A 144,179-nucleotide genomic window follows, 5' to 3' on the forward strand; every position below is an offset into this window, starting at 1 on the left:
ACTTATGATTGTTGAGTGTCGGTGCAGCTAATCAGCCATGCAATCCAAGTCAGATCTGTCTACGACAATCTGATTCATTAATTCCCTGCACTTCCTGTAACATTTACAAGTCTTTGAACAAATACCCCCTGGAACATATCCTTGAATTAATATCACATAATTTGTTGCTATTGGTATAGTTGTTGTTTTTCTTGTCAGCGAAGGCCTTATCTTTATCACAGTGAAACAACATACAAACTATAATTACTTCCTTCAACATATATTTCAGTGGCAGAGGTTGAGAGCAAAAATCAATATGGACCCATGGGAATCATTTCTGGCCTCATGCTGGAAAATGAGAATATTAGAACTTGCAAAATGTTATGATTCATAGGACCAAGGTTTTACTCTTGCACAAGTGTTCACAGTATGAAAAGCTTGGAAAGTTTTTGAACCGAGGTGTGTCAAGTTTTGTTTTGGCATGATTGGATTGTCTGCACAGTCAACACATGCTTGCATCAGCTTGTACGTGTGTAGGCATGACATGTTGGTTACATGTTGATATTTTGCAACTTCTCAGAGACAAGAGAGAAGTGTTTTTCCAGCTCGAAACAGTCAGGAAAAACGTAGCACTGTATGCCTGGGTTTATGAATTTTGAAGGACATGAAAAGCCCATATGAATGTGACTGATGAATGCAGGTGAGATGAAAAAGGAGGAAGGCTCAAAGGCATGTTTGAGAAAGTGTTTTGCATGGGAGTTCTGGCGTGAGATAGTGTTTGCATCAGAGGCAGTGTTTTTCACAGCAGGTGTATGTGTTTCCTAAACTGTGTATCCGTGTGTGTTTGTGTGTGTGTCCCTGCATGATGAATATGCAAGAGTATTTGTTTAAGAGAGTGAAAGTGCATGACTCAGCTCAGAGTAGGCAGGCAGCTCATATTTCCACTGCTTGGCATTCAGCTGAGATGAGATCGGATGAACCCGATCATTTAAGGAGCCCTGGGCTCCACCTCTTCTAACAAGCCTTGGTCAAAACCTAGTATATGGCATGATGTAAACTAATGTAACATTAGCTGTTTGCTAAGCTGGTATAGTGTTTTACAATAATACGAACATAATGAAGCCTCATTTACATGTTTTTTTCTTTTCTGTTGTCAGACAAAGGAACAGATACAGTAGTAACTGAAATGTGGCTCATTACTGTAAGAATACATGTTGACAATTTCTGTCCATCATACACAGTGGTCACGTGATTGTTTGTTGTACATCTGGACATGTGCTACAGTTATGTATTTGAAACAAGCAAGTTACTATAACTAATACTTTTTGAGCAACCCAGTGCAATTAGGGAATCTGTCAACAGCCTGACTAAAATACAAGGGAACCAATGGGAAACTCAAAGTAAGTGATGTAAATAATGATCACTCAGTCAGTCAGTCAGTGAATAGATAGACCAACAAGTCCTCCAAGCTCAAAAACAAAAAAGATAATTTCCTATAATAATAATAATAATAATAATAATAATAATAATAATAATAATAATAATGATGGATTACATTTATATAGCGCTTTTCTATTACTGTAATACTCGATACCCAAAACGCATACAGTAACCATTATTCATTCATACCACATCCACACCGGTGGTGGTGGTAAGCTACGTCTGTAGCCACAGCTGCCCTGGGGCAGACTGATGGAAGCATGGCTGCCAATGTGCGCCAAACGGCCCCTAATAGATAGATAGATAGATAGATAGATAGATAGATAGATAGATAGATAGATAGGTAGGTAGGTAGGTAGGTAGGTAGGTAGGTAGGTAGGTAGGTAGATAGATAGATAGATAGATAGATAGATAGATAGATAGATAGATAGATAGATAGATAGATAGATAGATAGATAGATAGATAGATAGATAGATAGGTAGATAGATAGGTAGGTAGGTAGGTAGGTAGGTAGGTAGATAGATAGATAGATAGATAGATAGATAGATAGATAGATAGATAGATAGATAGATAGATAGATAGATAGATAGATAGATAGATAGATAGATAGATAGATAGATAGATAGATAGATAGATAGATAGATAGATAGATAGATAGATAGATAGATAGATAGATAGATAGATAGATAGATAGATAGATAGATAGATAGATAGATGGCATTGCTAGTGACATTGTCCTGCAGCCATTAGCTTTTAACAAACCCTCATCTGACTCACTCAGTGTAGACCAGATTTACTGTGTGACTTATCATGCATTAGTGCCATCAATACGTCAATGTGACCTTTAACAGGATTTAATACTTGTGTCCTGGAGACTGTGGCTCTGTTGTCTTGTCTCAGATTTCACTGTCAGATGATGTCACAATGTTTCCCGCTTCTGTTGTGGACACAAACCTTTCTCCTTCTTCTAAAGGTTAATAAACTCGCTGGTCGTAACCATTAGGTTTTCCTTGGTCTACATTGTTTGAATGCAATGTACTGTAAAACAATTCCCACCATTTAGATTGTAGTTATGTATTCAAATGTGCGTTTAAAGTCTTGTTTGCTCATTTTATCAATCATATGATTTGAATAAATACTACAGTAAATTGAATTTATTGGATGGCTCAGTCACTTTGAGAATTAGAGAGGACCAATCTCACTCTCATGTCATCACAGTAAATATTAAGTTAGTGACAGCAGGTGATTTATTTAGCTTAGCATAACAACTAGAGACGGGGAGCAACAGCTGGTTCAGCTAAGCTCACTAATGAACACGTTTTTGGATCTTGGCTTCCTAAAGATTAAATGACATGTTAGTGAGCTTTATAGGTGCTGGTAGGGTGATTTTCTTTAACCTTTGGACGAACCAGGCAAGCTGTTTCTCCCTGCTTCCACTGTTTATGCTAAGTAAAGCTTACCATCTGCTGGCTCCAGCTTTATATAAAATGTTGGCAAGTATGTTTTTTGTCCACATGATTGTGAGTGTAAAAGTTTGCGTCTGTCTGTTGTCCCTGCAGCAGGCCGGCGTCTGTCTATTGTCTGTTGTGCTCACCGATGGGCAGGAGGACAGGCTCAGTATGTTCCTGTGCCTGGCCTTGGGGTAGACTTTATCCCCTCATTCACTATCTTGTTTGCATGTTTTATCAATCATATGATTTGACTAAATGAAACGATACAACAACTGGCTGACTCACTTTAAAGGAGTAGGTTTATATTCTGTTTTGCATAATGCTTGTGCTTTCTTGTTGAGTATGAGATGAAAGGACCAATCCAACACATGTCACCTATTAAACGTTTCTGCCTGTCCATAAAATGTGCCTGTTGTGATGGGCCCATGTTTTACAGGAGGACAGGCTCATTGCATCGCTGTGCTTTGCACCTGGGACAGACTCCATCTCCTCATGGCACTGGAGACGATTAAGCAAGTGGGTCACGGGTTAATGACATCAGTCTAATGGCCACTGTTGCTCAATGTGCTGTAGCGCATCACGGCTAAATTACAGTGGTACACCAGACCCATATTTGCAAAGCGGTAGTAGTAGACTTTCAGTTAATTGACACTGGTGGTTGCAATTTTCTCTGACTACTCAACAACAACAGATAGCATGAATAAAATGATTTGACTTGACAGGATTTCTATTTGCTTATTCATTTAGATTTTCTCCAGCAGTTCTCTCTCGATTATCTTTTGCTGATGCAACAACCTATAATCATGTTTAAGAGAGCAACAACGCCAAAATTGATGCCTGGGGCTAAGGTAATCCAATGATAAAAGCATGTCGTAATCCTATGATTATTCTTTAATGGCTTTAATTCCAAACCCATGTTCAAAACTGGTCAGGAGCAGGGATCCCAGGACGGATATAACATATGTTGTGTGGTTGTGTTGTGATGAATTGAACAGGGCGTAACGCACATGTTCCTGGTTCTGACCCTCTGGTTACACAAATCTCTTTAACCTCTACAATTACAGTCACAACTACCCTGTAATTTCTCCAGACTTCACTGCCACCCCAGTAAAATTAATTCATACTCAACAACCAACCACAGCAAGGCTGTACTCTTCAGTGTGAGTTACTGTAAATTAACCAAATTCTTGAAGTAAAACACATAATATATGAAGGTGAAAGAAGGTGAATACAAGTAAATCATCACCCCGCATGACACATCATCAGTTATCTATTAAAATCTACTGAAACATTTCACACACAGTGCCCCTCTTTTGTTACCAGTTTGGATAATGCCATGATTCAGTGATCCGGTGGTGTTAACTGTGCCTCCAAAAGCCTTTATTGCCCACATACTTCCTTCTTGCAGCCATGAGTCACATCAGTTTAGTACATGGGTGTATGGTGAGCAAGAGTTACCTTGCTTGGTGTACACAAAGCAAAAGCTCCAGTTAAGTGTGACCATGAAAAGCAAATGATGTTTTACAGCCTGGAGTTGATAGATAGCATCTGCTTTGTTGTTGTTACCCAACAGCTAAAAGGACAAGCCTGTACCTGTGAGGGATGATGAGGGATGTGTGTGTGTGAGAGTATGTGTGTGTTGTGTAATGTGGTTGGTGTTTTGGGGCGTAAAGTCGAACAATCTTCACAGGGTGTCTAAGCTCACCTTGATGCCCCTCCTTTCGTTCCCTAAGAGAATAGCAAGTGTGTGTGCGTGTGTGTGTGTGTGTGTGTGTGTGTGTGTGTGTGTGTGTGTGTGTGTGTGTGTGTGTGTCACTTGTGTGTCCACCACAAATGAATAATGTATGACACTCAGCTGTGTTTGCACGTTGGGCAACACCCACATAATCAAGATGAGAAAGACAGACAAAGACAGAGAGAGAGAGGGGCGATGAATGCAACACAAACACACGAACATAGCTAAAATAATTTTTAATGAAGCTCAGAGAAAATTAGTTCAGCGAAAGAACAAGTGTACACAGCTGCCCGTCTCCACCACACAGGAGGATTTTTTTATCCACACTGCTGCCAGGAACTGTCATAATTATATCTGACGTGTTGTGTTCAGTGTGGCCATGCAGCTATACGGACACCTGGTGCAATGACACCTATAGTAAGTCTAGCCAGACTGGGTGAAAGGATCTATTGTTGCTCAGATGTTCAGGTATTTTGTCCGCCTCATTCAAAAGCCTTTATAATTTCCACGTTCAGCGAGAGTAATCATAAGCAATAAAATAAATACAGAATATTTCTGGTAACCACCTGTCAGCTAATTACATGTGGTGTTTAGGCCTTATTACAGACCTGTAATAATGAGGATTTGAATTACCACAATGTCTGATGACTACCTTCAAAGGTAGAAAGAAAAGAAAGGACACTTGTACTGTAGTCCTTTGATTACCACAAAACCTTACTCACAGCCTTTGTTCACACCCCCATTCACAGGAGGAGCATCTTTTACTATTCTTTCTGACGGAGGGGGGAAAAAAATTCAAATGCAGCCACATGCTTGTGCTGCAAAAAATGAGCATCCATTCAGACACATACATAAGTACTGGTGTGTTATCAAGTAATCATGGTAATCTGAATCCTCAAGTGGAGAGAGAGAAAAAAGACATCAAATCTGGGTAGCATGGAGAGCAAAGACGTGACAAAGTAAGGGAGAGAAAAGGGCCATCAGAGCTCAGAGAGGATGATGAAGACACAGACAGATAGGATCCAAAAAAAATGGAAGCTTGACAGTCATTTCATATTAATACTCTACATTAAGAGCCCCTATGATGAATTATTAATCAGCTGGAATATGTAGTGACTTGAGGTCCTGGCTGGCTAATGCATTGTAAAGTAAAGTCTTGTGAATGCTGCGATGAATCTACATGGAGTAAGTTTGTTGTACAGTGTTGTAAATTTAGATAACTGAGCTTTATTTTTAGCGAAAAAACAAAACAAAAAGCTTGTGCATGACTTCATAACATAAAGGCAAAATTACATCTTTGACTGTGCCAGCCTCAGCTGTACGTAATCACAGGTTATCTGACAATGCAGTGTGTAATCTTCTGAGCCAATGTGAAGCATGGCGTGAAAAATTGAGCTGCATCACTCTGACTGTGTAGTGACTCAGCTCACATCTAATATACAGTACATTCACAGATCGAGGAGTGACACTCTTTGAATGTGGTCGGTCCCAGCTGGAGTGCTGTGTCTTCTGCCCGCCGTCTGTCAGTCTGCTGGCTGTCAAAACTCACCGTATATACAATATGCCAAGACGCTGCCTGTCACTATACTTCCTCTGTGCATTTATGGACCCACCAGCAAAGGCAATACGATCAGAGGATGTCACATCATATGAATTGACGGTCACGATTTTAGTTTTGACATTGAATGTGTGTGCCTTTGATTATGGATTGTGAAGTCGCTTCACAGAACACTTTGCTTTTCCAATAGGCAATGCCAAATTCCTTTTTACCTTATAACCTCGGTTGCACTCATGTTTATTTCAGAGGATCTACATATTGCAACATAACTTTTTTTTTTTTTTTTTTTTTTTTTTTTTTTACAATGCTGCACTTTGTTTGTTTATCTTCCCTCTATCTTCACCCATCTGGATTATTCCCCACCCCCACCCTGTGCCTTGTTCTCTGTTGCTGTTATGTCTCACTCCTTTTAGAGAGCCCTCTTAGAATAAACATGGCCAGAGGTAGTTTCAAAAGTTTCTCCTACTTATCATCAAAAGAAAGAGCTTTTAATTTACTTATTTATAGTTCCATGATTTGTTTCAGACACAATTAAGAGTTCATAGTATCCTTGTATGTGCACCGCAGTGTAAATTCTCGATTTATCAACTAAGTGAGTGCAAATATAATCCCGTGTTTATGTCCCACATACTGTGTGTTTTCATGTGCAAGTTTCCATAATTTGAAGTGGCACTCGTATGTGTACATTTGTGCTAATTTATATTTGTGGATGTGGATGTGTTTTCTGTGTGAACTGCCTCCACACAGCCCAATGTCTAATTCTGACATTCACACCAGACTGGAGCTGAAGTGCATAAAGAAATCCAATAAATCATTCATATACTTTTGGGACTTACTATGAAAATGTGTTTATGATGAAATAAGTGAACAAATCTCTCTCTCTCTACTCTCTCTCTCTGTACTGAGCCTCTCGTAGTTATCACATGTAACCTGTCTGACACCATCCCCACAGACAGTGCTGTTAGGATGCTAAAGTATAAGCTTACAAAGGATCCTTCTGTGAAGGCAGCGGTGATCCAGACTTATCTGGGTGATGGACCCTGTTATGAAGTGTGTACGATGCAGACCCCTCTGTTTCCATGGAGACCTATTGTGATCCCTGGCATCCACTGTACTTGCAAACATTTGTCTGAAAACCTTGTTTATTTTTCTTTATGGTCTGAGCAAACGTGTATTTGGATAGTTGCCAAAGTTGGCATATGGGGTCAAAGGTGATCTCATCTCCGGTGCGAACATGATGCCAGGCTCAAACAACATTACAGCTGCCTTATGGCTGGCTGCCTGCCTGCCTGCTTGCCTGCCTGAGCAAACTGTGCCATCACTCTGCCATGCAATAAGGAGCGAGTGGAGAACTGAGCTAATTTTAGGTGCAGCAATATGTAGACCAGGTGTAATGCACATGGCCTACCTAGGCAGCTCTGTTCCTGCTGTACAGTATATTAATTCAGCAGTGTTGGACTTCGATAGACCTTTGGAGACGTTGGACCAATAGCCCGCATACTTACATACCAGTGTCTAATTCCATTCTGGCTTGCTTTTTGTTGGCAGCAATGCCGGCTAAAGCTTTGTTTTCTCTATATAAACATAGGAAAATCTGACTGTCTTTTCTGTTAATACTGTGACACAGTTCTAGACAGAAGGAGGGACAAACATACCCCCACCTCCTCCCTATTTAACAGTTGGGTTAACTGTTATTCAGATGTGAGGTTACGGTTTATCAACGTGCAATATTCTGTAAACATCTCCCCTGCTGCCTCAGGGCGCTGGCTCATTTCACCGGTTGTTCAGGAAGTTTTATCTGAGCTGAAATCCATGAACGCAGCAAAGGGAGAAAAAAAAAATCATCTTTACTACTTCCAAAAAAAATGGTATTCATGTTGCATTCAGGCAGTGTTTGGAACTTGTAATTCCCAGTTGATAAAAAAGAATACCAGATGGGTCTATTGCAATTACTTTTTTGTAAGCACTGCAAAGGCCTGCTCATTTATTTATGTATTACACAGGAGAAAGCTTTGAGTTTCACTAACTTGGAGCATTTTGGTTTCTGTCCTTTCCCAAAAGCAGCACTACTTTTTCTGAGCTTTCGCACCATAGGAGTATTACCTCATTTTGCTATTTTCCATCAAACCCAGCAAACTCCCATTCATTCTGTCTATTTTGAGAACCTCCCTAATAATGCAGACAAGTCGTGCAAATCAATAAATCTGTGCATGCGATCTGAATCAAAGAAGGGTAAAACCCTTTTGCAACTTCCCCTCCAAAGGTAAACTGTAATATGTTGGGGCAGAGGAGGAGGAGAGAAAAAAAGAGTGTTTGTTCTGATACAGTTTCCAAGCAGAGTGGCACCTCATTATGTTGACTGCCAGGAGTGCGTGAGGCAGTGTGTGTGTGAGTGTCTGTGTGTGGGGTAGGGGGTGAGGGGGGTGAGGGGGGTGGATGGTAGGAGGTGGGAATGATATAATTTTTTTACCAGAAAAAAAAAGAAAACACAGAGACTGCTGGAGTAAATTATGCATGAGAAGGTGACTTTTGTGTGATCCACACAAGACAAGTAAACACCATCAATGAAAAGCCTGCACTTAATACGCAGTATAATTTGATTTTGTGCCATAATGATTTCATTGCCAGGCTCAAAGGGTTGTTAAACTTCACCATGCAAGAGGTAAATAAGAAAATAAAAAGGTAAAGAAAAGAAATAAGCGGTGGCTTTGGAGGAGTACTAATCACCCTCCAGTTCACTTCACCTATTCAAACCATCAACGTCTTCGTGTCCTAGATTTTAAATTCAGAAATGCAAATGTGTCTGGCCTCGGCCGGAGTGGATGGTGTCCCACACTGCCGGGGCGTGGTCACTGGGAGGGAAGGAGGGAGGGGGTGGGCACAGACAGCACGCTGATAAGTTTTCAAACTGCTGGACAAACAGAAGTGATTTGCCAGCCTGGGAACAGGGAAGTGGATGTGAGAGGGGAGCGGCGCTGGACTCTGTCTTTACTGGGACTTCATCAAAGCGTGTGTGCAACACATTTTTAAATGAGCACCTCGTGCTTGAACTGTTGAGTGAAGTGTTTTTGTTTTTTGGGATATGAGGTGGAAGGATTTTGTGCGTATTTTTGGTGCCAGGAACTAGGACAACACTCGCTCAGGTGTATTGGTAGTTGAATCGATTAATCAGATTTATTGTGTCAGCGCACAAAGCCTTGTCTTTGCCTCATCTAGAGCGCCCGCCCACTGGGCTTTCTGCGGAGCGATAGTGGGAGACTGATCACAGTCTCCGGGATTTGCCGTGGAGAAAGCCGGAGTCTGCCTGGACTGTGATTCTGCTCTCCCATCACTAAAGGGGAGGGAAATTAGCAAAAGGACTTATTCCGTCGTGACTCCCACAGCGCCAGGACTTTAAGACCCCCACCCTAACCCGTCTTCCTCTTTCCCCTGTGTACATCCACATCCAGTCCCCCCACCTCTCTCTCCTCCTCGTCTTCAATCAGGTGGCCTGTCCGGATACGCGCAAGTCGCCGCTGGACTTTTTTTTTTTTTTTGTGTGTGTGTGTCTCACCGAGAAGGGCGAATCGCCTCCGCAGTCCTGGATGCGTAAAACGGGGGAGTGGGTTGGGTCGCCTGGGCGCCTGGCATAGCCTACGCACACGTCGTCAGCGATAAGACACAGATAGGTGAGGGGTGGAAAGCGAGGAGGTGAGGGAGGGGGGGAAGCACCACCCGAGGTTTTTCTAAAGTGGGAGGACGCAGGAGAGGTGAGTCGGACACTGGCAAGACCGCCGGGCTCACCGGCTCTGGATTTGACTCCCAGGACAAAACCCCCCTCCTCTGGTTGCTTTTGTCGCCCGGGATTCATAGACCACCACTACCTTCTCCACCTTCATCTTCTTCCTGATTCAGAACAAGCGGATAACCCAGGCAACCAAGACATCGCCTCCTCATCTTAAGGGGAAATATTGGGAAGTGAATCTGCGGGGCAACACACAATGGCAGCCGGTGCGCTCCTTTTTGCCTGTGCGCTGCTTGGTAAGTCACCAGAAGAGGCTGTCAGCACGAATTTCTGCAGTGAAAATCTCACCTCTGTCTGTTTATTTTTATTTTTTAATTGTCTTCATTCTTATTAACGAGGTAGACAAACATCTGCCGTGGCTCAGACAGACAGTCACGGCACACCTGTATGAGACGTGTGTGCATCTGAACGGGTTAGTTGGGAGAGCAACTACTAGTCATCATGAGTCAGGTGAAAGTAGGCTGCTTCGATAATCACTGCAATAATAACAGATGCCTGTGAACAGCTGTGTGTGTGTGTGTGTGTGTGAGAGAGAGAGAGAGTGTGTGTGTGTGTGTATTTGCTGAACTAGGTTAATGTGATATTTGGACTTTAGTCACAGATTAACCCTGTGTAGTCTGATCTCCTGTGTTCAAGGGGCTGCTATTGTCAACCTTATATAGTCTGTAATTAACCCACACACTGCACACAAATGCACAGGCAACACACACATACACATCACAGGTACACTCAGATCACACAGCAGCTCCAGCTATGAAGTCATCCAGTAGGTGTGAAGACACTCAGTACCCTGCTCTCTTGTACAGTAAAGACTTCCCTCCAGGTGAGCTCACCGTGTTCATGTTTGTGACTTCACCATGAGTTTTAGGGAATTTCACAGACGAAATGTGGTTTTTCAGACACACTCGACTGACTCGATGACACTCAGTGACACATAGCCTACTAATATTAATACAAGCATGACTGTGCTGACACACACACACATACACACACACGTAGGCTACATCCTGCCTGTGAACTGTCCCAAACAAACACCAGATGGCTTTTTCTGTTCCTGGATTGGGAGGCCTGTCAGTGCTGCTGGGTGTGTGTGTGTGTGTGTGTGTGTGTGTGGGGGGGGGGGGTTAGGGGAAGGGGGAGGGGGAGTGGGTTGGTGGTGGTGATGGTGGGGTGAGGTGGAAGTCGGCCCGCTGGAGGCCCCCACTTGGCCAAGAGGATTAACCAGCCTGCGCCTTGCTTGCTCCACGCTCCCTTTTTTTTTTCTTCTTCTTTTCCCAGTGGATCAGAAGTCACTTTCACTGGGATGATGGGATGGGAGGCGGCGGCGGGGGGCTGTGAATGAAAACGTGACATGTATTGTTCACACTAGAGTGGGGAAGACCGCACACTGTTACAATATGGATCTTATCTACAGTGTAGGCTGGATAATGGAGTGTTTTTTTTTTCAATATATTGCATAATAATCATGAATCATGTGGTTAAATGAGAGGCAGTTTGAGGAGGTGAGGAACATTTTCATCGTTTTTATGTACAGTAATGCACGTTCCTGTGGATCATTGGTCACAATTCACAAAGGAGCTTGTGTTATTTATTTAATCGACTGCCATTTACAGCCATAGTGATGTGGGAGACATGATGCATCCCTGTTTTTAAGCATAAATGGACAATGTCTGTGGGTCTATCCCCTCAAAGGTAAACATCAGCCAGGATTCAGCTTTTCCTTATAATGAACTGAATGTCTTTGGAGTTATGGAAACTTTTTATGAGTATTTTTCACTATTAAGGGTACTTAAATGTTATTACGAACAATGATTTGGTATATTTACTGTTAATCAAAGTAATCTTTAGTTCCAGTGTCAGCAATGTGTCACAGTATCAAGGAGCCAAATGACAAAATTGTGTTTCTCAAAAGCAAAGAACCAGTCATATTATTTTTGATTCACTAGACTTAAAAGTTTTCAGTCTTAAGTGTTACACAAGTTGAATTAAGCCGCTTGCACGATGGCCTGAATCTTAAGCTGTATTTAACACTTACTGCAACCTGTGCACATGTGCCATCTTAATATTCTCTAAAACCATCATATCACCCAAGTTAAAGGCTGATCTGTCTCAAGGAATGATACAGTTGAGCTCCAGTAATGCAATATTGGTGCTTGTGTATTAATAACACAGCCGCAGGAGAATGTATGGCATGTCAATGATTTATCCCCCTCGACGTATGTACAAGCACACACATCTGTGCTTAGTGAGATGTGCTTGGGAGCATCTTTTATATCTGATCAGCTGTCTTGATTTTTGTGTCAGCTGGCACATATGTTTGGATTTGCATTTGTTTATGTAAAAAAAAAAAGAATCATAAAAAAGGAGGTGGATGACAGCTGTGTTAGATTGAGGTGCCGCTTACATAGTTTTGGCAGCCGAATCTTATCGGTGTTATTTATGCTGCTGAGTTTGCAACCAGGTGTGAGTGAATGTGTGTGGTGTTATTTGTGGGAACCCGCTATATGATATAAGAAATATAAAAGGAGTTGCCTGAGGGCTTTTTATTAGCTTTACAAACAGGATGTCATCCCTCTCCCCCACAGAGAGTGAGAAAGATGTCATGCAGTCGCTGTGGTGTACCTGTGTGCGACTTTTTGTTGTTGTTGTTTTTTTTAGGGGGGTTGGTTATGCTTCTGTTTTGAGTGTGTTTTGAAAAGGGGAGGTGGCAACGTAAAGTACCCAAGACATCCCAGTTTATATAAGTAAATTGAAGGTGTAATATGTGTGAGGCTGGCTGGTTTAAGTGTGAAATGCCCGAGTGGTTTCCATTTACCGGGCTGACAGGAGAGCAGCCTGCACTCGCCCTGGTTCTGATGAGCTGCCACTGGTCAGGTTTATCAGCTGGTCTCAGAACAGCCTCACATTGTACACAGGGAAATCTTATGAGCTTATGAGTCTGACAAGATGCACACTCTGCCACCTGCAGTTACTCATGCATCTTTCATGATGTGATGTTTTATATATGTGTGTGTGTGTATCTACCTTGATTAGCTCTACCAGCTCAGGAGGACAGGTGCTGTTTTCATCCTGTTGCTACAATAGCTGAACATGTAATGAGTGGATTTGCACGTACATGAGAGTTGGTTGTGGTGATAAAAAGAAAAAAAGACACATTTTTCATATGCATAAAAGTGGGGTGTGGCAGTGGGTGTGGCCTCACATTCAGAAGGAACATAACACGATGCAACGCTGCTTTAAATCCCCACACTCCACTTCATTACTTTTACTGGATATCTCATGTGTATGAAATTATATTTGCAAATCTTAAGCATGACTCACATGGATTCATGTTTGTTTTAGTTTTCAAGTCTATCTGCAGCCGACACAAAAAAATAACCTGCAGACTTGATGGAGGACTTATTTCAAACCTCCACTGAGAAACACATGAAAAGCAGTGGCTACCTGGAGAGTAAGCTCCATTGAAAAATTTCAAACACTGTTATTTGGAAAATGGTCAGCAGTAATATGTAAAAAAGTATATGTGCTTCTTAGTCGGGTGCAAGCTCGCAAAAACACTTGATGTTCTTTCAGCATCGTATCTTATATCTCCTTCATCCACCTCCATTTCTTTTCACTCTCACTGTGTGGGTAGATGTTTTTCTTCTTTCTTTATATTTTGCTGTATCTTTTTTTGATGCTATTTTTTGATCAGCCGTTTCATCTCAGAAGTAAATGTGAAACAATAGCGTGTCATCCCGGCTCATTACAGTGCTATTGATTTGAAAAGAGAAAAGTTTTAAGTAGTTGTAGTAACACCGTCAAACTTATAAGCAGACAGAGTAAAAAGCCAGCTCTGCATAATTGCCCCAATCAAACAACATAAAGGTACTTAAGAGCTCATTTCCATTTTGGGCTTCTTTTTTTTCCAAAAACTTTGCACAACATAGAAAGGGCAGCACTTATGGCCACTTAGATTTGATTTTCAATGTGGCGCTGTGACAATTGTCACAAATGCATGAGAGTGGTTTGGATTTGAATCATCCAATTTTTCGTTTCAGACAAACTCATTAAAATGTGTGCATCGCATAATGTGAAACAAGATTATAATTAATGGTGAAAGAAATTAGAAATCGGGTGTATGGAATCGACTCATCTAGAAAACTGCATAGAGCTTCGCTAAATGCCGTCTTGTTTCCCAATATTATGATGGAAGCGTAAAGAAAAGTGGGATTTCTCCTTGTTTAATCCTGTCACATTAACGAAAACATTTAACTACGTGGAAGCTGAAAAAACGAGAAAACACAGGATTTGTTAAAAGAGGTGAGATACACGTCTCATAATCATTTCTTTTCAACCCGGTCACAGGGAGGCTGTGGGCAGCTCAGAGGCATTTCAAACTTTATCAGAATTTAAAATTTTCAGCGCCACTCCCCGATGGTCACCCCGGCCTCTCCTCTGCCCCAAATAGGAATGACAGCTGGGAAGCCCCCGCCCTTCCCCCTGCTGGAACTGACATGACAGGGATTTCACAGGGAGCTTTTAAGTTGTGTGTGTGCGTGCGTGTGTGTGTGTGTGTGGTCAAACCATGTGTCTCCACACTGTGCATCTCGAGTCAGCTGTTACCACACTGGGAAGCCTCAGCTGACACAAGAGAGAGTGCTGTCTAGACGGTGCTGCAAGTCACCGTGTAGCTGTTTGTGTAGCTGCTCTATGGAAAGGTTTGGTATATGTGTGTGTCAGTGAGCATATGATTGTCCCAAGTTTTGTTTCTCATTATTTTTGTCTGTTGTTGTTGTCACCAGAAACAGAGGACCTACTTCTCTACGTTATGGGGGGAAATACGGGCCTGAGCAGCTGTCTGACTGCGGTGCTGTTTGCTCCCCTTGTTATTTTCTCTGCCTGCTATATCCTGTAGTTGCACGCAGGCTTGTTTGCATGATAAGCATTAGACCCACGTCTCCGTGTATACCCATGACAAGACACCCCCCCTCTCTTTTTTTTTTTGCTATTGTATTTTTCATATCATAACATTGTTGACTCAACTGCCAAAAGAAAAAAGAAAAGGAAAAGCAACAATAGAGAAACAGAAAGAAGACTGTCAGCTTGGCTATCAATCACCAACTGTGTGGTAAATATTCATTAAAGTTGGGATGTGTAATGAAAACACAGGTCTTCTGTAGGTCAGCGCTCTGTTTGGTTGTTGTTGAGGAGGCCTGAGAATGTCTTATTAGTCCTGGATCAATAGGACCGGATATGAGGGCTAGGTGGTGGACAAGCCAAATACCGGTTACTAGTGTGTACTACCAACAGGGCAAGTAATTGCCTGGTGATACAGACATCACAGTTAGCTACATAAACTCACACCCAGCTATCACTGCAGTTTTACTGCAGCCCTGCTGTGTTCTGTTATCCGGTGTCCTGCTCGCTCCGTCCTCTCAAAGGTAAAAACTTTGTGTGAAGGAATAAAACAGCTTTTCCTCCAGTGGAGCTTTCGCAGGAGATCAAGGAGAAGTCTGAACACATTTGAGATTGAACTGTTTGAACTTTATTGTTAGGTTAGCGCCGCGGTAAATCAAAAACCAAAAGTTAGTTGTGGAAAATCAGAGGTAGCTCTTTTACAGAGAGTCCGTTTTTTTAAAATGATGATCCACCCCTCCACCCCTCCATGACCCAGATCTGAGCAGCAGCCTCTCTCTGGTTCACACAGAGAAGATGAGTGGCTGTGTGAAGTGAAACAAAGTTCTTGGTGGGGGGAGACTTCCTGCCTGCCACAGTGGATAAGGAAAGTGACTGTAGCTGGAGACAGAGCAGAGGCAGCGTCTGTTTTGTGTTGGACTCTGCAGCAGCACCTCTGGTCAGCTGTCAGGATTGTCCCACATTACAACTCGCTGCCAGGATCGCACTTCTGCGCCGGAACATCACTTCACGCCTCAATCTGTTTTGCGATGACAAACCAGCAACGAGCCTTTAGCTGTTTTAGTTGGTAAACTGTTTTTTAAGTGTTCTTTGGGGCTGATTAACGTCGATCTCTGCTTCATCTCACTCACACTTAAAAGGCACTCCAGCTGCCTCCTCTTCCTCCTCCAGTGAATAGCCCCTGACCTCCCTCCCCCACTCGTTCCCAAACAAAACCATGCCCAACCCACCTCCTCTTCAAAGAGCACTAATTAGAAACTGCCCTCAAGTGATTGAAGCCCTGATATTTTCATCTTCCTCACAGTGTCAGTGGGACATTCACACACATCTACCTTAGATTATGAGGAGGACCCTCCTTGACCAATTAAAAGACCAACCCAGCCCCCCTCATATCCCTTGGGATTCTGTCTGCTGGTCTGTGTCGGGAAGCATGATGACTGGCCAATGAGAGGCTTCCACTCGACTCCTACAGACGCGCACACCCACACACACAGAGTCACCCACAGGCACACACCCCTGCGCCCTGCTCGATTCTCAACCTGACTAGATCCCACACTGGTGGGATACACATAGGCGCTGTAACTATGGCGACCTGCTCCCCACCTGCACACTGATGATGATCCATATTCAGTGGCGGTGGTGTGCGTGTTCAAAGATGCACGTGCGCCCATGAATAAATGTATACATGCATGTTAAAGTGACCTCACAACCCCCCCTTTTTAAAAAACCCTCTTACGTAATGACGAAGAGCACTTCACTCACTTTGCCATTATGTTCTGTTAATGTGCTTGTTTGCCATTTTACACCTAAAACCAAAGAGATGCGTGTGTGTTTGTGTGTTTGTGTGTCTAACTGCTTATGCATAAATGCATGAATTTACAAGCGCATGTCTTTTTCTGCCTGAAAGGCAAATCAACTGACAATGGAAGAAAAAGTCTGTTTGAAGTAGACTAATTAATAGTTAATTAGTTTCCTTTCCAAACTGCAGCTTAATGCGCAAACGTGGGAAGTGATAGCAGGCTGCCAGTCATACAAAAACTAACCACTGTACATAAAGTACATACAGCTGTCGAGTTTAATTGTCCACAAGCACAAGATGGATAATGACCGAAGATAGGCCTGTGTTTTTTTTTTCTTTTAGCCTCACAATTAATGCAAATGTACACTCAACTCTGCTGTTAACAGTTGCTCATGACAGGATATAATGGGTTGTGCTTTTTTTTGGTTTCCCTCATGTGTGCGTCTGTGTGTGTGTGAGAGAGAGTGTGTGTGTGTGCGTGTGTGTGTGAAAGTTGTTTAGGGCAAACTTGAGACCATTGGTCCTTTGTCATTCACACAGAGTGGGGGATGTGTGTGTGTGAGGGGGGAGGGGATGAGATGAGGAGGGGGTGGGGGGTCAGACCGGTTTAGATTGGGGGTTGGGGAGATGAGGTTAGTGGGGTAGCAGGTGTCCATATAGAGTTAATGGATCTACTGAAGGGAGATGGAGGCGCTTAATGTACTGTGTGTGTGTGCGTGTGTGTGTGCGCTGATATGAAAGAACCAGTTTGACAACTCGTCTCCCCACTGTCATAAACAGATGTAAACAGTAGATGAGATAACGGCCATAAAAAGGTGCTACTCTCTTCACACACACCAACTCCAACCAATGAAAAGTAAAAAGCACTCATTACAGTATGCAAACAACCATATCACATACAGTTTAATTTATACAGTATATATATATTTTTTTATAGTATCCCTGTTGTGTCTTCATGTTATGCAGATGGTGAACAACAAAGAGTTGTGCAGTTTAGGTCTGAAAATTGCCCCTTTATCATTTCAGTGATCTATGAAGTTGAATTTTAAAGGCAAGTTGGCAGCAGGCGCAGCATTCATAAAGAAAATGATGAAGAGTGTAATTACTTCTTCACATGGCACTAGGGTTTCTTTTTCCCTGATTCACGTCAATCTCTTGATTGACTGCTCGCATTTGTAACTACTGGGTTGAGTAAAATTCTTGTTTTCTTGTGCAGTGTAATAAAGTATAATATCCTATCCTTATTATATTTTGAATGTGTGAGTGTCTTCAGCAGTAAGATTTGATCTCAAACATGAAATATCTTTTTGTGTGGTGGCTTTTGGACAGAGACAGGAGAGGCATTGCTACCCAGCTGCAGTAATAAGGCTTTAATTGTATTGAGACATTGTCATGTTGCTGTAGCTGTGACGATGGTTTAGTAATTGAGTTACAGCTCTGCACAAGCTCTCCTCGATGACTCCTGCAGCAGGGTCACAGAATCATTCTCTAACAAAGCTTTAAAGTAATTATGTTTACCTTCATGCTGATAAGGCAACACGGAGCAGTGGAGAAACAGTAGGTTTGCAGGATGAGGAGGAGGAGAAAAACAATTTGCCTCGCGCCTCTAACGGGAATTTTGATAGAAAATGTTTGATGAAAATGTTATTTAAAAAGAATGAGGGGGAATTACCGTTGATTATGTGTTTCGGAAACCATCATTCATGATGAAATGCGCAAAACTCAAACGCTATTATGTCGTGGTCCAGCAGCAGGAAGGCGAAGCAGCGGAGGATGTAGGAGGCAGGAGGAGGAGGCAGCTGTTAAGGAGGATAGATTATGATCTTCTCCGTGTTGTTGACACTATTGACAAATACTACAGATGCTGGATGTAGGAAGGCGGAAATATGAATCGGTCCATGCAGAAAAATCACATTTCTGCTCTGCATGTGCAGTCCCTTCACTCCTACATTACATTTATAGCCTGGTGGCCACAGACACCTACTGTGTACAGTAACACATTGACACAGAAAAATGAATTAGCCTTGAAACCCCCCATTGCTTCCATCTTGGTCTGACCAGCTGTTATGAGCAACAGTGCAGGTGGGGTCATGACTGCTGTAGCCCGGGGGGCCCATAAATTAAGACTGGTTAGCGTGGTGAGTGCAGCGGACAACATGACCCAGGTGTGACACAAAGCAGGAGTCTGTAGAGTTGAGTCATGTTTGGATTCGAGTCACAAAACTGGAGACTTGTATTATCAGCTGGTTCGCTTTTACTGACTACATTTTTCTTACAAGATATGCTATCATGTGTTTATGAATTTAGCTGAGAGGCTCTTGTTTGTAGATTCTGCTACCACTATACACAGCTGGTTTAGCTGTTTCTGCCAAAGTGAAGCTAAGAAAAGCTAACCACCTGCTGGGCCTGGGCCTACCCTTATGTTTACCACATCGACAAGTGGTATCAATCTTCTGATCTACTTCTGGCAAGAAATCGAATTAGATGTAGCCTACTTCCCAAAATGTTTAACAATTTCTTCTTTAAAAAAAAAAAAAAAAGCTGCTTGTGGGAAATGGAGAAAGAAGAATTATGTAAGAAATATGCAAGTGCACTCTTTGTACCTCAGCTAGAGATAGAATGAGCCTTAGAGGGAGCATCAGTGTGAAGTATATCCATGCACTATACTTATAGTGTATGTGTCTATTTCTTAAAGTTTGGTTCTTTGCCCTTTGGCTATGTTTGCTACTGTATGTTTCCTGCTCTCCAAAGTGCTACAAAGTCGAGTTGAAGAATTTGTTCGTGAGTCCTCCTCAACACGACTGGCTTACAAAAAAGACCCGCTCTGTGAATTTAGCTTCTCCTTGTAACTGCACTCTACTTGTAAGCCTTGCATCCGCTAGCAATGCCTGCCTCTCTTTACTTGAGCCGTGCAATGACATACAGTAGATCCACTTCATCTTCCCACTCTAAACGCTCCTGTACTCTCTTGTTCCTCCTCAGATTAAAGCTGTGTGGGTGTAATGGGCAGTTGTTGTAAGTGTTTGTCAGCTGTTAGCGCGGCCTGCTGGCACGTTTAACTGGCCCTCTAATGGAAGTTACAACACTTTGTCTCTCTCTTTTTTTTTTGCTGTATTTCTCTGTGACAAACTCACACGTACACTGTCACACCTGTCTCCCGGCTGACTGACTTGAGGCAGCTTGAACACTGAAAATCATTTAAGTCGCTCCTCAGCGCTGAAGAAATATGCAGTCTTAAAGCGTCTCTCCTTAAAATATTGCAGTTAATAAACCAGGCAGTGGATGTGGGATTTGTCGAAGCTTTTGACAAAAGGGTCAGAGGTTATTAATGACAACCCTGCTACACTGATTTTGACACAGGTGATGATTATCACTGCAGGAGAGATGGAGAGTGGGGAAAAGAGCGAGAGGGAAACGCTTGAATTTGTAATGCTTGATGCTACCAGGAGGCCATCAATCAAAGATCCAAGATTCTGAGAAAAGCCACGGGGAAGGAGGAGTGGGGATTCTCATCTGTCCATTAGATGGTTTACAGTAGGAGGATGTGATTATCCTGCGCCCTGTGCAAAGAGAAGCCAAATATTCACTCTGTTTCTTTTGGGCAAAGCGAGATTTTTCAATTTCGTGCACTATATTCCTCTATCAACATTGGAACTGATCCCCTATTATTGTCAAATTTACCAGCCCTTTGTTGTCAATAGGAAGTAAGTAGTTATGTTATTGTGGAATACAGTATACTAGAGTTTAGAGCACAATTTTTGGAGCACTCACACGAAATCCTCTTGAAACCTCAACATTTCCATTAAAAGAAGATGTCTCCGCTTTCTAATGCTTTCATCTTTTTCCCACTACTTTTCCCACATCTTGGAATTTCTCCGTCTGTCTCGCACTCTTGCTTTCTCTGGTAATGATGTTAACAGGGTCAAGTGCTTTTCGAGGCCTTGAGGGAGAAAGATGCAGAGTGATTTTTGGAGAATGGTTAACCAGACGGGAGAAGTGTGCCGAGTAAAATGCTCCCTCAGTTCTTCATCTCTCTCCAGTGTTTAATTCTCTCTATAATACATATATGTGTGCAGCACATGTCTTCACACGTTCACTTAATTCTGCACATTTTTTGTGGTGTCCAACACCCTGAAGGCGAAATGTTGCCTTCTCTTCAGCTCCCTTTTTTCTCCTTTCTTTTACAACGCAATCCTTTACTCGCCTTGTCGCTACCTCGCTCTCTGAGAATCTTCACAAGATTGCAGATCCCAGGGATGAGTCTCATACTCCCTTGGGGAGATGGGACATTGACTAGGTCCAAGCATGTTCATAACTAATTCATCTTTCACTAGCTATGGTTACGTCAGTTCCCTGGTTCTTCAACTTCCCACGAAAGTTTTTCCATCGAAGTTGATGTAAAGGTCTGTTCTTCTTTCTCACTAACATGTTCCATTTCTCAGTTGCAGTCCGCCAGAATCAATAATATTGATATGATATATTGATATGTTTTTTTTTTTTATCAAACACCCCAAAAACTTTCCGATGATCAAATATTTCTCCGTATTATAAAATTTTAATGACTAATTAAATTACAAGTTAAAGTTAAAAACTATTAGAAGTATCGTTAGTATTAATAACTAAGAGTTTAGCACTGCAAAACTCAACTAATCTGCTTAACCAGAACTTTGTGTTTGGCTAGACTTCATAACATAAACAAACAACTTCCTGAGAATTTTGCTCCTAAATCCTGATTGGTCCATGGAAATTCATGAGGTTCAAGGTTCAAGTTTAGTACTTGACTAAAAAAAACACCAAAATATTTTGAGTTTGCTGTTCATCTGCTGATATGGACCATGCCTCAGAAAAAGAGAGATCTCTGGTCAGTAGGTTTTGATTTGCGTGTAGCTGAAAGGGTTATAGAGTCATCTCAAAGAGTGCAGATCTTCACCAGTCCACAGTCAAACTGTGAATTGGAGCTGATTTTATCCTGCGGCTACTCTTCCAAGAAGTGGACTTCCAGCTGAGATGACTCCAGTAGCACACGGGAGATGTTCAATAACCTAAGCAAAGAAGCTCAAAGTAACAGCTAAAGGGTGATTGTGTTTTTCTTCTTCTTTTTTTATCTCTCATTTGCACATCGTGTTAAGTGACATAATATCTCTGCGTGGGGTGCCCTCTCTAGTTTATGCGGGCTTGCTGAGAACATCAGAGAGGGGAAAAATGAATTCCCACGTTTGTTGCAGGATGAAGTCAGGGTGGCTTTACACCAGTCTGCTGGAGCGCAGGAGAAGCTGAGTGATGTTTAGGGTCATTGTCCTGCCGCATCAAAGTAAATCTACCGCACGGCACAGCCACTTCAGACAAAGACAATCCACCTGTTGTAGCGGCCCTGTTAGAGCTCAGACCTTAATCCAGCAGAGATGCTGTGGCTGTGACCTGTAGAGAAACATGCACACCAGTGTCCTGACATTATATCTGGGCTTAAGCAGCTCTTTAAAGAGAAGATCTAATCGGCAGGTACAGGAAGGTCTTGTTTGACGTCACCGGAGTCAAATGAGATTCAACCAGTTATTATTTTACCCTAGGGATAGTGGGTTTTTCTACGTTTTAGACTTTGATAAAGACATGATCATATAAAAAATCAGTGCAGAAATCCAGGTCATTCCAAATATATATGTTTTGTTTCTCAAATTTGGAGTATTTGAAGAAGCTCTTGTACAGCGGAGTAGGTCTTGATGCTCTGGTTCCTCCAGCTGTATTGTTAAGAGGTGGACCGGCTGAAGCTTGGATGCGTGGGGTTGTTCACAATACTGAGTGCCTTGAGGGTGCACCATGCTTCACAGATTTGTTTTATGGAGGGGAGAGAAGCACTGATGGTTCTCCCCACTGTGACGGTCAGAGACTTTGCAGTTCCCATAGCAGACAGTAAGGCAGTGGAGCGAGGCTCACCTTCTTCAGTCGATGCAAGAAGTGAGCTGTACAACCACCTTTTTGTGACTCCACCATTTTCCCACCTGATTTCTGTCTGTTGAAGTATTTAACGAACAACTTTGTTGAAAATTGTTTTCGTTTATGTTGTTTGACCCAGAGTATGATTGGAGGGAGGGGGGGGGGGGTGGTGGTGGAAATAGGCTTATGGATTTTCACATAGGGAACAGCAGTGTGTTGTGATTTAAGTTGTTTGTTATTACGCCAAACCTCAAGCATTTCTTTCATTATTCTCTTTTAATTACTTCACATCACATGCTTGAGAAATAACTCCAGATGATGTTTCTTTTCCATTTATATAGTGTGTGTGTTTGTGTGTACGTGTGTGTGTTTGTGTTTTTGTCTTCTCTGACCTAAAAAAGCAGGATCACTGCGTGCATTCATAGAACAGCAGCAGAACGACAGAGCGTGCCTGCATGGAGAAGCGTGTTCATGATATAATGTCACTCACGTTAGAAGATGACAGGGCGCATTATTTTCAGAGATGTTTTTTATGTTCTACAACATAACAGATAGAGACACATCCATTTTTTCCCCCACATCCCTCCTGTTGTTGCTAGAATTCATGCTCTCAGTTTTCAGCAGTAGTGATACTTGTTTTATTGAGCAGCTCCGCCTGAGCAGTCAGGTCAAACCTTTACTGTCAAACAACTCCTGTTTTTATGTGCCAATATATAAATACACTCCTGTGTGTGTGTGTGTGTGTCTGTCTGTGTGTAATTAACAGTGAAAGCAAAGTGAGAAGAAAAGCGATGGACAGCTCGAATCTCCACATTTGCACTGGCTCAACAACCACAATATGAGTTCACCCCTGCTGCGTTTTTATTATACACCTTTCTAGGTGTATAATTAACATGTGTCATAGAAAAGTGATGATGAGAGTAGTAGGCATGAATGGTAGTGGCCTTGCTGCTGTTTCCTCCGAGAATAAGACACTGGCCACAAGTGATTGGATTAGTGTTTAACCCCCCTCCACTTAGCATAATCCTCTTTGCAGCTTTTTTTCCCTTTCTCTCTCTCTCTCTCTCTGTGAGTGTGTGTGTGTGTGTGTTTAGCTATCTGCTCCCACTGCTTTGCATGCTCCTGCCAACGAGCATCAAGGTCAGCTGGAGAGCTTGTCCGTCATCGTTCGACATCATCCAACACGACACGGGACGCACGTTTCCTCGCGTCCGGTCAACAAGCTGTGTGGGAAGCAACCGGCAGCAAAGTTGAGCGATGAGCCACAGGAGAGTGAGGGTGGGAAGAGACAGAGAGGGGTAGCAAGTCACCCACGGTATGCAGAGATGGAGATGAGTGTTAATAATAGAAAATCTGAGGCCTCGTTGAGCAAATATGGGCACTCGGTGATCGAGGCAGAGCGGCCAGAGGTGAAGACATGGGGGAGGTTGCAGGCGCAGGATTATTGTGGAAGGGATGGTGGAATAGAGCGATCAGTTGAAGGTCTGCAGGGTTTGGTATGTCATTGTCAGCCTTTCTAAACAGCCTGCAGAGCGATGGGCACTTTGAAGTTTCGCAGAGCTGCTTAAATCCTGCCTGAAAAGATGCAGAGAACCGCGAGGCACGGAGAACAGACAGGAATATACAGAGAGAAAGAGAGGGAGAGAGACAGACTGGAGGGGCAGGACGTAGGGAAAGATTGATGATGGGTGAAACATGGTGGAAGGGAATGAGAGTAATCAGAAGTAAGGAGGCAGCTTGTTTCGGGAGGATGACAGGACAGGAGACAGGCAAGCAGAGGAAAGCTCTTAGTGCACCATCATATGAGTCTTATGGGTTTTTTGGGGGGTGGGGGGGCATGAGTAATATGTTTCCAGCAGTTCTAGATGAGTCGCAGCAACATGAGAAGCAGTGATGCAGCGGTACAGCTCTGAGCTGATCTGAGTAGACCGGGCGCCGCCAGATTAACAAGGAACCAGAGTCTGAGTCAGAATAGATGGCTGCTTCTCTTAGGTAACGCAACCCTGATTTAGTCAGCACCCTTCACTTTAGACCGTCTGTGGAAGTGACTTTTGAAAATGTCAATGTGGCTAAATGTTTTCACAGGTTATGGCCTCTTGGTTGTGTAGCAGTGAGCAATGGCAGTATACTGTATACAGCTGGAAGGGGACATGCAAAGTAGCCGTTAACTACACTGATATTTGGTTCATTAGATGGATCACTTTTATTTCTTGCTTAACATTCCTTCACTTGTAGGATTCGGTGACATTACAGTGATACTTTTAAAAAAAGAAAAGAAAATCTTTCCTTCATAAAAATAATTACCTAGTTTGAAATTCCAGTGTCTTCAGCGGTACATTTGTGAGTAAAGTTGAAGGATTCAGTTCCTAATTAGTCCTTTAGGAGACATCAAGCAAAGGAATGATAGTTTAATCGGTTCTCTTTTCCTTGTGCCAGTCAAACCATGGACTGTAATTCAGAGATTTGTTGAGGTTTTAATCAGCTCATCTGGGGGATGTGTTTCAATGTATAGACAAAGGACCTGCAGCTGTATGCTCAGGAAGAAAATGAGACGTATGATCAGCAGAGACAGATATGCATGTTTTCACACACACCAGCCCACACTCATAAATGCACTGTTACTGTATGCACGCACAGAAAAATAAATGTGAAAAACCCTCCTCCCTGTTTTTGCTCCATTTTGCACAGCCTGCGAAGGTGACTTCATTTCTCAACAAGATAACCTTTTTATTGTAAAACACACACGCAGACCCGTGCATGTTTTGCGCATGGACACACACGTACATGGGCGTAAATGGACTCAAATTATAACGGTGAATGAAAAGTGGGGGTGTAGTGGAAGTGTGAGAGAAAGTTACTATGAGAGGAAAGAGGATGTTGAAGTTAAAAAGCTGTTCTGGTGAATTATTAATGCCGAGCATTGTGCCCACAGACACAGCCTCTTACAGACTTTCTTTCTCACACACATACACATGCGCACACACATATACACACACACACAAACCCAGCTGCAGTCCCCAGTTGCTTGTGCAGACAGGAAACGGCGTACTTGTCGCCCTGTCTGGATTGGGGAGGGGGGCCGTGTATGTGTAAGTGCTCTGTTGTCTCCGGCCCCAATGAGAGAGATGTTTGTAGTTGTTCCCTGAATGGTGAATACTGTGTGTGTGTGTGTGTGGGTGTGCGTGCAATGGGTTGATGCAAGATTCACATATGTTAGTTGCCCTAAATATAGGCTCCAAAGCAGTATACAGAAGTGTAATAATCAGTCTCCACAGCAGGTTAAACACTACAATCGCCTCTGTTTGTTACATTGCACAACACACGATTCATACTTCAATCCAGTAATTACAAGCTTTATTTGAATGTGTAACATATGAGAATAGGTTTATTGTTTATTCCTCTTTCATTTCTTTGTGCTGTGTGCTTGGATTCCGACAGTCTTTTAGTATTTATCTTCAAAAAGTGAATAACAGACTCTAAAATGAAAAATAAAACAGTTTCTGGTACAAAACACCTCCATAAAACTGTGACTAAGCAAACTGAATTTGTTTTCTGGCCTATAGGACAGAGAGGTGTTTTGATACATTAGACAGCAGCTTGAACCTTAATGTGTGTAATTAAACCCAACCCTGAGGCAATTCATTCAGTTCAACTTTCAACATCCATTTGGACGTGCAGCGTAATGGCTAAGATTTGAATAAAAAATCGCAGTTGATGTTTTTCATTGTCATAATGTGGTTAGACGCATATTTAGAGTTTCAAATGGGTCGTAATGTATTCATTATAATACACAAATGTGTAACATTAACAAACATTTTGATTATGATCCCTAAAGTAAAGTATGTTTCTGTTCAGCTGGCATACTGGAGCTAAACAGTACTGACCGACATATCTGTCCAGCTTGGCTCTAATAATTAGTCTGTGCACATCCCAGCTCAGAAAGATGATTACAGATGCACCAGGCAAAACTGTATTTATCATCCATTTTCAAAAAAACACCTGTGCAGCTTGACACACTCAACATGCTCGGCTGACTTGTGTTTTACCAGCTGACACTGACCTCTCTCTCTCTCTTAAGTCCCAGATGGCTGCCTCTCACCTCAGTGTGGTACAGCTGCAGCGCTGTCCCTGTGGTAAAGGGTTAACACAGGAGTGTGTGTGTGTAACAGCAGTGAGCAGTGATTGGATGATGGCTGTTAAAGAGTATCTGTGTGAATGTTTAAAGATGTTAGCGGTGTTCAAGAACCATGCATGTGTGCGCATTGTGTGATACCTCAACCTCGGTGAGCACTATCCAGCATGCTTATCCGTGCATGTCAGGCTGTTGCTGTATTTAAACAACAGTTTTTTTTTAACCCAGGCTATATTTCTCTCCTTTCTCCCTGCCTTCACCCCACCCTCTCTCCCCTCTCTCCTCTCTTTCTCTCTCTGTCTCTCTTCCCCCACCTCCATTTGCAGCCGGTGTTGCCGTGGCTCAGAGAGTGGTAACGGTGCAGAGTGGACCGCTGGTACGGACCGAGGGCTCCCACGTGACCATCTGGTGCAACGTGAGCGGCTACAAAGAGGGCGTGGAGCAGGACTTTGAGTGGTCCATGTACTTGCCATCAGTACCAGACCGGGAAATCCGCATAGTAAGCACGGCTCAGCCAAACTATGCCTACGCCGTCTATGCCCAAAGGGTGAATAGTAAAGAAATCTATGTGGAGAGGTTGAGCCGCGACTCTGCTGTGCTCCACATCACCAAAGTGCAGGCCAAGGACCAGGGTCTGTTTGAGTGTTACACACCCAACACAGATGGACGATACCTTGGATCCTACAGTGCACGCACAAACCTCACTGGTGAGTCTCTAAGCAGCACACACACAAACACACTCTCAATGTGCAAACAAACCACCTGTGTGTACAGATAAACCACACACCACATGTCAATGATGCTCTAAATAGATAATATCAGATATTTACCACCCCAACCATACATCTTTTCTATATCTATTTCTATTTCTTAATTATGCTTATTTGTCGTTTGATAAGTTCAATGAGTAAGGCCTTCCGACTGTGATAACAGAGATCTGCAGGATGTTTTTTTAAAGACACCCTGTGGACTTTTTGACTACAAGCTGTGGAACAATGTTTAGATTAGCAGATATTCTATTAGATACACAAATGAAAACGTGACTGGAATTGGCTAACAGTCTTTCGCCTCCTTTCAAAGACAATTCAGTGGTAATTTAACCCTGACCCAAACTGACCCTCTAATGTAGCTGTACCATTGTGATAAGTCGGATATCAAGATTCTTCGTAAAGTGGGCAATGAATATCCGTCAGGTAAGGTGCACATAGGCGGGCTAAATGTGTTATCTTCATTATAGTTAGTATAAAGCCCCCACAGAATAACGAGGAGTTCTACAGTATTCAGCGATATTATATTCCTATCCTGCATACTGCTCCGGGTGTGTGTATCCGTTATTTTGAGGTAATTTCATTAAGCATACATTTATTCAGGCGTAGGCACACCATAATATCATACCATAATGTCAACTAAATTAGCAGGATATCAGAACAGCGCCTCGTGATTAAGTAAAAATGCAAAACCTGCCTTGAGTTATTGTGCCTCGACGCCGCATATTCCAAATACATTTACAATAAGATTTTCATCCCGAGGCCTCGGGCTCCGGCACCTCCTTACAAACGTGTGTGTTGTGAGCTTGGATTGAATGTCCTGTCATAGTACAAGTTGAGCCCAGGAATGTTTTTTTTTATACCAAATACAAATAAATAACTACAATCCCTTCCAAAATAAGAAAGAAAACAGCCGTGACCGCCGGTGCACCCCCTTTGGAAGGAGTGTGAGAGGAAGTGTTGCACTCCAGTGTCACACAGAGTCACACCTGTTCCCACCAGGAAAACCAAGCTCCTCCCCCCTCTCTTTCTCTCTCCTCTCTCTCTCTTCCTTCTCAGTCACACTTCACGCACCTACACACACTGACGCATCTCCCTCCTACCCCCATAATTTGTTTGATACAAAAATGTTTTCACACAGTAGCATGATCTTGCCTCTTCAGCTCTTTCTTCATCCACCTCAACAGGCCCACACTGCAGCGAGGGGAGCCACAGCTGTCACAGCTGGTGGGGAGTTACATTTCCTTTCGCAAATTCATACCTTTCCCCCCGACGCCGCTGACCCTCCTCTTGGGGACAAAGTGTAAACCCACTTATTGATTTGAGTTGCACTTATTTGTATCACTTGTGGCATCTCCACTACATGAAACATTAGTGTCTACGTATATTGTTTTTTCTTGCTCAGCAGGGCAGTTTCATGCCAGGCAAGGTGTTTTCCCTTGGATCTCTCAGCTGTTGTGTTCTCCAGCATGAGCGGTATGATCTGCATGTGGGGCAGGGCAGAGTAAAACAGCACTGCTGATAGCACAGAGTATTTATAGATCTTTGTGCGCAAGGAAGTTAGACAGAGTATGCAAGCAAGAGGTGTTGAGGGACTTTGTTATCTGAGCCTCTTTTCGTGTCTCGAACCTCTTAACCCAGTTTCGCAGGTCAAGGGTATGCAGCGGGGTCTCTGTCGTTGTCCCTCTGTGATTCCCCCAGCAGCTGCACGCCTCCCTGGACTCTTGTGGGTGAACAATACCCTGTCCTCCCTCCCTCCCTTCCCCCTTCTCTTTCCTCGCTCTCCTGTTTCTCACTCTGTCATCTGTCTGTCTCATTCATCAGCCCTGGCCTCTTTCTTTAATTTGCTCTGGCTTTGTAGTATTCAAAGGAGTCCTTTGTAAATGCTGCCCTTGAGGATGTTTGTTTCATCATGGAGGACATATGGGGAGGAAGGATATGAGATAGAAGGACAGACAGAAGTGGGGGGTTGTGTGTCTGGCAGTGGAGCGATTTGGTTAATTGAAAGGCTAGAAGGCCACGCAGTAATCTGTGCCCCGAGTGCTGTATTAAGGCTCACTCACTTGGATGCATTTCACCCACTGTCAATGTATGTGTACAAAGACAAGGTGAGGGTTTCAATATGGAACTGAACACCTGCTGCTGGAGGAGGAAAATGGTTCCTCTTTGTCTATCTGAGACCATTTTTTGTGAACGGTCAGAAAGTCTGTGTGTGTGTGTGTGTGTGTGTGTGTGTGTGTGTGTGTGTGTGTGTGTGTGTGTGTGTGTGTGTGTGTGTGTGTGTGTGTGTGTGTGTGTGTGTGTGTGTGTGTGTGTGTGTGTGTGTGTGTGTGTGTGTGTGTGTGTGTGTGTGTGTGTGTGTGTGTGTGTGTGTGTGTGTGTGTGTGTGTGTGTGTGTGTGTGTGTGTGTGTGTGTGTGTGTGTGTGTGTGTGTGTGTGTGTGTGTGTGTGTGTGTGTGTGTGTTTTATACCCTCTGATACTAAACTTGGATTGATCAAATGGAAAAAAGTAGCCTCCGTCCAGCCCCCAAGTGCCAATACAGCCTCAGGCACTGTGGTAATGTTAACATGAGTAAAGAATAATTGGCCATTATGGCACACATACTGCATGTGTCCACAAAATCATGGAGTGGCATAGAAATGCAGAGAAATCATTAGTTTGTCGTGTGAAATAACAGCATAGAGTTAAAATATCAGCGTATACAGTATGTGCACACAGGTCTGCACAGACCTGCATCGGTTCAACCTGCAACTCAATTAGTCACAAAGCTCTAAAAACCAATTCTTAGCTACCAGCACCAAACAGCAGACAGATGTTTAGCCACCAGCTGCTGAACATACTTAAGTATTAAGCTTATGAAGAGCCATTTGGCCCCTTCAGGAGTTGGTGGAGAACAAAAAACAGAGCTTAAAGCAATGTGGTTCACATGTGTAAATAGGAATGTATGTATGCTAAAATGTGAACCATCTCAACTATTTAATGCTTGATTGTATTTAAAATATTCTTTGGCAAACTGCTCCTAAAACCAACAAGTTACTGCTAACAAATACTGTCTGTTCAGCTACTTTGCTGAAACATAAGGTCAGGTAAATCACACTATTCATGCTCAAAGATCTGGTTCCATGTTTACACCTCTTTATGTGATTGACATGCTGTGAGGCGGGAATCAAACTTAATGTGTGTCACATAAATGCCACATGAATGCATTTATGTGTAACACCTTTCATCTGTGTTATTATTTTTCACACTTAGATGGTGTCTCTCTTTACAGCAGCAGTTGCTGTTAATGCTACACTGTTTTTGATAATCAGTTACACGAGCCATGCCAGGCTGGAGTTCTTTGAAGCTGTTTGAGGTCAAAGGTCGTCTGTAGTTTCAATGCGCACACCTCTTATCTCTGATCTTGGAGATCGACTAAGCTTAGTCTCTTGAATTTGAATGTGTGCGTTACTGTGTGCACCCCTGCATGTGTGTGTTTGGATTTACTCCCACACATCAGATTGCAGAAGAAAAGGACAACAGCCTGACATGGCCATCATGGTTGTCCTTATCCTACGCACCAGCCTGTGCGCGAGCAAGTCCAACAGCTAGCAGAACAACAAGCCCTCGCTGAGACAAGTATCACACTGCTCTTACTTATGAAGCTGCCATATACCCTCACTGTCATAGAAAGCACCATAGGAGTCACTGTGCTGGCAGATATACAGATTCAAGCCTCCGCATTTGGCACTCGTCATCCATCCCCAGTCCCATAGTAATATAGTATTAGAGCTGGAGACCCAAAGCCGTGATGCATTTTCAGAGGGAGGTATTCCGACCCCTTTCTGTTATTCACCGCCACGGGACAAGACACAGGAAGAAAACGTCCATCTTCAGATGTGTGACCAGGAAAGAATGTATGTTTGGCAGTGAGGGGGTTTGTAGAAAAGAAAGTGAGATGGATGGTGCAAGAACACAGAGATGAGGAAATTGGAAAAGAGAGGAATGGGGACAGAAGCGGCAGTATTGTAGATGGGTAGCAGGGTGATCCTGAATAGAGCGTGTGACCAATAAATGATGAGCTCTTCCTCTAGACTCCAATGTGATTGGTTACACCTCCCCAAGGCATTACCCACAATACAACTGGCGCTATAGGGGTGCACTTTAAATAGTCTCTGCCTGATGTGACTCCTAAGGTTAATGCAGTTGCCAGCCGCCATCCAACTTCTAAACGCAATTAGCCAGTGTAAATTGAGGAAGCTAGGAAAGAAAGAGAAAGAAGGGAAACGGCTCAAGATGAGAACCAGGAATTTCAATTAAGGAAGAAGAAAACTGTTGGGTGAATCATTCTCAGGACATTTTTCTAGTCACACTTTTCATTTTCATTATATTTATGGCCTACATTTTTTTCCTTCCATTTTCAGTAGAGGAATGAAAAAAATCCTTTCACCAGCTTAAACTATGGTCCTATGGTAAACTAGTAATCTGCAAGGCAGTGCCTATCCAAGGTCAATATATGCAGTTATCTATCTTTTTTGTTTGTGTGTTTCTATACACGTGCAACCTTCAAGCATGGGTGTCTGCGACGAGGGCAAAGAACAGGGGTGTTGACTTTTCCTAGCTTGGCTGGGGCTGTGTGCACTGTTAAACATACACAGAGAGTAACAGTGGGTGAAGGATGCTTGTGCTGAGCTCAGCATTGCGAGCGTGCCTCTGATTTGTGTGTCTCTCCCGACTGTTTTTTTTTTTTGCAAGAGAGTCAGCACTGCCAAGTTGCACTCCTCTACTTCACTTAATGAGATAGATTGAATGGGGAGATGTCATCTCACATTCTGTCTCTTACACTGGGTGACACTGAGACCTCCCCCTCCTCCTCCTCCTCTTCCTCTTCCTCTTCTTCCACTGTTCCACACGTTCCCCTTGTTTTCTCCCCATCAATCCAGACCTCCAGATTCGATTTAAACCCGATCTCTGCCTCGGCCCCCAGCTGGCATTGGTCATGCAGGTATATGGTTTTGTCAATACGGCTATTCGTTGAGCTTCATCACAGTAGAAATGCACGGGAGTGATTGAAACACATAGCACAGTAGCAATTGAATATAGGCAGAGGAGGAGAACAGGAAGAAAAAAAAACAAATTGTATTAGAGAAGACAAACAGCTGAGTGGGGAGGACAAAGAAATGTATAGTAAAAGTTGCTGGAGGATAGGTGAGCATGGGAGAGAGTGTAGATAAATAGACAAGGAAAATTGTATCTCTGTATCTTTTTGTATTGATTTGGAGCAGAGGCCCTTGTGTGCCTGGATCATTTCATCTCCCTTGTCTCTCCTCACTGTGACACTTCTTGCTTTTTTCTGCCCCATCTCTCTCCGTCCTCACAATCACCTCTCACTTTCATTTACAATTACATTCCCCCCTCTCCACGTTTGGTGTGTGTGTGTGTGTGTGTATGCACATGCTGGCTCTAAGCTGCAGACCAGGCAGGCCTCCAAATGGAAAGAGATTTTATCACCATGTCTGGCCTGCCATTTTCTTGCACATCTCATCTACTTTGGCGGACAGGGCTTCCTGCTTGATAACATTGCTGCCACGGGGACCAACTGTACAGAGACACATGCGTACAGTAGCCTATACACAGGAAACACACAGTCACAGTTACACACTGTAGCGAGCTGTCAGTCAGGACAGATGTCGCACCCATAATTGAGTCTGAGAGGGACGGTGCTGTAGCGCTCCCATCGGAACACATGCTTCCCTCTGAACATCACTGAAGAGGGTTTTAACAACCCAGCGGATCACTGTGGTAGACAATGCATCTGCTGAATGCAACATTACTGCACTGTGAATAAAACAGCTTTGCTCAACAGGGAGAACCAGTTACCTTGGCACTCTGCAGTCCTGTAAGACAAGCTGTACTGTACACAGTACTATAGGCAATTATTTTATTTAGATTCTCAGTTGCAGTTAACTTAGAAAGGGAAGTGTTTTGGATTCTACGTTTTAAATTCATTTTCAGATGTGTAAGCTTATCACAAAAGGTCAAAATCAAATCTGGCTGAACAGGCACATTCAGGCAGAAGGCATATTTTGGACATCGGACAAATAAGCCGTGTACATTACTGAGGTCAAAGAAAACAACAGTAATGAGGCCACAGGTCCAAAATTTTAGGCCTGATCCAAAATGACCCTTTCGAAAATCCCACAACCATGAATGTAATGCTTTTTGTTTTTTGTTTTTTGGGTTTTAAAGGACTCCAGGCACAATCACAGAGACACGCTCTAAATAGACCTGAGAAAATTAGATCTGATCCAAATGCTGTTCATCCAAACAGACAAATGAAACAAACAAATGGAGAAAATGGAGAGAATGCCAGGGCTGACAGCAGCATGACGCGCCACCAATTAACAAGCACCCTTGGTCGGAGAAAGTAGAAATATATTTCATTTTTTTCACAGTTTGTTCTCACTGTAGTAAGTAAATCATATTTTTTTGAAGAGGATTGGGAGCACACTCAGACCAAAGACACATGACTTACAGAGTGGGACCCTGGCCCACTGAGATTGACTAAATATAATTTGTACCCAGCCCAACACAGGTCCTAGATCAAGTCTCGGATATTAGGACCCCAGGGGATCCATAACGACCTCCAGATGAGGCCACAGTGTTTTTTAGCCCTGCCTCTTGCTCCAAGTAGCTACTGCTGCTGAGGAGTATGACAGGCCAATTAAGAGGCTGCCTTTAAATATGAATCAAAATACTCCTGTAGCCCACAGACACACTTTCAAGCACACACTGCACAGCAAGTTTTGGCTGTTACCCTTATGAAAACATAAATGATGTCAAAGATGCTCCTGTATTTAGCCCCTTTGCCCACGCTACTGAGCTAGGCTAATGAGAAAGGATTTAATATGTTAACAAATACACGTGTGTATGTGTGTGTGGTGAGTGTATATGTTTATTAATGTTTATATAATGGGCTAAAGATGCGCCAGTGTTCCTCAAGTTGATTTGATTAGCTTAGCTAAGCGCTAACCCTCAAGGGCTTGCCACCTCTTCTCGGGGAGATTAACGGAGCACAGCCACAGTTTGAATATGAATTCTGCATGAATATGGATGTGAATGGATGTGCTAATGAGTGTTTGTGTTCATGTCGTTAGTGTGTGTGTTAGTAAAGAGTGTAATGTACGGCGTAGCCTCCAGGACTCGTGCAGTCCAGGACACTCCGGCTGCAGCAGCATTGTTTGATGTTGGCAGCTGCTTTGAAGCCTTATCTGGGCACAATGGGGGGGCGGGAGGTTTTTCCAGGTTCAAACTATACGTATGATAACCCCTTTTGACATGGACACAAAACACATAGGCCTACACACACACAGGCATCAGAATCTATTTACTCACATTCATGTACAAGAGGTATTGACACACGCCCTCACAACAATTACGCAGGTTATTCAATCAATGATAGACATTCAAGATGCTGAGGCAGAATTTCTCCTCAGTGATGTATTCTGTGTACAGAGAGGTAGGCAGGTATTATAAAGAGTGGCGCCCTTGCAAATTATTTGTCTTGCAATATCAATTGGGTGGCAGCTGTTTGTGCAACACAGCTGGCTATGGATAGAAGCACATAAGCTGCAGTCCTCAACATGCCAATTGTTAGGCTACATAGCAGTGATGGGGAAAACTCAGCTGGGAATGAGACAACACGAGTGATGTTAAATATAATCTACTTCAATCAAACAAAAGCAAGATGTGTAAAAGCTGCAGTAACGTATGTAGCCTAAAAGCTTCTTTGCATTGGAAGGGATCATGCCGTGCTTACATTTAACCACAGTATGCCATGGTGGGCAGTGGGCACTGTGGGTACACATGGTATTTTGTTCACCTGCTGCCCATATGTTTCGTGTGCCAAATTGAAATGGGAGTGCCCACCTGTCTCAGGGCTACCCAACGCTGCATGTGCTACCCCAGCTGTGGTGATGATGATCAGATTTAGCAGATATACAGTCTAACTAACACACAGAGGTCAGTTGTTAAAGCGCAGTGATGCAGTTCCTCCATACAAGATCCCATTTGGGCTTGGCGCCCTCATCGTCCCTTCTCTTGGGCCTGGGCCCTTTTCAAATAGGATTCTCTGATAGGCCTACCAGTTTTAAAGATTAGCATCGCACCCACCTCATTAGCATGCTAATCATAGCCTTATTATTTGCAATGGGAAACAGAGGATTAGTTAAAATGTCTTATGTAATGGATTTGAATGTGGGCTGCAGAGCCAGCTGCTGTAGGCTGTAGTCGTATAGAGGTAAAAAGTAAAAATGGGAGAAGCCTGGGAGGCTTAACTCACTTCGGCAAAGCAGCATTAAGCAAGCAAGACGATGACCCTCGAGCTGTCTCAGGGACACACCACTATCTAGAATCTGTACAGAATCTAATCATGTATAGGCGCACTCACACATACCTAAAAGCTTTTGTAAGGACTTTTGGGAGAAAGAAATACTCCACACACACACACACACAATCTCATGTCCAGGCATGAGCGGCCCCTTTCTCTCAGTTGACTGAGGGGGTAGACGGTGGACATATGCTGCCACCTGTGCCCCCGTGCCAGGGCGGCCACCCTGGGATGTGGGTAGAGTAGATCGGCTTGTGTGTGTGCGTGTGTGTGTGTGTGTGTATGAGAGGGGTTGGGTGGGGTTGGCATATGCCTGATTCCCCTCAGTGCTGGCAGCTCAGACAGACAGTTGCTCCCTCATTTGCTGCCCTGCTGGACGGCTGCCTGGTGACTGAGCGCTGCCCACCTCCCTTCGCTGCACTCTACTCGTTTTTTCCCTCCCTCCTTATCCGTCCCTCCCTGTCTGTCTCTCATAGACCAATACAACGTATACACACATGCACACACTGACTAAAATTTCCTCTAATCAAGTGACTCTCCAGTTCCTGGTACTTTGTTATCATGTGTGTGTTATTCTTTGACTTGTATGCCAATGTAGGCTACTTTTTTGGGGGGAGGGGAGGAAGAAGCCATGTGGAACTTGCCAAAAAGCAGCGCTTTGTAAAGTGATAAAAACACAGTATGGTTTTTTTTAAGGTGGACGTGCAGAAACACACACACACATGGTACACACTCACAGAAATGGTCAGATGGCTGGGGCTATAACTGGTTCTATCCTCAGGGAAGTCTTTAATTGGTCACAGTGCTTTACCATCTGGGGCTGGAGCGATGGATGGAGGGAGGGATGAAGGGAGATGGTGGGAGCTCCTGTGAGGGGTGTAGAGAGAAAGAAAGAGGCGGGGAGACAGTAAGTGCAGCACAGGGAGGGAGCTTATTAGTTTTAATACTTGCACCTACGGAAATATCGGAATGATAATATACTTGATAGATGTTGTTTCTAGTACACAAGTGGGACAACGATGAATGTGGGTGATTGCGTGCCGCGTGTCGGTGTGCGAGTGTGAATTCATGTGCGCCTGTAGGTGGAAGAGTTATTGCATGGTGATGTCCATGTGTGTGCGCATATGTGTGTGGAAGTTGTTATGACTCTGGGGTGTGTGTTTGCGCTGATGTTGGCAGACAGAGCAAAACCAGGCACATGTGCTACAGTATCAACCTCCAGGACAGCAGCGAAGAAGACAAACACACACACACACACAAAGTGGGTGTCTGTGTGTGTTTCTCTCCTCCTGGACACATTGGGTTTGCTGTATTTCATGTTATTTGGATACATGAGCAAAAGGGGAGGAGGAGAAACGCCAAAGAAAGTGTGTGAGGGATAAAATGCTTGAGAAAGTGGGTCTGAAAGCTGGTGAAGATGAGAGAAGAAATGCAGGGACAGAAGGAGGAGTGTCATTCTTGAAAAGGGGGGTTGAGGGCTCGGGGGTGGGGTGGGGTGGGCTGGTGGGGGGCGGGGGGTGGATGGAATATTTCATGTGTTTAGGCATGATGCGCAAATCTTTGATGCTGTAAAGGATTTCAGTCAACGATAGCTTTGCACACAGCTCCTCTCAAACGCTCTTAGGAAGATTTGTCTTTCATACTCCCACCTCTCTTCAGACTACCCCTCCTCTCACGCCTTGCCTTTTAATCTGCCGCTTACTCTCCATCTTCCCAACACACTCACTCAGGCTCATTTCCTGGCTGGGCCTCAGTGAGAGGTAGTGTCATATTGTGTGAGTGTGTGAGTGAGTGTGTGTGTGTGTGTGTGTGTGTATACGTGCTTGCGTGTGTTTGCGTGCGTCTTAGTTAGTGTTAAATCCTCCTCTTCTGCCTTTGTGTAAACAGCGTCTCATATCTGAAAGCTTCTTCTCACCATGGATCCCACTCTTATCGCAACATTCAGCCTTTTAACTCCACGTCACCATTCTCCTGCTACAATAACAAAGCCCACTCCTTTACCCGCTGCCCATCTTTCTTTTCTTTTCTTCTCCCACTTTCTCCTTTTGTTATTCCTCTCCTTTTTTTTTTTGCTTATGCTGTCCAGTGAGAAAAACATGGGCAAATGCACATAATTTCATCTTGAAGGGTGACTGAAAAATGCTTTAATTCGTTCTACTTGATTCATTTGAAAAGGGAGGCGATTTATTCTATGTCATTGTATTTTATTTTATTTTCTGCCCACCTGGGGGCAGCACAAAGAGTTGTAAATGCAACACTGAAACAATGCTCTCTTATTGTTAGCAAACAGTTGCCTATTTACACGTCCATGTTTCCAAGCCAACCTAAAAAGAACAAGCAGCTGCTGGATGCAATACCAAAACAATGAGCTCAAAGAGGCTAAAATGCTGATGGAGTGGAGTTCTGAGTCTGGTTACTGTTTAGCAGCATCCTTTCACATTGACATGATAGAACCTATTGTCAATTATGAAAACCCCAAACACAACAGCTTACCATCGTGCACATGCTGTGAGAAACCATGTATACACAGAAGGTCAGTCGCAAATTCACTATAAGCCCATTGTTTAACTCTAGCCAAGTGACTGTGCAGCTGTTGTACTCCATTCAGCAGTGGCCAAGGTTACATCAAGCCTCTTATTGATAGTGAGCGTAGGAGGTTAGGAACATTTGAGGGAGAGCAGGAGGCGCCTCAGAGTGTCAGGGACGAAGAGTGTGTGCAGTTTATTCGGACAAAGGTCAAGGAAAATTTCTTAACACGTGTTAAGTAACACACACATTTTGTTTATGGATAGAAGTTGTGTCATGTCTCGATCTCGATGTGTTGATCAACTTTCTCCCAGCGTTATGTGAACCAACTGTTAAACAGATGAAATTCATTGTATCCTTTGTTAAAATGACTGATTAAACAGATAGAGGCACAGTTATCTTTCTTGCATCTGACTCACACCTCAGTGGAGATTAAGCTTGTATTGTTAAGAATTTATTTTATTATTATCGTTCTCATTCAAATAAAGCATTCGTCTACATGAAAACACTAGAATGCCACTCTAAGAGTGCAGACCTCCATCAAGGCTAGTGTTAGATAATATACACAAGCTAGAGAGGAAGAAGAAAAAAAAAACTTGCACTCCGTAGTAAATGATCCAGATCTGCCCCAAAGTTTAATGACTCTTCCTTCCACCCCTCCACCAAGTTTGGCGGAAATGTATTTTGAAATGCTATTATATAATTAATGACCTTCTAAATTCATGCATTTTGCAACTCAGCTTTAAAAAGGGGGGAAAATGCAGTAGCAGTAAGTTCTGCTATTAACTTAATGTATGTTCTTCTAAAAAAAAAATAATGTTAATAAGCATCACACCCCTCAGGACTATTTGTAATTCAGTGACCCAGCTTGGCTGAGTCACAGCTCTAGAGGAAATGTTTGGGTGAGCAGAGGGGAAAACCACAGTCAGTTATACTACTACTGTGTGTGCGTGTGTGTTTGTGTGAGTTTATGTGTATGTGTGTGTCAGAGAGCAGCTGTCCCCTCAGGATTGACTGTGAATGTGTGTGTGTGTGTGTGTGTGTTTGGGTGGATGTAAGAGAGAGGGAGAGACTGAGCCCAATTGTGATGTGCCTCTCCTTCTACCTTTAGGTATAATGAGCTGTGTTAGCCACAGGGGTCTCACTCTGGCTCCGTCTCCCTCTCACACACACACAGCAGATGGAACTTCCTTTACTAGTTCCATGCCCCCCCCCCAGATATAAAAACGTAAAGCTCTCGGCTTTCAATATGGTCATTGTCTGACTGACATGTAGCGTATAAGCTGGTTAAAGAGGGATCAGCAGCTCGATAAAACGTGCCTGCCTGCGTTCAAAGACAGTCGTGAAGAGGACGAGCTGGAGGAGGAAGGAGGCTGAGAAAAACAGAATAAGTGATAATTAGGTGCTGACAAGCAACTTGTCTAACGAAACGAAAACTCACGAGATAATGTGGTGGAGAGAGGCGGCAAGGATGGCGGTGGTGAGGAGAAAATTGTGAGGAGAGAAAATGGGACAGAGCCCGAAGAGGAATGACAATGTAAGGAGACAGGAAAGATTGCTTCAGAGACCCCTTTATTAAATGAAGAGGCCTCTTCCTTTCAGTCATTGTGACCTCTGTGCTTCTGCGCAGGACACACACTTACACTCACACACCCGCCGAGAATGATGTTCCATTAGCAGGAGACCTCAGCTGAAAATCTCATGATAGCATCTGTAAGATCTCTCATATCCTCTCAAGGCTTTTCTTGTAGCCCCCACCACTTCTCCTCTTTACTTCTATTTTATCTCCCCTCACAATTTTTATGAGATTGGAGGAGGTGTGTGGAAACCTCTTTGATCAGACCAGATAATCTGAAACATTCCACTCATGGTGCCTCATATTGAAAACAGACCATACACAAACTGATTTTAATTTGTACCTGTTTGTTGTACTATAAAGTCTCAGAAATCAAGCAATTTACACTATGGCGCAGTATGTCTGGTGTTTACTCTCAGTCAGTGGTCTGTGATCCTGATGATAAACGACTGCTAATTCATTCATAACAAAAGGAGTCTGTTTATTCTGTACACACTTAGCTCTGAACAGAAAACTTTGTATCTCGCCTAATCATATGCTTACAAGCTGCAATAAAGCTTTTTTTTTATCACCCTCTTAAAATTTCAAGGGAAACACAAGTAAGGGTTTTTGTGCCACATTAAAACAGTTTCAGCCCTCTAATACACACAACTTGACTATAGTTCCATTGATTTGCGAATTGGAAAATTATAAGACTGACAGGTTTATAAAATTACTAACCTGATAATTAAAAACAAAACCAAAAAAAATCCATGCCTGCTGATGAGCCATTATCAATGCAATCAAGATCTTGCATTTTGCAAGTTTTGTAGCTTTTGTTGCACATATAAATGTATTGTGATCAGTGTGCTATGTAACCATTCAGTCATTATGGTAAAATGTATTCAGCAATCTTTAAATAATTTGTGCCTCTGACCAAGACCTTAGCCATTCCAACATCAGCTATTTGACAGCTCTCCAAACTGAGAGCTGTTAGGTAGCTACAAATTATTACAAGTGAGTCCAGAGCACCATCCGTCCACAGACTAATGAATGTGCTGTCATGTTTCCTGTTGTGTTTCCTTATTAAGTAGTCGAGTTGCAAGGCATTGTCAGCACCCAGACCATCAAATCCATGCCATATGGACCGCACTTTTAAAGTTCAGTAATTAGTAACTGCTGTTTTCTGTATGTGATAAATTGAAATATTGACTTTATTCACACAATTTTACACTGGAAACTGGATCACAACAGCAGGTCCACCCTTATAAACACAGATATCTCTCACTGACTGACTGACTGACTGACTGACTGACTGACTGATGATACTTCAACCACTTCTCAGTATGAGTGCCAAGCCTCAGTTTACGGAGCCTCTTTGGTTTTTTGGCTGCAGAGAAGCGCTTTTGATGGAGAAAATATATACTGTCATATGCTTGTGCTGTAATCTGCTCATTTTAATACATGCTTGTCTGCATGTGTTCACTTGTATCGAAAATGACTGTGATGTGACCACTTGACTTTTCCTGTGGTACAATACAATCTCTTTGCTTTTGGCTTTTTCAACTGTTTTACTGTTTTACTGTATTACGTGTGTCATTATTACAAAAGGAGGCTGAGGAGTAACCAAACACAAGAGGCACCAAGCTCAGGGGGTTACCACGTGACGTGAGAACAAACATCTGCTCTGGTTAATAAATTCACGGCCCTACGTCATATTAACAAGCACAACATTTTTTACACAAGAACTTCATGAATATGTTTTTTTTTTTCCTTGGTTACACGCAATGCAACGACAGCTTTTACATCTGTTGTACATAACGCATGTAAGTGTGATAACACAGAAATAAGTGTGAAGGAGCTGAGTTCCATATCTTCGACTCAATTAAAGCACTGACATCATCTGATCATGTGCGTGTGTTGCATTATGTATATAACCCCCGCTGTGCAGCTAGATCCCACATTGCAGCCATCAACTCTCGCCTTCTGTTTTTTTCATTCTCCTCACCCCTTTCTTCTATGTTTAAGAGGGCTCCCACATGTCTGTTTTCAAGCTCCGAGGCATGATCTTTATTCTGCCCTTTTTTCCGCCTGTTTTACTCCATATCCCATCCTTAATATCAGTACAAGCTCTTGAGAATGTTGTGTAGACCTCTGTTCGTCAGAGTTTGCTTCACTGGCTACGCACAGTGTTTTGTTTGAAGGCTTGCTTGATTTCCCGAGTCTCCTGAGATGGTGGTTGCCCTGTGTGTTGCTTGTTGCCAGAATTTGTGTTAGTGTTGGTGATAGTGCACGCATGGGTTTAGGGTAGCGAAGTGAGACTGACAAGCTCACTATCTATATAGGCTACAACAGGGTAATAGGAATTTATCTGAAGTATATTTTCCACTTCCTTCACAGAAATCGCCAAGAGTTGGTGTGTATGTGCGTCGGGATACAGCGCTGCCTCTTTGTTATTCATCCTGTCTTGTCTCTTCCTTTTCCTTTGTCATCATATACGCACCTTCTTCCCTCGTCCTCCTACCTCACCCTCCTCTCTTTCTCGCTTCCCCATCTGAACCTCTTCATTCCTCACACTGACTCATCAACAGCTCTCACAGAGACGAACAAAGGTGTGGAGGATGTGAATGAGCACGATAATGGATAATAAGTATGAGAAAGACAGGTGTAGGCACGGCTTCTGTTTATTTCCTGTTATATTACTCCCTGACCCAATGTGCCTGCAAGTACTGCGGGCTTGCTGGGTCAGTGACGTCGGCCCGGTTATGAGGCCGGACTCCAATGAAGTGGAGCTGAGGATCGCCCACTCGCTCTGTTGTCCTCTCAGCAGTACTCTCAGTTTCACAGAGTAATTAACAATAATTACCCCACTGGCTTTGCCAAATGGTCATTTGCTTGAGAGCAACACACACACATAGACATACACACATAAACAGACACTTACATGCTGAAAAGCAGTAGCCATTTCAGCTGTGTCTGAACATCTGCTGTGCGATGTTGTAGTGTTGTGAATGTCATGCACTTCAGGGCAACAGTATGTGAAATGCCCTAGTGCATAAACTTTTGTGTACTTTTAGACCTAGGCTATTTTTTTTATTTTTTGCATCCATTTAAGGAGAACTTTTGGTTGAAGTTCACAGTGTAAAAGATTTTCTCGGTTCAACATAACAATGCCAAAAACAAAAAAAAGGTTTCTGGGTTTGTTTTAGAAGAACCCGACTGACCTCCCCAGAGCCATAACATCAAGATTCACTTGAGTAATCCTTACTGTACCAGATACATTTCAACTAGGTGTAAAACCCTCACTTTGGTTTGGGTTGTACTTCAGTTGTTGTACACAACAGCAGAGTCATATTAGTTTGTGCAGTTTACTGGAGGTGTTTCAAACTCACAATCAGCTCATCACGTGTTGTTGCAAGGCTTGACTGGCATACAGATCTCTAGCAGATCTTAACCTCAACCCAGGTGTAAGTGGGTTAGTCCATGGGATGGATGAATGCACCAAGTGACCAAAATCTTGGGGATCATTGTCCCAGAAAAGACAGAGTAGCAGATTTAACAAACATGTATAGATGCCAACTATATGGTATGCAGAGGTTTGGACACCCTTGGTCAAAAAATGTGAACAGTTAAGCAAGTTGAAGATTAAATGATCTCCAAAAGGCATTAAATTAAACATGAAACACTCTTTTGCAATATTCTAAGCAATATATAAATGTAAAATATGAAAATTGAAAAAAAAGAAGAAAAAAAAAGCTTGTTTAAAATGTAAATGGAATGTGTCATGTTTCATTTTATTCCTTTTGGAGATCATTTCATCTTCCACTTGCTTAACTTTCACATTAACAGAAGTTTTGTCCAGGGGTGCCCAAACTTTTGCATGCCGCTGTGCACTGTGTACCACCTTGTTTATATGTCCACCTACATTTAACTATGTAGCTTTCAGGGTTTGCCATCAGTTTCTGCTTATTCCCTTGCCATCCAGTCTGTTGCAGGATTTGTCAACAGGCATAAAAGAATTCTTAATATACGTGAGAAACAAGCTGCCACATGGATATTGCCACTGTTGCACACCTTTTGATATCCACTCCCTCATTTTTATTGGCCAAAGCTGGTGGCAAAAGTTCTACCTTTCGGTATTGGTTATAAGGTACTGCCAGACTATCTCAGAAACAAACAACAGACCTACATAACACATCAACATGCACACGAGTAAACAAATTCAGAGAAATTCAGTGAAATGGCATCTGTGTGGGTGCGTACATGTGGTGTTTGTGTTGCTGTAAGGACAGAACACATGTTTGTGTGAGCAAGAACATTTGTAGCAGTGTTAACATCCAGTGGGTGCTGTGATTTCTCTTCAGTTCCTTGTGTAATCATCTTCTCCTGTGACAACACCACAAGAGTGAGCGCAAAGTGTCAGGTGGTTGGATCTTCACTATCTGCCTGGTTTTTCTGTTCCACCTTTTAAATAAAAAGGTGAAAGCATTGAACACTCAAACAAACACTGGCATTTGATTTCCTGTTGCTTCTCTTCTCTGCGACGAATCTTTTGTGTGTCTGCAACTTCAGTAGCAACCTCACACACTCGCAGAGAGGAGTTTGGGTGCATGCAGAATGTACAGATCAGACTTCAGAAATTATCATCCTTTTCACTTCTCGTGTCGTCTTTGCAAAATCCCTTTTCCCTCCATTTTTGTGTCCTTGTGTCCCCCACAATTCTATCCCTGTGTGACTGGACTTAAAAGGCCAGCTTGAGGGATGACAACCATCACTCACTTCAGAGGGCTGAGAGAGCAGGGGAAGATCAGGAATGGAGAGAGATGAAAGCAAAAATTGCAGATGAGGTAGAGCAGGAAGAGAGTAGTTTTAAAGATTTATAAAGGACTGACAGCTTTTGTGTCAGTCAAAAAAAAGAAAAGAAGAAGAATAACACAGACATGTTTTTCCTCACATCCATGCATGAGAACCTGCATCCTGAGCTGCAAAAGATTACCTAATTTATCTGTAAAAATGTTTTAATCACAAGCACTTAGAGGATCTAGTCTCTAAGAATGTCGCACAAATAAGGAAAATTACCTTAGAACCTTTAGAAATTCCCTAAGCTGTTTATTTTATGGTAATAAAGACTGGTTCATTGAGTTGCACTGAACTCGTGCACAATTATTTGCAGCGGTGAAATGACTAAATGTGATGCTAAATGTCCTGAATACGTTACACACTTCCATCCCCGTTCCCATCATCATACTTGGCACACTGAGGTAACTGCTAGGTTAGGTTGGCACTATTTTTCACCTGGGGATTGATACACATTGGCTGTGATGGTGAGTAATTCATGCATCGCTAGGGTGCTGAATGGGAGAGTCTCTTCAATACTGTGCCCACGTTCGTAATGAGGAAACATGCAAGGCCAGAGTGAAGCTCATCAAAGCTTGTAGTAATAGTTTCTGGATAATAATTGTAATTTTTACACACATGGCTAGGTTTTATATAAGGATTTGGCAACACTTAATAGTTGGATATAGGATTCGTTGAGTGTGAGAAAAGCGCATTGACCTCGTGAGTATTTCCAGATTTCTAATGTAACGGTTGTAATTAGGCATACAGCACTGTAAAATAAGTGATACGATGTCTTCACAAGTGGCAAAAGTGAGTATATACTGTAGATACACACCACACTCCCTTTTGTGTGTGTGTGTGCCAGAGAATGCCATCTCATGCTGTTCTTAATCCTTCCCAGATTGAGGTCAGTGGGACTACTGGAGGATCTTGGTGTGTTTACAACCTCAGCTCGACCCTCGGAAATACTGAGATCGGTCGGTGCCATCTGATTGGTTCCCCTCCAAACACCCACCTTCCAGATATACTTGTGCATAGGGATCTGATTGGCTGAGTGGATTTTACGTGTTAAATATCTCAATAAGAAGCAAGCCAAGCTGTTTCCACGCTCTGTTCCCCAGGTGGTGTCCACGGAGACGATGTCAGGTTCAAGACTGGGTTGGGTAGGAGGCTGATTGGGGGTGGGTCGGGGGAGTTGCACAGTTGTTATAGTAACCCGGGGTGTTCTCAAAGGCCCACGTCATCATGTGGGAGGGTTGCTATGGCAATGGCAGGTTGTAGCGTAGGTGTGTTGTTGTGGTAACAGTGTGTCTGTGTGAGGCTGCCGTTCACTCCGTGTTGACTGGAGAGTGGAAGTCAGAGGACTTGGCAGCATCGGGTCCTTCAAGAGCCCAAAAACAATGTTGTTGTGTAATGAAAACGACTTTGATTTAATGTCGTCACGAGCCTTAAATTAGCAGAGTACCACGAGAGAGGCATTGCTCATTTTTGTTTATATGCTGTATACTGTAAATACATCCATACACACGGCAACACTGCCCACTCTTTGAATCATCCTTGTACCTCGCTTGTCATTCTTCTTTTTTTCACTCTGAATCTTCCCGTTTCGACGAGACTGATTCGTCGAACAATAGCAACAGCCATTAGGAGAGACAGATTGCTCAGCTGTAACCTATTATAAATAAAGCACCGGAATATAAACACTGATTCAGGCCCAGTAAGATTCCCATGTTTGTCATTTTACCATACAACCAACAAACAAATATATCAGCAGAATGGTTTTATTGCTGCCCATGACTGCCATTAGCCTCCCTCACTGCTGGGGTGTTTATCAGGTACTGAAGGTAATTTAGAAGTGGATTACTCATTCAGACCTTGTCAGTGTTTTCACAATTGCTTCAAAAATATTGCAGGAAACTGTTTACTCCTGTCTGGTCTTACTGTATATATCTCCTTAATGTAGCATCTCATTAGAGTGGCACTGTGTCTGACCCACCTGATTACTCACATTATTTTCCTGCCACTTCTGTTTTCCTGTTGTTTCCTTTCTTTGAGTGTCTTGTTAAACTCCAGTAACCAGATGTCAAGCCTCCTTTCTCCGCCCTCACCCTCTTTCTTTTGTTTTTTGTCTCTGATCTCTCTGCCTTTGTTCCCCCCCCTTGTTTGTTTCATTAGTGGTGTCTGTTCCTCTGTTCTTGCAATCTCCATCTCTCAATTTCACCCATGTTTGTGCACACAGGACTCACTCAAGACGCTCGTTTACTGTAAATGCGAGCAGGTAGCACGTACTCTCATATAGTCTAAATAAAGTGGGCACAAAGCACTTTTTTCCCCCACATAGCAGGTGAGTTGAGGAGAAGCACAGGCTTGAAACGTGCTGATTTGTAGTCCTCACAATGACAATCCCTTAAGAGTCTGAATAGCCAAACATCTTGACAAAGCACTCCACTTGCATATACCCGCACAAAGCAATTCCATTTTCTGGATTCCAAGAAGGGCTCCCAGTCACCGCATGGCAATGCAAGAAAGCATCGCTCTGCATTATTCACTCGATTCATTTTATCCAGGCGAGGCTTACATGGTTGATTGCTGTCCGACGTGAGCACAGACTTCTCTGCAGAGTATAGTCTTTGCATCTTAGCCATTGTGTACGTGTCTGCATGTGCACATGTCTGCAGGAGACAACCAGGATACTGGTCTTGTGAGGACACACTCATCCTAACACAGCTGTGAGAATTTACACTCAGCATACTGGAACTACTTTTTTTTTTATATATAGATATGACCTTAAGACTTCTTTTTTTTTTGGTTGGCATTAAAGCAGAAGTGAGTGATCCGGTCGTTTTCGCTAATGCTGCGTTCCAGGCAGGCTTTTGAAACCGTAAATTACAGCTTCAAGTCACAACTTACGACTTTGTAGCGTTCCAGGCAACCCACTCGTGTTTTTCCGACCTGTTTTACCGGTGAAAGTCATTATAACGGCCACTCGTAACTTCCGACCGGTGAACTCGTACCAGATCGAACTGGTACCACTTCACGGTCGGAAAAATACGAGTTTCCTTGAACGCACCATAACAGTCCTCGTCGCTACGTCACCACATTCACGGCGTTCCTTGGCTGCACACACAGCCCTGCATGCCGTTCTCTCTCCTCATTGGATAAAAACTGTAGGATACGATAAATGTTTTCTCTTCGGCTCAGAGCAGAGCAGAGGGACTGAGAGACCCGTGTTTCAGTCCAAACACTCTATGTAAGTGATTGCTGTCGGAAGATATAACTATTTAAGACTTATATTAACACAAATATATCACTCACTTCTGCTTTAATGCGTGACATTTTGGAATCTTAGGTCCAGTGCTATCGATCAGTCACTTTCTGTCTCTCTACCACGCACACACAGACACACACACATTCACAGACGACTGGTACACATCCAAAAATACTTCTTCAGCTAATACAGGCTGCTTTTTTTTATTTTTTTTATAAGCTGTACGTGTTTATTTCTGTCGATGTTTGGAGTGTTTCCATCCTGTTTTCTGAAATGATCAAATCTTGATGTCTCTGTTGCTCACTCGCACTTGGCTGTCCCCTCCTCTCTCATCTCCCCTGTTTGCAACCATCTGGCTTGAAGTCCGTCTCTGTTGTAGTGTAGATGGAAAGACCGGGCTGATTTTAAAACATTTTTTGCTGTTTTATATATTTAGTATGTGTGATCAAAGGAAAAAAAAATGTTTGAAAAGTTTAGCGAGGCGGAGCGTGGCTGGTAGATGCCAGTGTGGGGCTGTTTTGTTTGCTATAGCTAACCTCATGGGATATAATCAGTCTGAAAGAAGTGCCAGAGGGATCTATGAGAGGAATCTGCGCGTGTGAGATAGAGGAAATGTCATCAACGCATCGTGACATGTGAAAGACACATATTAAAAAGGAAATAGAGAGCAGTCACCTCAGAACAAATGTTTTTTTTGCATTAACACTTTTTCCTCACAGTAGGGAGTAAATCAGATTTTCAACCACTCACAGCAGAATGTTGGTTTATTTACACCTCCATAAGAGTGCAAACCAAAATAGTCTGTTTTATTATGGCTAGTCTGCCAATGAGAACAACATTATTTCATGGCATGTAACACTTTTTTTATATATTTATATGTGTGCAGGTGGTTTCTAATCTTCCCTCACCTCCTCAACAGCCTCCACATTTTCTAACTTGAGTGCTAATTTTCTCTCTTCTTTTCTTTATTTTTGCAGTCATCGCCGACTCGCTGACTGTAACGGCTCCAGCCCAAACTCTGTCCAAGGTGGAGGGCGACACGCTACAGCTTACCTGCGAGGTGTCTCGGACCACAGTGCAGCACACTCACCTGTCGGTCGGTTGGTACCTTCGATCTCCCGAGGACGCGGCCGCCCCGCCTCAGGAGCTGGTCACCTTGTCGAGGGACTTTGTTCTCCGCTCCGGGGGAACGTACCGGCAGAGGATCACGGCGGGGGACCTCAGGCTGGATAAAACCAGCGCCACGTCCTACAGGCTGACCATTCACAAGCTGCAGCCCGTGGACCAGGGCCTGCTTTACTGCCAGGCTGCTGAGTGGATTCAGGACACAGACGGCAGCTGGTTCGCCATGACCCGCAAGCAGAGCGAAAAGACTCAGCTCCGCATTCAGCCCACTGGTGAGTAGATAGAAACAAGAGAATGGGAGGGAGGGAGGGAGGGAGGGTGGGTAAAGGCTGCTCTGCTCTTATGTCCCTGTCCTTTTGACAAGCACACACGCATGCATGTGGGCTGGCTTCCTCTGATTGCTGATCAGTATCTCGCACTAAGCTCATTAGTGCACTAAAAAGGGCTTAACGAAACCTCCACAGACTCCCCACTTTTGTATTTGTGTCTGTTTGATGGGCAATATTACAAGCAATCCAGGAATAATTTAACCAGCTCCAAACAGCGTGGGTGTTTGACACGGGAGACCCCTATAGCTTCCACATACACCAATCCCTCCAGGCAACGAATGGCCCAGAGATCAGAAGCCAAGAATGGGTTTTTCAATCACTCTGCGCCAACAATCACTCCAGTCTAGTACTGTGTGTGGTTGAGTGCATTAGTGGGAGAAACCGTGCTGGTCCAGGTCAAGCTCTGAAGGAGGAGATTGTCTAATGGAAGGGAGGAAGGGAGTTATAAGACAAAGGAGGAGGGGAGGAAGGGAGGAGGACACGGGGTCGAGTAAGTGACAGGGGATCCATTATGGAAGTACAGGGGAGAAACAAAGAGTGCGTTGAGGTAGGAATATTCCTCATATGATAATGATCCACTAAGCTGTCAGCATCTACTGTAGACTGGATGGAACATTAATAAACGACTTCCGACTCGCATGTCCCAATAACCTCCGACCTGATGCGACCCCCAGCGCGCCCATTAAGCCGCGCTCCACAACAATCCCTTTGTACGCCTCCGAGAAAGTTTCCACGGAGATGGTATGATAAACAGTTGTGACATTAGCTCAATTACCAAGGCAGCACACAGTGGCAAGTGTCTTATGCCAGTAAATCACTTCAAAGTGGAATCGTTTTGCCTCTCTCCATTAGGCATCAGATCCGCTCTGGACCAATACGACTTGATAGTGCCCCAGATAGAGCTGGGTGCATGAGAAGGAGAATGGTGACTCAGATGCGAAGCAGGTTTGTCAGATGAGTTCCTGCTACCCGAGGGAGGAGACAAAAGGCTCAAAGAGCTCCCCTCTCAGCACCCTTCGTCACTCTTTGTCTTCTCTGTAATCTATAATGGATGGAGGTGTTGTTGCGTGACAAAGAGAATACAGCAAACTGTGCGCGGATGTAAGTGTGAGCGTGAGTGCTCCAGCTCAGATGTGTATGTGTTGTGGGTGTGAATGCATTTGGATTTCTTCTTGTGTACTTGTACGTATTATATGACGAGGACACAGCTTGCGTAGCTCGAGGCTGAGTCTGTATTTGACGTGTGCACCTGTCCGAGTGCATATTTGCTCAAAAAAAAGAAGAAAAGAAAGAGAGGTAGCAGCTCCTCCATTAGACTCCTATTATTGAAGATGGAGTGGATCTCGAGACAGCCCCATCACTAGCTAATCACCCACAGCCGGCATCACAGACAGGAGCAACGGACAGAATCCTAATGTACCTCTCACTCTGATTTTACTGTCTCTTTCTTTCTTTTTTTCCTGTCTCTCCCTCTCTCCTCTTCCATTGTAGTCGTGTCTCATCGCTGTGTTTTTTCCCCCTCTGTCCTGCTCCCTCTATTTTTCTTCATCATCCACTTCCGTCTGCTACTTGCGCTGAGTGTTGTTTTCTGTCCCGAGCCTCTGCATCCTCTCAGTCGAACTCTTCCTGTAAAACATGACCCTAATAGAGCTCCACGCTGAGCAGTGACCAGTTCTACACAAAGCAGGTTTTGGCTCTTTTTTAAGCTTTCCTCCCTTCTTCTTCTTCTTCTTCCTTCACAGTTAATTCAAACGTGGTGATGCAGAGACTTGCCGTCCTGCTGTCTTGTTGTAACAGGGCTGTTCTTTGTTTTTGCTATCTGCCGGTTGTTCTTTTCACGCCTACGCCTTTATGAGCATGTGTGTCTATAGTATAGCTGCGAGTACTGATTATTTCATTATCAATTCATCTAGTGATGGTTTGTTATATTTGTTTCATTCTGCAAAACTGCAGTTCCAAGGAGACAAACAAACCTAACACCAAAGCTAAAAAAGTGAGAAAGGCGGCAAATCCTCATGTTTTCTAGAGCTGCAGCCAGAATGTTTGGCATCAATCAGAAAGTCAGAATTCTCAACAAAGAAATTCCTGTTTATTGGTAATGATGATTGTTTCTGCATGAGTAAACACACTTTGTGCATTTGTATATCAATATGTAGTATGTGTTAGTGTGCGCATTGCATTCATGTGTTTATGTTAAAACAGTGAGTCCCCCCCTACCTCACCCCATTTCCAGAACATCCCTCCCACGATGATGAGCACTATACCAACGGCGCGTTTTGAACTTTTCCATGAATGTGGTTTGCAGGAAGCCTTTTTAAAGGCTTTGTAATTACAGCTGACGGCTACCACCTCACTGAGAGGCAAAGCAGCCCGTCTCTGATGCATACCATGCTCATCATGTGGAAATTAATAAGGCAAATAAAAGTGAACACACAGCCATGCACGCACGCACGTACGCACACTCGCACAGCAGCACATGCGCAGACTATTGTAATTTGCCCAAGTGGAGGAGCTAACAGCAGCAGCAGCAGTGTTTACTCGCTTCTCTCTGAGACGGTGCAGGATGAGGAAGAGGGAGCGCCAGACTCTGTTTCAGACTGCTGAAGAGAATTTTAATTAGATGTGTTTTTTTTTATTGCAGAGGTGAAACCAAGGGGAGGCAGGGGGAGAGGGGAGACATGGAGAGAGACAGAGACAGAGAGGGAGAAACACACACACACACACACACACACACACACACACACACACACACACAGGCACAGGCACTCGGAGACATACACACACAGACACAGACACAGACAGACACACAGCAAAAAGAGACTCCCTGGGAGGTCAACATGTTACCAGGGCATGCATCCCAGACTGTGGGAAATAAAAAAAAAGCTCAGCAGTTTTATAGATTTCATGTGTTGGTCACATTTTCACTGGTTTTGTGGAAGTTGTTATAGAATAAGGATAATTATAAAAGAATGATGAAGTGTTGTGTCTCATCTCATCTCTGTTTGTTCTACTTTACATGCCTTTAACCTAACATGCGCTCTCTGTGTCTCCTTCTCTCAGATCGGGACTTCAGCATCCAGGTGAGCACGGAGCGACGGTCCTTCACGGCCGGTGAGCCGCTGGAGCTTCGCTGCACCATTGAGGCCCAGAACGTCCCTGAGCGCTTCTTCTCGGTGTCGTGGGTTTTCAGCAGCTCACCGGTGGCCGTGGTGGGCCCCAGTGCCGTGCCTGTCCTGGGCCCCGATTACATCGCCCGAGAGGCGGCCGGTCACATGACCGTGCGCAAGGAGAGCCCCAACGTGCACCTGCTCAAGCTGCAGCACCTGCACCTCGAAGACGCCGGGAAGTACATCTGTCGCGTGACGGAGCGGGAGAAGACGCCCACGGGAGACTTCATCGACCGCAGCAAGAGGTCTCGCAATGTCCAGATCACCGTCCAGTCGCTCAGTGAGTAATAATGTGTTCACCAGGCCACTGGCTTACTTGTCCCATCCTTGGTTGTCTATTACAGAATGATGAGCATTTCATAATAGGAGTTTTATCTTCATATAGGCAGTGAATGTCATGCTGTGCTCCTCTCCAGCCTCTCTCTCTCTCTATGTCTCTCCCTATGTCTCTTTTGCGCACTCTCTCTCTCCCTCCCTCCCCCTCACTCTCGCTACAAGGTGGCCTATAACAGATAGCTGCACAGCCTCTATTGTTAGCTGTGAGTAAGCGAGGAAAGGATAATGGCGCTCTTATTCCTGATGTATTTTCTGTTTGAGTGGATTGCTAAGGATTGGTAATGCAGCATTATGGTCCTTCCCATTTCCTTGGCTTAGCTGGGGAGTGAGGGGGGGGTAACACTATAGTGGGATAATGGAGAGCAGTGGAGTCCAGACTCAAGGAGGCTGAGCTAACAGCCATGAAATGAAACCGTGGAAAAAGAAAAGAAGCAGAGAAAGGGGCCTAGCTCTCCAGGGCCCTCTAAGTGGCTCCCCTGGCTAAATTAATGTGCTCTGCCGGGGCAGTCCTCCTCAGCTGTGTTAAGCAGAGGTGGGGGGTGTGGGGGGGTGCGGCGGCTGGCACAGTTGTGTCGGGCTCCCAAGCCTGGGTGATGCAAATTTACAGTCAAATTTAAAACCTTGCTGACAGTCTCCTCATCTGCCACAGAGATTTTTTTTTTACACGCTTGCATCAGTGTGGGTCACATGCACCATCCCATCTCATCTTTGCACCGCCAGGCCTCTGAGGATTTGAATAGGTGGGAGCCAGCTGCTACCAGTATAATAAAGCACGATAACCACAGAGTTGTATCTGCTCTCGAGCAGCCGAGGCTACCTTAATCCTGACCGCTCTGCACCCTCTGCTAAATCAGCCCAAAAAACAATGGCCCCTGAGCCTGCAGCCGTCTCCAGGGAACCCTTCTGTATGGGAGGTTTTGTTTTTCCAACAAAAGACCGTAATGCCCTATAAAAGATGTTTATAGTGTTTACACAGGATAATAGCCATGGTTATTGGACGAGAACTTCCATGAAGCGCAGCGGTAGCGGTCAGGCGGCATTTATTTCATGCACAAATTGCCCTCTCATGTCTGCTCTCCCTCACCTGCACGCACACACGCACACGTGCACAGTCTCAGGATGTGCTTCATCACTCTAATTGTGGGAATTGGAAGAGAGTCAGTAACAGGGTGTGACAGGGGTTAAAGTTGATCAGTCAGAGGAAGACAAAGGTGACAGGAAAGGAAAAACAGAAGTAAACACTTGTGACAAATCAGTGTTGATGGATGAGTTTACCTTTTCAGAGGGAAAGGGAGAGACAGTCCACACGCCATACTGAATCTCTGTCATATAGATAGAAATGTCAAGAGCAAGGACGCAGGGGATATACTGCACTGGAAGGCCAAAGAAAAGGGAAAAAGGAAAGTTAGAGAAACTGTCCAGAAACTAGAGGATTTTAAGCGAGGATCTACATCTCTGTCAGTCTAACAGTCTTCTCAGTGTCAAAAATGATAGAATCCAGTGTGTTTTTAGCTGTGGGGGGAAAAAAATGAACCCGTTAAAATGAGACACGGGCAAGAACAAGAAAAGGATGAAGGATTTTCCTTTTGTTCATTTGAGTGTGATAGAAGTAAGAGGCGAGTTTATTCCATATTCACAGAGAGCTCATGCTGATTAGGGGTGAAGAGGGAAGCAGCAGAGCTTGGCCTGAGGGGAAACCGGGGAGAAAAAAAAAAAAACCTTGAGACACACCCCCAAGAGACAGCAGCAGTGTGTTGGCCCCACAGAGCTGAGACGGCTTTTCAGGTCAATCACATCCCCATAATGTTTGATGGACGCTTGAAGTGATGAGAGCGGAGATGAGGCAGAAAAACAGAGCAGAGGAGCCAGTAAAGACTTTTATCCTCCTCTTCTTCTGAAGTGCCACTGAGCCCTGTGATCTCAGGCTTTTTCCTCGCGTCCGTGTGGACTTGGTCAGCACAGCTACACAAGGTTCAGAGAGGGAGAGAGAGAGAAAGAATCTGAACCCACACACACACAATATCTCACCAGGGTCTGTTCTCTGGCTGTCACTCTGATGTGCCCGAGGCCAGATGCAAACCGCACTATCTTCCACCCCACACTCATTCTATCTCACACACACACATATGCAATCATGCAAACATACCTGCACAGCACTTGTGCTCCTCTGGGAACAGACTCAACAATTTGTTTTATTGCCCCTGGCCTACTGAATGATTCAACACGGAGAATGTGATTTTTTTGTTATCTGTGGGATTCAGCATGAAAGAGGGCTGAGATTTTAAGAAACTCCTCCCTTGTTTTTCTGTTCCATACGTTCTCACACTCGCCTCTCTGTCTCTGTCTCTGTTATCTTCCCACTCAGAGAGCAACATCACCGCGTCGTTGTCCAGCAACTCCTCCGAGGTCCTGGAGGGCGACGCCATCCAGCTGCTCTGCTCGGTTCAGTCCATCTCGGGCCGCCTGTCGGTCGCCTGGCAGTGGACGGACAAGCAGGGGACGGGAGCGGCCCAGGACGTGGCATCCGTGGATCGAGACGGCACCATTTGGCACGGCCCTGCCTACAGAGAGCGCGCCAGTTACGGGGAGATCCGCGTGGAGAAGATCCGGGAAGACGCGTACTCCCTGTCGGTGTACAACGCCTTGCCCGGAGACGAGGGCCAGTACCGCTGCACGGCCACTGATTGGATTCAGACCGATTCTGAGCTAAACTGGGAGAAGATGAGCGAGAAGTCAGCCACCAAGACGGTCACTGTCAAGACTGTCGGTAAGTTATTTCAGCCCAATTTAACCCAAATATTGTCCACACGGTATACCTCTGAGGCGGCAAGGCGTGTAAACACTCAGAACATGACAGAGAGAGAGAGAGAGAGGGAGGTGTGTGAAGTGTGACGTGCTTAAAACTGATGAATGGCTCAGGCAGAACATGCAGTTCACATATTAGAATACACCATGGTTTATTCATGCAGCGCCCCGGGGAACGAGCCATTATCACACACAAACACACACACAAAGTCTTTCTCACACCACCTGCCACACGTCGAGGGGGCAGCGCTACTATGACACCCATCATGGTGCGCGCACACACTAGCACTCCCCCATATGGATTAGCCAGAATTATTAGAATGGAAATGTAGGGGCAATGTGTTTCACAGTCTGGAGGTCTCCTCTGTCAGAGCTGAGTTAAGCTCAACATCCTCGGTACAGGCTGAGGAAGCCACTGGAGCGGGGCAGTTGGGAGCTGGCAGGCCAGGAGCGCTGGGTTCCACACACACACACACACACACACACACCCTAATGTAGACACATACACACTCACACGCACACACAGCCAACGGATTAGCTCCCTGCAGCAACACACGGCAGTGCTGCAGAGAAGAGATGTCACTTTTTAAGTGGCCATTTGTTAAATTCGGGCAACAACAAAAACATTAGTTTGAGGAACAAGGGACGTATTATGCAAATGAGGGAAAAGAAGTCCAAAGCTGCTCGTCTCTCTCCTCAGCTTCACTCCTCGACGTCTCCGTCTCCTCCTCCTCCTCCTCCATGCTTGTTGATCAAAGGATTTTCCAAATGCGCGCTGTTGTGTGACGGCCAATGCGTGTGTTTTACTTGGTCTCAGACTTGTTTTGGGTCCTTGTTTTCTCACTTTAGCTTCCAAATGTAGCATCATTGGACCTAAACCTGTTATTCAAATAGAGTACTTTCCTGTGTCTCGTCTTTTTCCTTCTCCTTCTCCTTCCTCTTCTTCTTCTTCTACAACCCTTACCTCGCTTCTTTAGTCCTTGCACCTAATAAATAAAGAAGAAGAAAATTGATGTCCGGTTTCCCTCTTGAGCTCAGATTTGGCTTCAGATTTGGATTTGCCCTCTGAGTGAACCAGACAACAGGCAGAAGATAAAGATAGATGTGTTTTTATATAGCACTTTTTACATGAGCAGTTACAAAGAACTTTACAACCTTTGCCCTCTGATTCACACACACACACACACACACACACTGATGGCAACAGAGCTTCCATGCAAAATGCAGGCATGCGCATTTTGAGCAAGTCAGGGTTCAGGAAGAGGCAGGGATTGAACTGCAGACTCGCCCACTCTACCCAAGCAGCCCCAAGATATTATATACGATTACTATAGTGTATCCTAATGTAGTTCATAGCTCCCTCCATTATTGATTCCCACCACTTACTGACAAGACATGATGGGGGTGGATGAAGGATGTCCTCCAGGAATCTTGTTTGGGTTTTTTTTTGCCACAGTCAAGACAAAGGTGCTCAGTAGGGGCCCTCGGGGCGTCTGGGGTGGCAAATTATGAATATACACACACAAGCCAGTGTGCAGCAGGTATTCATAGACACACTCTAGCATCCCACCGCACACACACTCTGTACAGTGAAGGAAACAAACGCATTCATACTTATTCACACAAACAAAAAGACGGAGTTGTATGGGAAAAATGGGTCGGCGTGAAATCCTCTTTTCTGCCACAGAGGCAGGCGAACAGTTAAGGAAGGGGAGGAAGAGAGGCACAGGGAGATGAGAGATAGAGCGAGAGGGGAGAAGTTATTGTCTATTAGAGAATTATGGCCCCAGGCGGCTGTCCCAGCAGTAGCCAAGTCTGGACAGAAAGCCATTGATTACACACCCCGAAGGACACCGGGGATGACGGCTGTCGGGAGGAAGACAGAGGGTGAGGGACAGGGGGAAAGCGACGGGGCTGTTGACATGAACATAATGGAGAAATCTGCGAAGTCTCAAGGAAATGAATTATCGGATCTGGATAAAATCAGACTTCATCAACATCCCTCCATCCCACCTCCCACGTCATTTCTTTTTTCTTATCTGTGTATGAATGTCTGTCTCATATTCCAGCTCAATCACTCGCGTTCATTGAAATAGACGCAGCTGAGCCAGGTTATTAAAAGGCCACAGATAAAAAGTATTTTTCTTTATTTAGTCCTTCGTTTTCTTTGTTGTCTCTCTCCTTCCAGTGTAGGTGTATCTTGGCAATAACATATGGAGTTGGGTGAATGTTTTAGCCTAATGAGGATAGTTTAGACTTGGCAAAGAGCTGGGCGTAGATCGAACATCAGCGCTTAGAGGAAATCTCTCCCCTGGGTTTTCTTTGTTGCATCACCATTAATTTTGAGGCGCACACTCTCAACCAAGCACACACAAGCTCATAGTTGCACACAAGCACAGTAACGTGTATATACGTGCACATACACATAGTATAAGCTAAATGGCTCTCTTTAGGTGCAGTCCGTAATGGCCATGATGGAGGAAAATGCTTGTGAAGTTTGAAAGGTGCTTTAACAATAAATAAGCCAGTGCACTTTAAGTAAACACTATCCGTATTTGTTCCAGCAGGAGGCTTTGTTCCTCTTGGTGGCCGTGCTTAAAAGGAAAGTTCCTTCCTGTTATAACAATTATGAACCCCCTCTACACACACACACACACACACACACACACATCATTTGCTGAAATTTAAGCTTTTAGAGAACAGGCTCAATCACACACTCAAGCTGTGATGTGCTATTATTATGCAGTTGGCAGTAGAGTGTGCATTATCCTAACATCCTCTCTCTTTCTCTACCATCTAGAGTCCTCCTTCATGGTGTCAGCCTCGTCGCGGACGCCATCTGTAACCTTCGGAGACTCGTTTGACCTCCTGTGCCTGGTCAAGCCCCGCCACAACCCCCGCGTCCCCACATCCGTCACCTGGCGCTTCATGCCGGCAGGCGCCGCGGAGGCCGAAGACGAGGAGCAGGGAGAGTTCAAAGACCTGGTGACTTTCACCCGCGAGGGCACGCTGCAGTGGGGGGAGCAGTTGCTCGGGCTGGGCACCCGCACCACGGTGGACCGCTCCCACTCCAACACCAACTTCCGGCTGTCGGTGACCCGGGCGGGGCGTCGCGAGGCGGGGAAGTACCAGTGCACCGCCATCCTGTGGAGGAGAAACTACAACAACAGCTGGAGCAGAGTGGCCAACCGCACGTCCAACCTGCTCGGCATCAGCGTCCTGCAGCCAGGTAAAAGCCACGTGGCTGTTTGCCAGACAGACACACACCTAATTGGAACAGACGCAGACACAAACACACAAACAGGGATCAACACAGAATCACTCACACAGACGAAACACAGACACACAGAGTGAATTCAACAGAGCTTATAGGATTTCTGGTTGCTCTAATTGCTCTTAGTCTCTGGTTTAGCCACTAATTGGAGTGTGTGTGGACATGTATGTGTGAGTGTGTTTCTGTGCGTGCAGGGCAGGGTGGAGCGCAGTGAAAGGATTGCTAAATATCCCAAAGGAAGAGAAAAATGAGCGAAAGTGAGGAGAGAGAGAGAGAGAGAGAGAGAGAGAAGCAAAGGATGAGGACCGAGAAAGTGAGAAAGTGTGATAGAGAGAGTGCGATCTGTCCTTGAACCTTCTTTCCTCAGCGGAGGCATTAGACTGTCTACGCCGCCCTCATTGGCCCTCAGTATGCCACACACACATACACGGAGAAAAACCCATTCAGACACAGCCCAATTAGTGGCTGAACACAAAACAGCACACACACACACACACACACACACACACACAAACCAACACACGTTGGCCCAATTTACCCCATCGTGGTGCGCCTCAACAGTACGACGTGTCATTTATCCAGGTGAATGTGCACAAGGAAAATACTCATCCAACTGATAAAAGACGAAGAAAAGAAAAAACCATCCAGTGTCTGGTTTTCACACTTAACAGCAAAGCATTGTGGTACTTGAAGTAGCCGTCGGGTCCAGATTTGCTGGATTTGGCAGCTGGAATATGAGCAAGGTGTGTGGGTGCGAGATGAGAAGCGGCTTTAAACTCACTGTAATAAGATCAGCAATCATGCAGCATCTTCTCAAATGCCAAGTGCTGGTAATGTAATGAATCATGTAATGTTATATTATAGATGCGTACCTGTGTTTTCGCCCACCTGCGAGTCCCCCGTCCTTGTTCACCTGAGGAAAATAAGTAAGATACCGCTAGAGGTCAGAGGAGTCGATAACACTTTCGAAGCGAGCCAGTGGAATGTAGTCGCAAGTACAGTATATACACAGTCTCGCATTTCTCGCTGCTATTGATTAAGACACACACAGAAATGCAAACTGATGTAAACAGACACACACACAAACACAAACACACACATACAGAGGCATCAAAGTACAGAGACGGAGCTTTACTCGCTCAACTGACCGTGCTCTGACCTTAACCATTCACGCAGAACGCACGGCGACCACGGGCCCTTCAGAAGTTATTTAGAAATCGACTTATCATCGTCAGTGCTCATTGCGCCCCCACCCCCTCCTTTCCAACTACCCAGAAAACACACACACCCACTCCAAGACATTTAGCGAAGGTGGGGGAGAAGAATAAATACTGGGTCATCCTCCCGCTGTCTTGCGCACTGACGCTCGTCTCCATGACAAAGTGATCAGTTACCTTGGTAATGCCATCAGTTATCGTGACGGTGGGAGCGGTTGCAGGCTGAAAGCCCAATCAGTGACCGTAACGGTGCGATCGTTCAGAGTCTAAGGGCACTACCTCACAGGGGAGGGCCCAGTTCAGCTCTGGAAACGCCGTGTTCGTCTCCTCTACCTCCCTGTCTCTTTTCTTTTTCTTTTTTTGGTCAGACCTTCATTTAGACTGATGATTCATTTGTCAGAATGTAGGACGTCTCTCCCTCTGCCTTACGCCTCTCCTCCCCATCTGCTTTCTCCTCTCTATTTTCATAAATGTTAACCACTCCTGGCTAAATGAGCGGCTGGCATTTTCAGCTCCTCTCTGAAAGAAGTGGGATAAAGGGGAGTGTGTGTAATGAGGTGTGAGCAAACACAGCATCTGACCAGATACATAATTGAGAGCCTTTAAATCATGCTCACAGAGGTACCTGCTCAGTATGTATAAGACTGCCTCAGCAGCATTGTGTGTGCACATCCATACATACATACTGTACATACACGTGGGTTCTGTGTAGGTTCTTGCATGAATGACTCTGCAGCTGTGTTGCTTGTGATGCACATCTGAGAGCTTTTAGATGCTTACTCTGCATAATACACGGAAGCCGACCTCACCCCCCGATACCCAGCGACACAACACAACACTCTCTCTCTGCGGGTCTGATCCTCCGCCTCCATCTTGCATTCAGGAGAAAGACGCGTGCATTAAATAAGAAAGTTCTCCAATGCGGAATGACACTCATTAAATTATTGTAAGACTTCAAACGCGGAGAATGAAAAGTAGCGTCAGAAATAGCGCCCTTGATCCAACTTCCACGCAGCAGAAGAGAAAAGTTGGATGTAGATAAAAGCCGGACGGAACAGGAGCAGTCAGCCGGTCAATGTGATGTTTCAGTAAAGTAAAAAAAAAAAACGAGTGAGGTGCCTGTGGCCCAGCCCAGACCTACTTCCTATTCCAGATTACATTAGCAGCGCACTGTGCCTGTGTCCAAGTCCCCTGGGTCATATGAGAAAAGTTCACAGCTATATCTGCTCCCACACACACACACACACAGAGACACACACATAAAGCATTTTTATGTTCATTGCAAGGGCAACCCTGTGCAATAGTTGTGGTCCAACTGTCCCCCACAGGCTCCATGCAGAGACCCCACTGCACACTCCACACAGTACAAAGTACTTTGATACATAGTGGGTGTTGAGGGTGTTGCCTCCCAGAGCAGAAGTGTAATCATCTTATAATAGAATACGATTCAATATTATCCCTCACAGCACAGGATCTCCACAAACATAACATAAACGCATGGTACACAATTGCGCATACAGTGGTGGTGATATTATATTTCACCTGATTGAGTTTTCACTTTGTATCTTTCTGAAACGCAATAATGGCAAACACATGTTCAGCATGGCAAATCGCCAGGGAAGCCTCAGTCTCTACGACACAATCTAATATCATCGACTCATAACTCAAACTACACACACACACACACACACACACACAAACGAAAACACCCCTCATTTCCCCGACGCATACACATGCGCGCAACACACTGAAAACGCGCAAAACTAATTATGCAGAATCTTCTCTAATGGAACCGGAGTTTAGATTAATGACGGTTTGGGGAGTTCAATACATTTTTCTCATCATTACAGTGTGTGCTTGTGCACATTTGCGCGCGCGTGTGTGTGTCTGGCATGAGGAGCGGGATATTAAGACCGCCTGGTTATTGGCTGAGCTAGAATGATGATAGAGGGGTGGTGGTGGTGGTGGTGGTGGTGGTGGAGGGGTGCGGTGTCCCACTTAGAGTTTCTGCTCATCTCTCCTCACACACCTACGCTTTGCCTGGCTACCGTGCGCTCACATGATCAAACATCACGACGCAGGAATGGATGCCATCTTTTTTTCTACTGTTGTTGTTTTGTTTTGCTTATTCTTATCCTTTTCTTTTACTCTCTTGTGGTTGCGCTTTGAGTTAGAAGATATATGCCTCCTACTTTCTGTGCACTTTATCTTGTCCTGCCTCATCTGCTCTCTCTCTCTCTCTTCCCCACTTTCTCTCCCTGAGACTGTACTTGAGGGTATCTTCCCATTTAATATGGGCTGGCACTAGCAGATGCCGCGTGCGCTCTCGTTTCATGCCAGCGAAGTACTCGCCACCCAGCTGTTATTGATAGTGTTGGTGTCACTGCAGTGATTGGAGATTCCTGTTTATCAGGGCATGGATAGGAGCTGTCTATCCTCATTAAGGCCCGGCCGATCGCCCCGCCGCCGCCGCCACCGTCTCATCTCTGCCTTCCTACATTTTGTTCGCGCTGCTCCCCATAAGTCTCTTTTAATGTCTTCTTTCCCCTTCACTCTCACTTAGCTGCATGTTTCCCACCATGCACGCCCCCAGCTTTCTCTTTCTCACTCCTGTGATTTTTCAATATTTTATAATTCCCTGCTTCCCTCCTCCTCCTCATAATTCTCTCCGTTATGTTTACATTTTTCTTCAAACAGCTTTTCCACCATTGTGAGTATTTCATGAATAATAAGGATATGGCAACTGTGCTTGTTTGTGCACAATAGTAGCTTTATCACGGTGTTATTGTTGGTGACATGGTTGTAAATCTATTGTGTTGCTCCCCCCCCTTTTTTTTTTTAGCAGCAGTGGATAAAGTGTGGGTTTGCCCGTAAGCTCACCTAAGGCAGAACTCGGCGTATGGGCTTTCCTGTATGTGTGCAACTCGCCACCTGCCTCTCTCCTATCGCACAGTTTATGTGTTGCTTTCACAAATAATTAGAGTGCACTCACAGTCTGTCTCTGCATTGCGCATGCACACACACACACACACATATGAACGCACGGGGTCATAATGTGTGATAAATGAAGAGCCTTTGAGGGGTGCACTGAAACAGAAAATAATTTCATAAAAGGTTTTTGATTAATCACGTCTGTTTGAGACATTCAAGGTCAGACTCCTTCGATGCACGTCGTCTTCCTCACAAGAACAAATCCAGACACTCGCGCACGTGCACAACGAACACAGGCACATTTTTTCTATCAGATCCAATCCAATCCAGGCCTCATTTCCTTGTTCGGCCCAATCTGCAGACACAATGAGATTCTCTGTGTTGTGTCTCTCCATCTCTCTTAAGCACTTTTTGTGTATGTGTGTGTCTTCACATGTGCACAGGCGCATTTGTGTGTCCTGCTGCTGATGTAATTGAAGTCGTAACTCAGAGCTAGCTACAGTGCTGCTGCTCCCCATGTAAATCAGCGGCTAATAGTGGGAGCAGAGCAGGAGAGGCTCAGCAGTTCCGCCTCCTCAATGCATGCACATACACACTAGCTAATCTCCAGCCTGCACTAACTGAATAACCACCGTTCTCTGCAGTTTAATGAGCATAATGTGTTTTATTCTCATTGGCAGACCCCAAACACACATACGCATACATCCAGACGGGCACACGGCTCCTTGCGATATGTCTTTATGCTCTCCTTTCCCTGCCAGCTTCTTCTGGGCTATTAATCTCCCAGAGTTCCCCTCTGCCCTGACCCCTCTGTCTTAACCCCTCTTGTGCATCTGCTTTTCCATCGGGCCCGGCCTGTGTCCAGCAATCACTCTCTCAGACAGGCAGGAAGGAGAATGGGAAAGTGCAGGGCTCGGTGTATCAGTGTCTTCGTACTATCGTTGGAGAATAGGAATTATACAGGGTGGAGGCTGCAAGTGTGTGCATGTGGCTCTGTCTGGGTGTGTTCAAGGCTTCTGTTAACGTGCACAGATCCCCATAATTAGCCCAGTCTTAATGATATTGTAGAGGGAGTTGGAAAGGGGAGGGATGAGGAGTGGTAATATCCCTCTGACACAATGGGATCATAGATACATCGCAGTCATTAGCATAGAAATTAGGCTCCCAGTTGAGCCACTTTTCAGTCAGGAAAACCCCATCCCTCATTGCTTTGGACTGGCACCCCGCTCTGATCTATGCCCCTTGGGGTAGAGGTCCAGACGGGCAGGGGGTGGCGGGGTGTGTGTGTGTGTGTGTGTGTGTGTGTGTGTGTGTGCAGTGGCTGGGGAGGAGCAGCAAGCCAAAGCGAGCTGTTCTGCAGGGGATCAGGGCATGTCTAAGCCCCTCAGTCCTGACATGTTTGGGGTCCTGGCCGTGGATTAGCCCAGGGCTGTGCTAATGCTAATGCTAAAGGCGGAGCAGGCAGCCATTAAGACTAAGTCCTCTGGAGTGCAGCTGGAGAAGACTGCCTGCTGCTTTTCCAAAATCCCCCCAGGAGCATGTTCTCACTTTCTGTCTTTTACATCTCTCTCATCTTTTCCAGGCTTTTCTGCCTCCCTCCTCACTGATTCTCACTCCTCCGCTCTCTGTTGATAGGTTCTTGCGAATATCTGTTCAGTTTGGTGATGTATCCCTTAACTCTCCTATTTTTCTCTCATCCTGTCTTCTCTTAAAAAAAAAATACCATACCTCTCTCCTCTGTCGGCCTTGCTGCTTTCATTCATCCACACTATGTGTCTCTTTCTCCCCATCGCTTGTCCATTCCTCCAGCTAAGCTAGGCATTATATCTTTTGGCCCTGTGGATTGGTTGTCAGCTCAGTGGTCATCAAGTGCGCGTTAGACTGTATCTAAAAAAGAGTGTAAATGTTAGGCAGAGACCCCACCAGCACATCCGGTGTTCGCACTTCATTTACGTCTCATTAATTATTCATTAATCCACAGGTGAAACTGCTGAATATTCATGTTAGTGTCAGGTGATTAGACAGAATGTGATCAGGAGAGACATAGATCATAGCAATACAGAGGGGAGAAAGGAGGCGATGCGTGGTCAAAACAGCAGCTGTGATGAAAGGGAAATAAGAGGGGTTGGAGCCGACATCTCAGCCCCAACGTTTAGATCCTGTCTGCTAGTAAAAGACTTCACCTGGAGCAGCAGCGTTAAACAGAGATGGGAAAATGGATTGGGTTTCCTCTGTAGCCAAAGAATAAAGGATGACATTCTTTCATTTACAGGCACTTTCCCGGCTCCTTTGAAGTTATCCTAAGATTTTGTTACAAGCCATGGTTAGTGTGTGCTGACATGCCACAGTGGCATCCTTAGTTGTACACTTTCTCCTCCCCCTGGACTCAAACTTGTTTTCATCTCCTTTCACTCCATAAACAACAGTTGTGTGATGCAGCGTTTGGGGTTTTGGTGTACACTTTGCTATCTTTCTTCCATATCAAAAACTGAGCCGTTTTGTTGCCTTTGTGTACTTTACCTTGGCTGATAAATAAAAAGGAAGGAAGACAGCTTGGTCTCAACTCTGCAGTTTTCTGGAGCTATTAAACAGACACATTGGGCGCACATGGAGGGGAAAGGGTTGAGAGGAGGGTTCAATGAGCCAATTAGTGACTGTACTCTGCGGTTTTTCTGTGTGTGTTTGTATTTGTGTGTGTACAGTAATGACAGTACATGCCCAGCAAACTGCTGAAACACAAGTACCACAGAGCGCAGCAGAGATGGTTGTGGGACTCGGACCATATCATTACATCTCTATTCTGCCCAATAAAACATCTTTTAAACACCCCGCATGCAAAGAAATGGACTTTTTCATTAGCTCTTATTTAATCCTGCCTGGTGTTGCAGACAAAGGGAAGATGAGATCAGCGAGGTCTTTAAAGGTGTCGTAGCTGTTCCGTGTTGTTCATGGAGACAGGGTTGCCGTGGAAACCACAGAGGCAGGTGAAGAGAATGAGAAGGTATTCATGCTCAAGGTTAACTATTTTAACTTTTTATATAAGGTTAATCATTTTTTCCTCTACCCAAGAGTTTTTGCTCCTTTTTTGTTTCCCCATGCAGAAAATAAACTGACCAACCAAAAAAAATAGAAATAAAACAATGGTGCTAAATAGAAAAAAAATAAGAGCGTGCACTTTTACTGACTCAGACAAGGTTTGACTGGCACATGAGAGCAGAGAACATGTGTTTCCAATTACGGATTTGTCTTACTCTGTACTGTAGGTGCACCCTTGAGGCTCATTAAAGGAGCACAGTAGCAAAGAACATGTGAACGCAACTAAAAATAGGTATTGACAGCCCTGCTGACACACCGACACAGAACTCCTCTCGCTGTTAAGGGACTGCACATGCATGATGAGCAACCTTTTTTTGGAGATGTAATCTGCAATCTGGCTCCTCCCACAGCGTCGTGAATCTGCTGTGTACAAAAAAATGAATAAAATGCTGTACACGCGCTGTGTAGAATTTTTAGCCCGTTTGCTAATACTTGCGTCAGCAGAGATGCGTTGATGGATGACTGTAGTTGAAGGAAGAGGCATTGCTCTCTGTGGGAATGGACACGTGTCAGAGGATGTGACAGGCTGGTCTGTGAAGTCGCTGTTCTCTTGCTGAGACATTTCACAGCAAGACGGTTCTAGAGGGAGTGGAGACTTTAAGGTTGTTCTGGGACAAAAAAAAAAGACATCGTTTCTGTTCTTTTTGTTCCTCTTCCGCCTCTGTGCTCATTGCTCCTCCATTTTATTTCCTTGCTTGAGTGAGTGCTTAGTTATAATAACTTGTAATAGCTCATGATGCTACCTAATAAGGCTTGAATAATTAGCCTATCTTAGCTTTGAAAAAGCATTTCTGTAAACAGTGATGTATGGCAACAGGCTTTCAGCCCCCAGTTTTTCTCCTGGCTGCCGATTCAAACTTCAAATGGGAATGGCAGAGAATTGCTTTGTCCTGTGCCAATCCAATCCTGCATGGTTCCACTTCAGGAGGTTGGGAGGTAATTCTCCTGAAAAAAATAAAATAAAATAAAATGATTGCCAGGATTCTGCAGGGCTCGGCAGTAATTCCGGATGGGGAGATCGTCAGGCTTCCTACCAAGTCTCCAGTGGGTACCGAGGCAGTGATGATGACTAATTTGAGATGCTAGCTTGAAAACATTGTTGCACAACAGGGTGGTCTGGTGATGCCTGGCAGCCATGCATCTTTTTGAATGCAAACAAATGTGTACGTATTGTACTGTATGTATAATGCAAATGTGCAGGATCACAAAAGGCGAGCATGCTCGCCCGTCTGTGGATAAGGGTGTGGACGTTTTTTTTTCTCTTTTTTTTTTCTTTTTTTTGTCTGGGCAGATGGCTGTGACCCTAGGCAGTCAATCAGTCAGTCAGTCATAGCAGAGCTTAGCTGGAGCTGGGGAGGGTGACATTGGAGACTCAGAGAGCTGTTTAAGAATACAAGTGACATGTAGAGGACTGAGTGTCTCATAGGGGGCAGATTAGTGTCAGTAAACAGAAAACACATTGTCAAAACTTGCCCAAAAAAATCATTAATAATACAAATATGCATTCCTATTTTATATTTTCCTATTTGGAGTTGATTGTTATTATTTTTGTCCCTGCAATACCACAAGTATAATATACTTTTCTATACGTTGAAATACACTGTATAAAAAAGTGTACTATACTTGTAACCCTTGTTATATTGAGGAATACAATATGTGTATTTATGGAACCATTTCTTATGGATTTCCATCTCTTCCGAAAAGTGTGCAAATTTCATACCTACTCTTACTCAAAAATGAATTATAACAAACATAATAACTGATTAGGGTTGGGTTTTTTTTGGCAGTCTATCTTTCTAGATTGATGAAGTACAGTACAAAAAACTATGTACATATTAATCAGATGGTCTTTGTTTCAGTTAAAGATGGCTGTGGTTGGTGATACAGATTGGTGGTTCCGAGTTCAGTCCAGTAAATAGCGAGAAAATGCACAGTAGAAATACAAACTCTATGTACATGGATTATGTTTATTCAAGCTGCAGGGTTTTTGTTTGAGTGCTGGGAAATCCCAGTGATTATTCTAGTATCCAGCATATGTTAATGATAACCATTATTTTAAGATCTCTTTAAGATGAAGGAGATGTCCTCATAGTGTCCAAATGTAATAAGAATTTACAGCAGGTCTCATGGCATGAGAAATATATTGCCCAGCTTGAGAATTATAAGGTGTCAGGAATGTGTGTGTCTGTGAGTGTGTGTGTTTTCTACTTGCTCCTTGCTGTAATAATCCTTCCTGCAAGCATTTGACAGCAGGGCTCTGGTCGCGGTCACCCCTGATGTACCTGCAGCTAATCCTATCCCACAACTGATGTCACTGTAACCAACCCTGTCACAGCACTCAGGGCAGCCTCAGCTCCATCCTGACATCTCAGTCACACCTCTCCATCGTCTCCTCCCTCTCCTATCTGCTCCCTTCTTGTCCTTGCTTGACTTTATAAATGTGTTCTTCTTCTTTTTCTTCTTTTTCTTCTCCCCCCCCCCCTCCTCTCTTTTCTGGCTGACTGACAGACCCCCTGCCCTGCTTTTTGTCTTGTATCTTACCTAATAACATACTCCGACTCCTTCACCCCTGTCTCTTCTGCTGTTCTGCATCTTATCATACATTTCTACCATGATAGGAACAACACAGCCCCCCCATCCCGTGAGCTTTGATTTGCTTGACATTTCCACCTCCTCTCCCTCGTACCTCTTTCTTTCTCTTTGTCACCTGCTGTACCCACCCACGCACCACTATCTTTTCCTGCCCTGGTGCCACCAGAAATAAATCCAGCTACAGGTCGTCTGTCACAAAACAGAAATTGCATTGTGTACCTGTCACCGGTGCTCACATTTTCACCGCACCCAGAGGAATGACTGTCTACTCCTGTTCTTTCCCCTCCTGAACCCCCTTCCCCCTCCCATCCTCTCCCTTAATTCTTTGCAGAGAGTAAGCTGCGAGTGCAGAAGACCAACCAGTCTCAGATGTACCCGGAAGACAGTCGTGTCAGGATCAATTGCTCCATCGCCTCCCAGACCAGCCAGGACTCCCAGCATGCCGTGCTGTGGTACGTGAGGCGCGCGTCGGGATCAGAAGCCGATGAACTCCTCCTGAGGATCGAACGCTCGGGGGCCTTCGAGTACGGCGCCTACGCAGACGAAGAGAGACTGCGGCGTCGTGTGCAGGCCGAGAGGCTGTCGCCCCGCTCCTACGTGCTGACGCTGAACAGGGCAGAGAGCAGCGACTCCGGGACCTACTACTGCCTGGTGGAGGAGTGGCTGAGCGACCCAGATGGAGCCTGGTATCGCCTCGCCAGGGAGTCCTCGGGGTTCACGGAGGTTCTGGTCAGACAGCCAGGTGAGTGAGCGGTCATAACTGCCGTCCTCTTCAACAAAATGCTTATTTATTCCCACTGCAGGGAGGCAGCAGCTGCCACTTTAGCCTCACATATTGTCCTGTTTTAGATCAGTTGAACATAGTTTAGCTAATCCCTCCTCCGAATGGCGCTCCCCACCTCACCTTGCCTCCGAGTCCCACGCCATGCTAGGCGTAAGGCCTCAAGGCCGTCTCGCTCTGATGACCTTACACCTGCCCTGGGCAGAGCTCAGGTGGCAAAAAAAATGGGTTGAAGTCATGCCAGCTGTCATATGACACGCCAGAGGGCAAAGCTTGGCTCAGGCGGAGAACCAAATCCTCATGTCCAGTACTCAAAGTGCTCAAAGCCATGATGTACCTACTGCCAGACCCTGACTTCCCGCCTCATGACAGCTACCTCAAGTGCACGCCACCTCACATTTTCTCCCTTGACTGGGTTTCCTTGAATGTTTTTTTTATTTATTTTTTTACTCCCACCACAACCTACTTTCCATTCATATACAAAACTGAATACACCAAAAATGCAAATAAAAACAACCAAGGGTGTAGGTTTGCATACAGACGGCAGGAACATGTCCCCACCAATATTTTTGGGAGGACAGGCACGCTAGCGTTTAATTGGCTGAGAGGGTGGAGACACTAACTGCCAGTGTGGAGGCGAGAGCAGATCAGTGTGTGGTAAGTTGCTAGGTGGGTGGTAAAGTAACCAGCCAGCAGCCACTGTGTTTTAAAATGAAAACCTGTGAGCTACCTAACATCACCAACATTATTAGACTGTGGATTATCAGCATGTTGTAACTTGTCATAGTGGAGCTTGTTTTGAATTTTTAATGGATGCTGTTGACAAGTAATTTCCTAAAGTTTACTTTTCTTATGAATAGTGCTTATGTAAATGTCAGTACAGGTATTAATGTAAAAACAGGTAATATGTTAAGGAAACAATTCAGATGACAGCATTAAAAAATGTGTTGTTGTTGTCTCTCTATCAATGTCAAAGTGACCAAAGCTACGCCCTTGACAACAACCCATCCGCCCATGGCACTTCCCTTGTTTGTACAGCGCTACTCGACACACTAGCTGAAGGTGACTCTTTTTCAGACATCACTGAGAGCAGAGTTCTTCTGCCAGGTGTCCTGTTTGCAATGCAGAATGAAGTCCATGACATGGCGTGTGTCCAGCTAGAACGTGAGGATCCAAACGTCTGCTCCTAAGCCAGCAGGGCAAGAAAAACTGCCTGTTTTTTTTTTGTTTTTTTATGTAGGCGTAGATGTGAACTTGACACTGCCCCCCACACTTAATGAATCTTCACCACACGTACAGATGCAGAAATTTGCAACCTAAGCATATGTATTGGGTAAAGTAAATTCTTCACAGCCATGTTTTAACTTTTAATGATATGTAAACGTGTCCACAAGATGAATAGAATATGTATATACAGTATAAACATCATGGATATTCATCCGGAGCTTTAAAAAATGCATTCACTTTGGAAGCCGTCCAGGAATCTGCCCATCAAGAGGAAAGATGAGGGGAGATGTGTGCCAGCACTGACCGTTTTTTCCTGCTCTCCCGCTGTCCTCTCCGCTTCTCATTTTGCTTTAACAAGGAGACTGTTCCAAACTGTGCTAGAGGAGCCTGAGCAAGCCAGGTCTTTACTGCCATTCTTTTTAACTGCAGTGGAACTGGGTCATTGTACCACCCCTGAAGGCCTGTCATATACTTATACAGGAAGACACACTAGCCTTGGGGTAGGATCAAACCTTGCTGAAAAGCTCAAAGTTGAGTGATAGCTGTGGGCAGCACTGTGGGATTTATTTATTTTTATCTTCTTTTTTTTCCACACTTGCAAAGTTTTTGTGCCACTGTATATAAGCATGTGCTGTTTTTACACTGCAGCTAACACTCAGTCCGTCTACTAATTATAGTCTTGACACAATAAAATAAGTTGTTGTGTCCAAAGTTCAGAAGGGAAAAAATTTAGATTAATGATCAACAGTTAACTCACTTGAATAGTTTTCTCATTCAAGTAATTGGAAATGTCGCCTCAGATTTTTAGACCCCATCAGAAGATGAAAATCATGTGGATTTTTGACTCAAACGACTCGTTGGTTACTAAAATAGTTCATTTTCAATAATCGTATTAATTAATTGATAGATTGTTTCAGCTCTTGTTGACATGGTTATCAAAAAGCAGCTGTTCATGTTACTCTGAGTGATATTTTTGTGTTGTGAATATTGATTTGTGCTCTGTTGCAAATTAATGCTCCAATACTTTTTCTGACCCCATCTTTTTCTCTCTCCGTCTCTGCAGAAGTTCGACTGCAGGTGGAGGAGTTGGAGTCAAATGTGACCGTGGAGGAGTCCGGTTCGATCCGGCTGGGCTGTAGCATTCCTTCCCAGTCGTCCCGAGACTCCCGCTTCTCCGTGTCCTGGTACGTGGAGCACTACGAGGACGACGAGGACGGCGACAACCAGCCTGGTGAGGAAGAAGCGGAGCAGGAGTGCGTGTTCTCCATTGGCCACGATGCCGTTTTTGGAAACGGCAACTGCAGCCCCAGGGAGGAGGCGGGGCCTAACTCCCGCCTGCAGTTCGAGAGGATGGCCTCTGACCAGTACAGCCTGACCATTCAAGGAGCCCGGCCGACGGACGCAGGCAGGTACTACTGCCGCGTCGAGGAGTGGCTACTCAACCCGCGCAACGCGTGGTACCACCTGGCCACCAACAACTCTGGGTTCACTATTGTCAATGTGCTGCAGCAAGGTACGTCTTTAATTAACTAAATCCTTTGAGCTTCCCTCAGTGGAGATGAAAATGAACACTGTGACAAAGCAATACTTGGATCAATGGCTCTCTTCAGATAGCAGGATAGGATTAAATTTTATTGCAGACCCTTTGAATCCTTTGTCTCATGCTAAATTCTGGCATATTTCCCGCACCTAATATGTCCTCTTTGTTACAGTATATGAAACATGATAATATTAATAGTCCAATTAAGGAGCTCTCAGATAATCTGAATGTCATCTCTGCCTCCTCACCCACCAACCCACCCACTCACTCCCCAAGTCATAACATTTATTTTGAAGATTGGAACAACCCCAGTTAAAAGCAGAGCCAGACATGGCCACCCACTGTTTAGCATTAAAGCAGACTGATTAATGTCGTCAAAAACAGCGCTGGGATCTAAAGAATTCATTCACCAGCGGTTACATCTAGATGAAGATGATCTGTAGCTGTAAGAATATAAGAAGTAGCCTCTACACGTTGACTCGTTAAATCCAATCAAAAAGCCAGTTTCCTTCATCAGCAATAAGTCAGTGACAAATTCTTCTTTTTATATTCTTATATCTCTGTTTATTTTATGCAAATGACCAAAGGTGCATAAGAATTTCACTGTGATTACTTTTAATTATATGTGACAAATAAAGTAAACTTGAAACTTGAACTTCATTTTCACCAGAACAGCAAAAATGGCTTCTTCAGAAATTGTGATTTTTTTTTCCAACTCTCTCTCTCTCTCTCTAAACAGTGTCCACCCTCCAGTCAGTGGTGTGCTCCAACGACTCCCTCTTCTACTTTGTCTTCTTCTACCCCTTCCCCATCTTCGGCATCCTCCTCATCGCCTTGCTCCTGGTGCGCTACAAGAGCCGCAACAACAGCAAGAGCCAGGAGGGCAAGAACGGTGCCCCCCTCCTGTGGATTAAAGAGCCTCACCTCAGTTACTCCCCCACCTGTTTGGACCCACCTGCACTCAGCCTGCACCCCGGCTCTGTTGACTAAGCGAGGGACACCCCCGAAACCCCCACCCCCTCCTGTCTCGCACACATTGCGGATCTAGCCGACACAATGCCAGGGAGCAGATCTGGACTACACCTTCAGACCTTACCGTCGTTCACCGCTGTGTTGAATTAGTCAATCAGTTGATCAGTTTTAAAATTCCTACCCTGGTGGCTGCCTGTTTTATGTTGATAACAACAACTGTGTGTGTGTGTGTGTGTGTCTGGGTGTTTGTGTGTGTGTGTGTGTATGTGTGAGGGTGGGTGTGTGGACTAGAGTGAGTGTGCCATGTTAGCACAATGAATTGTGTGAGTGCAAATTGAAGGGCAAGAGAGTTACATGAGCCTCTCTCATTTTTTGTTTGTTTGTTTTCTGTGAAACTTTATCTCATACCTGCATTTTGGTTTTTATTACACTGAATATTTGTCTATTTTTCAAAAGAGGAAAAAAGTAAAAAAAAAAAGAAAAAAAGAAATGCGCACATGAGATCATTGGCCAATCCATGAAGAACATTTAAGAGAAGAGACTCTATAATCAACTCCGGCTTCGAGCGGTTGCCAAAAAAAAGTCTCCGCACTGATCCAAGAGCAGCCACAGCCTGGCCCACTATGTTGGTTGCCATAGTGATGCTCTGCGCCCACTGACTCCGTAGCTGATGACTTGGTTTCCAGCCTGCATAGAGACAAAGGCAAGGACACACAAGTCTGTGTCCTAAGTGAGGATGTGTGTATGTGTGTTGGCCCACCTGCCTCCACAATGAATTTGCCTTGGCAGACAGAAACAGGTCCTGGTGCGCTGCTTAAACACTGCCAGACACTCTGGCCTTAGTGAGAGACTGCTCCGCTCTCCTCTTCTATCCTCCTCCTCTCCAAGAAGGAGACGGCGAAAGAGAACAAGAGAGGGAGGGAGGTCGGAAATGACGGAGAATAAATGAACAGCTCTCTCTCCTGCTGAGGATATACGTCCTTTAAGACAGAGGATTTTTTTTTTCTTGTGCCAAGTCCTCCTTATTTCCACGCTGTCGTCTGCTGCCAATGTTTGAAGTTTTAAAGAGGGGGGAGAGACGAGCTGATTGGTTCTGAGGCAGATTGTAAATATGTCTGCTTACCTCCTGCTGTGGGTTTAGGGGCCTGGTGGGCAAAAGGTCAAATTTTTACACTCATGTTAAGTCAGTTGAATTGTCCTTCTTAAACTGCACAGTGGGGGTCATTGACTGAAATTAAATTCTTGCACATTTCTTTAAGTTGCCCAGTTTGACCACTCCGTCATCTTGTCTTTAAAAGATACCAGACGCTCAAAAGATGCATATTAGTTTTTGAAAAAATGCCTTTTGATCTGTTAAGAGCCACACTGAAGATTACTAATGTGTAGATGTGTCGTAAGACACTCTGAAAATGTCATCTGCACATTAGAAGGAAACAAAAACGATGGGTGGGAGCAAATGTTTGACTTTTGTGTTTATTTTAAAGATTTTTCTATTTATTGTTTTATACTACTTTGCATAGCTTTGTAAAATTTTCTTTTTCTTTTTTTTTTGCTTTGAAATTCTCTAAAAACTGTGCTGCTTGTGTTGCCAGGCAACTGCACCAAGCAGATTATGTCAATAGCCTGTGTGTTGGCAATGTGGTAGATGTAGAAATGCTAGATTTGTCCTGCGCATTGCAGTCTGTAGCATTTCATACCAGATTGTCAAGTTTGGTCAGTGTCAATACACTGTATATCTATATCTATAATGGAATTTACTGTGGCTTTACATGTACAGTAGAACAGACGAGTCACAAAAATGGATTCACTTACTGCTTTTTTGCTTGAGTCGCGTTTATTTAGTGAAATGTGATGTAACACCTAGGTAGGATGTTTGAACAAAGACGGCCGAAACCGAACTGTTTAAAAAAACGTCTTCTAATCATGGATTCTAGCTGAGGGTGCACCTCCTCAGCTCCCCTGACGCAAGGCAGAAGGGTTGAAAATCTGCGTCACCTCCCCCTGGAATGCAATGAGCCAGGCGAGGTGAGAAATCCTCCTCCCGACCTGGGCCCTAACCCTTTCACTGCCAGACTGGACATGAAAACTCTTGAAAAACTTGACATTGTTGTCTCAATCGTGTCAACATGTATATTGCATGACAATACTGAAGGAGAAATTTTGATGTTTTGTAAACTTTGAACTCTTTGAGCATCGTGTTTGTGTGACGGAGCAGTGCCCCGAACCCCCCACACTTCCCCACCCCCCACAACCGTCCCACCCCCAACCTCCTGAGCTGACAGTCAACACAAAGCCCAGCCCCCTCGTCATTTTACGATATCTGAGTGGCGATGACGCCCCTTTGAACCTGTGAAGTAGTCTATTTCAAGAATGGGTGTTTGTTGAGATTGTGTTTGATATTATTGCTCATATTTGTCCTCTTAAGGCTTTGCTTTAATGCAGCACTTCATTAAACCGATTTATGTCATGAAAAGCCAAAAGGTACAGCTGATACTGACACAAGCCACCGTCTCCTGAGATTTCAACTTCCTTCACTGTTTTATCCTAATTAACCAGAGCATTTCAAGTAGACTGCAGTGTTTCAGATGGAGTAGAGCTGGTGCTATTTAGTCAGGGGAGTCAGAAATTTGAAGCGTGTGCAGCAAATCCAGCTACATCTAAATTGATAAATGCCCATCCATTAATCGCTGTCTACTCATGACAAAACATGTGTTATGTATTTTCATTATAGAGATATGATATGATTTTTTTTTTTTTTTAAGAATTTGGTTAGTGCGCACACTGGACCTCAGAAAGCATCGAATGAAAGCGGTGCGCAACTAGAAAGGACAGGTAGTTCATGCACTGAATATTGCAAGCTCAAGTATTTTGATGGGGCAACAACTATAAAAGTGTTACTCACACCCGTGTGAGAGGAAACAAAGATAAGTCCAAGTACAATTAGGAGAACACATGATACAAAGACCTATAGCAAAAACATTACCCACTATACTCATAAAACTAGCCAATAGAGCATCCAGAGTGTGTATTTGTGTATATATACTGTATAATACACATTTCTGAAAAATGCACAGTTATAGAAATATGTACGATGTTGTGATTGTGCATGAGGAAGATGCATTTACAAATATCTAACTGTCCTTCTAATACTCTGTATGTATACATGTATATCTCTACTATATCCATTGTTTCTCTCACATGGTGTTGGCCTAACAAAGACCTTTGTGGTCAAAGTGTTGCTTCATTAAGTTGCAATATTCAGTGTGTGAACTTCTCTTTTTCCATTATAAACAACCTTTAGCCTCCCATTGCTATTTGATGCAATGCTAGTGCAAGGCAGAGGTTTATGTATAAAACAGCAGGGAAGCCATTCTGTGCATTTCCAGGCTCCAGTATCTCCAGTAGGAATAATTGATGCAGCTGTTAGTAAGGTCTGATGTGATTTGATGGTAATGGCTGGATAGCTTATTGACTCGCATTTGCTCCGGCAGTAAATGCTAACATGAAGCCGCTTTCAGTTTTTCACAAGCGAAAGAAGCTTATTTGTTGGTTGAAAGATTGATTTATTTTTTCATAAATCTTGAACATTCCTACGGTGCCACTGAACAGCTGCTCGAGCTTCGCTGAGTAAAAGATTAGAAACAAAAAAATCACATAATCCCAGACATAGTTTGTTCAAAATACAACTCATTTGATCTTTTCCAGACTTGAGCCAGAAAGTGTAGGGCATGGTCGTGGTGTGTGAAGTCACAGCGCTGCCACCACCGCCGCCATCATTAGAGCTGTACATGAACCTTGAACAGAATTTTTTGTTTGTTTGTTAAATAATATGAATACCATCCAGTGCTGCCTCCCAAGGTTCCTCCAGATGTTCTGACAGTGTTGTAGCTGCGTTTCGAGGGCTGCATGTATTGGCTGTGTGCTGGCTCCAGATTTAGGTGTAAAATAGTTTGTGGTGATGTTTTCAGTTCAGCCAGTGACTGCTTTTATTTTCAGTGATGTATTTTTATATGACCATGGTTTGTTTGTTTTTTTCTTTTCTTTTTTTTCTTTTGTTATTCTAATAGTTGCCATCGTGACCATTAAAAAGGCACTTTGCTATTGTCAGTTTATTGCAATAAAATACATTCAGTGCATCTTCCTGGTTTTGTTTTCGACAATATGTTTTTTTTTTGTTTTTTTGCAGTATTTGGACATGAGTTGTTATAACAACATATCGATCCACATCAAGCATGATGTACTAAAATGCTACCACAGCACCCTTCCCAAACATCTAGTTCTGCTATAGCTGTAAGCAAAAGGTTAATGTCCTGTAGGCAGCAGGGTCTTGCTGAGTTGGCGTGGGATTTTAACCTCTGAGCCCCTCAACATCATGAAGGTTTATTTACTCCTCATGTTCGGTCTCTGAGTCTCTGTGTCTTTTTTGAGTAGAGACGTAGAGAGGGATTGGGTCAGCAAGTCAGAGGATAAATGATGCTTAGAGGGCCTCCTCTAAGTTAACCAGGCGCTGTTTTGACAGCCTCAGCAAATCACGTCTCAGCATTCATAACTCATAACCAATGCAGATGGACTCCCTCACTCTTCCTCCCCCCTCTCTCCCTCTCACATATAGAAAAAACCTTTCCAGAAGGAAACTGCAGTCTTCCACCAATCCATGCCATTCATAAACATCTCCCGTGAATTCATATTAACTCTTACTATTGATGCACACATACCCAATGAAGGCAAGGACGAATGCCCCCACCTGTTCCATAAATCATGGTGACATACAGTAAGGGAGAATGGCATTCACTGCAAGAGGAATCATAGGTTGGTTTTTGCTTGTGGAGTAACTGGATCATTTTATGGATTCTGTGATGCATGAAAGTTCCCCTGCAAGAGTTTTTTTTTTTTCTTGGTCAGTTCTTGACAAAACAATCCATCTTGACTGAAAGAGCTCCCACACTCAAAGTTCTTTTGATGCTGCAAGCGCTGATCGCAGGCACACAGATACTGCCGATGTTATTGTCAGCCAGCGCCATCATAACTTCACAGGATGCAAAAAAAACACCACCAAATCCTCCCCCCTTTGAGCGCTCCATGTCCCACTTTCTCCCTGATTGTTGTTCTGTCTCCATTTTGTCAAGCGTGCACCCTATGAGGAAAGATCTGTTTTGCATAAAAGTAAGCAACGTGCACAAATCTATAGTCCTCGCTGAGAACGCAGACACCAGAGGGCACACATGGGCAGACAGTACTTAACGATCCAGAGCAGCAGGGCAGCAGTCAGGCAAATAGATTATGATTTATTACCAGTGAGAGAGGTCGCACTGAGGAGAATGCGAAGAGAGATAATGTCTTCTTCTGATTTCACTGTGATGAGCTCAGATGCATAGTAACAAGGACAGCGAGGAAAAATCCATTAAGTCTGGTAAAGATCAACAACATCCAAGTGTGAATAGCAAAAGGGAAATATGTGCTTATGTACTAAAATATGTTCAGTGAACACACACTATATATATATAGAGAGAAGCTGGATAGACAGGTTGTTCTGTTCTTAGAGATGAAGACATAAGGGAGGCAAAGCTAAAAAAAAATAAATCAACAGCTTGTGGAGTGTGACTGGTCTGCTGAGGCCTGTGCGCAGCCTGTTGCATTCACCTCAGTGTGGCGTGACTCACTCAGTGATGTATGTGTGAGTCAGGCAGAGCCATCTTAGCACATGGATTGTAACATTCCTGTTTCAAAAGTAGAGTGTTGGTTTTAAGTAGTGATGTAACACAAGTCAGCAATAAAAGGAGGCGGAGAACCGATGTACCACCTGTGCTGCAGAAAATAGCACTTATTATGGATGGGTCTGCAGCAGTCTTCTAGGACAGTGTGATGTCTGTAAGTTCTGCTGAAAAAAAACAATCAATAGGTGTATTAAGGGCTTGTTAGTTAAAGCTGTTAGGATAGAGAATAACAACGATCAAGCACATGCTGATGATCATCATGGAAACTCACAGATGAATCACATGCAACACAAAACACACAAGACGCGCGCTGACATCCAAACAACAAAAACAGTATGGTCCCACATCATTCATTATGAATTAAAAACACGCACAAATTTGCAAACACACTATTCTCATCGCATCCATAATTGATACACTCTAAAATTGTGTGTGCAGTTCCACTGCTTCTAAGATGGAGTAAACTGATGCTAAGGTTGCTGCTACGGCAACATTCCCCTGGGATGTCTGCATTTAGTCTCTGTAGTCTCTGAGGCCCTGTAGAAGCCCGGAGATTCAAATAAGGAGCTAATTAACAGTTCCTGGCGTTTGTTGTTTTATTGAGAATTTAAATGAACATTTAATGTCTGATAGGTAGAGTGACCTTGCGAGATTCATTATTCCTCAGCCAGGGCCATTTTATCTTGACCTGTCCTGCTAACGCTTGCTTAAAGCATGTAAATGAGTAGAAGTTGTTTGAAATGCTTCTGGGTGCTCAAGCAGATAGAGGGAAGATAGACTACTAAAGCATTTCTTAACGTGGCTGGTCTGCAGTGATGTTGGCAAAGCTCTGAGGTTATACTGGGGCTTTAAAGTAAACAGCCACTTGCTTAAATGTTCAAAAACATTACAGAACCAGTGTTTAGAATTTAGGGATTGATTTGCAGTAATATCGCTTGCATTTTCATTAGCTTTACAATGACACTCCGTATACTGTAGGGAGCAGATGGTCTTCCATCCAGGCTAGCATGTTGCACCGCCATGCTGCTATAGCCCAGAATGGAAAAACCAAACTCTGACTGTAAGAAGGGCCTCTCTGTTTTTTTTTAAACATTAGTCTACTTGAAAGTCATAGTGGCTTCTATACACTTTGAGATCATAATGTAACAAGGTGGTTGCAATGTGCAACCTCACCACTAGATGTCACTAAATGCCACACATGTTTCCTTTAATACACTAATGTTCAGCTGGTCCAGTATGATGTTTACTGTGTACCCACGTTTCGAAACTTGCTACTTCAAGTAATATGATTAAAAGCGACAAATGTGGACATCAAAGTGGGGCTGAGTCTTGAGTCCTCATTTATAGCAATATGTGGCAGCCTATAGCTCATACTCTACAGTCAACCAGTTTTGCTTCAGGGAGGAGCAAAGAGATCTGTGGTAATGTTATTCTAAGCAAGTTGTTTTTTTAATTGTTAATAAGACTGCACACTCAATCAGATGAGGCCTTTATGCATAAGTAAAGGTGGTAAAAACAGCGAGCTAATCAGCAATGTGCGTGTTGTTCTCCTGTGAGACACCAAGTAATTATGAATGAGCAGGAGCAGGCAGCGCAAGTCCACTAATGTGCCTTTAGTGCTGAGGATGAGGAGAGGAGGAGAAAGATAGGATTCCACTACTATATAATGATTCAAGGAGGGGGGAAGGGTGAATCACTGAGGCAAAGAGAAGGCAGCAGGGAATAGATAGGAAAAAATAAATGGCAGAAGAAGAAAAAAAGAGAGGAACCGTAAAACCCACGTTCCTCTGGGACAGCTGGTTCACACTGAATCTTTGCATGAGCCCATTGAATATTTGACAGAATATATTATAGGGACTCCTTATCCAGTGATTCATCTCTCATGATCATGAATGCGGTTAAGGGTACTAGTAGTATCATAATGCTCACCAAGGCCCTGGTGTAAAATTGGCAGATGTGGATTTAACACTATTCAAACTAAGTGTAGCTGCTCCCAGTAGTAGTAGAAGTGTGTGTGTGTTCCTGTGGGTTGGACGTAACCCCTGCGGTCTAACAAGACGGCCTCTGGAGGGGCCTGCTGTTTGGTGATCCGACTGCTTTTGCTGCGTGGTTGTACACACCATAGTGCTCTGTTGAAGTCTGCACACACCTTTGCCATGAACTGCATGAGACGTTCCCGCAAGGCAGCGCTCTGAAGATCAAAAGCTCTACATGATGGCTGTCTAACTCATTTTTGGTGTAAAATCTTTTCTGGACTTGCAGTATCTGCCCTCTTTCTTGAACTCTGTGTGTGTGTGTGTGTGTGTGTGTGTGTGTGTGTGTGTGTGTGTGTGTGTGTGTGTGTGTGTGTGTGTGTGTGTGTGTGTGTGTGTGTGTACTCTATGGACATGCCCACTGACCGGCTGTGTGAAGGATCAAGGCCGCTCATACACTTGACCAGCGAGGAAAGGCCTCTCAAGTGTTGATGGATCTCTGTCCATTCTGCTGTGTCTCTGCCCTCCCCCACCCATTACTGCTTTTAACTGCACATGACAGCACCTGCAGATGGTGTTGTCATGGCATCAGAGCGAGAAGTCTCACATGAGTGACTTTGATGTATAAGTTAGGGCCCTGCATGTGAGGTATGTACTGTACTGTATGTGTGTGTCTGTGGACGTGCGAGTATCCTCCATACACTAATTCTGTTACTGTCACAACCTGCTTACAGCTCTTTATTTTCTCTCTATTTTATTTTTTAATAATTCAACAACACTGTGTAAACATTAAAATATAATCTGGGGGGGGGTGAAGCAACTGTCAATTAACTGATAATGAGACTGCGACATGGCTTAAGGAGTGTGGAGCATGTGTAGGTGCTGACTACTCCTGCACACTGAATTGTGTCCCTGTCTGTGAGAAGCGGCAGCGACACAGGCAGACAAAACGCCTGTCATCATCCATTAGAGCAGAAATCAGTCACAGGAGATTTCCTCATGATGTATAAAATGCATGTATCACACACAAACTCCCCTGCTGCGTGCACGTCACCCTTTACGGACCTGTACGTGCACATATACAATCATCCAATGTGGAAAAGTGATGACATTATCTGCCATTATATGTCACGTCGAAATGAAAATACAGATTTTAGGCATCAATATTTCAACAGCCTGTGAACTGCCTCCAAGACATGCGCTGCATTATTGAAAGCGAGCTGCTTGCAGTTTGAAGTATGTCATGGGTGATTCTCATTGACATGAAGGTTTCCTTCAGCAGACAAAGACGTAAGAGATACTGTTGACATGTCTTTAGTCTTCCTGGGTGTCCTGAGGAAAACAGAGAGGCTCCATATCCCAGGCTGGCTCAACAGATGTTATATTTCAAACTTGCAGCCATCACCATATCCTTGCTCAGTGGCACCACTACCGCACATGATCCACTTGACTAACACTAACTTTATCAGTGTTTTGTTTCAAACTGGTTCGTCAGAAGAGAGGCAACATGTAAAACTGTGTTAGTGAGTGTTTTAGTATGCTAATAGAAACAAGACTGTTAAATTTCAATTATTTTTGGCAGAACCAATTTCTCAGCAGCTTTCTGCAGCCAATTCTCTGCTGCGCTGTTAGTGACGCTGTTCACACCGCAGAGGGCGGATGCATTATAGATTACAACACTGTGGTTCTAAAAGCCGTGTTGAATATTTGTTCACGCTCACAAATTAATAATATATGCTTACGATTTCATTATGATTTCTTACTCTGACTAGGATTCCCCTCTATGTGGCGTGTTTGTCCAAATTTGCCATCTAGTGTTGAAGAAGGAAATTACACAGCCTCATAGTGCATATGGCTATATGCATCTTGTTTAAGAAAACAAAATTAGATATTAATCTAAGTATCATTTCTGCAAAATACAGTGGATTGCAAATGAATCCAATCGTATATAGCGTCATTATCATTAGTTACATAAAAATTATTGCCACAGCTGACAGGAAGTGTACTGTGGTGAGCAGAAAAGCCTCTCAGAATGAACATGCTGCACCATGAGGGCGTATGGGCTACAACAGTCAGATGGTAACAGATGAAGACTGGTCCGATGGATCTGGATTCCTACTGAGTCAACACTGTGAATCCATGGATCCAATCTGCCTTGTGTCCACAGTCTAGTTAGCTTGTGGTAGCGACAGTGTAACCGAGCGTTCCTCGGCTTGCCACAGCCCAGCCTGAATATTGCTGCTAACCATGGGCATCCTTTTGTGACCACAATTTACCATCCTCTAATGGCTACTTCCAGTGTGATAATGCACCATGATAATGAGTTCAGTGAACTTCAGTGGCCTCTCTTGACAACAGATCCAGGCCCCAATAGGGCACCTCGGGGATGCGGTAGAACGGGAAATTAGTTACGTGCAGGAGCATCTGATAAATGTGCAAAAAGGATGTGATGCAGTCATGTCAACATGGTCTCACAGGGAAGTTTGAACATCTTGTTGAATCTATAAAAAGTTGAGTCTGTTTAGAGAGCCGAGGGAGGCTGCAGCACTGTGCTTAGTGAGTGTACATTCAGATAACATATTCATGTTCACTGTTTTATTAAACCTTTGCTACAGTGCTTGTGCTTGTACTGTGGTTGTCTTGAAATATAATGAGGAGATATAAGACGGCCTTTTCAAACAGGAATCCTTACACTGGATTATATATTTAAATTATTTAATGTCAACAGATAACTCAGTCTACCACATCCGGTCAGACCCAGCAGAGAGGCTGCTTTCCATTAACCATTAACCAAGAATAATGATCTGTGGGTGAAATTCTGTACTTTGCTGTGTATTTATTATACACATCTGACTCGCTGTATTTCTGCATCCTGTCTTCCTTCAAGTTTGGTCGGATTCACATTCAAGGTCAAATTCTACACATCGATGTCCTTGGATTTTTTGTTTTGTTTTGTTTTTAATCTGCAAAAACCAAAATCTCAGAATTTAGTAGTGTAACAATATTTTTTTTTTGCTCATTAGCACAAGAAGGTTTTAACTGGTCCATTTCAACAAAACAGTGAAAGATTTAAGATGTACGAAACATGATTTCAGATGGATGTCTGAAAATTACTAATCACAGTGTTCCTTGGGTGATCTGATCTTATTGCCATGATCAATTGATACTTACAGTTTACAGTGCAAGACAAAACGATATTGGGAATGTTTACAGATGAGAGATCAGCATTAGGTCAGATTCCAGTCTCAAAATCATGACACTCACTTTGAATTAACTGTTCAGGAAGGAGAGACTGTGGAAGGACAGGATGAAGTCAGACAGTTTTGTAGAGGCACGATGCAGCTTCACACACATGACAGTGTTTTTAAGATTTGGCCGTCTGCGCCCACGCTGCTCCCACCGCTACCACCCGACCTCTACCCCAGAAATGTCCGTATTGAGTCTGTCCCACCGGCTGCTGTGGTGTGTCGTTAGGACGGGCTGGTAGTAGTGTCGCCGTGGGGATCTCCACAAAGAGGACATCTCAGCGGTCAAGCGAGCGTTTCTGGATCGCTTCGGCCACCACGGTGCGCAGAAGAGAGATGACAGAACGAGGGTCGTCGCTGCCTATCACTGCGCTGCCCGACACTATCATGTTGGCTCCAGCCTGAGGCAAATATGATAATACACACAATATGAGAGAAGCGCCAAAAAAAAAAAAAAAATCAATAAACAGTTTTTTGGGAAATGATTTGAACATGCTGTACTGTTTGTAGTCCTCACCTCTGCACACTTGTGAATGGTGTCGGGGCCAACCCCTCCATCTACTTCAATGTCTAGAGAGGGAAACTGACTCCGCAGCCAGCTCACCTGGTTACAGAAACAGAGATCAAAATCCACCATTCACTTGTACAACAATTCACATGAGTGCAAAGAGACACAGTGCTCCGGATTAAAAGCACAGATGTCCTCAACCAGATTGTAACGCCAGTCAGACAAAACTACTGCGCTTTGGTTAACAGATGCTTCTATCAGGCCGTTATAGACATTTACACAACATCCAACAGATGCCTCCACAGTCACAGCGAGTGGAGGCATCCACAAGGCGAGAGGGGGGAGAAAAAAGCACTTCAACTGAAAATAATTTTATTTTGTAATTATATAATGGGACTGTGAGGTTTAGTAGAAATATTTATGGACACTGAATCTCACATCATTGGGAAAGTGAAATCTAACCCAACATTTCTGCGATTTTAGTCTGCATTTTAGAGTTTAGTGGATGTGTCAAAGAGCGATAGACGTAATGTATAACCATCTTATTGAGATAATAGTTTATATAAATCTATTCCACAGTTACTTTGACTCTGCTTCGCTAATATCTTTGTTACAGATCACCTAGCAGCTGTCTAAAAGCCCTCCCCTAACAGAAACACTTTAAGATGCAATGATTGTAACACGCATCTGTAGTTGCAGTGGCTCAAAAAACTGAGCAGCAGTTTATTTGTCTTCTCAATTAATAGCATGGTTGTGATGTTGCTAATTTAAGTGAGGCAAATTGTATAAACTATTGTACTTTCATCATTGTGCTGCACATCTGGAATCATGTGTTGACAAATGTTGGGGTATGGTTTACGTTAGGGAGAAGCCAGATTTTTTTTTCCCATATTGGTGGTTTACAATAAGGCAAATGAGCAGCTTGTTCTGTTTGATAACACTGTGTTAATGGAGCTATTTCTACCGGTAGCACTAATGGTTGTTTACTTACACTGGAGGAAATGGTGCAAGTTAAGCATCAAACTACATTCCTCTATTTGTCAAGAAAACACAAATATTGACTCTTGTTTTCCTTCGGTTTGTATCACTTGTTTACTTCTACTGGAGTTAGTATGCTAACCAGCTAAGTCTGGCTCGACCTGTCCTGTCACGCTCTGATACCAAGTCACAGCAGCATCCAAACTGCACTAAAGGAAGTAGCCAGATATATTATAACTTCCTGTATTGTAAATAAGAAAGAAAAAAGAGAAAAACACTTACTTTTGGCATCATGTCCTCCATGAACTTCTGTCCCCCAAAGCCAGGTTCAACAGTCATGACCAGAGCCATGTCGATGTGGTTCGCCCAGGGAGCCATCTCCTCCACCGTTGTACCAGGTTTAATGGCCAAACCCACCTACAACATTCACAGTGTTAATATGACTGCTCATCTACATTCATCTATGTAGCTGATATTTCAACTTTTCCTGTCAATATGATGCAGTATCAATATGTGGTTTCTTAAAGGATGAATTCAACATAAATTTTCCTCATTGGTGAAACTTAACACACACTCTGGAGCTTTACTTCCTCTTGCAGAGCAGGATTGTTTTCTCACCTTCATGCCACTCTCTCTTATTTCCTTGATGAGATTTCCAGGGTTGGTGGTGGCCTCCAAGTGGAAGGTGTACTGGTTGGCTCCTGCTGCAGCCATGGGCTTCACCCACTGCTCCGGCCGGGACACCATCATGTGCATGTCTGCAACATTAACAGTCACATTAACAGTGTAAGGCAAGGCATTCATGATTGGTTTCAATGAAATAACTGGGTTAAGGTTTGCAGGGTTAGTTGTGTGTGTTGTTTCTTACCAAAGAAAGGGTCTTGGCCTACTGACTTCCTCAGCCACTCCACCATGGGATGGCCAAACGTGAGATTGGGGACAAAGTGCCTTTAACACAAGACACAGAGACAAAACCAAACATTAGACTATCAGCTGTTGTGAAAACGACTCATCTTGCACAAACAGTTGCAAAGTAACGTCTTGCGTAAGTGTGGAGGAAGAGGCAAAAGCAGAGGGACAAGGTCTGACTGCCATAGCTCTGAATACAGTATAATGTTTGACAATCTGACGTTTGACACAGAAAAAAAATCCAATTACATAAACGCGGGCTAAAACCAGCTTAACTTTTGACAAGCTCACTTAGCTTGTTGACGTTAGCCAACTTTAGCTCCCTCGCACTGAAACTTCCCACCGGCTTGCTAGCAGTTAGCATGCTCTTATCAATAAGTGCTAATAAACTGACCCGTCCATGACGTCCAGGTGCAGGTAGTCTGACCCGCACTCCATCATCCGGACGCACTCGCTGCCCAGACAGGACAGGTCGCTGCTCAGGATGGACGGACCGATCTTCGCACTGTAAGCCATGCGTGCTGCTGTCACCGCTGCTCTCTGCATGGAGCCAAGAGGAGGCTATAACAAACTAACGCCAGGGCAAGTTAACCGCTATGTAAACCACAACATCCGCTCGTGACTTTCAAAATAAAAGCGGAGGAGAGAAGCGAGTGAAGCAGAGAAACCAAAAATATTATAGCGTCTTTTTTGATAACGAGTAACAAATTATGTCGTCATTTAAAATACTACTAAAATGCCCACAAGTGGTTACCAAACATATTTACAGTGAAGTGACAAGATTTCCCTAATAGGTTACATTGGAAGCAGCCAGAAAAATTAAGGTAGTGAAACAGGTAGGGGATGGGATGTATGTTCATATACAATCTGTGGAATAGAAAACAGCAACAGCATAACAACAGGATAAAAAAAAACAGTTACAATATAATCTGTATGCTGTTGTCTTTAAGTTCTCATTGTTGTATTTTAATTTAAAAAGCACTTCCGGTATTGCTCTCGCTTACCATTGCTACCTTAACAACTCTCTGGCCCATGTTCTTCAGCTTCACTTCCGCCTACAAAATGCAACAGTGCTTACTTTTAACACTAGATGGCGCATAGCTCATACACTTACTCAAATACAATTCAGTGTCTGGCCCATAGACTGTAAAAGTCTGGCCCCATAGGCTGTTTGTTTGTCTCAGTCTTAGGAGAAGTGGATTTAATATGAATGGCTGGATGGTGATAGAGCAGAAGAAGATTGCAGCAATAAAAGCTCTTGTCGGCTTAGTAAAACAGTAAAACTGTGTGAATGATTTTAACAGTGTAGGCTTATCACTGTTTGTTTTCAGCTGATTCATACTCTGAAACATTTTCTTAAGAAATTAGCCTATAACAGACTGCTCTGCGATCAGAATAATAATAAAGGCATTTTCTGAAAAGTCATAAAAGGCAATTCTGTGATCACAGCCTCAACATTTATGTTGGGTTGTTTTGAGTCGAAACACACTTTGTTGGGCAATGTGAGACACAGTTCTGTGTAAACATTGAGAAATAAATCGAGACACAGTTTACTGGTGTAAAATGCATGAAATTGCCAAATCTTTTGAAATGTTGCTCAAGTCAAATGATCCAGAATGCTGTCTGCTCTCTTTGTGTTTGGCTATTGATTTCATGCCCTTAATGCCTCTCTGAGATTTTACAGAGACTTGTTCTTGTCAGCCACCTCTCTCCATCTGTCATTCTGCGACATCGTTGCTTAAAATATTCATCAGATAGATAGCGTAATGGCTTCAGAGCGAAACTTTTTCACAGATGGTGTGCAAGGACACAGACTTCAATGATAGAAACTTGTATGGGCTTTAGAAAAAAAAAACAGGGCTTATTGATTCAAGCGGTTTGCAGGAGCTGGGTGGAGGACAGGTTAGCCTGCAGGGTTATTGCTGTTTGCCAAAGACTTGTGAATCTATTCCTCAAAAGAAAGTAAACCTCTCACAAAAGTGGGGGAAAAGACCAGTAGAACTCTCACCTATGGAAAAGCCTTTAATGTCCCATATGTTAACAGCATCACCGTAAAAATGAGTAAATGATTAAACAGGCAAACGATAAAATGGACAACAAATTACAAAAACATCTTAAAACTGTAATGCTCATTAAAAAAACATTCCGTCATAATCTTATTACATTAGATAATATTATGACTGTGTGATGTTGCTGATCATTGTGTGGACAGCTTCCAAATAATGAAATATGTGAGTCTGAATTAGTCCCTGATGTCTCATAATATCTGTATGATTTATAGCTTGTGGTATTTTATCACCTACTGTTTAGTGTCATTACTCCTCTTTGCTGATGCACACTTGTGGTTGGTACATCCAGAGTTGCTTTTCTCCGTCTGATTTGCCTGTCAGCAGACATCACAGAAACGGACAGCATGTTTTGAGCGTGTAAGTTGTTGTGATTTATAAGGAGCAGAGGGCTGAGCTTTTAAAAGCTCTCTCTGCAGCACTCTGCTGAAGCTCAGCCCACAAAGAGCCTCACTCATACACCCAGATCGGCTAAACAGAATCTGACATTTATGAGTTTTGCCCACGTCCTTCATTACTGCAGCAATCGTGAAAACACCAGTGGTGTGGCATAGCTGCTTTGGCAAACAGGAAGATTTGAAATATGTGATTTTTCACTCAGGTTGAGAGGGAGTAAGTCGGCGTCACAGAAAACTGGGGCCTCTGAGGAAGGCAGTAAAATAGCTCCAGGCTTTGACAGTCATTTCATGGACCACTGCCATAGCTGCAAGGCACTGTTTTTTTTTTGGTCTTTTTTTTTTTTTTTTTTACATCTGTCCATACAGACGTCAGTCCCTCATGGTACCTCTGCATATAGAAAGTGTCTCTGTCTCAGTGATTCTTGAGTGCAGGGTTGATGGAAACTGGAACGAAGGAAGATTCACGACAGCTCAATCACTGACAGTTTTATCTTTATCTGAGGCAAAAGGGACAACATTTTAAGCGAAATGGAAATAGTTATATAGTTCCCACTGGACTAGAGCTTTGCCCAACCTGGTAGATGCATTTGGGTTTCCTCTTCAACAGGGGCTTCCTGCAGCTGACACCAAGACACATTCCTCATCTACTGTATACAGCTTAAAGGCTGATTTAAGTCAACCCCATGCCTTTTGTTTACTGGAGGTCTCCATTAAAGACACCTTTTCTTTTTTTTTTGCTTTAATAGAGGAGGAGCAGTTCAGGAATGTGACTTGCAATAATTTCCGAGACGCTACCAAGCTGTTCCCTATTGCTCATTGTGGACATATTCCCAGTTTAAATTCGCTCCAGTGCCATGACCAACACTGCACTGTCAAATCCTGGCACATAGTTTCCCAGTTACACTGATATATACAGAAAGAGAACATGAAGGATTTTCAAAGGATTAATCAAAGCTTATTTATTCTCAAAAAACATGTATAATGCTTAAGTTTTCTATTATTCTGAAATGTCTAAATTCTTTTCACACTGTTACAGTAGATAGTATCAGTCTTTAACTAAGGATTGTATTTTGAGTGTCACCTCTTTTGTAATACCATCTCATCTTATTCCTTTTACACCGAAGTGACAAACGGCGAGCTCCCTTCGCAGATTTAATGGCAAAACGCTCAGAACTTATTTGGATGATCAAGATCCAAAAGTGTGTATATGTGCTGCACATTTTCTGCCTCTTCACGCCTTGTGAAATATATGCTGTGTGATCCTAATGAGCTTTTGGATAAAGGATTTCTTGTTACATGCGTTCCTGCATCTCAGTCATCTGTGAAGACAATTAAAGAAAAAAACCTCTTTTCATCCACACTCTGCGACAAATACGTGCTGATGCTGATAAAAGTTGACGTCTAATCAATTCCATTCCCAGTCCGCTAAATTAGCGTGCATTCATTTTCATATATAGCCTATTGGCTGTTGTCATTTTAAAGCATATCAAGTTGTTGAGCTGCCATATAAATGAATATGCTGGGATATTTTTCCAGTGAGAGCACTCTTTTAAATATTTGTATTTTTCAACCCAAAGCGGTCCCACAGGGTTTCAGCACTTTTTCACTAAGTTGGCATACGACTTCATTAGCACTTTCAATTGTGTCCTCAGAGGTTTACATGTAGACTTTACCTGTGGCTAATTAACAGCTGAGCTGAAGAGCCAATTAAACATGTTTAACTTATTGAACAGTCTTTTGAAGTGCATCTTTTGCCAAGTATGAATTAATTATATGGTGAATCAATGGCCAGCTTGATTGCACACACACACACTAGAAAACAGCTTTCCATATTACAATCGCTAATCTGTAGGGGAAAGGGTGTGTTGATTTAATATAGGAAAGATTTCCTGTATGTCTGTGTGTGCTTTAAGTGCTCCTCAAGATGTGTGCATTAGTATTCAGCTTTATGTGGAACTGTGAGCTAGGTTACGTTGGGTTCATGTGACCTTGAACCTCAGCAGCATGAGGCAGGAACAGGAATGGACACAGTGTTGCTGTGTTTTTTATGACTTTTTCTTTGGTCTGTGTACTGGTCGATTATTAGGAACTTGGTAGAACTCCAAACTTCTGATGTATTATCTTGATTGAAACCTTCCTCCTGCTTCCCGCCTCCAGTTGTCTACGGCCTCCTGTGCAAACAGATAGCGATAAAACAGTGGCGGTGATGGTCGGAAGGATCGTGTGGAGCATGCGTCCCTGCAGCCTCTCCCTTCCTGGGCTTTATGTCATCGTGATCAGGGTCTTCAAGTGGAAAAGGAAGAATAGGAGCTTCCAGTGGAGTTTGTTTTTTCTGCTGGGGTTGGGGGTGGAGGTGTCTCACAAGAGCAGCATGTTTGCGTGTGTACCTCGGCTATGGATGCTCAACAGGGAAACTTTCTATTATCTATATTGACATAGATGGAAGTGAGATAAGATTAGGAGTAAGTACATAAAGTAGTAAAATACATAAAGTTTTTCAGCTGATGGAGGAGTTATCCAATCATGTAGGTCAAAAATCAGTAGCTTTAATGAATCAAACACTCAAAACACACTTTTATCTTTCAAGGCCTGTTTGAAAGTTCTCGCTCTCGCTGATGATACTTGCCAATGCTCACTGAATGTTGTAGAAGGCTTTTCATTACGATGATGAGCTCAAGGAAATTGCAGTAGACATAAAGACCCATCATGGCTCCCAGATCTGTAATCATTAACCACATAAAAGAGACTTTGAAACCAGGGAAACTAAGACTGGGGTCTTTCTTTGTGCTGCTTGAACTGGGTTTGCAGCTGCAAGATCTTTTTTTTTATTTCTTTTCTTTAAATATATATTGGATTTTACCATTAATAGTACTAAAAACAAAGACATAAATCACTGAGAATGTCCTTTAATATCCACACAATGTGGTTAGATGTTGTCTTGTTACGTGTCCAAATGTGATTCTGGACAATCTGCTCTAAGTTATTTAAACAGCATTAAATCGGTTTATGTCATGGTGCGTATTCTTCAGCGTGACCTCGGCAGCTTATGTACCCTGACCACAGCACACTTCAGAGCACTATTGGCCGACCTTTAAAGGCAATTGCCTGTGAAAACACCCCCCAGGAAGAAATGGACCCTTCCACCAGTCATAATTTACTGCTTTACGGTCGACAAGTGTCACTTCAAAAGGCCAGAAATTGGACCACAGGGGCACTGGTGACATTTTAAAATGACAGTAAGGGGCTATAAAAGAATAAAAAACAAAGGTTTGTCAGAATATTGTTTTTTCCGTGTGTGTGATTTAAGACCCGTAGCCCACTGAGCAGGTTTATTGGAATGAAGGTTACCTCCTGACTTCATAAAAAATCTAATCCACCTGATTTAATCTTTAATATTTGAAGACTGCGGATCCAAGATACTGCTGGAAAAAGACTGTGGAGTTTAATATTTTCTCACAACATGTGCAGGGTTTGGTTTATGAAAACAGAAAATCAATTTTTAATAATACCTCTTTCTGAGACCAGACAGAGAGACTTATTATACTGAATTTTAATATATGTATTCATCTTTTCATCCAAACTCCATTTGCTATTTATTTATGTTTTTGCATAGCTATCACCCAAACTCGATGTTATGCTCTATACTCCCTTAAAAAAAGAACTCATTTCTTTAATTGACAACATTCAACACTCATGCATACAAACAGTCGCTATATTTAGTGTAAAGCAAATCCAGCAACAAATCAGACAGCAAGACTCAGTCCATGTGTTTACAAATACAGGCCTAACTGTGAGTCATGAGTCTCTGCTGGAAAGAGTATTACTGTAAATGCTTGTAATGTTACATGAACATCCGCTGGTAAGTGTTACTCAGCTGTGGAGGGGAAAAAAATGTATGAAACTCCTTGGCACTGAGGCTTCCTCTCTTTTGGAGAAAATAAATTTGTTGGAGGAAAAATAACTGAGAAGAAGCATTATTACACGATCCAGGCAGGAGAATGGATCCTTACCCCATCTGGCGTTTCTAACAGCTGTCGGACCCCCCGTGCAGAGTGCTAAAGAGCCAAGCACTATCAACAAATTCTCCAAAATCCAAAGTCCTCAGAGAGGAGGCAAGCAGGACACAGAAAGAAAAGTAACTGGGATAAACACAGATGAAGTTAGAAACATATGAACTATAAACTATACAAGACCAACATTTACACTATTAAATGTTGCTAGTTCTTGGTTGCAACATAAAGAAACTTTTACAGTACTGGCGGTAAGACACAAATGGTTAAAGTTGAATTTTACTGAAGATAGGGCTCAGGACTTGACAAAGCTGAAATGACGGTTCTGAACTTCTCACACAAGCATTGAAACCTCAGCAGGATCATTAGAAAAGGCACCTCATCCATCTGCAGACGTGAAAGAGTGAGTGCAGGAGAGCAGCTGCATTGTTAGTGCATCCAAAAGGTAAAGCCACAGGGAAAAAGACTTGGAAAAAACAGGCCCTAAAACAAAAGCTTTTGGAGCAACTCATATTGTAACTCACACTCTCTGATCCTGGGCAGATGACTCATTGGAGAACAGATAACGTGACTTTGTTCACATTAAAAGGTATTTGTGATGCATCTACACTCGGGCACTTCACTAAATGTCAGCTTTTCAAACTTAAAGGGTAGTGACTTTATTTCCAGATTCGCCTTTGTTTATTATAACCTTTATAGTTAAAAAGGTTTGGCAATCTCACTGATCCAGATTTCTTTTGTAAGAGAGGCTGTGGTTAAATAGTGTGATGTGTGAAGCCATTTAACAAGACAGGCCACTAGGCCAGGGTTTTGTGCTGTCCTGCTGTTTATCAAATAAAAATAACTAAATGACAACGCAATCATGACAAATGTTTCCGTTAAACTCTGTGCTCCTTGTGAACCTTCATCCCTGGCAGTGAGACATGTGAATGCCCTTATCAGAGGAAATTGTTTGTTTCATTTTTTTTTTTTAACAGCCCATGTGAATTATTCCATAGTCTCATGGACACATCCTGACAAAGTATTGCCCCACTCTCCAATTAACCTCGCTCAGAGAATTGACGGAAGTGAGAGCATAAGTGCGATGGGTTACAGCTCCCACGGGACAAGGATCTTTGAGAGCACTTCACCAATGTTCCTGCTATCCAAAATGCTTCCATTTAGCCTTCAGATATCCTTTGAGGTATTTGCCCCTCTTTATTCTTTTATTCTGTTTTCCCTACTGCTGGTTGTCAGCATAAAAGGCCAATATTGACTTTACTGGTGTGTTTTTGTTTGGCATGGGAACGCTTCAGGCTTTGGCTGGCTCTGGCCTCTTTGAGTGGCTTACCAGAGGGGCCTGGCACATGGCCAGCATGTACAGTATAGCAGCTAATAATGGATTGTGCTATACCGGTCTGCAAGATGAGAGAAGTTGGGATGGAAAAACAACACAGATACAAGCCACTGTATTTTAGGATTTTTTCCAAAAAAAAAAAAAAAAAAAAAAAAGGAACATTGACTTAGTTCTTTCCATGAAAAGTTTAATTGATTTCAGACAGTAATGGAGCATATAACATGGTCCCTGTTGGTTTCTTGAACTCTAAGTGAAGAACACTGGAGAGCAGCTGCATTGGGAAAGGTACTGGTGTTTTATCTCCTCAGCCAGGGCACGTGTCATTGAGAGAGTATAATAAAAGTGGAAAAAAAATTATGGATCACAACTTTGGAGCAAGGATCATTCGGCCCTCTGCCAACAGATTTCACGAGCTACTTCATCAACCGGAATGATGAACGATAGGGAGTTCCACGTATCCACACGCGCCCTGACAAATCTTCTCCTCACTAATGCAGAAACTATCTTAGAGACAAATACTGTAGAAACGCTGGCTGTTTTGGAGAAGATCCACCCAAGAATGAATTTCAGCAATGTAACAGATCATTGTTGTTTTTCAGGCTGTGACAGGGTGTTCCCTCACTGGGTTATATAAGGTCAAACAGTGGAGAATGAAAGCTGTTAGTGGTTCTTAAGGGTGGATTTCCCTTGAGTGAAATAACCAGTCCTGTGGGTGAGGACTGGACTTTTAATTACATAAGAAACTGTGAAGCGTTTCTTTTTGCCTGCAGCTTGTGTCACTATATTTGTTGCTTCTAACGAATATTTTGATTGGCTGAGGTATTTTGTTTCTACCTATGGATATATCTAACTAGGATAGCTATTCCCCCTGTTTCCAATCTTTATGCTAAGCTATGCTAACCAGTTGCTTGGCCCTGCTTTTATGTATTTATAGCAGACATGAAAGTGGCATTTAGGTTTCAACAAATAATAGCAAGAAACAGGAATATTGTATTTTCTCAAATGTATTATTTCAAAAATAAAATAGGCTACATTATTAATATCAGCATTTAGCCTGATTTGAATTTAACTTGCTTACCATTGAATTCTGTTATCTTAATAAACGTTCCTTTGTTGTTGTTGTTGTTTTTTTGCAGATGTTAAGTTTGATATTGTTTTCATTTTTGTTTTGAGGTTTCCAGGTACATTATAGCCTATTAACATAATGCAATTCTTGTTAAGAGACCACACACGTTCTGCAGTGATTCCTAAAAGAACTGACTGCTATAAACAAACGTGCTTTTGCAAATGTACGTCCTTGTGTAACAATGTGATAAAGCTGAGAACAGACCCTGTGCTGATATATCTGTAACTTTTTACTAATGAATAAGGACAGATTGTAACAAGCACAATGGTGCATGGGACAACTTTGGTTTATTTGCCTCCATATCTGGAGCTGTCATGACAGTCATGTAAATAAGGCTTGTGCATTCCTGTGGTATTAAGACATTCATGGATCCCTGGCAGGAATTTCCCCTGGCCCGCTCTCTGTTTTTTCTGCTGTGTCCCTGCCGTGCCTCTGGAGGTGATGGAAAGTTCAACCACACCGAATCTGGAATCTGAAAGAGCATCTTTCACATACATGGTGTTCTCATACACTATTCCTGGCACGTGTGTTTGGTACGTATAAACTATATATCACCACTAGATTCAATGCTTCTCAAAGTATTTTGTATTCTTTGGGCAGGCTCTCGTAGTTAAAATGACAGCTAGAGGAGTGTGTGAGGTGAGTGTGTGTGTGGTTTTGTTTTACCATATTTCTGCTGCCCAAATACTGGGAGCCACCACTCCACTTGTGGGGTCCAACAGCTTTGTCGGGACCAAAACTCTGAGCCCCAAAAGTTTATTTGGCTGTTTGAGGTTTAAATGTTGGTTGGGGTGAGACAGTTTGATATGATGGTTAAAACTGGGTAAAAAGCTAGGGAATTTGTCAATGAAGGGTCCCCACAATGCTGAGTAGACGGGTGTTTGTATGTGTGTTTGTATTTGTGTGTTTGCACAGCTACTAACAGTGGACCTTTATACACACTTATTTAAGTGTGGTGAGGAGACACACTGCAGAGTCAATACAGGTCCAAACCTGCGTTGGCAGCAGTGATGCAGCCACACAGCCGTGAAATTACACTGAACTATTACTAAATACACACAAACTTTTCTCGAAACTCTCCATCTTGCAGTCACACTTTAGCCACTGAGGGTTTTCCACCACATAACCCTTGTCTCTATCACTCTGGAGATCTTGATGGAGCCAGAGCCTCATCATCTCCAGCAAGAGCGGTTTTCCGACAATCAGCGGGATATGAACCAGACACTGCTTCAGTGGTATCTTGATAAACAAACACCCCCAAGCCACAAAGCCCCTTTCACACTGGGAAATCGGAGCATTTTTCAGTCAACAGTTTGGGTATTGAACATCATTATTCACTGAGTCTCATAAGGATTGAATTTACAACCTCCAACCTTCCGAGTGGTTGTCGAACACCATGAGCTATGTGGTCAGACAACTGACCCTGGAGTGTTTACGTTCCATGCTGGTCTCCAAATTCATTGCTGAGCCTGATGGTCAAACCAAAGATCTGAACACAGAATAGTCCTTTGACTTCCTGAGCTATTTGAGCAGAATTTATTATTTTAATTCTATTCCACTATCTCATCAGCTATGTCAATGTTTTATTTATGTCATAAAAGGAAGAAAAATTATATTTTTGCTTTTGCTTTTTCAAGATGATAAACAGTCACGCTCCAGACTTGGTCAACATAATTTTGACAGTCTAGTGCTGCTAAGTTAGAAATGTACAGTATGTGTGTGCGTGTGTGTCTTTGTGGGTTTTTTCACTGTTGACTTGGATTTATGCAGAGTCCTTTGTGTAATATAAAGGCAGAATATGAGCTTCTACAAAACAACGAATAAAGGAATAAGATAACTGTTCCGATGATAATGGCGGTACCCGACGGGAGTGTCACTTTACTGACAGACATAGAGTAAGAGAGGCCTGTGAATTACATCTTTAAAAACAAGGAGTGATTCATGTCATTGTCTTGGCAACTCTTCCATGTTCTGCGCTGTAAATTCTTTTTAGCAGCTCGTTGTCATCAGGGGGCTAATTTTCACCGCTCTCGCCAGTACTGTCTCCAAGCTGGGGCTCCCTGAGTGATTTATGGATAATGCATACTATAATCGATATCACCTTGACTGCATAAGGTTGCGTGAAATCTTCCATAAGGTTTTGGCACATTTCAGTGATGGCAAAGATCAGGAAAATGGAGGTCGCAAGGGTGGGACTCTTGGTTTTCCTCCTGCGTCATTCGTGAGAAGCAGCGATATATATCATGTCCAGATGTTTTTGCAGGTTAGAGTGGACACTGATAATTTCCCTCTGTGTCCCTCAGATTTCCTGCTCTGACATGTGCTTGAAAAGATAAATTGAATGATTTTATCTAAAAACTCAAAAGCTCAACTCCTTACAGCTTAAATTAATACATTTTCTTCTATTAACAATGGGTCAAATGCCTATGTTTGTGCAGAAGGGGTCACTGTATAGTTCAGTGCAACTCAGTCGAGCTTATGTCTTTGCATCTTCCAATAAAAACAATTTTCAGTAAGTCTCACTGTTGTTGTATTTGTTTTTTCACTGCCCCAGACAAGTATTTTCAGTAAAATAAACACTAAAATCCTTTTGTACACTGTCTGTACATCACCAAAAGACAAAAAATCCTATTCAGAGAGTAGCTTGTGAACACAGTGAAAGGTTTATTGGATAAAGAACCAGATACTTCCCCCACAATTTGGTGGAGACCAAAAAGAGCTGAAAGCAGTGTGAAGGCTGGACTTGCATTTATCACATGACCAGTTTCCAAATCAAAGCTAACATAGCTCTGTAAACTGAATGGACGTGAAAATATGCAACTGTTTGCCAACAGTATCAACCTATCAACTTAAAGGGTAAATGCCAACGTTGTGTTTACAGCTTGTTTCCACTACCACCAAAGGAAAGAGCAAAAATGAGTCATTGTCGGTTGAAAGGTCTCGAGGCAGCTGTCCAGGTATACTGTCAGGTGCCAAAAATCAGCATATATACATTTCACATAAGAAATCTTCAGTGAGGCCTGCATAAGCAATGTAATGGCTGTCAATGGACTGTAGCAGTATCTTTTTACTTCGAAAACTTTCACTTTATCCTCCTCCAGAGGCCGATATGAGCTGTGGGCACACTCCTGCTTCTCTTTTATGAGCCATTAGAGTGTCCCAGCAGAACAACACCCCACCACTACTCAATAACACCACTTTCATCATCATATCACAACATTTAAGACATTTTAATTATTGCTCCATAGCTCAACTGTGAAAGCTGGAGGACAAGAAAATTTTAATGGCAAAACATGGTGTAACCAGGTAAAAGTTCACACATCGCAAAAGTGTGACATTTATGTGATTGCTTATTTGAAGGCTCATGATATACGGCACTCCTGATACTCTCTCTGCTCAGAGGACTGACTTTCAGGCAGTACATGGCAGCTATGTCAGGACTCCACTGCTATAAAAGAAATGAGGTAATTTTGAGGACCAGTTTTTCCACAGCAGTTACTTTCTCCTGAACTCAAACTGTCAACCTCTATATCTCACCTGCACCATGATAACAGGCACACAACCAGATACAAGGTCACGCTCCCATTAATCATGTTTCACCAAAGACGAGCTTGGGCCTTCCACATGCCCTGGTGGTGAAGAGGAAACAGGACTCTGAAACAGACTGCTGCTGGAGAGGTCAGAGCTGAATGTTGCAGATTTTGTTACAAACTTTGTCCTTGTTTTGGACTGAAGGCCTTTAAAAGTATAGCTAAAATGCTCTATATTTGCATCCCAAACTAAAACTTGTGTCATGTATTTATTTTGAAGCTCAAAACAATAACAATAAAACTAGTTAAGATCAGTTATGCTAGTTCTTGTCAGAACAGGATCCAGGACCTCCCAGATATCAGTCATATCTGATCGGCTCTGACATCACCTTTGTGACTTACAAAATCAGTAATAAATCTTTCATCTCCCATTGAAGTTACTCTTCAATTGTTTGCCATTTTTGGATGTAAAAGAGAGAACAACATCAGTTAGTTAGGTCACGCCAGGGCTCAATACAAACAGACAGAACACGTCACTTAGCAATTATACGTACTAATCCACAGGAAAGACAGGGAAGTGAAGGTACCGTCAAAGAGAGAGAAAGGGAGAGAAGAGGGAAAGAGCTGCAGTAAAAGTCAATAAAAAAAACAGGAGTCCTTTAGTTAGAACTGACACACCCATTCTTTGGGAGCCTCTCCAAAATCTGCAAATTAGGAGCTACTTTTAACCTTAAGATTCTTTGTAAATACAAGCTCTAATTTTTAAAATCTTTTTACAACATTATTGAAACTAAATATAGCTGTTCATGAGTCCATGCACTCTGCCATTTGAGAAGAGCCAGGTCATGGGAATAGGATCAAGAAAGGGAGACCTATATGTGCACTAAAGTACACTAAGAGTCTGATGACTGATGCTAATGGAAGAAGAGAGTTGATAATGTTACTTAGGGCTGCGTGTCATGAACACCTTCTCCTCTGTTCTGAGTTACATTACCATTTGTTTCAGTCCTAACCCCTCTTGGGATGTAAGTCACTGACATCGCTGGATGGAGGCACAAATCAATTAGTTGACTTTGCCATTAAACATCTTCAAGCCCACCTGAAGCTCTGTTTTATGAGAAAGTGTAAACTGTGCCGCCATATGTTCTCAGCCAGCATGACATGCATGCACATTACCAGACAGGCTTGCAATGGTGCACACCGTTTATAAGCTGAAAACAGCGCACATGTGCTCAGACACATCTGGGAAACACAAGTCATGATTAATGGGAGGAGAATTCGAAAGAAAAGGGCTGAGCCTTTGATATCTGTATATCTGTTTTTCCATTACAAGGCCACCTACTCAGCACTATTTATACACTGTACTGCAAACATAATCCACATAGCGGGAGAAGCAGGAGGAGGGGAAGAGTCTGGTGAGATTGGGCGGAAAGTAGAGGGAACGTGTTCAAGGATTTAATTAAGAATGTGGATTAGGGACTGAAAATAATTAAGCGGTGTAATGACAGAGAGGGAGGGAGGTGGGGGATTTTTAAAGCTTGGAGCAATGAATACGGGCACCTGTGTGTCCCTGTATGTGAACTGTGTTTTATGTGTGTTTATATTTGTTCACCCCTAGAGGTGGTCTGTGTGTGTGTGTGTGTGTGTGTGTGTGTGTGTGTGTGTGTCCAGTTCGTGGCCTGGTGCGGATCAGGTTTGCTGCCTGTGTGTGTGTCCCAGCCGTGGACCCCCTCTGGTGGGCCAGAGGTGATGGATGATGCCTGGGAGCCGGTGTGAGTGCCGTCTGAGCAGCTACTAGACAGTTATGGATAATGGATGGTTTTGAGTTTGTGTGCATGCGCGGATAAGTTCGGGTTTGAATGAATGACAGCTCACTGATGGCTGTTGTGTTTCAGGTGTTATTCTAGCATTATTGATTACAAGGTGACAGGCATGTGAGAGAAAGCAATTTAATACTGAGAGAGTGCTGAAACACACGCCTACACACACCTCCTCCCTTTAGCTTGTGTTTGTTCAAACCCCCACTTCTCCTATAGGATTACAAACCATATACCAAGTGTAAGAGCAAGATGGAAAGCCCAGTTTGGGTTGCAGCCTTTGCTTGTGACATTGCGACCTCAATGAAAATGTTCATCCATCAAAATCTAAAACACAGACAGGTATGAGTTTACAGTCCGGACGATAGAACCCAGGGAACTTTACCATTTGTCATTTAGTGAAATGTGTGAAGCTGGGAGAGGAAAAATGTAATTTTGACAGCCTGTCTGTTGAGAATAGAAGTTAGACAATAAGTCCTTGTTTCATGCAGGTGAGTGTATAGCATGCATCTTGATTTCATCACACACACACACACACACACACACACACACACACACACACACACACACACACACACACACACACACACACACACACACACACACACACACACCACCACCACCACCACCTCCGATAAGATCAGTCTTACAACACGACTTGGAGTTTACAGCTAAATGCTACGCTACTATGGGTATTCTAACACTAACATGAATACAGTGACAATGCTAACATACTGATGCTGAGCATGCCTATTACTATATACAGTACTAACTCAACATCCTCCCAGTTTATACTGGATGTCACTGTAATGGCAGACAGATGTTGGAAAAATCAAGGACATCAAAACTGAGCTACCTGATGTGGGGTTTTGGTCTATTGGTATGCTGTTGGCATGAGATTGGGCAATTTTAAAACAACAAACAATGAACCTAATTTCATAGAACAAGTTGTTGAAGCTTCCACTCACAATCACAAATGTCACCTTCATTGTGGCACAGGGGGAGAATTCAGGACAAACTTTCAGGGTGTCATATAGTTTGTAGCTACACCTCTCACTGCAGCGGGCCCCGGTTCTATTCCCGCAGTGGCCCATGTCATGTGCTGCATGCCATTCCCCCTCTCTCTGTCTCTCTCAACTGTCCTTTCGATTAAAGGCAAAAAAAAAAAAAAAACCTGTTAGCCAGACTATTACCAATATGTAGATACAGCAATGTCAGTAGCATGGCTGGGCGTTTAAGTAAGTTTTAGTATAAAAATCAAATTCAGTACAAAAACAACATGCTTCAGGTCATCTGATCATAAAAGCAAAAGTGCATAAATGTGCAAAAGAAAAAGTTCCTCAGTATTTTTCTCTCTTTCATGTTTTTACTTTCTTTTTTCAAAAGGATCCTCGTTTTCATTGAGGGAGTTTCCATCCAATTTAGAAAATCAGACACAAAGGCCCTATACGCTCCCTCTAGTCCTCATTCCCTCTGTCTTTCCTGTCATCTTTCTGGCATCGTTTTGGCTCTGAGCCCCAAATTAAGGGCCTTTGATGTTTTATGTCACCATGGTAACCTAATTGGACAATGCTGTAAATTATAAAGAGTGGACACTTTGATTCAGTGAGATAACGTCATATCAGCAGGGTCTTTTTTTTTTTTTTTTTTTACATGTCTTCATGTTGAATGCACCTTTCTCCTGTACTTGACTAATGGCGTCTTTTTTCTTATCTCTCAGTAAAAACAATCAACTGAATGTGTTGATCCATTGCCCAGTAGTTCAGGAACATTACCGTAAAATAAACCTGCATAATATAAGATAATTTTTGCTGAGTTCTATGCAAGGTTTAAGAATGAGTGACCTTAGATAAATGGCCTTCTATAGTGATACTAGGTGATGTTAATTGCTACATTAGTCATTGCAGTGTTTCTCCTACAGCTCTCTGTTTCAAAATCTTTGTTTTGGAACAATGCAATGGCTGCAGCTGTGACAACAATGATGTCCTGCAGCTAATAAAACCAGTAATGGATACAAGGGGGTGACTCAAACCTCTGCAGAGGTGAAAAGGGGACAGGAGAGGACAAACCTGAGTTCAGCTTCTGAAATTCTTCTATTCATAACTATAGGCCAAAGGGGGAATCCAATCCATGGCATGTTTTCATTTGGTCAATTGTGCGAGTGAATGCTGAGATTTGGTGTCACACACGCAGACATTAGGCGTGTCAGCTCTCAGTTTCTCCACCCTAAACCACCCTAAACCCCACCCGGAAACTACAACTTCCTCCCCCATTCATCTCTGCATGATTTTGTTTTATTTCTCAGGAGCCGTTTTACAAACTCATTCGTCAAGCCGCACAAAAGTTTACTGAACTCTGTGAAACCAAGCTTAGGAAAACAGTGGTGAGGAAACTCTTTTTTATACACAGAGATTATAGGATTACAACAACAGTAAGGTTGTGAGGTTGCTGTATCAAGGCCAACTGCACCGAACCTTGGCCGCAATGAGATACAGAAGTTTTGGTTTCAGAATCAAGTCCTGGAAACAGTCAGATGTTGTTCGTGCTGTTTGTGGGTATTTGCATGCTCATTTTGAATTCCCTTGTATCACAGCAGTTTGCATGGCGTGCCGTGCGTCCCAGGTTGCTTGAGCTACAACAACGACCCTGCAACCAAAACAAAACCATGGAGGAAGACTTGAGTCGGTTCCAGAGATAGCAGGGGAAGTTTCACTCCTGTGGGAGGGGAGTAACCGTGGTGATATGGAGGAGGACGAGGGCCAAGATCACTCCAAGGTGGTTGTTGAATGACATACAGTCATTCGTTTTCACCTCGGGGTGTGAATAGTATGTGTGTGTGTGTGTGTGTGTGTGTGTGTGTGTGTGTGTGTGTGTGTGTGTGTGTGTGTGTGTGTGTGTGTGTGTGTGTGTGTGTGTGTGTGTGTGTGTGTGTGTGTGAGAGAGAGAGAGAGAGAGAGAGAGAGAGAGAGAGAGAGAGAGAGAGAGAGAGAGAGAGAGAGAGAGTGAGTGTGCCATTGACGGCGAGTGAAACTCCCTGTAAACTGATACCCTGCAGCCTCTCTGCCCTGCGATCCACAGAAGAAGAACAAGGAAGAAAGACGGAGGAAAGAGGACAGAGGTTTTCTTTTCTTTTCTTTTCGGTGACAGACACACTGACACATAAACACTCGCACATCATCAGTCACAATAACTGTTGGATGAACCATCTGTATATACAATGGATTGTCTGTGATGAACAATGTGAATAGCTGATGGGAAAGGATGAAGTCATGTGTTTCATACACAATAAAGCTTGTTGCCCAAGTTCCTGATTATACCGAATATGTAAGTAAAATGTTCACTGTCAATATACTTCATTAGTTTTCTGATCCATTATCACAATAAGATGAAAATCATGATTTTATTAAATTGTGAAAAAGTCCAAAGTGTCTCGAAGGTAGAGACAAAGTTTTTGCTGAACTTCACCATAATGTTTTCTCACTACCTTATCTACATAATGTTTCTTACACATGAAAAAACAATACATAAAACATGATCCAGGTAGCACTTATATTTCCTTGCCTTAACCAAGAAAACATATTTAATAATATATAACAGTAACAGACTTTTGGCAGGGGAAGCCATGGGTTTGATTCTTCTACTTTGTTCTTTTTGGATGTGTTGAAAAACTTCACATGCATCCACCTTGCATTATACACGAACCACATACTGTATGATCACCCCCATGTGTCTGTAATGGAATCAGCAGGTGTAGAGAATGAGAAGAGGCAGTCGCACTGCAACTATTAATTCAAACCACCTCTTTGTCTTTGTCTCCCCCATGAGAAGACTCACATGGGAATATTGCTTTACAAGGAGTATGCTCATGAATTCAGGTGTTCTAATGACACTTAATAATTCCCATACAAAACTGAAATAAGGGGAAATAACATTTTTTTGGCAACACACAGCACACTCTATATAGTTTTGTATTCTGTGGTGAATGAGCAGGTATTGGCATGCGCTCAAATATTATATGTCATCTTGGGGGAGAAATGTTCAGTGATTGTAACAAGAACATAGGAATGCAGAGAAACAAAATTGCTATTGTGTGAGCTGTTTTAATTTGCGAAAGGTGTGCACGTTCCCCAATGGGGATTTCCATGTTTTTACCTTAGTTGTACAACTCCATACTCAAGTGTTGTAGGGGGAAAAAACAACATAAAAGGATGTAAAATTAAGTCTCGCAAAGTCTGTTTTCAGATAAAAGCATGTGGATTTAGTATTTCTTACAAAAAAAAGAAAAAGAAGCCAACTGCTGGTTTTATGAAGCTTAATAAACTGTGTTACGGTGCAGGGATGTCATGTTGACTTAACTGAGACGCCCTGCTTTTGTCTGAATAAACAGGCTTGTTTTTCCAGTGGAATGCCAGAGTCTGACCCCAGACAGGAACCATAGGACATTTGTCTGCTCAAACATCATCACAGACAAAACATCACCCACAGCTAGAAATTTGTTTTTTCTCTCCTTTTTTTTTCTCACTTCCCAGAGGCGCATCGCATAGATCCCACTTTTGATTTTAGCTGTCACCGTTAACACATTCTGTCAGCTGAGATAAAAGTGCGTCGACACCTTCATTCTGTCATTTTCTCCTTCGAGTCAAAATATACTGTCATTACCTGCAGTCAGAGTCGGCCTCAAAGTGCTGCGGGTAAGTCATTCATTATCTATCGAGGAGTAAGAGATGATTTGATGGAGTGAATCACTATTATAAACAAAAACAAACTGGGTGGCAAAGCAGAACTTTTGAGTATATTTGTGTGCAGCTTTGTTCTTTTTGTTGGAGAGCATCACACATTATGAAAAAAAATGAAAGCATGGATTAGTTAAATAAATGATGGTCAGATGGAAATAACAAGACACTTGAACATGAAGTTATGATCAACTCCCCTCTAACTCCAAACACATTACTGGGTGCTTATAAAATGTATGACAGATTCGTATATAATAACGCAGCCCAAATGGTTTGTATGGATTTGTGTGCCTCTTTAAGCCGTAAAGCAGCTGCCTGCTCTGCTCTGCCATGTCTTTGAAGTTTCATCATCAGCTCTGACACGAGTGTGCTGCTGAGCTGATCGAGCGCTTGTGGATGAACTTTAAAGTCAATTTCGTCAGGTTTTGAGCTCTTGAAGCTGATGGGACGGCGGATGAATTAGGTGGTGTCTAAACACTGGATCTGCAGCAAGGGCACGGAGTGTGGTATAAATCAATGCCCCCCACTCCCAGAACCAACCACCCACCTCCCTAAATATCAAGCCCTTCTATCCAGGTGTGTCCAGTCTATACAGTTACATTTGAGGATCTGGAAGAGATTACTGCTTTCACACTAACAATAAGCCACAGGATGGTTTATGAAGGTGGAACATTATCAGACATGGTGTTGTGGGCAACAGCGAAGAACATCACAACCCATTACTCATACATTATTTTTGGAACAATCCGTGTCTAATCTTTGTTTGGGTCATAAGTAAGAGCAAAATGTCCAGCCCACAGGCAGCCAGCTTAGATATTGCAACCAAACAATCTTACTGATGAGGCTGTAAGACCCAGGAAGCTATTTTTTTTATTTAAAAAAAAAAAATCTTTCAAAGCTTTGTGGTTCTTTTAATCATTTGTTGTTCCATGTGTGACAGTTGAGGTTCCTGTCACTATGCCCCCAATTGATGATGCGCCCTGGCTACTTGGCCTAGGGGATGTCCCTTTGGGTGACTGGCAAGCGCGCATGACTCTTACCCGGGAGGTGTGGATTCAATTCCCGCCCGGGCCCTCTTCACCTTGCCACACATGTCCAGTTAGTTTTATACTTTGAAAAGACCAATTGCAACAGGTTTAAAGGCGATTTTAGTAGGTTTTGCAGTTGCTACATACAGTAGAGTTGGCAATGAACACAATAGCCTAGGGCAAAAATATTCCCTATATGGGACAAACAAGCCAAAACTCAGAAATGATGCAGATTCAATAATACAAATGAGAATGTAAAACAAGCACAATGGGAAAGAACAACTGTTTATTTACCGGTTTAGTTGAAACACTGTGAGTTCAGCATCAAACCGCAGTGGAAAACGACACCAACTATTGTTTTTATCACAGCTTTTCTTCTGCTGAAGTTTGCATGATTAACCTGATAAGTCACGCAAAGTTGTGCATAGAATTCATAAATGTATTTTTCCATTTACCTTTGGTGGTACTTAGCCATGCAGATAGGTTTGGTTTTATTCTTCCGGGAATTCAATCTCTTTCTTTTGCTCCTACCTCCACACCCATTGTAATAAACATGAAAAGTATTTTGTTTGTGGTTTGAATGATGAAAAAAACATTAAAAAAAACATACTTAACACGGTAACTTTGCTTTCCAAAAACAATGTCCCAGTTAACTCTATCCATTATGCAAAGGCGGAGGCAGAGATTTCAGGATTGATATTGCAACAACTTGGACAAACAAAAACGTAAGTGAGACAATATGTGTTTTGTAATTTGGTTGAACTGACCCATTACGTTTTAGATGAACCCTCCTTTCAGGTCTCAAAGCTGCAGGACATTTTGTTTTGCCTGGACTAAAACGAAAAAAATATCAGGTGCACGGGCCATCTGCTTTCAAAGACCTGCTCACTATCATCATTAGTCCTGAATACAGCCACATAAATTCCAGCTTAGACCTCAGTTGCATGTTGATGTATTCCAGTGCACAAAAAGAATCTGCCCTCAGCTTAATGTTATCAGGCCTCTTCTAGGAAGGTTAAATAAGCCGTGGCTTTGTAAATTGACGTGTGTCACTGGTGTTGTTTGATCGAAATTCAGGTTGGACGGCCTCTTAACTCTTTTAAGTTTCCCTTCACCCTTTGACTGAACATCTGTGCAACATCTGGGCATAGCACTTGTCCTCCTCCCCTGATAGGAGTGGAGTCATGGAGTGCTAAACCAACTCTATCCTCTGACTTTTTATTTTTTTTAATATTCACACCGAAAACTCCCTGTGAGCACAAGCAGCTGCTGCGCTCTCATTCGACTTCATTAATAATTCAAGAGCCTTTATCCACCATAAGTCTTCATGTGGAATTCCTGACAGCCTTAGCAACGCAAGCACAGACTTGATTAGGAATTGAACTTATTCTAAATGCTTGGAAATGGGCCAGAGATAATCTAACTTACATTTGCAACTACAAGGCCCTGCAGTGCTGAATCAATCCCACTATAAAGTGAGTGCACTCAGTACATTTACAGTGTTCTCATCCTGTAGAAAACATCTGATCTAAATTGTTCTCCATCTCTGTACCTCCTCCCTGTTTCATCCTTCATTTATGTTATCTCCCCTCAGCATAAGGTATAGAGCAACATATCACTGGAAAGCAAGACTCCCTTAATCTAGTTTATCTCTGGTCCATTACCTACACTTATTAAATCAAACTGTTATAAATAGCTCCATTAAGAATGTACTGTAACTCTCATACGAACCAGCTGTAAGAGAAACCAGGACCGAGCCGGACAACAGACGATTTAATTTTCCAGTTCTGACTTGTAACTTCACAAATTTTTGCTGTAAATCTCTCTTTTAGTTTGGAGAAAACAGATTTACAGTAGGCGTATTGTAAGCTAGTGACAGGAGAAAAGTGCAAACAGCTGAGGCCGTGTCTCAGAAGTGAAGTGTCATGAATGACAGAGCTCCTGTTAAGCTGGTTTTACGTTTTACTCACAGCACGGTGTTTGGGTTTGTGACTGGTTCAGCAGTAGCCTATGTCTGGCACGCACTGTATACACGACTTATAATAGGAACAGAGGGGAATCAAAAGGGAATCATAACTGGCAAACTGTAAAAGGAACTACAACACTTCACAGCATACGGGCCTGCCAAGTAAAACACCGGCAACGGAGCAGGCAGCAGAAGTGTTTTCACACTTGTTCACCCTGACTGTGCTCAGACATGACTGCAGCACCTGAACATCTACTATACGGGTGGGATAGTCTGAGGTATTCGTATGGGATTTGGTCTGAAATACAGTATAGCACCTCATCTGGAATTATAATTACAACCTACTGTACTTCTATATGCAAGAATCTGCCTCACGATCTCTGAGGCCCAAAGGCACCAGGGGAACGGTGCAGCAATTAGTTTGTGGTATTTGTTTTATTGATTAATATAACAGCAGTTTTACCTCATCTTGAGGACCTGTAAATGTCATATTATGCTTACATGGTACATGTTATTCTTTACTGTTTTGAATCATATTAACATGCACAAACAATAATTTTTGTCAAAGCAAAAGGAAATAAATACTTTTTAAAAACCTGTGTTCTAGTTACAATTACTACAAAGCTGACGTAATTCGCACACTGCATCTTGTTTTCTGTGCTAGTTAGCGGGGGTTCTCTGAGCAGCACAAAGCCATCAACAGGCTGCAACACCAGTGGATAATGACAAGGCTCCGGTCAGGTGAAAATCATTCACACAAGAAAGAAGAGAGGATTCCCTGACTGTGGCAGAGCCGAGGCGACCGCCACACACCAGCAGGAATGCAAGATCAAGGCGGTGTTATAGGGAGGAGGGTGAGGGCACCGTTAGCAGATCACTCACTTTGGTTTGACCTTTGGAAATCCCTGCACAGCTTCCTCATCAGAGTTATCTCTGACACCCTGACCTGCCTGCACAAGTGGGTCAGCAAAGGGGGGGGGGGGGGGGGGGGGTGCTGAGCTGCCCCTCACTCGCCAATATAAAACTTCAATGTCTTCCATCAGTTGGTGATGGTAGCGGTTACTGAGAAAAATATGTAGGAAAGAGGTGATGAACTCGAAAAAGATCAAGGTCCTCTGGTGTGCATGTCTAATGTTGTTTTCAGCTGTTTGATGGAGGAGGTATACAAAAAGGAAAAAAGTCAATTGTACACCAGGGAACACTTAAATCAACATCAATACTCCTGTCCACAGTAAGTATGTGGGTTGACCTTGGCGGGGGAGATCACCATATCTCTCCGCCCAGACTGTGGCATACAGACCTTGGCTACTAAATTGCACTCATCATTTCATGGGAAAAGGGGGAAGAGGCAGCGGAAGACACTTATGTACTCATGTGGAAGCTGATTGCAAGAAAGCAGGGTGGAGGGATGTCACATATCCTGAAGATAACAGTGGCAGGGTGTTGTCCTTCCCACGGGAGAGTGCTGGGTTAAAGACGCAGAACACTTACGAGCTGCCGTCCCTCTGTGACACTTCCGCAGATTGATGGTGCGACAGGCGGCAATTGCACACTCCCATTACTGTCAGCCTGCATATTCTTCTGTGTCCTTCTCTAATTAATTCAACAAACTGTTCTGTCAATCAACTTTCTCATCTGGCCCTAATTGTAAAAAAAAAAAAAAAACTGTCACACTGTTCCTTTAAAGTGGGGAAAGCAACATCTGTTTCTTTCGCTGCTGTCTGAAAGAAAATTAGTGAGGCAATAAGTGAAAAATGAGTGTTTTCTTTCACGCTGAAGGCTTCCCCACATTCCACAACTGAAACACGGCCTATCTAGAGTTGGGTGCACCGGTGACGACAGCTGTGAGAGACCCCAGGGACAGAGGCTGATATGTTTGTAGGTCATTTTTGACGTGTTTGTTGTGTATAAATTCAGTTCAAATCACAAAGACCAAACATTTTCTCTGTATTTAATATATAGCAAAAACACATGTTACATATTACAATACCAAAGGAATGCCTCTGTTCTTGTAGGCACACGTTCATGTCTCAAATCTTCTCTTCTAATCGCAGCATGAAATATTTTCAGTGTAAAAGCATCCACGTGTAACCAATCACATGACACAATGTGCTCAACGTCAACCTATCAAGCAATTATGCTGTTCCCTACAACAGAGAGTAAACTCATGTTTATAACACATTAAATGTCATCTCTTGGTATGCACTCACACTCGCACTCTCTGACACACACACACACACACACACACACACACACACACACACACACACACACACACACACACACACACACACACACACACACACACACACACACAGAACTCTAGTAATGCAGTGATGTACTCTGTCATTTGGTCCCTAATAAACACTTTGTTGTTAGACGCCACAGCTGCTGTCTGCATGAGAGGAGCAGAGCTCTTCATTCATGTTATTGGGTCATAAAAACTGCAGCCGCCTGTGGTCTCTGTGCTGACGCAGCAATTTTACATGGATGTGTGTATCCCTTGTACTACACTAATGTAAAACATAGTATATTATATAAAACCGTAAATTTGATAAAATACAGGAGCTACATGTTTCTGCTCCTTAAGCTCAGTAGTCCCGGTTGACGCCTTCAGACAATATTTGGATTTACAATCAAAAGGGAACTGAGAAGTTAGTGATCTGCAGTGTGAAGGATGTTACAGTAATGCATCAAGTTAGATGAGAAAGTTAAAATAACTCTTGTTGTCGTCTGCACTATGAAGCTAAAGCCAGTAGGTGATTTGCTTAATTTAGCCAAGCTCATCTTTGCTTTACTTCGCTTCACTAAGCTTAGCACAAACAACCAGGGGAGCTAGCCTCTGATTCTGAGCAAAGGCAAAAAAAAAAAAAAATCCAGCATTCCTAAAGGTTGCTAATCAATATTTTAAGCAAATAGTAAATAAACAAATCTTAACTGATTGATTTTGTCCAAAATATTTAAGTCCAAAACTGATATTTTTAGACTACAGCTAACTTCATGACAGTAAGTTCAGCACATAATCGTCCATGAAACCATAACTGTTCATTTTTACATTTTGTACATCATACAAAATACACAAACATCAGAGATGCTGCCCTGTGATTTTTTTTTTCCCTCACCAGTTCTTTTCTTTTTCTTCTGAGCTAAGCTAATCAGCTGCAGGCTGTAGCTTGACATTTTGAGTGATTATTTTCTCATATAACTCTGTAGAAAATGGAAAGTGTATTTCCAAAAAGCTCAATAAAATTGATGTGTATCATTTGTCTAAAGGATTCAGCTGGTGTGACATGTGAGGTTACGGTTAATAATGTGACAGCAGGACTACACTGAGCCGTTCAGTGGCTCAACTATAATAATGATGAGGCAGCATTGTATGAAGTGGAGCACTGAGCAGACATCAGTGTGTGAAGACTTTCCATTACATTGTGAAAGAGGCAAAACAGTTCAAAAGTATATAAATACGGCTTGATACAAAAAAAGATTAACAATATTACTCTGCTGATAATATCAATATTCAATGCCCAACAGACTACGCACCACTCACACAAACTCTCACACAATATACATTCCTATATACACAGTAGGCCTATAGGCAAAGATTATACACATTTACAGTCACTGTTTTACAAATTCATTATCAGCTGTTATAATTAAACTGCTTTCTAAGTGCTTTTAATCAGTCCATCATCAACATTGATATTAGCCTGTCCTCAAGCTTTGCTACAAGGAATCAAGCAGATTTCTGTGAAAATAAAAAAGAAGATGCTGGATTGGCTTTTTCTCTTTTCACTGTCATTTCATGCCAAATATAACTGATTTCTGTCAGACTCTGATGAAAACAAATCAGTTCTAACATCACATTGCATTATTGTCCATTTGGATTTATAGACAGTGTTCAAGAAATGCTCATTTGGTTTTGAAAGCTTCAGATCTGTGGTGGGTTTTCTACAGCGACAGGAGAGTACTCAGTCTCGGACATGTTGGGAGCCTCGATGAGGCGCGCTAAGCCCGTCCTCGTGGAGTATTTAAAGATGAAGGCTTTCATGAGGTCATAGCGGTAGTTTCGGTTGATGAAGTTGTAGAGGATGGGGTTGAAACAGCAGTGGAGCAGGGAGAGACACTGGGTGAGGTTTAAGGCCACGAAAATCACATTCTCCAGGCCACAGGTCAGTGGCAGTATGCCCAGCTGGGAGAGGGCGTCAACCAGCAGGACGGCATGGTACGGCCCCCAGCAGCCCAGGAACACCACGATGTAAGCCAGGATCATCCTGCGGCTCACGCGGCGCTCCTGCTCCACTGTGGAAGACGGCGAAGAAGCAGAGGAGCGGGTGAAAGCGCTGGCCAGCAGGGCGTAAAACACAGCAATGACCGGAAAGGGGAGAACAAAGCCCAGCAGGATAAAGCTCAGCTGCACTCCCACCATCCACTCCCTGGGGTTTTCCCCCGGGTACACGGGCTTGCAGTGCATGGTGTCCTCGTGGTGTATTGACTTGACAGCATGCAGGAAGTAGGTGTCTGGCAAGGAGGCCACCAGAGCCAAAAGCCACACCCCTACGCACACCCCGCGGCGGATCAGCCTCCTGCGTGCGCCTCCCTCGTTGTCTCTGTGTTTGGTCACACTCAGGTAGCGGTCCACGCTCATGCAGGCCAGGAAGAAGATGCTGCTGAAGAGGTTGACCGAGAACAGCAGGTGTGTGAGTTTACACGCCACCTCGCCGAAGGGCCAGTGGCCGTGCTGGGCCAGCGAGCTCACCCACACGGGCAGAGTGGCACACACACACAGATCTGCGACCGCCAGGTGGGCGATGTAGGTGTGCGTCTCGTGGCGCGGGGTGGAGTCTCTCTGCGCGCGGATGTTGACCCACAGGACCAGAGCGTTGGCGGCCAGGCCGACGATGAAGATGAAAGTGTAGAGGACGCACATGGAGTACAGCAGAGCGCTGCGGTTGAACGTCGAGACACACACCAATGCGTCCACATTCGATATGTTACTGAAGGCTTCGGAGAAGTTAAACTCCCCCAAGGACTCGAACAGGTCCTCCAGCTCACTCGGGCTCAGATTCATTTTTTTTTTTTTTTTACAGATTTGACACACCACCTCCGACTGGGGTAGATCCTGCAAAAACAAGACATTAACTCATCAGTTCTTGCAACATAGATGGAAAAGAGCAGCAACAGCTAAATGCTACCATGTGTTTTTTAACCTCCCGGTGTCATATTCAAAAAAAAGTAATTTTCTGTTGCATAAAGCATAGCTTATTTTACCCATGTGGACTCTGACTGCACAAGCTAGTAAAACATAAAGCTGCTTGCGGTCTGCCACCAGATCCTGAAGAATCTTAAAGTGGTTAACTGTTAAAACACCCGCTTTCATGAGTTAATAAAGGATCTTTGTTGTCGTGACACAAACATAGGAGCTGCCTATGACTGATGTGTCGTCGGGGAGCTGTACAATAAATGTTTACATTAGCTCCACTAGCACATAGTGCAGATTAGACATAAGGAAGTGGGATCAAGAAGTCCAAACAGGGTGTATTTCCGGAGCGTTCTTGGCATTCCAAGATAAAGTGATGGTCAGGGTGGGAAACCTGATGCCACTTTAAAGAGTGTTTTCCCTTGACATGCTTGTTATGGTAAAAAAAAAATCTGTTTCCCCACTTCTCTAGCAACGAGAGGGTGAGAGTTGAGCTGTCACCACCCACATGATCAAAGGAAATGCTCCTCATAACCTTGAAGACGTCATTTTACAACATCTGAATCTAATAAGACGCATGCACACAGTTTTAAATACAGGGTAAAGATGTGGTAGTCTAGTCTACAGCAGCTCGGTATGTCAGTAACCTTTTGAGCCTAAGGCCACTGATAGGTTTAACCCTGCTCGGTGGTATCTGACTTGTCTTTTCTTTTCTTTTTTTTTTGCTGTGATGTCTCTCTCAGCTCCCCTCAATGGCAGCCTGCCAGTGCGAGAGCTCAGAGGTGAAAGGTGATAGATCAAAACCAGAACACGAGTGTCTCGGCCCTGACTGATTTGTACGCCCACAGAGTGAATTGTGTGCAGGGATCAGCGGGATGCTTGACGCCTGCTCGGGCAACGATTTAAAACGAGGGTCACTGACCACTGGGTGACACAGCACGCCGGAAAGCAGTGAAATGTGACCACAGCGGACATCTGTCTGTGTGGGAGGCTGTGTCTTGTACACGGGATAATTGGCACAGACTCACAGAGGATGATGAAAGAAAAAAAGCAAAGTGAAAATAAGCTTATACAAGGACACCTGAGACACATTAAAGATGTGGAGCCCCCCAGTGTGCCTTATATCTTGTATCTACATGCATTCACTTTTAATTGAATATTCCCATCCCACACTTCTATTTAAACATACTAATATTGTATATAAATCAACAATTACAGTTAATTGTCACTTTGCAGGTTCAGATTTTATGTACATGTGACTGAAACCAAACAGCCAAACATTATTAAGTTGTTCACATTAACTGAAGCCAGGGTTGAGTGATGTAACAAACTGACAAGATTTAGTTTGACTTCCACCAGAGAGTTTGCCACACAGTTTATGTAATTGTTGGCAACGTTGCAAATTAAAAGGAAAAAGAAAAACTGCCGCTCTCCTGCTTTGACTTTTACTTCCAGTATAAACTTCCACACTGTGAAAGATTTCTTGTTCTCAAATGAGCAACTTTACATTTTTTCAATATAAGGCTGATGAATATTTATGAACTTTCACTTGATTTAAACCCAAGGCCTGCAGTGGAGCTGGCCTTCATCTCTGCACTGCTCCTTCTACTCAGTAATGGCCATATATCTTCCACCACCGCCTGTGATAAAGCTCTTTAAAGAGATGTCAGATACCTCACATTTAATTTAACTTTCGATTATTTTTTTGGCCCACTGGGGAGTGCTATTCTTTCTAATGGAGGGATTTTCTATGCTGAGATAATCCCTCACAATGGTCTCTGTCTAATTCCCTTATATTATATGGAAAATACCTGGAGGTGCCAGGTAGCCCCACAGGCTTCAAGCTAATTAACCTTTTAACACCCACACCATCAGATAACAGAAACAGCACATGTAGCCATCTCTCTCTCTCTCTCTCTCTCTCTCTCTGCCTCTTTCTCTCTCTGCCTCTCTCTCTCTGTGTGTATCTATGTTTCTCCCTTTTCAACCCGCAAGTATCCAGTTACAAATTGGCTGAAACCGCCTTTTGTTTCGCAATACACATTAAATAAAAAGCAATGGAAAGGCCAGTTTCATGTGCTAATGCTGCTTTAAAGAATGGTGCAGGTGCGCATGTTAGTCACTAGTTTCCTGCTCCTCGCCTGTCTCTGTCCACACGCTTTTAAATCTCAGGATAAGATCTTTGCCCTTTAGGGACAGGACGTCATGTTTCCGCGTAGATTAATAACAAATGTGTCGCCTCGCTCGTCATGACGCACAAGTGTATGGCATCGAATTCAAGGGAAAGACCAGACTCCAAACACATAAGAGTGTCATTGTTGTCATTGTTGATTTGTATCAGGCTGGAAACAAACCGCTCTTATCAGATGTCAGCTTGGTACACACAGTAGCCTGGGTCCGCGTTTGAATGAGGGAGGGGGCGCGAATAAAAAAAGAGCGCAGGGGCACGATGGGAAAAACTGGGGATGTTTTGTAGATATTCCTGCAAAAAGTATATTATCTGGTTGTGTGATATTAGTAACATGGGGTAAGTTACAAGTATAGCGATGCACTAAATCCCGATTTGGTATTAGTAACAAGATCAATGCTTATAAATTATGTGTTTAACTAAAATATAGAAGTAAACCGCGCAGTTCAAATGTAATGGCAGGTACCGAGCATCTCTTGAATCAGTGTTCCCAGTGTTCAGAGAAACTCCGATTTTCGTTTCCACGCAGGCTCGTTTTCATCAGCTTACCTTGTTTTGATTCTTCCTTCCTTCCACTGACGTCTCTCTCTCTCTTTCCAAAAATCGCTTTCTGTTTTTTCACCGATGTGTGTAACTTCTACTCCGCTGCAGGAAACTTGTGCGATGGGTTCCCTCCGACTCCCTATATGACTCTGAGCCCGTTCCTGTCTTGCTCCTTCGCTGGTAGCGTCCTCTCAAGAGTTACGCCTCCTTCTAAGGTTGGTCCCAAACAGCAATGCGTATTGACATGGCATCCCCTCAGGCGTTCAGTAAACAGCAGGTACAGTAGTGTAGCCCAGCCAGTTTCGGTCAAGCAGGAAAAAAAACAAAAAAACAAGAACACGCTGAAATTCCAGCTTCCCATGAACCATACTGTATTCATGGGAATACAGTAATGCTGTCAAAATGCTGTCACAAGTCAGCATTACTATGCTGTTTGATACCTAATTCATGTTCTCATATGGCACAGCCTGGTCTATAGCTATAAGGCATGCACTGCACTTTAAGTATGGGATATTCAGTTATTCGGCATTTGTTATTATTAAGATTGACTGAATAGTGCATTTTACACAAAACCTCAAAGCTTGTGTTCTGCACAATTTTTTAGTTTACATATTATACCAATACTTACAAAACACTAATGCTAAGAAAATCTGTTTTAAACTGGCAGGTCTATACATTTATAAAATCCATCAGCCCAAGTAAAGTGAGTTGTTTTACGAGGGTGGTCATGAAACTTAATGATGTAGCCTATACAAGATGGTGCACACATTATGCAACATTGATTTTTTTCCTTTCTTTTGCAGTGATATTTATTATAGTGTAGAGGCTGCTATACTGTAGATTGGGTAATACATAATTAATACACAACAGATTATTAGCACTGTAAGGTATACAATACAAAATAATATTTTGTAACTATATATTATATAGTTTTATGTATGGAATTAGTGGAAAAGGGGTTCATGATTTAAAAAAACAAAAAACAAATGTGCATTTAATCAAATCTCATAACTTTAAAAATCATTTTCAATTGTTTAACCATTTATGGACTGGCGTGACTAATGCCAATCTTGAAACCACATTATATAACATGAACATGCAATTCAATCAATCAATCAATCAAAATTTATTTGTATAGCACTTTACAGTAGCCAGACGGTACCCAAAGTGCTTTACATCAAGGCAATAAAATAATACATAAAAATAATACATAAAGAACAATACATAAAAATCCAGGAAAGTGCCACAGTGCTGCAAGAAGACACAAGAAAGTGCTACTAGTGCTGCAGGGTGTTAAAAGCCCTCTCAAAGTGCATACAGTAGAATAAAAACAGGTAAAAATAAGTAGCCTACACTTAAGAGCAGGACTTCCCTAGTCAGAGTTAAAAGCTAATCTAAAAAAGTGCGTCTTTAGCTTCGATTTAAAAATTGACATAATACAAAATTGACATAATACAAAAATTGACACAATACACAATAAACATTAACCGCATTCAGTGATACTATATGGGCACCACCTTGTGCACCATGTAGGGCCCCACCCAGGGTACCTCATTATGAAACCAGGGGTGCAGACACTCAGTTAAAACCACTCCTGTCTGTACTGCTTCCACCCAAAACCAAAAAAGAGGGTTAAACCCAACAACTGGTTCCACACACAGGTAACTGAACACTAATACCAAAAGCTTGTTTTTTTCACGACTCAGTTCACATCACCACCCACTGCCAGTTTGTGTTATCTAGAGTCAGTTAAAACAATCTGAGCATATGAAGGTGCAAAGGGGTTGAGTGTTTTTTCTATTATTATTATTATTAATGCACTGTTTGTCCTGAAACCATGAACAACAACATCAGCTGTGTGAGCCTTGTCGTTTCATTGTCGTTTAAGCATTAGTCTCATTTCAGGCACATCCTCTGGAAGCAGCACAAAGCTGTGTGGGAGGCTCATGTGTTTGCTGAAAGCAGCTGAAAGCTCACCTGCAACCCTGGTGGCCTCACACAGCTGCTCCCACCAGGGCAATTGACCTATGGCTAAGCCCCGCCCCCTCCACTCACTCGGACAAACAGTCGACATTCGGTAGGAGACATTTCACAGGAGGCAATTGATGGTTTTTGGAGACAGAAAGATTAAATATCATCTCAAAGTCACCAAAACTTAACTTAACTTTACTGCTATGGCTGCCGTTTGCCGCGAAACGCCGATAGCGACGGGCTAACTTCTGTTAGCCTGACTATGGAGTTTTGCATTATACGTTAGCATTAAGCTAGCGGGCTTTATGCTTAGTTGTGATGCTGGCTAATATCCAAACATCTCTGACAATTGTTGCCTCAAATACGTTGTTGACTTAGCCTAACTTAGAACAGATGTAGACATCCTTGTTAAGTTTATCCACGTTTAGTTGGTGTTGTGGTCTACCACATAACTTTATCCAGAGCAGACACTTCTCTCTGTTGAGATGTGGTTTGGGAAAATATTTTAAAAAATACACCCCGTCGCCCAGCCTCTCGGGATACCTAGTGTCGGAGTAGCATGTACCCCATGCACACCGTTTGACCATTTTAAACTTCAAATGTCAAGAAAAAACATATAAAAACGAATGAAAACTGACTAACTGCAATGCATTTCAATGGACGTGGAAGCAGAGAATGTCCGAGTGTATGGGCTAGCTATGCGCACTGTGATTGGCTCGTCGTGTTTGGGGGCGTGGCTTAGCCATAGGTCAATTAACCCCAAGTTCAATACAAAGACAGGATCACACATAGAAACTGTAGAATCTCCTTGAAGAAAGCGCTGATAGATCTTAGTTTGAATTGTTAAAATTGTCATAATATACTGATCCAGTTCAAGTGAGAGTAATTCCTTTGATGTAATAGTGAGTGATTGAAGTACAGACTTAGCCAGGTACAGTGAGGCCAGCGTGTTTGCTTGGGAGGAAGATATCGTTGACTTGTACAGGTCGTCTCACTGCAGTTTATTATTCATGTACACCCTGTTTTCTGTGATGAAATACAGCCAGCAGGCCGCTCTGACCTCATTAAAGAGCGGAGTAGTGAAGTTCGGTTTCAATGAGGCTTTAAAGTGAGCTCCCACTACGCACGCATACCCATTGTCCTCCATATCAGGAGCATCAGGAGGGATTTGTAAGCCTTTCTGATAAGCATCCGTAGCCCTGCAGACTGCTGCCAACCTCTGTTCTGCAGTCCCCATTCACAGGGAAGCCAGACTGGGAACTGCAGGGGTGTACGTGGGTGTGTTTGTGTGTGTGGTGTTGTTTGAGAAAAGGCCATCAGCATTTAATGAGTGTGCTTTGCCTAAATCGCATACATTTTTTATTTAATATTATCTGTTGTGGCTTAATTTACTTAATATTTTTATTTAGCTAAAGCTGTGATAATGGATTTTAATATACTGTACCTGCTCAGCCAAATAACTTCCTACATGTGAAAGTGGTTGCTCATACTGTAGTATTAAAAAACACAAGAATTATCACCTAACTCCGTAGATCCGCACATTGTTTTGGTTTTCCGCCGCACAGCTTTACTGTTTTTTGGCTTCTCGCCGGAGAAACTGCCGGAAGCTGTTTTCATCAAAAAGTTTTGATAAACTCATCTCACCTCAGCTCTCTCAGCACCAAATAATGGACAGACAAGGTTGAACAACATAGTGGAGCTTTTTGTTACTGAAATGTCAAAAATGTCCCCTTGGAGTTGGAAGTGACGAAAAAAGAAAAAAGAGAGAGACAGAATTGAATTGTTTTGGTCCAAGGTCAGAAACACATGAACTTAGAGGGGAGGCTAATGTTTCTCTATACGTTGGATGTGTAAATAGGCAATTATTTGCAAAGAACATTTCCATATCAACTCAAAAGGATGAAATGCTGTTGCGTTGACAGCATTTACATTTACAGCAGATTATCATGTATTCAACGCCTCTTGAATAGAGCCCCTGCTCTATTTCTCCTTCTTAGGTTTTTTCTCCATTTTCCCCTGTTAACACAGGGATCTTCCTTGTTTGAATTGAGGATTAAATGGTATGAAGGTCTTATGTAGTGAAGATTGTAAAGCCCACTGCAAGACATTTCTGAATTCGGGTGAAATAAATCAAATCAACTTGTTCTGACTTCATCTTTTTCTTTCTTTGTTCTATATGTTTATGTTTGACTTTTATTTATCTGCTATTCAAACGCACCCATACACTGCATCGGCTGCTGTCATCTATTCTTGTAATATCTTAGACAAGGCCAAGTTCATCACACATGTTGTCACCGACAGGATAAACAGAATGATGAACAGATAAGGAAATGGAAAATGCTCTGCAAGCTGCAGGAGAAGAGAAGAGAGGTGGTGATATAAAAAGCAAGAGGAGGGTGGAAGGTAGTGTGGAGAGAAAAGTTGAAGAAAACAGAGGAAGACAGATTGAGAGAGTTATTCCTAATGACTGCCGTTTCTATTGTAGTCTGGCCCTATGTCACGGTGGGGGGTCTGACAGACACAGGCCTATTTTCGTGCAAATCTCCATTCACAGGGTCCCTCTCAAACTCATTCTCAACCACATCTTTACCATCAACTGTAAACCTCCATCCTGCCCTGAGGTTCCCTCCTGCCTGTCTCTACTCCCTCACATTCCTTGTCCCCCCGCTCTTTTAACCTCAAACATCTCTCACTTAATTACTTATTCATTTACAATTATCTTTCAGAGGGAGAAGGGTCTGGGTGAGTGAAACTGAAAGCAGTGTGCAGAAGGAGGCGGATGTATGGAGCTCGTGAAGAACTGTGTGAACACGAAGGGTCGCAATGGACCTTTAAGAAAACATTCACAGAACAAAAGACTGCGATTTTTTTTTTTTTTTTTGGGAGGAAGTTTTTTTTTTTGTCACTGCAGATACCTCTTGATGCTTGTGATGAGGTGATCTTTTGTGTCTTTTTGGGATCTGTTCCTGCAGGTGTGTTTTTGGCAGAAAGAGCGCGTCCCTGTGGGGAAATGTAGCAATCAAGGCATTCCTCACACTGACAGCATCTCTTACACCGGCCCATGAATGTGAATGAAATCTGAGAGCTGCTCAGATGTCATATCTGCAAAAGAAAAGTGAGGCTTTGTGTTAAAAGAGGTATGTGAGATTCTTAAACTGGCATTTTGGCCACTCGGAGGCAGCGGAAAACAAGCTGCACTGACACGTTATCAGTTGATACGGTGAACTTATTAACAAACGACAGCTTATTTATGCAGCCAAGAGACACGGAGCAACAGTATCATTCATTTGGAGATGTGTTTGTGGCCATGTGGCAAATGGAAGTCAAATATTTACTCTCCTTTAAAGTTCTGGCTTGTTTGCTCTACACAAATTCCTGAGGGAAATATCCACCTCTTAAACCTAAATGCTCCCCTATCAGCCATAACCATATTTGTCTGCTGGACAGGACAGGTAGCCACTAGCCTGCAGTGGGATTTTCAGAGCTTTTGTGCTGAAAGCAGCTGCATGAAAAACCATCGCTAACAAGAGCGGTGAGAGTGAACCAAAACAGTAAAGTCTTGGGCTGTAAAACCCAAACAATGGGCTGAAAAGCTCCATAAAGCCAGGGGGGTGGTTGCAGAGTTGGGTGATAACTCTCTGTGGCTTCATTAGCAGGAATGAGACCTTTCACCTTCCCTGTAGTAATTTGATCCTTTGTTATTATAAAGATATTGAATATGGTAGCTTCAAAATCTTATCCTTGACGATGTTTTTCTCCTGCTGTCTCCAAGAGCTTTCTTTCCTCTCGCTGTGACCTCACTCAATCTGTCAATGCCTTCATGCTTAGCTGTTGCCCATGACTGGCTGTGGTTCATACAGACCATTAACTTTGTCTGTCATCTCTGTATGCAGCAGTAACTCAAACAAAATGCAAGTTCGGCTTTCTCATAGCCACAGGTTGCTGTTCACGCCCCCCCCCCCCCCCCCCCAGGCCCGTCTGTAGTCTTACACGCACACACGAACACACTCACACTGTGTTCATTAATATGAGTCAGGTCATGGGGATCACGAAGAACATGGCTGATACAGGAGGAAAAAGTCTTGCTCTGGGGGACAGTGAGTGTCCAGTATGGATTAGTGAATGACAGAATCTGTCCACAGGCTGCAGGAGATGGTGTCCATCTCAATGCGTCGCCCCAGGCGGCTGCAGCGCTAATCTAGAAATCCTATCCTGACAATCCTAATGTGTGCTTTTACAACACCAATGCCACTGACATGGAGTTCACAGATAAGGTGGCTAACTTTCACCCCTATTGTCCTGTCATGCCAAATGAAAAATAGACCATCAGTGCTGCTGGAATGTGTTGTGTTTTAGGGAAGCCTGCAGCAATATAGCTTCTCTGTGCTGTTTCTTGAAGGTGTTGCTTTGCCTGGCTGTGCATGAAAGCCTCAGTGTTGACGCACAGTCCGCTGGGATCAAGTTCATGATTTTACTAATGTTTTGAGCTTTACAGTTATATCAGTGGTAAACACACTGATTTATTACAGACAGTGTGACTTCTCAATTGAAAAAAGAAGAAGTTTGAGCCCGAACACTGAGAGAGAATCAAACACAGCGGGCTTTGTTGCATATAAACATGACTCCACACCACTCAAACAAGATGATGGAATAAGTAATGCAGATAAACATGCCCAAAGAACGAAGCCAGAGCCCTGAGTCATTTTAATGGATAAAGATCAAAATTGTGATAAACTGTAAATATCGTGTCTTTTTAAAAATGACCCTGCAGCGCAAAAGTTTTGATCAAAATCACCAGAGCAAAACATGGGACGGAAAATTACCTAAAGCAGTATTTCTCCATTCCAGGTGGTTTCCATTCACCGTCTCGCCACCAATCACATATTCTCACATCCCAGCGCAGCACTGTAGGGGGATTACGACCAGGATGTGGCAACCCAAGTAGCATCTGGAGTTGAGCCCCCTGCGCCTGGAGCTCCTGGTGAGGGGCACTCGCGCTCGCACCCCCATTCATCTAGTCTTTTCTTCCTCACAGTCTCATCTATAACTCTAAGTGTCTACTTACATCTGTTCCTCACAGACCAAAACATGAGGCCATTTGTAGTCTCTCGTTGTTTATGTTGATGTATGGCAGTGGGAATACATCGGTATTATATCAACGGAAATATCCAAGTGAGATGCATGAAACAAGAGCCAGAAAGAAGATTGAATCAAAGATAGGGAGAAAAGAGGGAGTCAACATCGGAGCATGATCAAACGGGAGTAAAGGACAGCATGTGCTGTGTTCACCATGTGTCTGTTTCTCTCGACACTCCGCAGCCCATAGTGTAGATAGGACGTATCTGCTTCTCATTACGTTATAGAAAGGGATTTCAAGAGGGAACGTAATGGCTGACTGCCGTCTTAACCCTGTCACAGTGATGCACCAAACCACCAAAAGCCTTCCCTGAACCTCCCAGCGACACTCAACCTCTGCTTGTAAATATGAAACAGCTTTGCTCGCCTCACGTCAGCCTCCCACTACCAGGCACCCTATACATCAGAGCCTGAGTGGAGGCCAATAGCTTTCTGTCCATCCATTTGTCAAAACCATGATGGCAGGCCTTCCGTGCAAGAGTTTCAAAGTTGCAAAGTGCAGACTTGCCTGGGCTCCGTCACTGCCAGCCAGCCGAGCTGAGTGAAGCGCCTGTCAGTAGCATGATTTGTGAAAGTGTTTTGCTTATACGCGGTGGTAAACTGCAATCCGGTCCCCTCGGGGAATACCTCTCCTCTGAACATTCAAATCCCCATTGAGCAAAAGATGTGTGAAAAGTCCCATTGTGGCAAATGTTTCCTGTGTATTTTCACACTGGTGAGAGGAGTGGACCAAAACAAAAGAAGGATGGAGATGAGGATGAAAAGAGTAAGGCATGAAAGACACATCCTGTAGGTGTTCGTGAAAGGAGGAAGGAGCCAGTGATTGTTATTATTTTTCCCCCCATGTTTTCTCCCCCCTTTTTGGACCTTGTGAAAAACTCTTTGGCTCTATTTGTGACTGTGTTCCTCCGCAGCTGTTAATCCTCCCTTGTTTCTTACCAGCTGTTCAGGCTGTGATGACCGGTATGGAGCCATGAGAAATTTATCTTTGGTTCAAGTACACACTTGCTCCATAAAGATACTCATTCCAGTGGTTTACACCCCAAATTCAAGAAAGATAAAACCATAAAAATACTTTATTTCCTGTCATGCTTAAGGCAGATGAACCTGAAATATAAGTGTCTGCTGTGTCATGAATGCCGTCCAGTTTAACAGCAGGATTTTCCCAGATGTAAAACTACTTTAACAATGCTGTGTATTTGAATCAGTTGTGAGTAAAGAATTGTTTTTGTTGAACTATCAATCTCAGGGCTTTCCTCTTTAACAAGGACTGTGGGAACCTATTTACTCACCGCAAGAAAAGCTTGATTTAAAGGGGTACTGTGATTGGTCTAGTTTTGGGGGGAATGATTGTGCTCAGATGTCAGGGTGAATTCCTCAGTTTCATAATGATGGGGAACATACAATGGACACTCTGTGATACGAAGGTAGAGGCCGGTTGGAGCCTAAGTTGAGGCATGAAAGTAGACGCCGGTAGTTCTTCATTACAAACCTTTCCTGCTGCCAATCTTAATATAAGTGCCCTGAACGGTGCCTCACTTTCCTCATGTATATGCACACATGGACCTACTAACACACACAGGCCAAGTACCACAAGCTGTGGTTTGGGCTGAGATGTAATAGATTGGATTTTAATGAAGCTCCTCAAAGAGTGAGAGGATGGATGATATACATAATTTGCCTCATTTTTCAGCTTGACTCTTTTTCTCCTGCATTTTACTAACTCTCTCTCTGTCTCCCTTCCCTTTTGCCTGTTTTGGGTCATGGTGTTTAATGGCAGGTCTGTTTTTAACCCTGTGACATCTGGTGGAAACACAAGGACCCATTTACGGCCTAATCAAAACACCCAAAAGTCAACAATGAACAATCAGTCACATCTGGCTCAGTGCTGCATTCTCAGCTCAAATCTCACCTCATTTCAAAGTATCGAGTCTTTGTGTTATTTATATTTGTCATATTTGCCTTTTGAGCTCCATTACAAGCTTTTATTTAGCTTTTTCACTAAATGTCGTTTCTCACCGGATGGTTGTCAGTGGCTGTCATAACCATACATGCCGAGAGCCGCAGCCATTGTTGGGTTCTGATCAGTGCTACTTCTTCACCGTCTCGTGCTGAACTGAGGGCGACAGTGATGCTAACTTCAGTTGAGGAAAATATGTGTTAGAAATAGAAGCCAAACAAGCCAGTGGCTCATTCCTTGTTGCACAGCTGGAGACAAGGAATGAGCCTTTGCAAATTCTGATGCGGAACCGCTACATTTCTTCAAAACTGTGAAGTCAACCGCTGTGGATGCCAACGCTGACTTTCTAATGATAGCAAAAAGGTCACAAGTTATACGAGGAGACCACTTACCACTCTCATGTCTGACTAGTAAATATTTAGCTACTGCTTGAGGCCAGTTAGCAAAGCTATGTTTGCAATTTGCAGCATGGATTGAAACGCAGACACAGTCTTCGGAGTGATATGCAAGAGGAGGAGTTTTTCTTCAGAGGGTATGGGGAGGGATGAGTGTGGAGGTAGCTGGCTGAAGCAGAGTGGGCAGGAGGGCGGTGCAGAATGGCTGGAACCGGCTGGGCTGGGTGGGTGGATGAATGAGGGAGAATGGCAATGGGCTGACCGGAGGTAGCAGGTGGTTGTGGGATGGAGAGAATGCAAGCATGCAAGGGAGAGATAATGATTAGCTAAGGATACAACACAAGGTAACAATTCACCATGAACACTGAGGGACACGAAGTGATGACTACAGCTGTAGCTGAAACAACAATGCAGTAAAGAGTAAGGGAAGAGTCAGAGAATATAGAAGTACTGCAGGATGATGAGCTGGATGAATGGCAGATGTGTGTAATCAGAAGGGAAGCAGGAGCCAGGGACAGTGTGCCACGCCTACACCACACTTGCACGCACACACACACACAGGCAGACAGACAGACAGGGGGAGCACAGGAGACACAGGGGAAGGGAAACACAAAGGAAACACAAAGGAAACCCGGAGGCATGACAGCGGCTGTGACACAGCACATCTGAAGCCCGCTAATTAATACCTTACATCTTGTTTCTTTAATCTGTGTGAAACCCTAAATGCAAAAACATCATTTTGTTATTTTACAGAGGATTAACTGTCTCTCTATTCAGCGGCCTGAAGGAGTTGGCAGGTACCCAGCGGACACTCCAGGAAGACAAAGGATATAAAGCACAACCAGCTGTAATACCACACTGTGTCACTTTTTCCTCTTTCTGTTTTTGTGCAGATTAAACAAACAAGATATAAAGTGTTAATTATTGTGCCTTACAGGTGCATGTTTGTTGAAATGGTACTTGGACAGAGTCATGCTGGCTGTTTCACACTGTTTTCATTCATTGTGTTACGCTTTGCAAACCTCCCACCACTAAACAGACATGAGACTGGTATCAATCGAATACAAATTTTTGGCAGTAGAGTAAATACATGTCCCAAAACTATTATTTAAACTTTTTCATTACAGTCTTAGCTTGACACTAACTAAAAATAAAACTCCCTTTCTGGTTTGTAAAAACCTGAGGTTCACGCAGACGCCGTGCTTCCTCTAAACATTTTTGTTGCTATTCTTTATCTGAATAAATGTGTGTATTTGGGCCTAAAACAAGACTGTTCTTCCGGAGACTGTTCCGTGCCTGGTATAAGTCGGTGCCCACTTCCTCCCATTGAACCAGCCAAAAATGGATTTCCCTGCAGCCATGGTGGGAGAACTGTGATGGACAATGGGAGAGCAGGATGGACACCTGATCAGATACTGCAGTGTAACACTTACATACATAAACACTCAATGCCCACCGCTGCAGCTATTCTAACTAAAAGACTATGGGTCTCTGTCTGAGACATAAAAGCACTCCTTGAAACCTTGAATAGTCCGATTTAATCACATTGATGTGTAGATCAATTGGTACAGAGTTGGTGTAATTACAGGGGAGATGTAAAGCCGTGCATAGAAATTCAGACATTTCAAACACTTGCCTTTTCCCAGGCTACAATTTAATCACACTGTCATCCACAACTCCTCTCATGTTGAGAGTGTTTAGTTAAGGGGCCTCCAAGTCATATGAAAAAACAGAAATGAAATGCCTTAACCAGCCTTTACACACTCTGTGTCCTCTGTTATATGACAGAAAAATGATCTTAACATGATCTGGGTGCAAAGACAGGTGATTATGAAACTGGACCTGGCTCAACACAAACAAACACACTTGTGACCTTGTGAAACCTCAGCTGTGAAATGTGCACACTGACAAGTTCCTACATGTCACAGGCTGTGGTCTGGACATCAGAGTGCAAGGCCATTTCCTTAAGTGTGTCCCCAGCCCCCCCTTACCACCACCACCACCCCAGCCTCCATCTCATTTCCTCCATACCCAAACAAAAGCTGCTTCTCTGGGAAAAGCGCTCAGCCACTTATATTCCTGTGTGGAGCACAGACCTGCATGCAAGCAGACTCTGTGGTCGCCGGCGCGTCTGTATACAAAGTTGAGAACACTTCAGCTCGAGCCAGGCGCGGGGACATTTGTTTGATTTGTTCAAAATAACAACTACAAAACAAAGTGCTCACCAGGACATTAACTCAGCTCACCCAAACATGAAGGTCAAAACTGAAGGTTTTACTGCACAGGCAGAGCCAAAAGAGTAGTGTTCATCACCACCCTGCAGCTTTGATGTTGCTGCTGGGTAGGAGGGCTTTACCCAGGTGGGTTCCCGCTGTCAGAACAAGCTCCTTGTTTAGCATGTTTCTCATGGACCTCAGGCTTCGACTAGAATCCCGTCTCCCCATCAAAGCAGTCAGAGGGAGGAGAGGAAAGGGCGTTTCCCCCGAGAGGCCCAGTAGATCTGAGGAGTCAGAACCAGATTGCAGGATATCATTCTGCATGTGGGACAAACACAACAAAATGCGCTTTTAAGCTTGCATGAAACTTTTTTTTCTGCTTGGGAACAGTGGAAGCAAGATGTGAAGACAACACTGACATCACATTTGGAGTCCATATCAGAGAGTTGTTGCTTTTTTACACATGTTTGAAATACCATTAGCATAGGGTTGGTAGATTTGAGCTGTTTTGGTCTCCTACCACCTCCTGAGGGAAATCTGTTTTAAGCTGTTAAAAGCTTCTCTTTGCTTGGTGTTGATTGAGTAGTGAATAGTGGTTATTTTTCTACCTATAAAATGGGCAGAATGGGATCAAACATAAAGCTATGCCCTGAAGAGCATGCTGTAAAGAGGAGTTGATAATCACTATGCAATATGGTCATGTTACAAGTTAGATTTTTGCCATTTTAGTATAGTTGTGAATGCACTACATGCGGTAGATGTGCAAAGTTTTCAGGATACACTGATAAGACAACACTTGGAGAAGTAGGAATTTTCACAAGATCAGAGTTGCATGTGAATTGAATAGAAAGCTACACTGACATCTGTGCTTAAATGTGAAGAGTCTGAAAACCAGACAAGACTGGTCTTATTTAGAGAGAACACCCAAAGTCTTGGAACAAAAGTGAATAAAAGAGTGGGTGGCACATTTGAAAGTGTTCTTTTAAACCAAGCTGAACATTTAATCTGTACAGGACAGCAGAAAATTGTGAAAAATGAAACAATTTCCAGATTCAGGGAAGTTTTCTAGGCCGGACAATGCTGTCATGTCAGCCATGAGTGAAATATCCCAGTATATGGAGACTGTGGACTAATGCGTACCATTTGTGCAGAGAATGGCCTAAAATACTTCTCATTGCTCAAGTGCAACAGTCAATGTCTCCATTAAAGCTGGACACAAAGCCAACAACAACCCAGTGGTTAATGCATTACAAGCAAGACTAAGAGAGTGAAATATTGTGCAAAGTCTGTACCCTGTTTGGATACTTCCCCCTCTCATTTGGCTGTACCTTCCATATTTGTAAACTAAGGGAAAAGCAATAAATTATATCCAAACAGTGACAAGAATTAAAGCCAAAAGCAGATTTTATTGTTGTACAACTGCTCAATGAAGGCCTGCTGTCTTCAGACTCCGGCTTTTCGGCCCATCTGGTTGTTGGGTGGCAGAGGTTTACCCATGTGGATCCCCACTGTCAGTCCAAACTCCTTGGTGGCATGCTTCTCATGGACCTCAGGCTTCAGCTGGAACCCCTTCTCCAAGTCAAAGCAATCCATAGGAGTGAAGCTGAGCAGCTCCTCCTCCAGCAGGCCTGGCAGTCGTTTGCGCCAGGCCTCCAGCATGGCGGTGCGATCCTCAGAGGGAAGGTGACTTGGAGCCCAGAAGATCTGAGGGGCCAGAACCTGGAAGCCACAGTAGTGTAGGATACCGTTCTGCAAGAGAAGTCATTGTTAGTCATTTGTCTGATTAATGTTTGATGCAGGTTAATGAAGAATTGAAATACCTGCAGGGGCCATAGTGTGACATTCATGTCTCCATTGATGCCATTTGCACTGAACATGGACTCATGAGAACCGGTGGTGAAGGCCAGCATGGTTTTCTTGTCCTGTGCAGAGATTATCCATATTAAAAGTTTTAATCTTTTCCCATGCAGAGCCACTTGATAGAGCACTTACCTTGAAGACTCCATTGCTGTATCTCTTTTCTTGCGAGTAGGCATATCCCAGAGTGAGAATCCGGTCAAACCAGCCCTTCATGATTGCAGGAACAGTGAACCAGTACATGGGGAACTGAGAGAAACAGAGGGGTAAAGCGTTAATGTGAGGAGTTGGGGGGGGCTTGGCATAAACAATACTGCCACTCAGGCTCTACCTGAAAGATGATTAGGTCTGCCTCAGTGACTTTACGCTGTTCCTCAGTGATGTCGGCAGACAGTTTTCCTTGCTCCCATGCCAGTTTGGTCTCCTCTGCATAACGAAAGTGTTCTGCATTCTTAACTTCTCCTGCAGAGACAAAAATAAAGCGTTTCCTGTGGTTCAGAAGAGCAAAGTTTTAGAAGAAAGTTATGACGTTTTAATGCCTGAAGGAAATGTATATACCAGTGATGTCTTCAGCAGTAGCTGTGGCTTTAAACTTCATAGCATACAGGTCTGATACTTCCACTGTGCAGCCCTGAGCAGTTAAAACCTCTACTGCAGCATCTTTAGCTGCAGCGCTGAACGAGCCAGCGCTCTGATGGGCGTACACAATCAACACTTTCTTGGCTGCCAAGACAAGAATCAAATTAATCATGTCATCATCCAGAGTTACACAAGTGAAAAAGAAATACAAATACAGCTGTACAATATACAAGCTTAATCAAAGCATCGAACAAACACCCCTACATCTTTCAACAAGTACTAAAAAAAGCAAACTCACCCATTGTCAAACAAACTGTGACAGACGAGCTGGAGAAATAAGCACCAGGTCTATGTAAATGGAAAGAGCAGTTCAACCTGCTGTTGACTTCAAGATGCTGTTTTTATACACCAAGCCTTTGCAGCCTCACAGGTGCTGCCAATCAGCAATCAAGGTCATCAACCAATCAGCTGGTAATGTGGGAGTCTCTCTCTCAGGACTGTCAGCCATGTTGTTCTGAAGCTGGACAGCAGAGGGACTCAATAAACCACTAAAAGCCAAGAATATGTAGGTTAAGGGAGGCAGCTGCAGATTTAGCCACTTTTAACCACAGGGTTAATTTACCATTACTCTTGCACATGCATTTCCTACTTCAAGGTAATGTTTGTCTTTTCCTATTATATCCTGCCAAGAAAGAGAGAGAGAGTCAATGTTTGCCTGGGCCTCTATGTTTGTGTCCTTTCTATAGTATCTTTGTGTGGCTTCTTGAGAGCATGCGTGTCTGTCCCCCCCACCCCCGTCTACAAGATGTTTAAAAATTGTGTGCCACTCCTTGTGTCTTCAAACCACATCCAAGCAAATGTGGTCGAGTGATCCTCTCACTCTGCTGTTACTGGTTTCCATCTCTGTTTGCCTTTACATTACTTTTCTCTAAGAAACAGTTGCCTGCGGTCGACTGCAGCTCACGAATGTTTCCCTGTAAAAGAAAATAGTCTCGGCAGCGGGCATCAAAGGCAGACATGAGCTGGCACACATCTGGGACCAAAAATCAGATCTTAAGTAGCCTACCATCTATGCAGCCACTGTGAGGTGGGGTGGTGGGGCAGATGAACAACTGCTTCAAATTAGCACATAGGCACACATGCATGCAAAGACACCACATGAGTGAGGCATATGGATATGCTTTGTCAGCTGTCTGTCCTCCCATTGTCTCTCCTTTTTCTCATTTATTGAGATTGATTCATGCTTGAAGGATGTGCAGGTATTTGTCAGACCACCACACATGGATTGTTTAAATCTAAAATCATGAAGCATTCTGGTGTTTATAAGGCCAACTCTTTTCATCTGTGGGGCCTCTCCATTTTTTTCTTCTTTTTTTAAGCCATCACCACACACATTTTGGTGTTCACTGTGTTTCATAGCGAGCTGCTGGCTGTATTCCCTCTGTTGTGACAGGAAGGGATCATGTGTTTCCCTGGGAGGTACATTTTCATGGTTTATGATGTATTGAGCTACGTGATCCCAGGCTGTTTTGTTGCAACCTTGTACACATTTTCTTCCATGTGTCAGGTATTAGGTGTGTGCCTCTCGAGGCCTGGTTCACAGGTTTCTTTCAGGCCTCCGGGTTTTTGATGCACCGCATAAAAGGAACATCTGCAGTCCACCTTTGGTGCCTCTTTACATTACCACTAAAAGGGAAATTATAGTTTACATAGGGGTATAAAATGGGTAGAGTCACACAATTACAGAGGATTTCAGGATGTTTCATTTTATAGGCAATGCTGGTTAATCGTTTAAAAATGTGACCTACAGTGCCATCATGTGGCCAATCTAAGAAAATACAGCAACATGGCTCTTTTCATGTCTTGCCACACTTGAAATAAGATGTTCACACATGATGTTAGTGTGGCAGGACGAAGGAGGGCCCAGGCGGGGTTTGAACCCCAGTCTCCCGGGTAAGAGTCATGTGCACTTGCCATTCGACCAAAGGGATATCCCTGTGGCCGAATAGCCAGGGCACATGATCAATTGGAGGCATAGTGACAGGACTGTCAACTGTCACATTAGGGACAACACTATCCAGATGCTATACAGAAGCAAAATAATGGATTATTCATTGTAAATTTTACAAGGACAACACCATCCTACCTGTGGATGAAATGTCAAACCCTCCAAGTTCTTTTATACTAAGTATCTGAGAAAAAGTAAGGTAACCAAATCTAATCCAATATTTATTCATATCAACCTTTTTTTCTACAGCTGTAGAGTGTAGGCTATATCATGGTTGCGGAGGACTTATAAATTCATAGACTTTGAAATTTTGGCAAGTCTGGAAACTTCAACAATAGGTAGATTTGCCTAAAAATATTACCCGCTTCACAGGTGGACAATATCATTTTTATCTATTAGCCTACATAAGTTGAGGTGATATCCATTATGGCTTTGAAAAAAGACAAATGAGTGCAATGAGGTAAGCTGGGAAAGCCCTTTTTTAACATTTGGACCAGAGTGAACAGCCACATTCTCATATTATTCCATGCTTCCATTGACCACTAGATGGCGACAGTCATTCGGTTCTCCTCCAGTGAAGAGATTAATTTGATGCTGTTTATGGTTTAATCACACTTTGAGACTATCCGCCAGCTCACTGGGAGGTTAAGGCCAAAGTGAGTAATGGCCGTCCAGATGGTGAGTCGTGAATTGTGGCTATATACTGGCAGAACAGAGCCATTGTAAAGCATGCAAACTGCAACCTTTAACAAATTAATGTCACTGATCTAATCACTGGGATGACTATAGGTAAACATAGCAACAAGGTTTAGTGTACTTCTTGATACTTTTGGCAGGCTATCAGCACTGCTGCTTGGCAGGGATACAAATCATAAGTAATTGAAATAATAGCAGCCAGAGTGCCCGTTCCTCCTCTGTCTCAGTATCATAAACGGTCAAAACACCTCGTTCTTTGATTAAAGAAGTAAACAGGTCTTTTTACCGACATCTTATAACTGTTTGATAGAAAAATTATTATCAGCATTGGACTGGCTGTAATTATGTGCAATTGGAATGAAAGATCTAAGATATAACCTGTGAAGTATTTGTTTTTTCATGACTATGGACTATGGACTGTGGACATATATAGTAGCTATATGTCCACTGGAGAGCGGTTTACACCAGTTGCACGGTTTGCAGCAAGGAAATCACCATCTGTCAACACTTTGACACAGTAGCAGCTGCACTGTTGTTGGATATTCATACCCATTTGGAGTTGGAGGATGCAATAAAAGTTTGTGATTGGTTAAACATTATATTCATATCAGGCAGGAGCTCGGTTCTATAAAGTTACATCAAACAGCTGTTTCTGTGGTTTTCACTCTTAATCCAAAAGCTGCTGTTTAGATTATTCTAATGAAACAGAAGTGGCCACAAGACAGAACATCTGGTGTTTCCTTAAACACTCGAGAGTGTTGTTGAGCCAATGTTGACAGTGCTACAGAGGGTGCTAACAAGTATAGGAGTCTGTCACTTGTAGCTACGTCTATTCATTCCAAGTCTTGCCAAATGTAAAGTTTCACTTCTGTAATAATCTGTTACATTTGATATCAGAAAGTTGACAGATTCTTCCAATTCCTTTCAAACGTTTTGTCTTCTGGCTGTTTTTACTTTTCCAAAAGCCATGTGAACCTGCTTCCTATCATTTTGTAGATGACAAAATAGGCACAGCAGATGTCATGCACATTTTCTGTTCATTATTATCATGCAGAGTGAGTGGAAAAATTCAACAAATTCAGAAAATAAAACAGAAAACAAAACCCAGTGATACAGCTGATAAGTGATGACAGAATCACAATAATAGCAATGATAAATCAATTGTTCTCTTGCTTTCACTTTCTCACACATTTTGCGCTGTATTTACAGTAATTGTCTCCATTTGGATGAACTCATCTCAACACCATATTTATCACTGTGGTCAGAGACAGTCTGTGTGTAGCCTTCTCTGACTTCCGACAGGCATTTTAATCAAGTGTGCTTTTCTAGTTGGTGACCAATAAAGTAACCTCAGTTCAGTCGAGATGGTGCAATATAAGCGTTTGCTGTTGCTATCAACTGTGATTCTGAGTTTCTCGGCAACAGATGGTCATAAAATACAGAGAGCTATAATCACAAGTAACAGAAAGAGGTGAAATGAAGCCAAATGGCTATTGTGCATTTTCTAAATAGAAATACTAATGTCTGTGAAGACTAAACCTTTGACTTTGATCACATTGTGTTTATCCTGTCTCTCCCCCCCCCCCCCCCCCCCCCTTTTAACTCTTTCAGTTGCAGTTTTTTTATATTCTAGCAAGGGCCATTTCCCCTATCGCCTATCTCTTCTCACATTTTATAACCTCACTTTGAAAATGTAGGCCTTAACTGCAATACTGCAACGTACCAACAAAAGCAGCACTACCTCATTCTTTCGTCATTGGGATAACAAGTTACTTATGTTTGTCAGCCAGAGTTTCCCAAGCCAGAACCCCTGAAGGCAACACTGTAAAGATGTCCACTGAACTGTGATAGCATCTTGCAGTGAAACTCTGTATTATTAATAGCATGAATGGCAGACAGACCTTGTGCATATTTATTTAATGTTACAGCATAAGCATGTACTAAGATAAGAGTCACTGCTTTCAGAGTAAAAGCTCTGAGTGTAGATAAATAATCTGTGTCTTTATCTATGTTACATTTACATGTCTTGCAGCTCTCCACTGTCCATTAACTGTCCCCTGAGGAGCTAGAAACAGGTGTCCTCTGTTATGTCTGCCTCAATGAAGTGGTTGAAGAGAAGTCCTATTTAAGTAAACAACAATCTGAAAGTGTTGCTTTTAAGTTTGAAGCAGACAACTCTTGAATTTTAACTCACATTGAACATAACACAGGCATCTCCCTAGTGAAATTCTCAGGTGTGCAGCAAATCCATCTACTCAGATTTTCCGTTTAATCTTCTCTGTATCAATTATATTCAGTTAAGGGTCTGTTTAGCGACTCATCCTCCACCTCAGAGTTGTTCTTCCAGTTTTAGACAGTTGGGAATTTCCTGCACAGGCCTAAAAACAAAAGTGGAACGAAACCTAAATGAAAAGTTTCTTGTTTGATACTGGATCGGCTTGTTGTCAATAAACAGAAAAGACAAGGGGAAAGTTCTCACTGAATTAAGTCATGACACGCCTCATCACTTTACTTCATAAGTTTCCTCTGCCTCCCAAAATGTTTCCTGAAAATAAGTCAGCTATCTAGGTCATGTTGTGTTGGCTGTGCTGGTTCAATTTAAAATAAATCCGTTTAAAACAGATTAATTTTGAAAGGACTGCTCCATTTATTCATTTATTAATCATTCATTTATGGTTATTTTATTCCAAAAAAGTGGGCGTTGTAACATCAACATTTTTCTTATCTGTAGGCTGCATTCCCCACATTCATGCGTCGTGGAATTGCGCGTTAGGCTACGATTTGAGACACCCCTACAGTGGGCCGTACCATTTTCTTGACCAAACTTTAAAAGTCAAATTTTCTAAATGTTGCTAACCCTGTTCATGGCTACATGCCTAGGCTACGTTACATTGGGCTACTCACGTCAGTGGTTCGCGTTTCATCTCGGCACCTGCACGACAATGATGGTGAATGTAAGGGGCAATATTAGGTGTTTGGCACGTGTCGTATCCACTGAGGGACGTCGCTGATGTCATATCGTTTCTAACTTTAGCCTCAAGATACAGTTTAGCTAAAATTGTTAGCTAGCATGTTTGTCAACCTTTGAGACAGGGGATTTAACGTTAGTGGACCTCAATATAGAGTTTGTCGTCTTAAAAGTATTTTGTGTGGCTGTTGTGGTTAGTTAGTCTTTTAGCATTTTGGTAGCTACCAGTCTTTTTTTTTCTTATTAGAAAGGCCCTGTTTGTTTTCACTCTGGAATTCAGGTCTGTAGCTATCTGGTTTGGTTATTGAATATTACATGAGCAATGAAGGCTGAGTATTGAAGTAGTAGGCCTACAGGTCAACCGTTTTTGGCTTCTTACATAATTTCAAAAATAACTTTTCAATCAGGGTTACGTTTCAGATGTCTGAACTTTTTGGGTTGTTAAGAGTTTCACCAAATAGTGAGTTTTCCCTCTAGGCTAAACATCTTGCATCTCCATAAATGTTATTTGATCAAATATCTCACCGAAGGTCAAAGATAAGAGAACAAGTGTTGTGACCTTACTCAGGCACAGGCCTCTATGCTGTATGGTGGTAAAACATTTACCCCTCTCTTTGTTAGGTTGATCATGTTTTTAGATTTGCTACAGCATTTTTTTTTTGTAGTGGGAATAATGGTCTGCTGTTGTTGTTTTGTGTGTGGATCTGATGCGCTGGAAGCTTGAGTCCTTTTGTGAACCCTGCCTGCTAAAGTCTTATGCATCATTGGCTAGTTTTATGGATTTGAGTCAACATCATGGACATTAAAGTGAAACAAGCATCGTACTTCTCTGTTCTTCTGTTAGAACAAGTGGACTGGAACCATGACCAGTTTGTCAAATAAAGTTACTAAAAACTATTTTGTGATCTGAAATGCATGCATAGTTGCCCAAACTAGAGGAAATGTGTAGAAAACATGCTGTACAACTATATTATGTTGAAGACTTGATAAGAAAAGCAAGTTAAAGGTATCGGGAGACGACAGCTTTCATAACAAGCCAGTCATGGGTGGGTAGCTCTATTGTCATATAACCCCCTAAAATCACAAGCTGTACATGCAAATGCCGAGGTAGTTTAAATCTTAATTTGATCCCTCCCTCAGTCTTCCTCTCTGTCTGGTTACCATCTGCTGTCATATTTTGTTTCTGCTGATTTGGAATCAGATATCTAATCAATCAGCTTTGTCACCATGGTTACAGCGGTGAGGAGGAAGTGTGGAGAGGAGGAGGGGGCGAGAGGTGAGACCATCCAGCTGCATTTCTCAAGGTTTTTTGGCACAACTTCAAAAAGAAGCAGAAGAAGAAATTAAACAATAATCTATTTTATCCTCTTTAATACATTATTTGAAGGAGGATGGCGTACTTAGCAGAAATAATGTCAATAACCGAGACCTTCATCACAAATGTCATTATTATAAATAGCCTAAGTCCTTTTATTATTTGGGGAAAATAGGCAGGGATTGATTGATTGTTCCTGGGCTGCAGTAATTATTTTTCATTGCTTAATCTGTTGATTTTTTTTTTCTAATCAATCAACCACTGAATCTTATAATGAAGAGAAAGCGCTGAAGAAATACATATCAATTTCCCAGAGCCTAATGTTATGTAGCTGCATTTTTCAAAAACTAAAAGGTGCTCACTTTAAAATGTTATATAAACAGATCAAATCACATTTATTCAAGAAGCTGAAAGCAGGAATTATTGAGCCTTTTTTTCTCCTTTATATTAAATCCTTTTAGAAAATTGATTAATCTTTTTGTTGGTTGAATTATTGATTATCGACTAAAATTACATCCCGGAGAAAATTGGTTTGAAATAAAAGTAATTTTATTTAACACTCACAAATGCACATGTGCATGCATGAACAGACGAGGCGTAGGAGATGAAAATGTGAGGCTCGTGGCTCTGGCCTTTAAACAGATGGTGTCCAGACCGAGACAGATGAGGAAAAGAGGGAGCAGAGGGAGGAGAGCGCACAAGAGAGACTCCTTGGAGAGTGGCACAAGGCAAAGAACTGAAATGAGAGATTCTGCTGAAATCACATGGTTGTTTTGTTCAATATGAAACAAGCAGCAAAGACACAAATTTCTGTGTAATGTTAGTTTGCATATTTTGAATGCAGATGCAGATCGATTGATTGATCTTTAAATCATCTTGTGTAAGCAGAATAGGTATTGCTAGGTGTTACATGCCCAGATAAATTAAAGTTTGTATTAAGTTATCATCTATTCATTAGGTTGGCTGCAGTAAAATAAAGGATAAAAAATGAAGAATGAATACTGCTTGTGTATCACTCACCAAGGTCAGGATGCTATACTCAACAACGCTTCTGTTAGGAAATTACAGCCTTGGTGTCACTTCATTTAAAAAAAATTTAGCAGAGACAGAATTTATCAAATAGTAATTTGTTTCAGTTATAGCCATATAGTGCACTCCTGAAATGTTTAAAGGTTGACAAAAGTTTTGATCGATTAGACAAAAAAAAAACATAACTAAGAAAGTGGCTTTTAATTGCTGGTAAATCATGGATACTGATTGTTTGCTTATTATCGGATGTGAATGACCATAATATATATAGTATGTGTATGTGATTGATTGCTAAACGTGCCATTGAAGGATTATTTATTATTATCAGATCACATCAGAGGGCCAGTATTGTCATCATTTGGCTAGTTAATATACTGAGCTGCTTAATGATTTACATGATCTTTGTGATTGCTATGGACTTACAACCTTGTCACGTTCTCATGCTTCCTGGCTCCCCTCTTGTTTTTTTCTTTTCAATAATGTTCAGGGTCTGTTCTGTAATTACTGCAAGACAGTTACAAACACACACTCATGATCATACATACACACATCACACCCTCTGACCTTCAAGACACTGACAGCGTCTATTATTAAATGCCACAGAGCAAAGCTTTTCTCAGTAGTTCTCCCTTGAGTCTATTTTAATTAGGGATGCGTCTCTTTTTAATGATTAAACTGAACGTAGGTTAGTTTGTTTAATGGTAAATGTGACGTCATATGAAGGAACTATAAGTATGTCAGCATCGGGTCAGCACTTCAAAGTTATACACAAAAAAAAGAAAATTCTAACATGACAGTTCTGAGAAATCATCCTCATTACATTACGCATCTTTCCTCCAGTGATGAGCGGTGAACCCCGGCCATTTCCCAGTCGACAAGACAGGAATGGTCACATGGTGGTTTGGAGAGAATGATAATGATGTTAGCCATATGCCAAGGCCTTCTCAATAATCGCATATGTTCCCAACTGAGCATTTATGGTGCCATTTCTGACAGCGTCTGAGGAAACATTTTCCACCATCGGCACAGAGGTGGAGGCCCATTGGTGATTTACTCACAATGATTATGTTAGTAATGATTAGCACTGACATTTCCCTCTAAGAGATGAGCAGATCAAAATGCCAGAGCCACATGACTACTCCCGCCACGTTCGTCCAGACACAACAGGCTACTAACACACAATACCATCCACAATATCTGGCTGTATTGTCATGGCAAAGGATAGAGTCATCTTTGTTAAAAGCTTTGTCCATTTTTTTTATGCTTGTTTGAATAAATGAGCTGTTTTACAGTTCACTTCTCAATTTATTTCCAACACAGATTGCCTACCCTTTTCAATCTCCTACCCCGGTGCCTTTATCAGCACTGGGCCTATTAAAGTGCAGCAAATGGCAGGGCACATACTCTGGTGGATTTTTACAGCTTATGACCACGTCAAGTGGTATCCACAGGCCCACTGCCCTTTTTAAAAGCCTGTCCTGTCACCAGCTCCGCATGCAGAGATGGGACCCAATCTTCCTTGACAGGCAGGCAACCAAGCCTGCCTGAGTTTTATAATGGATAGAGGATAACAGATGTTTGAGTCATATCCTGGAGGAGGCACTTTTGTTGTTTCTGAGACACATTTGATCCATTTTTTTCTTGACTATTTAGACACAAGATGTGCATATTTGATCTTATACTGTCGAGAACATCCATCTACAACAAATACTGTGCACAAACAAATCTGTTAGTGGATGTCTCGCGGCTCCTGGATCTAAGTGAAAAAGAAGGAATGGGTTCAGGCAAATGAGCACTCTTATCCCGCCTTTTATAGAGAGATGGGAGGGGGGTGGGGGGGTCTTCTCATGCGCACACCCAGGCGGAGGTTTGAGGGAGAGACAGCAACAAGTCGCGCAGTCTCTCGGTCTGAAGGAAGAGATGCCCACTCCACACACACCATGATGGACAGGGAGGAGGACGAGCCGGACCGCACCATGTCCACTTGACCATGAGTCAAACCTAACATGTCCTGCTCGCGGCTCTTCAACTCTACTTAGACGGATCAGCACCGGGACAGCATGGAGGAGGCTCACGGGGATCTGGGTCTTTGAATGTGCACGGTAAGTTCAAATGTTGTGTTTATAGTTCAAAACTTAAAAAAGAATATACAACTTTTATTATGCGGAAGCGTCATGTAATTAAAAAACAATAAGACTGAGCAGAGCCTTCAAGATTTTTTCTGGAGCCTGATAAATAACAAGTTTACACGACAGTCTCTAGCAGCTGTTGTTTCGATCTCTCAGTTGTTTGAACTGTAAGAAACCGGATTCATTATTATTCTGACTGAATGACCCGACATTGGGGACGAGCTGTTTGATTTCGCGGCGATATTGTTTCAGCACCTCGGATAGCTCAGGTGGCCGAGGAACAGTCACGAAGTCCGGTCACAAGGGGGCAGCACGAGTCCCTCATTAGGGCGCCTGGTCCCATAAAATAAGTTTTTCAGTTTGTCTAAAAAAGGCAAAACGGCAACCAGAAATGCAACGAAAAGAAAGGATAATATTGCCTAATATGTAAAGGATCAAAATCTACAGATTGCTTGTTTCAAAAGTGCCAGCAAAATAAAATTGTCCTGTACTGAGTTGTTAGATTTGTGTCCCCGTTTCTGGCACTTGATCATTACCTTGAAATATAAGTCCAATTAAAAACACTGCTTCATTGTCTTTTGTCCTTGGTCTTTAGGTCATTTGCAGTACAATGCTCAGTCCTGACCAGCCCGATCCCGAGCTGCCCTGGGTGCATACGGACACGGAAACCCTTCTGGACAGTGGTCAATGCAGGTCCATATCGGCGGAGCCCGCGCACGTGCCCGCCCTCAGCAGGGAGGAGAAGAGGCGGAGGAGGCGCGCGACCGCCAAGTATCGATCCGCGCACGCCACCAGGGAGCGCGTCCGCGTAGTGGCCTTCAACGTGGCTTTTGCAGAGCTGAGGAAACTCCTCCCGACCATCCCACCCGACAAAAAGTTGTCCAAGATCGAGATCCTGCGACTCGCGATTTGTTACATCTCCTACCTCAACCACGTGCTGGATGTTTAGGCTGTTAACATGGTGCCCACAGCCTGTGTTTGAGGGGTTAAAAGGCCATGTCAGACTAATGGAGTTGCCCCGAGCCCAGACACACTGTAGCCTATACTCTACATCCTGTGGTTGTTATGGGAATATCACTTTGACTTATCACCATGGGAAACAGCAGCAGGACTGCCTAAGGCTCGCTGTCATGAAAAGGATGGAGATATTTCTGAGAGCTGCTGTATGGTATTTGTGTTTCCACACTATAACATTGCAATGCCTTGTCTTTAGTCTGCTGGGCCTGCCTGTCCATTGTGACTTTAATTCCTCTTTGCACCTTCATTTGTTAATATATTTATTTTATTGATTGAGCTGCAGCTTAAAATTGCTTTTATATGCTGGAAATAAACTGCAACATTTTAAAATGTTGAGGAGCACTGTTTGTTGTTGTTCTCTGAAACCAAAAGGTTTTGCTGAGAAATTTAGATTTGTCTTAGGTTTGTTTAGTCTAAGTGTCTTGGGGTGGCAGGTGACTCCACATCAGCTGTTCCTCTACCCTCTATTTTTGGTGACGGCTGGGGTTTCCCTCCCTCTGGATGTGGCAGGTGTTTCACCACAGCGCCCATATGATGGGCCATTCATCTGTCTACTCTCTGGGGACACACACACAATTGCACATAGGCTACATACAAATGAGACAGTTAGGCCGGGCGAAATGTACAAGATGCAAAACAGAGACTTTACAGAGCCACAGGACACTGTATTAGAGGTTCCGCATCTTGTAGGCGGCTGAACTTGCTTGAGGTGGCCTTTTTAAAGGTCTAAGAGATAGAGTCAACATTATAATTTCCCGTGGTGTAAAAAAGGAAGTAGAGAGCTTTTTCAATTTTCATTGTACAAGTTGGAGAAAGGAACAAGCGGGCACTTTGGTGCTGAATTGCGTTGTACGTCTCACGTCAATCAAATAGGAAATACCCCTAAAAATGACATTTTTCATGGTACGAAGTGAACAACGCAATTGAATTATACTTCGTGCACGGACCGGTGTAGCAGTAAGAGGCCAAATACACATTTTAGATGTTGTTTAAGGGGATCTGCTCTTAAAGATTTTTTTAATTACTCATCAACAACAAATTAGATTAGATTTTCAGTAGAAATAAAAAGATAATACTAATGAGGCCTTGAAAATTTGAGGGCTCTCTCAGTGTTTTGAAATACTGCCCTGTCTTTCCACATTGCCAAAAGATGCCTTTTATGCTATATCGTATGAGATCAGGCTGTGAATGTGAACTCCCACTTGTCTCCTTGCTTTCTCTCTCCATTAGTCAGAGGCTGTCTGCGCTCCTTCTCTCGTCCTTTTATGCAAGTCTCTGCGGTGTAATGTGGCCCAGGGGGCTCTGGTATATTGTTCATGTCCACTCCAGCAGTCAGAGTGACAGCCCTTTGTCTACACACTGCACATTACACACACACACACACACTACACATTCATCTACACACTGGATATATTAGGGACTCGAAGGAGAGAGACCTAACCTAATATCATATTTTAAGATAAATGGGGCAGGGAATGTAATTAAGGCCATGCATGGTGTAATACGTTCAGCCAGTATGAATAAAAACTTTACTGGAACCATGGGCTATTTAAAACTACGTATAGCTCTGTTGGGGAGTTAGTGTTTTTTGTTTTTACTTTACGTTAAATTATCTTTTGTGTGAACATGAGAACAGAGTACAGCAGTGGTTACAGATGTTTATTTGGACATACCTCTCTGGATGTCCTTACTGAGGTCGTCTTCGGTTGGGAAAGGACCTGAAAGGTCCTGTGTTTGGAAGGAGCAACACTGCCCTCTGATGGAGTGTCCACTTTTTTTTATCTGTTTGACATACATTTTAAAGGGAACCCTGCTTGAAGTGGCAGCTGTGTTTGTGTTACTGTAGTTGTTTGCACAATATCATTACTTGATTTTGCTTACTGCCTGTTATACTTAATAAGCCTAGGGTAAGAGGTGGTTATTGCTGTTAAAACCATTTGTGTCTCCATGGCTGTTGTGTGCACGAGTCTTTGATTAATTTTATTTGAATATGCTGTTTTATTTATGTTTGGTAAGTGCTCCTCAATCATTTCACATGAGCTTTATCAGCAAATGTATTGCAGTTGAATTGTAGCCATTCACATTTAGAAAGAAGTGCTCTGACAGGGCAGCTGCTAAATGGAGCTCATTGCTGCTATATGGTGAATTAATAATATTATTGTTGCTGTTGTTGTTGTTCCTGGTGTAGTAAATAAAATGTAAAGAACATTTATG

The 144,179-nt window shown here is 43.1% G+C and overlaps 5 protein-coding genes across 5 annotated transcripts; 2 read left to right on the forward strand and 3 right to left on the reverse strand.

Moving 5' to 3' along the window:
* The first annotated feature begins 9,738 nt into the window (after positions 1 to 9,738).
* igsf3 (immunoglobulin superfamily, member 3) lies at positions 9,739 to 74,777 on the forward strand. Its single transcript, XM_083996333.1, has 9 exons — positions 9,739 to 10,184; positions 27,035 to 27,415; positions 49,010 to 49,429; positions 52,547 to 52,933; positions 55,355 to 55,756; positions 58,595 to 59,023; positions 69,236 to 69,646; positions 71,976 to 72,425; positions 73,192 to 74,777. Exons 1-9 carry the CDS (start codon positions 10,145 to 10,147, stop codon positions 73,440 to 73,442), a joined length of 3,171 nt encoding a protein of 1,056 aa, XP_083852459.1. The 5' UTR covers positions 9,739 to 10,144; the 3' UTR covers positions 73,443 to 74,777.
* Positions 74,778 to 83,809: 9,032 nt separating this feature from the next.
* Positions 83,810 to 87,309, reverse strand: rpe (ribulose-5-phosphate-3-epimerase). The gene is made up of 6 exons (XM_083996180.1): positions 87,146 to 87,309; positions 86,711 to 86,790; positions 86,461 to 86,600; positions 86,125 to 86,259; positions 84,874 to 84,960; positions 83,810 to 84,757 (listed from the first exon to the last, which is right to left on the reverse strand). The coding sequence occupies exons 1-6, from the start codon at positions 87,295 to 87,297 to the stop codon at positions 84,635 to 84,637; spliced, it is 717 nt and encodes a 238-aa protein (XP_083852306.1). The 5' UTR covers positions 87,298 to 87,309; the 3' UTR covers positions 83,810 to 84,634.
* Positions 87,310 to 110,698: 23,389 nt separating this feature from the next.
* Positions 110,699 to 116,877, reverse strand: ackr3a (atypical chemokine receptor 3a). The gene is made up of 2 exons (XM_083996695.1): positions 116,696 to 116,877; positions 110,699 to 113,880 (listed from the first exon to the last, which is right to left on the reverse strand). Exon 2 carries the CDS (start codon positions 113,827 to 113,829, stop codon positions 112,690 to 112,692), a length of 1,140 nt encoding a protein of 379 aa, XP_083852821.1. The 5' UTR covers positions 113,830 to 113,880; positions 116,696 to 116,877; the 3' UTR covers positions 110,699 to 112,689.
* A 12,876-nt stretch (positions 116,878 to 129,753) lies between these two features.
* On the reverse strand, positions 129,754 to 131,105 carry LOC311004812 (NAD(P)H dehydrogenase [quinone] 1-like; the record flags this gene model as incomplete). Its single annotated transcript, XM_083996981.1, has 6 exons — positions 129,754 to 130,116; positions 130,188 to 130,289; positions 130,360 to 130,473; positions 130,556 to 130,686; positions 130,783 to 130,947; positions 131,102 to 131,105. 6 exons carry the CDS (start codon positions 131,103 to 131,105, stop codon positions 129,811 to 129,813), a joined length of 822 nt encoding a protein of 273 aa, XP_083853107.1. The 3' UTR covers positions 129,754 to 129,810.
* Positions 131,106 to 141,558: 10,453 nt separating this feature from the next.
* Positions 141,559 to 141,897, forward strand: LOC311004813 (helix-loop-helix protein 2-like; the record flags this gene model as incomplete). The annotated part of the gene is made up of 1 exon (XM_083996982.1): positions 141,559 to 141,897. The coding sequence occupies one exon, from the start codon at positions 141,559 to 141,561 to the stop codon at positions 141,895 to 141,897; it is 339 nt and encodes a 112-aa protein (XP_083853108.1).
* Between the last annotated feature and the right edge of the window lie 2,282 nt (positions 141,898 to 144,179).

Source organism: Trachurus trachurus, assembly GCF_905171665.1.
Source record: "Trachurus trachurus genome assembly, chromosome: 21".
Taxonomy (NCBI): domain Eukaryota; kingdom Metazoa; phylum Chordata; class Actinopteri; order Carangiformes; family Carangidae; genus Trachurus; species Trachurus trachurus.

Coding starts and splice junctions, on each gene's coding strand:
- igsf3 (XM_083996333.1), top strand. CDS start 10,145: ATGGCAGCCGGTGCGCTCCTTTTTGCCTGTGCGCTGCTTG. Junction 59,024..69,235: donor CATCAGCGTCCTGCAGCCAG/GTAAAAGCCACG, acceptor AATTCTTTGCAG/AGAGTAAGCTGCGAGTGCAG. Junction 72,426..73,191: donor TGTCAATGTGCTGCAGCAAG/GTACGTCTTTAA, acceptor CTCTCTAAACAG/TGTCCACCCTCCAGTCAGTG.
- rpe (XM_083996180.1), bottom strand. CDS start 87,297: ATGCAGAGAGCAGCGGTGACAGCAGCACGCATGGCTTACAGTGCGAAG. Junction 86,260..86,460: donor TAAGAGAGAGTGGCATGAAG/GTGAGAAAACAA, acceptor TGAATGTTGTAG/GTGGGTTTGGCCATTAAACC. Junction 84,961..86,124: donor TGGAGGACATGATGCCAAAA/GTAAGTGTTTTT, acceptor TTCTGTAACCAG/GTGAGCTGGCTGCGGAGTCA.
- ackr3a (XM_083996695.1), bottom strand. CDS start 113,829: ATGAATCTGAGCCCGAGTGAGCTGGAGGACCTGTTCGAGTCCTTGGGG.